The sequence below is a fragment of the Nuphar pumila genome, chromosome 11 (genome assembly GCF_984573655.1).
Source record: "Nuphar pumila chromosome 11, dmNupPumi1.hap1.1, whole genome shotgun sequence".
In the NCBI taxonomy this organism is placed as follows: domain Eukaryota; kingdom Viridiplantae; phylum Streptophyta; class Magnoliopsida; order Nymphaeales; family Nymphaeaceae; genus Nuphar; species Nuphar pumila.
In genome coordinates this window covers 90,982,475-91,110,796 of record NC_143259.1, presented here as the reverse complement: position 1 = coordinate 91,110,796, position 128,322 = coordinate 90,982,475, and the positions used below count along the sequence as shown (strand labels likewise).

At 39.8% G+C, this 128,322-nt stretch overlaps 3 protein-coding genes across 3 annotated transcripts in view; 1 reads left to right on the top strand and 2 right to left on the bottom strand.

Annotated features, from left to right (window-relative positions):
- LOC149822489 (Protein kinase superfamily protein) overlaps positions 1–575 on the bottom strand; it is a 5,094-nt gene extending 4,519 nt beyond the window's left edge. The window contains exon 1 of the mRNA XM_089980292.1: positions 168–575. Within this exon, the coding sequence (XP_089836418.1) occupies positions 168–575 (408 nt within the window). The remainder of the gene's footprint in view (positions 1–167) is intronic.
- Positions 576–18,693: 18,118 nt separating this feature from the next.
- Positions 18,694–86,986, top strand: LOC149822488 (maltose excess protein 1-like, chloroplastic). The gene is made up of 9 exons (XM_089981570.1): positions 18,694–18,956; positions 19,037–19,231; positions 61,003–61,293; positions 62,021–62,110; positions 84,145–84,246; positions 84,358–84,476; positions 85,561–85,623; positions 85,721–85,782; positions 86,594–86,986. Exons 1-9 carry the CDS (start codon positions 18,732–18,734, stop codon positions 86,698–86,700), a joined length of 1,254 nt encoding a protein of 417 aa, XP_089837696.1. The 5' UTR covers positions 18,694–18,731; the 3' UTR covers positions 86,701–86,986.
- Positions 86,987–88,683: 1,697 nt separating this feature from the next.
- Positions 88,684–89,499, bottom strand: LOC149822487 (uncharacterized). Its single transcript, XM_089980291.1, has one exon. The coding sequence runs from the start codon at positions 89,497–89,499 to the stop codon at positions 88,798–88,800; it is 702 nt and encodes a 233-aa protein (XP_089836417.1). The 3' UTR covers positions 88,684–88,797.
- Positions 89,500–128,322: the final 38,823 nt, after the last annotated feature.

Below are 128,322 nucleotides of genomic sequence, written 5' to 3'. Positions count from 1 at the left end.
GCCATATGCTTATTAGACCTTATAACACTGACCCAAATAGTTAATTGGACTTTTTTCTTTATTACTAAATCTGACCACAGGATTGGGTTTGGATATTTATGAAGAAAACCAAAAAAATAATAATAATAATTTCATGCCAGCCCTTGGGAAACAGGAAAATTTCTTACCAGCCATTCTCGGTGACCCTGAAGTCCTTCAACGTCCAACAGTTTGACAGCCACTGCCTGAGCCTTCAAGGCTGGGCGTAGGTTGCTATCAACGTAGCCCTTGTGGACCGTCCCGAACCCTCCTTCCCCCAACAAGAAGCTGCTGCAGAAGTTCTGAGTGATGGCCCGGAGTTCGCTCAGTTGGAAGGCGTAGAGGCCCGATCCGAACGATAACTCGTCACCGAAACGGGTTGACGACGAGCTACTAAGATCGGAGAAAGAGAGTCGCCCAAAAGACGACAACTCCACGACCTTCTTCACGAATTCGGACTTAGTTGGCCTGCACCGGCTCAGGCTCAGGCTCCTGATCACAGTCATGTCGCCGGCCGGGCAGCACTTAGTGGCCAAAGGTCTCCAACTCTTGGCCATTCTAAAAACCCAAGAAAACAAGAAAAGAGAGAAAACCAAGAAACAGAAAAGCCTCCAAGACGAGCTCAATGAGCATGTTAGCCAACTTTCTTATGTAGAATTCTCTCATCTCAATACTGCTTTCTCCTAACCACTCCACTACCTCGTGTTTTCTTCCCTTCCTTTAAAGAATCATTGATATTTCTTTTAGCCTTTTTATATTTCATTTGTTCATAAGATGACTTTTATGACCTCCTAATACTTTGAGAATCCTATGTCATATGGACACGATGATAGCGTGTCTAGAAGACATGACAAGGCATGCAGAGACACTATGTATAATGTTTTAGTATATTTTCATAATAAAAAAGATCAAAAGTTATAGATTAAATTTAAGAAATATGTGTCATCACTGTGTTTGACCTTGTATAAAAATCATATCATGTACTCATGTCTCGAATCCATATCACATCCATGTTTGTATACATATCCATGTGACGTCACCTGAAATATAATAAAAAGAAGAAAGTGTACTTGATTACCGATATGCTAGCATGCACCCGTCTGGATGCGTGTGTATTCCATTGTCATAAATCTAATTATCGATTTTCTTGACAAAGGAAAATATCATGATAATCTGTAAAATTTATTTTCCTTAGGAAAATCTCGAAAAGTATTGGTATATTTAAAATTTTAATATATATATATATATATATGTATATATATATATATGTATGTATAAGATAAAGTATGTAGAAAAATATAGGCAAAAAATATAAAAATGTGAAGATAACATGAAAATATTGTGATAAAAGAATTGATATTTTCAAAAATTGGTGATATTTTGAAATATCACATTTTTCTCGAGATTATGTTAGTTTTTCAAAATCTCACAATAAAATCACGATATTAAAAAAAAATGGCCGGTATTTGTGACTATGGCGTGCACTTAAGTTACATTTCTCTTCTTGCACCATATTGGCTCCCTTAGGATCCGTGTTTGGATTTAGGGAATTTAGTGGAATTGTAATCCAATTCTACTAAATCCTTCATTCTAGCCACAAAGAGGAATTAAGTGGATATGGATTCAAATTCCACTGATATCCTATAATCCATACACACCCTTATGGAGAGTGTAAATTCTCTATCATGTTTGTATAAGATGAGAGTTAGATATTGGATCCATACCACTGAGTATGTATATGTGGAGTGGAGATCTTTCTAACAACTATTCTGTGTGTGATTCTCTGTCATGGTGGAGATCTTCTATAATTTACCCTGAACCTGGCTGATCCAGAATCTCATCCTATGGGTCCTGATAAATGAGAGATCCAATGTAATAGTTCATTACTTTGTTATCCAAAAGTATATTCTGATTAAATTTGGATTCGATCCAATATGTTTTCACTTTTGGGTCTAATCTGATCCATTAGTAGCTTTCACGTAAAAAACAATAAATTTTGGTCTTATTTCAGAAGTTCCAGAATTATCATGCATGTTTTGGATCCATATTAAACTCTACCTTTATCAAATTTTGGATATGGATTTGGGTTGACATCTTGTACACAAAAGTCACATTTGGATACATATCTGGTGTGTTCTTGCCCATATCAGATCCATTTTCACCTGGGCTCTCGTACCCAAAAGCAGTGTGCATAACAAGATTAAGGTGTGCTAATTTTCAAAGGTAGAGGCTGATGAGGTCATTCTCCATTCATGGTCCATGGAGGAGGAATCTTTTTTCTCACGGTTTCCCATTTCAACAAAAAGGGGGGGAGTGGTTGGAGTAGGAATTAATGACGCCAACATTTTCAATACTGCTCCACCATAGGCAGCAAAGCAGTTACAAAGATTAATATAAAGTACATTAACCATTTCCTAACTATAGCTCACACCAACCAAATGAAGCTACTTTAGGGTATTGCATTCTTCTGATTAGGGCAGAGAGAGAGAGAGAGAGAGGTTGCCAAACTAGGAAGCTAAAGGGGAAATGATACTGTAAGTAGAGGTGAAAAGAGAGGCATTTTGAAAGCGGGAAGCGAACTATCAATTTGAGAGCGAAATATAAATTAAAAATTAAGCAATATGGTAACTGAATAGGAATCGAATAAGAAACAAATAAAACCTAAAATAAAATTTAATTGTTCTTATATTTTATGATTTTCAGTAAAAAAAAGTTAATTTTTTGTTAAAATCTAACAAATGATGATTACCAATTTAAAGAAAGTATATGAGAAGTAAGTGAAAGTGTAAGAAAAAATACATGAAAACATAAAAAAATATATGAGAAAAGTATGTAGAAAACATATACCATGTGTGTGAGAAGCATAGAAGAAGTATTAGGGAATCGAGATTCCCATAAAATTTTGGAAGCGAAGAGTATCATGCTTTCGAAGCAAGTTTTTGAGAAGCGCATTTCCCACCTACCTAAGAGAGAGAGAGAAGAAAAACATGATAATCAGGTTGATGTCACCCATAGCATTTTGGCCGGGTGTGAAAGGTGAGAGAGAGAGAGAGAGAGAGAGAGAGAGGACAAACATGATAATCAGGTTGATGTCACCCATAGCATTTTGGCCCGGTGTGGGCCGTGGGGTATAGAGAGAGAGAGAGAGAGAGAGAGAGAGAGAGAGAGAGAGAGAGGTGTGCATGTGTGTGTGAATCTTTGAGGTAAAAGTTGAAAGTTCCATATAATAAAACGAGAAAACCATACATCACTAGGAAAAAATTTGACTTCTATTATCCAATTTGAACTTTTGCTCACAGTTGTTTAGGCCTTACTGACCTTGGTAGCAACCACTGGTGCAACTTTTTCATATACGAAAGACGAGCCGCTCTCTTACTAAAGATTAGGGTAATTTTATGCTACCGACCTACCTTTTACCTGATACTTCATGTCGGGTACAACTTTTTCCTGATATAGCAATATGTTTTTTACAATGGTCAAATAAGGATTTGCCCTAAGTTTTTCTGATGCAGACCCAACTTTTACCTGGTATTTCATGTCTGATATCATTTTTCTGAAATTTTTGATATAGCGTTAAGTTTTGCTAATAATAGTTGCAGGTTAGGGTTCAAAAGCCAATGGTATAGTTGTATAACTGGTAGGGTCTGCCTAATCCCAGCTTGCCTTTAAAAAAAAACTTGGGTAACCCTGTCAGCACACACAAATGGAGGGCAACCATTTAAACGTGTGTTGTTTCTATTTTGCCCTTGTTGGTTAAAAGCATGTTTGCTTTGATCAGAGTTGGGGAATGAACAATCCCAACTAAGAAAATTGTTGACTAGAAGCATGTTGGTTTCGATCACAGTTGCAGATGAATAATCACAACTAAAATGTTAAAAGTTTGATCAACTTTCACAAGATTCAAGGCAAGAACAATCACAGTCACAATCACAAGTCATATTTTTCGCAATTTTCACTAACCTTGAGAAAGTGTTGTGATTGTAAATGACAATCACATAATCTTGAGAAAATCCATTATCCCATGGCATTGCAAACATGCCCTAATATTCACTAATCTATGTTAACCCCAATCCCACGCAACCGTGTGTAACCTTTAAAAATGTTCAAAAGTTCCTATTTTACCCTTATATCACCGATGAACGTGATTGTGACGGCCTAGTGAACGGCTGAACGGGCTTCGAGTCAAGTTCAAAGGACTTTACCGACCCATATTTTTTATTTTGGATTTAGCGTATATTCGTGTTTGGGTCTGATCCATGATAGATGCATTTGGACTTATCCAGGTCAAGATTGGAACCAAATAGCATTATAGTTGGCTTAAAACTTATTTTAATCCTGACCCATTTTTCATATGAAAATCAATAGGTGTAACTCTTTCTAAGTGGATCTCATATCACAAGGTCTCATTTTCTAACCTGATTCAAAACGTTATTATAGTTTTAGATCTAAAACTAGAGCCTATCGTTAAAAAAAGAATCCAAAACTAAAACTAAATCAGGCTCATATCATCTTGACGGTGATCTGAACTTTTCATGGAAGGATTCGTCACAAACTCCTTCATCTTGGAGATGATCCAAATCTTCTTTGACCCCGGGGGTCTAACTCGCATAATTCGTCTTCAACTTGACGACAATTCAGAGATCCCTTTTACAGATATTTAATTACAGCTTAAACGATTGAGGATATATGGAAATTGAATGATTTTTTTGTGTCTCCCAGGATATTTTGACTGCCTTGTTTTTCAAGAATGATCTTTAAAAATGTGCCATTGACTGTGATCAATACTGATCACTTATAGCTTTGCAACAATATTGAATTTTCTTTGTTGGCCATATCGAGGATCTATTCTTCATCCTTTTGGTTGGCCAATAGAAAGATTTTGAATTTTGAATCTTTTTTTCGTGAAAGCTTTGTCCTTTCGAAAGTAATACTGAAGGTATTCTGAGGTAATATTTTTGTGCAATAAAGATTTTGAAATCAACAAATATTTAATGACAAATTGGCAAAAAAAAATTGAAATTCTTTATGAAAGAAATTGCTTGAGGTCTAATTGACACATCCATGACCAAATTGAGTTCTGAAAAGACTCAATATAAGATCAACTAGATAGAATTTTTGAAAAATAACCATATATTGTATGGCTAATTTGACATGATTTCTTGAAAACCCTATAATTTTTGATATTTCTCCTTATGTCCAAACTTGCAAGTATCCAACATCATTAAGACCCTTGTACCCTTTGCAACCGTTAATTGATGCTTTATTGTGATAGAATTTTACCGCCCGTCGGTTGGTGCAAACATACACTTAAATCCAAAATCGCATAGTTTTTTATGCAGAACTCATAAACTCGCATACATTTATTTGCACATTTTTGGTGAAACTAAAACCACCAAAATCGTAAATATCCTACCTTTTTGTATGTATTGATAGAATTTGCATAAATATATTTGCAAAACTCTAATCACAAATATCTTACCTTTTCGCATGTACTTTACAAAATTGCATAAATATATATATATATATATATATATATATATATATATATATATATGTGTGTGTGTGTGTGTGTGTGTGTGTGTGTGTGTGTGTGTGTGTGAAATTCCAATCACAAATATCTTATTTTTTCGCATATACTTCATGAATTCACAAAAATATATGTGTGAAACTCTACTTAAAAGAGAAACAACAAAATCATAAATATCTTATTTATTCATATATACTTCACAATCTCGCATAAATGTATTTAGAAATCTCCTTATGTCGAAAATATTGTACTTACGTATTTATGAATTTATGAATTTATGATAAATATGTGATATTGCTTATTTTTTAAAGATTTATCAAATCATATATAAACCCGTTGTGGTCTCCAACTCACTTATTTTCATATAATCTAGAGCTTTTTTGTTATCTTTTGTCTCCAATCAGTGGTCCCCAACTTGTTTTCCTTTCAACAACTATTTTCAGCAACTATTCATAAGTGGTACTTCATCAATATTGAACCATCGATAAAATGTTTTCTAGTAAGCACAATGTTTCATTTTGTTTAACAGTCATAAATGTGTTACGTTGCCCATGAATTTTCATATTCCGCAATATAGAGTCGGTCATACAACAAAGAGGGATGTGATCGAAGATTGGTTGGTTCTCACATGTCACGTGATGATTAAACAAAAGAGAACACTGTGCTTACCAAAAAAATATGCAATCGATGGTTCAGCAGTGATAAAGCCGCCTATAGTTGTTAAAAATATTTATCAAAAATAGTTGTTGGAAGGAAAGCAGGTTGAGGACCACTGGTTGGGAACAAAAGACAAAAAAAACCCTAGATTATGCAAAAAATAATCAGGTTGAAGAACACAGCAGGTTTATATATGATTCAATAAATCCACAAAAAATAAGTAATATTGCATATTTATCATAAATTTACAAGTACATAAGTATGATATTTGCAACATAAGAAGATTCACAAATACATTTATGCGAGATCATGAAGTATATGCGCATAATTAAGATATTTGTGGTTTTATTGTTTCCTTCATATATTTATGTGAATTCGTTAATTATATGCGAAAAAATAGGATATTTGTGATTGGAGTTTCACACATATATTTATACGAATTCGTGAAGTATATATGAAAAGATAGGATATTTCTTATTGGAGTTTCACAAATTTATTTATGCAAAATATTGATGTATACGTGAAAAGGTAGGATATTTGCGATTTTGGTGGTTTCAATTTCACTGGAAAATCACAAATAAATTTATGAAAGTTTGTCAGTCCCGCATAAAAAAAATGTATGATTTTGAATTTAAGTGTGTATTTGCACTAACCGACGCACAGTACAATTCTATCGCAATAAGGCATCAATTCATAATTGAGAAGGGTAAAAGGATCCTAACGATGTTGAATATTTTTGAGTTTGGACATTAGAAGAATATAAAAAAATGATAGGGGTTTTAGGGAATAGTGTCAAATTATCCATAAAGTACTTTCATTCTTTCTTTTTATGAAGATGGGTTGGATTGTTAACAAATATATTTGGTTTTACTAGGGTTTAGGTTAGAAATGGATTAAAGTCGAGGTTTGGGTCAGAATTGGGTCAAATGTGTTTTTTTTTAATTTAACTCATTTTCATTGGATTCGATATTATAGAGGTCTCATTCGCTAACAGGATTCAGTACTTTGTTTTGAGTTTTGAGTCGGATCTGGATCCAAAGCTAAAATAAATAAAAACAAACATCAAATCCAAAAACATATGTGGCATATATTTATTTTTTTATAATGGATGGCACATGCACAATTTTGAATCAGATCCATAACAAATATATTTGAGTTTGTCAGCTTCTAGATTCGAATAGGATAAGCATTATATTGTCGAATTGGGTCTAACTTGGTCCTTCTTTTTTTACTTGAAAATCAACCGTTAGCTCATGATCAGCAAATCCATTATTATAAGTTCTCATTTTCAAACTAGATTCATAAATTTATTGTAAAATCTACCTCTGAATTTTGAATATGAAACTAGAACCAATCATTAAAAATTGGATCCAAAACTAGATCAGACCCATATTTTTCTATATCAGATAACATAATTTGGTTTTGGATCAGATCCAAAGGTGTAGGTCTAAATCAAATTCTGGCAAATATGTTTATGTTGATCAAGGAAAGATGTCTCTTGCATGCGATAATGCATCTCTATCCTAAATTCTTGAAGATGATCAAGTCGATATTAAACATATGTGGGTTGATTACGTTTAGGGATGCAAACGGTCCAGATCCGAAATAGCTAAATACATGGGGATTTAGATCAGTCTCAGATCCAGAACAACTAAAAATTACAAAACCTACTTCCTGGATCTGACCCTTTTTCATCCTTAGTTAAGTCAAGTTTCTAGAGAAAGTAGAAAATCATATACAAGCCAAACAAACCAAACAATAGCAAATTAATCTATCAGAAAAATAAGGGAGAAAGAAGACAATCGAGGAAAGGGGAGTTGGGTTGCATGAGAACCATGGAAAATAATTTAGAAAGGGAAGTGGGGTGTGCCACGGGTTTACACCGTAAAGTTGCCATAAGTATTGTAGGCTTAGCCAGTGCGACTAGGTCTCTGATCCCAATGGTGGTTTCCCATATGGTTTGAATTTGAAACGACTAAATACATAGTGAATTGGATTGGAATTGAATCCGGAACAGTTAATCATTGCAAAAACTCTTGTTCTAGATCCATCTCATTTGCATCCTTACATAAATTTTGTAAGAGAGAAAAACTCTCATAGGGAAAGAAATTTTTGCCTATGAGAGTTTTTGATGTGAAGTTTTTCAAAAGAAGTTTTTTCGCTTGTTTGTGTAGCATGAGAAAAACAAAGTGGAAAAATGTAAAAAAATGAGAGAGAGAGGAGGGTGGCGATGGTGGTGGGTGGTGGTGACGGTGAGATAGGTGGTGGTGGTGAGAAATAAATTTTTTCATGGTAAGAAACATTTGGAGGAATGTTTCCTGTAAAAAAATGTACTTTTTTAAAAAACTCTTTAAACCAAAAAGTCTCTCTTGTTTGAAAGGGTGAAAAACCTGTCAGGATATTCCATTTTGCATCACTTTTCCTACATCTTTCTTGCTTCCAAACGTACTCTTAGAATTTCTATTTTACCTTTATCACTAAAAATACTTGATTGCCCTTTTAAAACACAAAATTACTTAATTATGACATCCACCCACCCTTAGATCTTGTTAGGAGCGTACCAGTGAGGAATCAATCCAGTTTGGACTCAGGTCTGAAATAGAACCGGTCTATATTTTTTGTTTTCGATATGTCTGAATTTGGGTTTTTCAGCCAGGATAAATATATTTAGGTTTACTTTGGTTGAGGTTAGAACCAAATAAGAATTAAAATCAATTTTACCCAACCCGTTTTTCACATAAAATTCAATGGGTTTAACTTGTTTGAGTGGATCTCGTGTCATATGTTCTCATTTTCTATCCAGATTCAACACTTTATCGTGAGACCCGAATTGGATCCAGGTCTGAAATTAGAACCAATGATTAAAAAACAAGTCAAACTAGATTTGATTCATACTTTTGTGCTAGATGTTTTATAATAAACATTTGAGTTTGATAACGAATATTCTTGGGCTTATTCAGATCCAAGTTAGAATTGAATAAGCACTGAAGTCGAGTTTGGGTTAGAATTAGGTCTAATGAGACCCCATTTTTTACTTGAAATTCAACAAGTTTAACTCCTTTTTTAGTGGTCCAATATTGTATTTGTACTAAATAAATTAAAGACCTTCAGAAAATACACAGACAAAGAATTAACTGAAACGTTAATTTCCAATTGTACAAACATATCACAGTTATAACAAATTTACATGAAACTGGTAACTCCACCCAACAGAACCAGCCATAAGATGTTTCAAAAGGATGCCCCATTGACAAAAAAAGAAGAGCAGATTTCTAGTTCTAAAGATGGGGAAACAGCGTAGACCTTTGGGAAAAAGAAGAGACAACAATGAGAACCATGGGAAAAAAGAGGGAAACAGTGAGGACTCTAGAATCAGTTGACAATGGTATATAACAGAGTAAGTTGCTTGGAGACCAAGAAAGAGGGTTGCATGGGATGTGGATGACAGATGAGAATGGGGAAGAAAAAAAGGATAGAGGGTGTTTTTAGGATTTTAGTACAATTAAGAGGCAGTTTGTGTCATGGAAGAGAGCTCCAGAGGTAGCTTTTACTGTGGAGCTCTCTCCACTGAAGAGGAGTCCAACCCCCCACCGCCCTCATGGAAACCATTACGGCGAAAAGGAACATGATAATCTTGTTTCAATAATTACGATCTACATGTACTCAAAAAACAATACGTAGAAACAACTGGGGTCATTCAGGTGTTTATTATTTCATGTATTTTGATACTCTGAACGATTAGCTGAATCTGTTTTAAAGAGGACAGACTAATTTGTTTCAAAAAGGACAGTCTAATTATCGAGAGAATTTTTTAGATAACACTTATAACCGAGAGATGCATCCAAACTTCTACAGAAGTCAATGAGATCTATCACCTAGGATAATATTGTTGGGTCGACCGGGGGATTTTCACCACCGGTCTTGTGTGTCGACGACTCAGCAACCACCAGATCCGGTGAAGCCCCTGCAAAAAACAAAACATACAGAATGCAGGAGCATACCTGAGGCGGCCATTGCCGAAGTGCAGAGGACGTTGCCAGAGATTCTCTGCTCAGCCGGACTGCTGCTCTCCATGAGCCCAGGCTTCCGGATGCAGTCGGTGAGTAGACCCGTATTTCTCTTCTGCACTCTTCACTTGGGTCGCTCATGATACCCAGTCTTTATAAAGCATACAGTGGGAATGGTTTGCGTAACCGTTCCCCCTTATCGTATGCTCATTTATCGGATGGATCATCCCTGATGTGGGGATGTATCCACATCGTGGATAACCACCACGTCAATCGTGGTGGTTAATCCAACATTCTCCCACTTGATCCAACGATAAATCTTTTAACCAGAAAACCTTATAAAAATAACTTGATGAATAGAATGGCCTTTATAATCTATTCTAAAGGTCCTTAGTTGAATCTCTAATCCTTATGAGATTAACAACAACCATAATGAGAATCAAAAAACTGAAAGTGATCACTTTATTTATATGCATATGTCAAAAAAGAGTTTAACAATCACATCCTCATTACATGTTCGGAATATAATCTCGGTGCTAGCCCTTTAGTAAGAGGATCAACGATCATCTCTTTGGTACCAATATTGACAATATGTACTAAATGATTCTTTGTCCTTTCTTTAACAATAAAATACTTCAATTCCATATGCTTGCATGATGTAGTACTTTTGTTGTTGTTCAAAAAGGACACCGCAGCTTCATTATCACAGTAGACCTTCAGTGGCTTCCCAATGGAATCGACCACCTTTAACTGTGATATGAAGTTCTTTAACCATATAGCATGCGAAGTAGTATCGTACAATGCTATGAATTCTGCTTCCATGGTGTAGGTAGCAGTGGTCGTCTGCTTTCCACTCCTCCAAGAGATCGCGCCCCCAGCAAGTAAGAAGACATACCCAGTAGTAGACTTTCTACTATCAAGGCATCCTCCTAAATTCGCATCTGAGTAGCCAATGACCTCGAGGTGATCAACTTTTTGATACGTTAACATATAGTCTTTTGTCTCTTGCAAGTACCGCAAGACTTTCTTGGCAGCCTTCCAATGGGGTAAACCTGGGTTAGACTGAAATCTGCCAAGTACCCCTACTGCAAAAGAAATATCTGGTCGAGAACATGTCTGCGCGTACTGCAAGCTGCCAACAACTGATACATATGAATAAGCACACATTTGTGCTTTGTCAATATCGTTCTGTGGACAATCCTTTAGGCTCAGCTTGTCACCTTTTGATATGGGTGTAGAACTAGGAGAACAATTCTCCATCCCATATCGCTTTAACACCTTTTCTATATAGGATCTTTGGGAGAGGCCTAGAAAACCTTTTGCTCGGTCTCGACGAATCTCAATGCCAAAAACGTAAGCAGCCTCACCCATATCTTTCATATCAAAATGTGATGCAAGAAACTGTTTTGTCTTTGAAAGCAACTTTATATCGTTGGTTGCAAGTAAAATGTCATCCACATACAACATCAATATAATGAACTTACTCTCACTTTCCTTAAGGTATATACATTGATCAATAATGTTTTCTGTAAACCCGAAAGTCACAATGACTTGGAAAAATTTAATATACCACTGTGGGGAGGCCTGTTTAAGTCCATATATTGATTTGTTAAGCTTGCAAACCAAACGATCATTTTCAGAGAAACCAAGAGGTTGTTCCATGTATACCTCTTCATTCAGATCTCTGTTGAGGAACGTTGTTTTCACATCCATCTGATGTAGCTCTAAGTCATAATGAGCTACAAGGGCCAAAATTATCCTCATTGACTCCTTAGTTGAGACAGAAGAAAATGTCTTATTATAGTCAATGCCCTCCATCTGGGTGAATCCTTTAGCAACCAATCTTGCTTTATGTCTCTCTATGTTACCTTTGGAGTCCTTCTTGGTCTTAAAGACCCATTTACACCCTACGGGCTTTACTCCTTTAGGTAACGTGACAAGATCCCACACTTGATTTTTAGCCATAGAGTCTAACTCTTCTTTCATGGCTTCTATTCAGTGCGAAGATTGTTTGCTTTCAACAGCTTCCATAAAAGTCAATGGGTCATCATCCATATCTCTGAAATCACTAGGCTCCTGAAGGTACACCACATAATCAGGATGTATGACAAATCTCCTAATCCTTGTGGATCTCCAAACAGGTCGTTCTTCAGGCTCAGATTGAACCTGATCATCCTGTTCGTGCTCTTCCGCATTGTCCACAATAGGTTCACTTTGGATTTGTGCATTAACAATCGAATGATCAACCACACCATCATTAGGAATAACAATGTGGTATCTTTCGATGTTTTCCTTAACAAGTGACAAAACTGGATCCTGTACTTCCTCAAAACCAAGGCTTTGAAGTGCACTCAATCCTACTGAACCATCTTCTAAGAATTTAGCCTTATCCGTTTCAACAATCTGTGGTGAGTGAGATGGGCAATAAAACTTGTACCCTTTTGATCTTTCTGGATAACCAATGAAATATCCACTGGTTGTTCTTGGATCAAAGGCTTTAATGTGGAGGTTGTACAATTTAGCCTTTGCAGGACATCCCCATATGTGCATATAAGACACTGATGGTTTCCTACCTGTCCACAGCTCGTAAGGAGTTTTAGGCACAGATTTCGTAGGAACCTTATTCAAAATATGCACAACAGTCCTTAAGGCTTCACCCCACAACTTTATGGGAAGTGTTGAATAATTCAACATAGCTCTGACCATTTTCTTAAGCATACGATTTCTCCTTTCAGCTACACTATTCTGATAGGCACTACCAGGCATGGTATATTGAGGCACAATGCCTTCCTCTTTAAGAAATTGTGCTAATGATCCTTCCCTTTGCCCCATCTTAGTAAATCTACCATAATATTCGCCACCTCTATCATACCTGACTATCTTAATAACTTTATTGGTTTGTTTCTCTATTTCTTTCTTAAATTCTTTAAACATCTGAAAAATATCAGATTTTTTGAAAATCAAGTAGAGATACATATACCGAGAATAGTCATCAATAAAGGTGACGAAATATTTTTCGCCTGTATAACAGAGGGAAAACGGTCCACATACATCCGTATGAACTATTTCTAATATCTCACTATTGTGTTTGACACCCTCTTTATATGTGTTTGTATGCTTAGCCTTTATGCAATCAACACATGAGTCATTGTCAGTAAAATCTAGAGATTGCAAGATCCCTTCATTTACAAGTCTCTTTATTCTCTTTTCAGAGATATGACCCAACCTTCGATGCCAAATCATCTAAGATTTATCATCTGTCATGCTCCGTTTATTTCCAACCAATGTGTATTCAGAAGTCAGAGACTCCTGAGTTTGGATCTTCACATTCAATCTATATAAACCATCATAAACTGATGCAGAACCAATTTCAATTGAATTTCTTAATATGAACAATTTGAAATTTTCAAACTTAAAATAATATCCAAATTTATCCAACTTTGAAATTGAAATTAAGTTTCTACTATATGATGGAATATAAAAGACATCATGAAGATCTAAGATCGCCCGTATCCAAAGTAATCCTGCAGGTTCCAACACCCTTCACATGTGAACTCATCTTGTTTCCCGAATAGATGCTTTTCTCATGCATTGTTGGTTCCCTTCTGCTCAGGAACAACTGTAGACAGTTGGAAATATGAACAGTAGCACCAGAATCAATCTACCAGCTATTTTCAGGAATGTGTAATAAATTACATTCATGAGAAACTAATGACAAATTACATCACTTTTCCAACCACTTTTTGTACTTGATGCAATCTGCCTTTATGTGTCATTTCTTCTTGCAAAAAAAGCACTTTATGGGAGCAGTATTGGATTGCTTGTCTTGGGATGACTTATGCCCAGTTGGCTTCTTTCTAACATTTCTCTTAAATGCATTCTTCCTTGGTCCTACCTTGGACGTATGAGAAGCTATATGTGCACTCTGCACCTTCTCACCTTTCATCCTCTCTTCTTCTTCAACATACTTGGACATGAGTTCATTAAATGTCCATTCATCATTATGTGTGTTGTACGAGATATTGAAAGGTCTGTATTCCAAGGGTAAGGATGTTAGGACTAAATGCACAAGGAAAGAATCAGAGATAGTGAGCTTCATGTCATTCAGCTGAAATGTTATGTTTCTCATCTCCAAAATGTGTTGGTGAATGTTTTCCCCTCCAGTATATTTCATAGATATGAGTTTTGACATCAGGGTACTGGCTCTGGCCTTGTTTGAACTCACAAACTGTGCCTCAATGGCATTCATGAATTTTCTCACTGTTCTGCATTGTGGAATAACACTACGAATGTTCTTTGCTACTTTAGATTGCAAAAGTAACAAGCTAAGCCTATTCGAGCGCTCCCACTTCTCAAAAGCAATCTTTTGATCAACAGTGCTCTAATCAGTGAGGGCAGCGGGTTCATCTATCCTTAGGGCCAGATCTAGATTTATATACCCTAATGCAAAAAGAACAGTTTCTTTCCAATCATTAAAATTAGATCCATCTAGAAAAGGTATAGAGCTAGAGCCATCTAAAATCACAAAACTAGAAACTGCATGACAAAAGACATGTATCAAGAAACATTCGTACGAGACTAAAACTTTAGTGAAAAAAGCAAAATAATAAAGGCCCTTGATATGCTTCTTTCCAGGCGAGTGAAGGGGGTCATCAGAGTCCTACTTTGGTAAGAGCTCCGACACGCGAAACCACTTCGCCTACCGACCATATTCGGTAAAACTAAGGTTCTTATAAAATAGACCATCAACACAAGGTACCTTTGGATACTCATGTGTGATGTATCTCGACACATTTACCTTATTTTACCCTACTTAAATTCCAAACACGATAAAACTACATTTGGGTCGTTTATCGTTTCATGAATATAAGTATAACAACAATATTGGCTAAAACCATATGATAATACAACATTTTTGATAACACACGTGTATTCAGTCACTTTGGTGACATGAATATACTAAGTTATCTAACTATCCTTAATGCCGATATTATATACAACATAATATCTTAAAATAGTCCGTAAACCGAATGGACCAGACATATGACCCTCAAAATGGTTCTAAAACTGAATGAATCTGTCATATGTTTCACGAACCGGTCTTAAAGTACTCTGAACCGGTCTGAAACAACCCTGAACCGGTCATCCAAGGGTTCGAACCGGTTCTGAACCTTATGAACCGGGTCAAGTATAAACAAAAGTTCATTAAAACCCTATAACAGTATGCCAAAATCCCTGTATTTTCTTATATTTAAGGAAATAGGGTCTTAGCATCTCGGAACCGGTGAGAAACTGGAAGGAACCGACCAAAAATGGCTTTGAACCGGTCCCCGAAGGGGGATGAATCAGTCCCTGGTCCGGTTCAGGCTAAATAGTGCATGGACCCTTCTGGATCTGGGTCAGATCCGACTGTAATCGGATCTGGGTCAGACCTGGTATAAACTGGATCCAGGTCGGACCCAGGGTTATCTGGATCCAGGTCATACCCGATAAGATCTGAATCCGGGTCGGACCCGGGGTTATCTAGATCCGGGTCAAACCCAGTTAATACTTGGATTCAAGTCGGACCTGGTAAGAACCGGACAAGGGTAGGACCCGGTAATAACTGGATCTGGATCTAACCCGATTGCTATCAGATCCGGGTCGGACCCGGTAATACTGCATCCGGGTCGGACCCGGTAGCTACCAGATCCGGGTCTGACCCGGGTTTTAACCAGATCCGGGTCTGACCCGGGTTTTAACCGGATCCGGGTCTGACCCGGTTGCTACCATATCCGGGTCTGACCCAGGGGCTCAAAGATCCGGGTCAGACCTGGCACATACCGGATCCGATATTAACCAGATCCGGTCCGAACCGAATACCGGACCCGATCCGGTTCCAACTGTTTAGAAAAAAACGAAAAAGGGGCAGAAAACCCTGATCTTTCAGAAAAGAGGGGTTTTCCCCATTTTCATTGCCGGCGACCAATGTCGCCCGCCGGTGAGGCCCCTTGCTGACGACAAACGCCGCCGCTCCTGATGGCGTTTCTTCTCCGGCAAAAACAACGGTCTATCTGCCGGCGAAAACTTGAAACCACAGAAGCCTTTTCAGAAATTCGGCGACTCAATAGTCGTCGGTGACGGTTCCAGCAGTGTTTTAATGGCGGATGGAGTGAAAATGCCGGTGTTGTCCTCGCCGACGGAAAACCCCCAAAAACAGAGGTAACAAATTTTTTTTATGTCTGTCGCCCAACGGCGACAGTCGCCGGCTTCCGGCGACCAGCAGCAGCGTCACCCCACGGTGACCTGCTTTGCTGGTCGACCCAGAGCACACCCCGCAGCGAAAGCGGGGTGTGAGCCCATAACCCAATGTTGGGTCGATCGGGGGATTTCCACCACCGGTCTTGTGTGCCGACGACTCAGCAATCACCAGATCCGGCGAAGCCCCTGCAAAAAACAAAACATACAGAATGCAGGAGCATACCTGAGGCAGCCATTGCCGAAGTGCGGAGGACGTTGCCGGAGATTCTCTGCTCAGCCGGACTGCTGCCCTCCACGAGCCCAGGCTTTCGGATGCAGTCGGTGAGTAGACCCGTATTTCCCTTCTGCACTCTTCACTTGGGTCGCTCATGATACCCAATCTTTATAAAGCATACAGTGGGAATAGTTTGTGTAACCGTTCCCCCTTATCGTATGCTCATTTATCCGATGGATCATCCCTGATGTGGGGATGTATCCACATCGTGGATAACCACCACGTCAATCATGGTGGTTAATCCAACAAATATTTGGTAACCGAGTTTCCTAACTTCGATGATTGAAGATACTGTGCCATTGTCACTCGATAAGTATAGATGTTAACAACTTCTCTATAAGAATTTGTAGCTCTTGACAAAACCAAAAGATTAATGGGTATGCCAAGTTTTATTCTATCTGACAACACATTCAATATGTTTGGGTCTATTAAACCAAATTGAACATCTTGTACAAATCATCTCTATTTATGGGTGAAAACATTGAAAACGAGGAAAATGAACTCATGTTTGCATCATGGTGGTGGGGCCCATGAAAATACATGGGATTGCACATGTATCTGTGGAAAGCCTCTATTTTTCGTGACATGCAAACACCCCCCTTGGGGTGTGTTTTAATGCCAATCGTGTGAACACGCGTGTGCCCCGTGGGTCATGAAAAAACCTTACTGCCTTGAGAGCTCCTATTGCCGATGACCTGTGTGTGTTGTAGGAGTGTAGCCAACCGCATGCACCACATATGAACAGATTTAGGGTTTTAAAATTAGGGCTTTTCCATGATTAATTTTTGTATTGAATTTGAATGTTTATTTGATATAAATGGCATGAATTTTGGTTAAAATATCACTGGTAGCCAATCAAATCTAGTGAGATATTTTACTCATTTTAGGGTTTTAAAAGTAGGTTTTTGCATGAATAGTTTTTGTCTTTAATTGTAAGGATTATTTGATGTGAATAGCATGCTTATTGGTTGAATGTGGCCAGATTTTTATTCATTTTAAGGTTTTAAAATTAAGGTTTTTGCATGATTAGTTTTTGTCTATGATTTTAAGGTTTATTTGATGCCAATTAGCATGCTTATTGGTTGAATATCATTGTGTCTCGTTTAATTGTGGCCTGATTTTTATTTATTTTAAGGTTTTAGAATTAAGGATTTTTACCTCTAACCATCAAATAATGTGAATAACCCATTCTCCTCTCTTTGAAATGTTTTTTTTTTTTTTTAAAGTTTATTTGATATGGATGACATGCTTATTGGTTGGTTAAAGCAAACGCTCTGCGCAAACCTTCCAAACGTGGTACACAATGAATGCATCGTGCTTGTTCAGTCAAAGCAAACGCCGGACAAAGACAATATATTCTGTCTCTGTCTTAGAAACCACGGCAAGGTTGCTAGGCAAACGGGGTGGTTGGGAATTGTGAGGGTGCTGAGATGAAGGCAGCGGGCCAAACTCACTGGCGCACAGGTGTCCGTACCTTTCAAAGGTGGGCCCCGTAAGCCAGGGTAGATTGGGGTTTTTTTCATCATAAAAAAAAGCTAGGTTCACTTGGACCTGACCCAAACCAAACCCTATAGGGTTCAGATACGGTTATAAATAAGAAGATCTGATTAAGACTCGAAGGTCTGATTAATACATGAACTCTGGTACAGTTTGTGAAATTTTATACCAAACTCAGGTCCGATCTGAGTTTGGATTAAGACCCATAATTTTTCAATGTAAAAATGATAAAAAAAAAATATTGTTTTACCGGATATGACCTGTGTTTGATTCATGTAGTTCTTGTCGGGTTTGAGTCTGATTAAACTCAGGTCCGGACCCGATACCAAACCCGACCCGTTGGACACCCATAGATGGAAGCTCTTTGGCTGAACCTGACATGCTCGTTCGAGGCACTTTTTACTGGACGACATGCCACGTGGCAGGGGAGTGAATGGCACCACTTAACGTACTGCAAAGGAATCATCATACCCCGTTTGTCCTAGTCCAGGCTCGCTCTTGTAAAAGCCAAATGGAGTCAGGGTGCCTGCCCTTGGCTCGAGCGCCCGGGTGCCCCACGAACTCCCACCTCCTCAGACCTTTCTTCCCACTTCACCTGAGAACCACCGATCGCCGTCCATCGCACCCTTCCCGGAGAATCGGCATCCCTTTTCCCTTAAATTCGGCGCTCTCTTCCCGGAGAATCAATGCCGCCGCTGGTTCTGGGAGCCCGTTTCTGGATCATTCTCGAAGCAAGGTCGGAAACTTTGACTGATGCATCATGCTTGATTTGTTCTTTTTTGTCAATGAGTACGGTGCTGATCGGATGGAGAACAGGAACCGAGGGAGGGCGAGGAAGAGGGCGGATTGGGGAAGAGCGACGACGAGTTCGAGCGATGGGATGCGATGACGGCGAGGTTCGCCGGGGCGGCGAACCTGCCGTTCCTGCTGCTGCAGATGCCGCAAATCGTGCTGAATTGCCGGAACCTTATGGCCGGAAACAAGCGCGCTCTCTTTGCCGTCCCGTGGATCGTGAGTTTTTCGCTCCCTATTGCTTTTTATCTCTTTTGTTTGTTTCTCCGCTTTGGTTTTGTCTCTGTAACTTTGGAGTCCCAATCTTTTTGCTGTTTTTTTTTTTTTATATCCAACGCAGAGTGCACAGATCAGGTCGTATTGAATCTGACCGATCATTCTTTACCGCACATCGGACTGTGCATTGGGCCCCACGCTCACGTTTCCCCAAGCAAGTGTGCGGTGGGGATTGAACATGACGGATGATCCCCGTTAGATCGCGTTCAACTCAAAACTTCTGTTTTTTTTATTCCCCTCTTTTTGGGGTATACCGTATCTGTAGCAGTTAGTAAGTGTGGTATTTGTTTTTCCCTGTTTTTTCTTTTTGACAATAATGGTAGGGCTGAGATGGGTCAGTACGTACTTGTAGGTATGTCAATATATATATATATATAGGGCTGAGATGGGTCAGTACGTACTTGTAGGTATGTCAATATATATATACCAGAGAGAGGTATTTATGTCTTTTCATATAGTTGTTTTAATAAACAACTATTTTATTAGATTAGGTTTTCTTTTTTCTTTATTTTTTCATGTTTTTTTTTCTTTTTTCTTTTATTCTCAAAGAAGGGGCCCCACTTGTGACCCTTTTTTGCCCTCCTTTTGGCTCCTCTGAGGCCATTCTTTTTGTATAAATAGGGGTGAACCCCTTTGTATTCTTTAAGCTTTAGTGTTCTCTCCCTCTCAATAAAGAGATTTTATATTTTAGTTTGTGATTTTCTTAAAGCTTGTCTGTATTGTCCCATGGTAGACTCCGCTATTATCTCTTTTGTATTTTGTACATTATTAGACATTGTGAATGCTCTTTGCATTCTTTATTTTTTCGGATACTTCATTACATGGTATCAAAGCTATTCAGTTCTTAGAGGAAGAAGCGTGATATTCATTTTCACATATATTGTCTCTATCCTTCATACACTTTTGGTGACACCACAGAATCCAAAATTGACCTATCCTTCAAGCGATGGAGAACAATCTCAAAGGTAAGAAACTTTGGGGTTATGTTATGGGTTTTATTCTGAAACCTCAATTGGAGCTCACCAAGATTGAAGGAGGCTAAGAAAATGCTCTTGTGGGAGATGCTCACCTCAAAGCCATTGAAGACCACCAAAAGAAAGTTGAAGATTGAAAAAACAATCACGCCAAAATTCTTGTTTGGTTCATGAACAATGTTGAATTCAAGGTATGTGCTAACATAGTTAAATTTTGTCGAGCCAATGTGGTTTGGTTCTTTATGAAGGGTATGTATACCCAAAAAGACCTTGCAAGAACGTACTTTTTACAAAAAAAAAAATTAGAACCACCAAACAAGGTGATTTAAGTATACAAGATTACTATAGTGCTTTAAACCCACTATGGGTTGAGTTGGCTCTTTTAGAGCCAAAATGGGTAGCTATGGAAGATGTTGAATTAAGACAAAAACAAATGGAACAAGATCGATTGTTTCAATTTTTGTTTGGACTACGTCCCGAATTTGATCTAGTGAGGTCATCACTTCTTCATAGATCTATTTTTCCTCCAATAGAAGATGCATAGCCAAAATCACACAAAAGGAAACTAGGCTTGGCATGAGTAAGCACATTGATAAAGTGCTTGCCGTATCCAAACCCGGTAGCAATGTCAAAACCTATAAACCACTACACTTTGGAAAACAAGAAAACTATAGTGGAGGAAGAAAGATGATTGTATGTCATCATTGTTATGAGTCGGGTCACATCAAACCTGCTTGCCCAAAGCTAAATGGAACATTCAAGTCTAAGGTGACTTCTCTTGAAAAATCTACCACCAACAAAGAAGATGAAGTCAAGAGTGGAGACCTCAAAGAAACACTTGGCCAAATATCTATGGCTCTACAACAAATTCTCAAAACCACTTCCTCCACATCGGGTGCGGCCATTGCATCTACATCATCACCCGATACGTATTCTTGGATCTTAGACTCCGGAGCATCCTTTCATATGACCCCTCATGAAAATGCCTTAACCGATGTATGCACAAATTCAAAAGGTTCATGTGTTTCTACGGCCGATGTGACTTTTTTAAAAATCACAAGTATTGGAACACTTAACTCTAAAAATTCTCAAAACCTTTTTGTTCCAAAAGTAAGAGTTATTCCAAATCTAAATTTGAATCTTTTTTCGGTTTCCCAAATTGCCGACCATGGATGTGAAATGTCATTCTCATCTAATGGTTGCTTTGTGCAGGATCTCCAGTCTGAGAAGCGGATTGGGCAAAGCCATAGAAAGGGAGATCTCTACTATATGGATCATCTAAACCTTCCTACAAACTCTTTTTGTATTTATGTCCAAGATAAAAGCATTGAAACTTGGCATAAAAGATTTGGACATCCAAGTTATTCAAAAATGTATCTTTTTCCATTTGAAAACAAATTTTGTAAGGAAAAAGATATTAATTTCAAAGATTGCATTTTGGGGAAAATAAAATGTATTCCATTTCCAAGTAGAACTTTTCTTTCTATAAGATCTTTTGAATTGGTGCACTCGGATGTTTGGGGTCCATCTTCGGTTATGTCTAAAGGTGGTTACTCTTACTATGTCACTTTCATCGATGACTTCACTAGATATGTTTGGATCTATTTTCTTAGTCATAAATCGAAGCGTTTTCCTTCTTTAAAGAGTTTCATATGAAAATACAAAATCAATTTCAAAGTAATATATCCATTCTTAGATCCGATTTCGGTGGAGAGTATTTGTCTACCGAATTTCAAAATTATTTAAAACAAAATGGAATTTGTCATAAAAAATCGTGTTCTAGAACTCCACAACAAAATGGACTAGTGGAAAGAAAACATAGGCATATTATCGAAACCACTAGAACATTGCTTGTCTCTAAAGATATTCCAAAAAAAATTGGGCCGAAGTCGTCTTAACCGCAACGTATTTAATCGATAAAATGCCTTCTAAATTAAAGAATGCCTCTCCTTATGAAAAACTCTTCAAATTTTCACCCGACTTCAATCGCCTTCGCATTTTTTGTTGTAAATGCTTTGTTCTCTTATATAAGAGAGATAAATTGTCACCAAAAGCAATTGAATGTGTTTTTCTAGGTTACGGGGAAAATAAAAAAGGCTATAGGTGTTTTGATTTAAAAAATAACAAACTTTATGTTTCAAAAGACATGACTTTCTTAGAAGATGAGAATGGATTTGAAAAACTCGATAAAGCAAATGAAATCGACTATATGTTTTTGCATGATCTTATGGATGATGTATGTGATGATTCTTTGAATCATCTTGAAAGTATAGAGGATACTTGTGATGTATCCAATATTGACATACCACCACAAAATGGGGATATTAGTAATGAAAATATTAATGTTTACACCCGAAGAGATCAAGAAAGGCCTATTAGTGCTTTAGAGAAATTTTCTCAAATTACCGAATCTTAAAAAAAAACTCCCGTTAGGCGATCTTCTAGAGAATCAATACCACCTAATAGGTTTGTGACCTATGAGTCCCTAGCACTCAATTATTGGGCATGTTTAATAACCTTACATTCATATTATAAACCCGCTCATTATAATTAAGCCAAAACTCTACCAGATTGGGTTGAAGCAATGAAGATAGAATTAGATGCATTAAAAAAGGCTAATACTTGGGAAATAGTCAAACTCCCTCCACATAAAAAACTTATTGGATGTCGATGGGTCTTTAAGGTTGAAACCAAAAGCGATGGATCCTTAGATATAAAGCCAGATTAGTGGCTAAGGGATATTCGCAAGAATATGAAATTGACTTTGAGGAAACATTCGCCCTTGTAGCCCAAATGACTAGTGTTAGAACTTTAATAGTTGTCGCATCAACCAAAAAATGACCTATATATCAACTCGATGTGAAAAATGCATTTCTAAATGGGAATCTAAACGAAGAAGTATATATGGATCCACCACCCGGAGTTAATATTGGACAAGGTCAAACCCTTAAACTTTTAAAAGCCTTATATGGTCTTAAATAAGCCCCCTTGGTATGATCAGTTTAGTGATATCATGATTAAATTGAGATTTCATTCCTGTTATACTGACACTGCTCTCTTTGTTAAAAGTACAGGTACTAGTATTGTTATCTTATTACTTTATGTTGATGACATGATTATCACAGGAAATGATCAAAATAGTATTGTTAATGTTAAAAATATGTTAAAAATAACTTTGACATGTCTGATTTAGGCTTCTTTAGATATTTTCTTGGCATTGAAGTTGCATATTCTCCTCGAGGATATATTTTATCACATATGAAGCTTACTGCAGATATATGTACTAAATCTGACATTTCAGATGATAAAAAGGTAGAGACTCTAGAGGTAATTAATGCAAAATTAAGGTTGGAGGATGGGGTTCTTCTAGCAGATCCCAACTCTACAGACAACTCATTGGATGTCTCACATATCTGACTATCACCAAACCAGACATCGCTCATGCTATTCACTCTGCTTGCCAATTTCAGCATGCCCCTACAACTGTGCATATGAGTGTCGTGCTCCGGGTCATCCGATACATCAAAAACACCATAAAAGGGCTATTTTTATCCTCATCTTCTTCGTTAAATTTACTTGCTTATACTGATGCAGATTGGGGAGGTAACCTTAATGATAAAATCTCAATTACTAGATTTTGTGTCTTTTTAGGAGATTCCTTAATTGCTTGGAGATATAAGAAGCAATAGAAAGTCTCGCTATCTTCTACTGAAGCTGAATACCAGGCTATGACGACTACTACAATGGAACTTGTTTGGCTTTGAAGCCTTCTCAAAGATATGGGGGTTGACATTACTGGAGCTTCAAAGCTATGTTGTGACAACAAAAGTGCCATCTATATTGCCAACATTCACACCTTCCATGAGCGCACCAAACATATAGAGATGGATTGTCATTATGTTCGTAATGAATACCTATGAGGAACAATTACTCTACCATATGTCACTTCAGAATATCAGTTGGTGGACTTCTTTACTAAAGTCATTCCTGCTCCTCGCTTCATGTTTCTTTTTGGCAAACTTTCGATCATCTTCTCATAAAGTTTGAGGGGGAGGTGTTAAAATATGTATCCATTATATATATATATAATGTATAATACCCGATAGGGGTATTTATGTCTTTTCACATTATTCTTTTAATAAACAACTATTTTATTAGATTAGATTTTCTTTTTTCTTTATTTTTTCATATTTTTTTTCTTTTTTATTTTATTCAACACATGCCAAAAAGGGGCTCCACCATAGAGTCGTTGGGCCCCTCAATGGTCACAAATGTAACTGTTGGGGGCTCCCAACGACACTATGGGAGCCCCCTTTTTGGCCCTCCTTTTGGCTCCTCTTTTGAGGCCATTCTTTTTGTATAAATAGGGGTGAACTCCTTTGTATTCGTTAAGCTTTAGTGCTCTCTCTCTCAATAAAGAGATTTTATATTTTAGTTTGTGCTTTTCTTAAAGCTTGTGTGTATTGTCTCATAGTGGACTCGCTATTATCTCTTTTGTATTTTGTCTATTGTTGAACATTGTGAATGCTCTTTGCATTCTTTATTTTTCCGCATACTTCATTACAATCAATGGATAAAAAGTATAAAAGATTAGGAGGGAACACCCCTGTATATACAACTCAAGGGAAGGAGAGGGACCATTGGGAGCTCCCGGTGGAGTTGTTGAGAGCTCCCAACGGTCAACGACTCTATGTCCATTTTGACCATAGAGCCCCCAATGGTTCTCCAAAAATACAAGAAAATAAAAAGAAAAAGAAACTGTTAAAAAAAAAGTTTTATTACATTATATGAAACGACTAAAATGCCTTTATAGGGCATTTACCTATATAACTATATATATGTGTATATATAGATATATACATATATGTATACATATATTTTAACACCATACTCCTCCAACAAAGATGACATCGGATGATACGACATAGCATGGGGTACTCAAGTAATGAGTGAAAATCGAGTGCAACTATTGCCATAATATTTTTGTTTATATAGTATGAAAGTATGAGTCTTGTGACATGTTCTTAATTGCAAGATATTTAATATTTTGCATGTAAGATAGTTGATGTTTGATAATGTCTTATGCAGCTCATAGAGACATAAGTGCTTCATTTGTGATTTTATGGTTTTATTTTGTGCAATTCAACATTATTTCATGTGATAGAATTTTTTATAATTTTTACTATTTTTTTAGATTTTTTGAAATTTTTTATTAAAAATTTAGGATATGTTTACAATACGATACGATATGGTGTTAATATTGGCCTGACCAATACGGGTAACGATACACTACTTACAACCTTGCTCCCAACCTTTCTTTGGAGCTCCCAATGGTCTCCCCTTTAAAGGGGTTTTTGTATATTTATAAGGGTTGAACCCCGTTTGTTTCTTTAATACTTGTGTTAAGCATTTGATCAATAAAAGGATTATATTTTTTATTTTGTTCTTATTATTGTTGCCTTGTTAGGCTTTTGTATTGTATCCCATAATGGACTTGTGCATGTGAACTTGTATGATTATTATCGTGTAAGCTCTTAGTGACTTGTGTTTTGTGCTTATGCATATTTTGTTACATGGTATCAAAGCCATAGTGCTCTTGGACTTGTGGAACGTTCCCATTAAGTGATCGTGTTCGTGACAAAGTCTCCTAAGGGATCATGCTCTCCTCTTCTCATTTCCACTATCTTCCTCTTCCTCTCTTGCTCACAGAATAGAAACCAAAATTGACCTTTCATTCAAGCTCAATGGAAAAAACTACATGATGTGGGCTTTCGCAATGAAAAACAATCTCAATGAAAAAAAACTTTGGAGGTATGTGATGGGCACTATCCCCAAACTCCAACTTAAGCTCATAAAACTAGAAGAGGGTCAAGAAAAGGCCTTAGAGAGAGATGCTCGTGCCAAGGCTATTGAGGATTATCATAAGCAAGTGAAAGATAAGCTTGGTTTTTTATGAAGGGTATTGATACCCAAAAAGATCTTGCAAGAGCATATTTTTTGCAAAAAAAAGCTAGAACCACCAAGCAAGGAGACTTAAGTTTTCAAGATTTTTTTAGTGCTTTGAATCCCCTATGGAATGAACTATCACTTTTGGAGCCTAAGTGGGTTGCCATTGAAGATGCAGAACTTAGACAAAAACAAATGAAACAAGAGACATTTTTTCAATTCTTGTATAAGCTCTGTCCCAAATTTGAGCAAGTTTGATCTTCTCTCCTACATCGATATACTCCTCTTCTTCTTGAAGATGCAATTGCCAAAATTGTTTAAGAAGAAACTCGTCTTGGTATGAGTAAAATTTGTGATGAAGTATTGGCAGTATCTAAACCCGACAACCATGTTAAGACCAATAAGCCTCCACACTTTGGGAGGCAAAATAACTATAGTAATAATAATAACTATAGTGGTGAAAGAAAAATGATTATTTGTCATCATTGTAATGAGTCGGGTCACATTAAACTCGCTTGCCTTAAGTTGAATGAAACCTTCAAGTATAATGTTACTTTCGTTGAAGAATCTACACCCAAGAAGGAAGAAGAAGGCAAATATCCATGGTACTTCAACAAATTCTAAAGCAACTTCATCTACATCAGGTGCTGCCATCGCCTCCTCATCTTCACTCGGTATGTATTCTTGGATTCTAGATTCGAGAGCATCTTTTCATATGACCCTTAATGAGAATACCTTATTCAATATATTCACCAACTCAAACTTGTCTTGTGTTTCTACGACTGATGGAACCATTTTAAAAATTAAGAGTATAGGAACATTAGTTTCTAAAGATTTTCAAAAAAACTGTCTCAAAATTAAAGTTGTTTACAAACTAAATTTAAATATGTTTTCAGTTTCTCAAATTGCTGACCATGGATGTGAAATATCTTTTTCATCTAAGAGTTGCTTTGTGCAGGATCTACGGTCTGAGAAGCGGATTGAGTAAGGCCATAGTAAGGAAGATCTTTACTTTATGGACTCATTGTCTCTTCCTCTAAAATTTTTCTGTAACTATGTCCAAGATAGGGTGTTGAAACTTCACATAAAAGATTTAGACATTCAAGCTATTCTAAAATGTATCTTTTTCTTTTTTGGAGAAAAAAATTGTAATGAAAAAGATATGACTTTCAAAGATTGTATTATTGAAAAATGAAATATATCCCATTTCCAAAGAGAACCTTTGTTTTAACGAGACCTTTTGAATTGGTGCACTCAGATGTATAGAGTCCTTCTCCGGTAGTATCTAAAGGTGATTACTCGTATTATATCACTTTTATTGATGATTTTACTAGATATGTGTGGGTTTACTTTCTTATTTTTAAATCAAAAGTATTTTCCTTCTTTAAAGAATTTCACATTAAAGTTAAAAATCAATTTCAAAGCAATATATCTATTCTTAGATCAGATTCAGGTGGAGAATATCTATCCATTGAATTTCAAAACTATCTAAAACAAAATAGGATTTGTCATCAAAGATCTTGCCATAAGACACATCAACAAAATGGACTAGCAAAAATAAAACATATGCATATAATAGAAACTGCTTGAACTCTACTTATTTTAAAAAATATTTTCAAAAGTTTTTGGGCTTTTAACTTTCACTTATTTGATAAATAGAATGTCATCATCCACTTTAAAATTTGTTTTTCCTTATGAAAAGCTTCTCAAAATAACACCTTATTTCAATCGTTTACGGATTTTTGGTTGTAAATGTTTGTGCTTTTACACAAAAGAGATAAGTTATCACCAAAAGCAATTGAATGTGTTTTCATCGGATACGGTGAAAATAAAAAAGGATATAAATGCTTTGATTTAAAAAATAATAAACTTTATGTTTCCAAAGATGTGACATTATTAGAGGATGAAAATGGTTTTGAAGAGCATGATAAAAAGGAGGAAATAAACTATATGTTTTTATATGATCTCTCTCTAAGAGAAGATATATATACTAATGATTATTCTTTGAATCATCATGAAATTATAGATGATATAAATCATGGATACCCTAATATTGAGACACCACCGAGTAGTGATGACATCATTAATAGATCTCCTAAAAATATTCAAGTTTATGTCCGGCGTGAGCAAAATAATCTTACTAGTGCCTTAGAAAAATTTTCTCAATATAGTGAGCCTACATAAGAAACTCCTTTTAGAAGATTTAGTAGAGAATCTATTCCATCAAATAGGTTTGTTTCTTATGAGTCATTATCTCCTAATTATAGGACTTTCTAATAGCATTACATTCATTCCATGAGCCTTCACATTATAATAAAGCTAAAAATGTTTCTCATTGGATTGAAACTATGAACATAGAACTAGAAAAACAAAAACTTGGGAAGTAGTTGTGTTACCTTCAAAAAAGAAACCTATTGAAAGTCTATGTAATATAATGTATTACAGTTTTGTGTAATATCACTTTATTAGGTCTTATTGTAAATACCCTATCAAAGGGGGTATATTAGACTTTTTGTTTCTTCTTTATGTTGTACACTAAAGGGGTTGATCCTTTTTATGTTTTGCATTAGAATGAAATTTTGTTTCTTCTCTCCATTTTGAACTACTTGTAAACTTAGTTCCTTTCCCTCTCTTTTTTCATATTTTCTAACATGGTATCAGAGCTAGAGGGTGCAGGGAAGAGGAGCAATTGATTCTGAAAGGATGAGAAGAAAGAAGTGTTAAATTATGTAATCAAACTTGTAATTTCGCATATATATTTTATATATATAAGGTAATACATATACATATATATATAATATATGTATGTGTATTTACCAATTATATATATAAAATATATATATTCCTAGTAAGGGTAGTTTAGGAATTTTACACATATTCTTTTTCGAGAATATGTTTTTGTATTTATTTTCTTTTTCTTTATTTCTTTTTCTTTTTTTGCATTTAATGCATTGTACTTGCATTGGGAGGGGCCCAACCCACTAGTCGTTGGACCCCTCCAACGGTCACATTTGTGACCGTTGGAGGAGCTCCAACGACTATGTGGAGCCCCTCCCAAGGCCTCCTCCAAGCCCTATATATATGGGCAGCTCCTCTTGTATTTCCTTAAGGGATTTGGGATTATAGCCCAACCTCTTTAGTTGTTTATGAAACTTATGAGTGCTTTTGCACATTTGTGATTCGGTGTGTTGTGCTTGTTGTGCACAAGTGTTCTTGGGTGTGTATGTTCACACATTTGTTCTCAAGGTTGTTGCGTTATCAACTAAAGTATCTTGTTGAAGATACTTTTTGGTATCAGAGCCTCGTTGAAGAAGAAGAATTGCGATTCGCCTTCCCGTGCATTCCTCGAAAAGCGTGCCTTCAAGTTTTTTAAAATCAAAGAGGATCACCTTCTTCGAGCAATATTTTAGGAGCCTCTCTTGTCAAGAAAGACGCAAAAAGTAATTAAGGTACGTACTATCCATTGCATTCTTTCCTCTCTAATGGGCGAAAAAGACTCCCATTTTTCTCTTGGGTTTAAGCTTAATGGCTCAAACTATCATGTTTGGGCCGGTAATATGGAAGCCCATATTAAAGGAAAGGGGCTTTGGGGTTACGTTCATGGATCCATACCGGAACCGGAACCCAAAATTACCATTATTGAAGGAGGGGATATCAAGATCCTTGAAGGGGATGATAGACAAAAGGCCCTTGAAGAGTATTCTAAGAAACATGATGATTGGGAAATGAAGAACTTCAATATCTTATCTTGGATTTTTTCATCCGTTGAGACCAAGATAAACGCCAATATCATCAAATTCAAAAGGGCTTCCGAAGCTTGGGTATATCTTGAGAAAATGTACACCTCAAGAGATCTATCCCACAAGTACTTTCTCCAAAAGAGGGCTTTGACTCTCCAACAAAATGACATGACCATTCGGGAGTACTTTGTCGAATTATCTTCTATTTGGGACGAGCTCACAATCCTTGAACCTAAATGGAGTGGTGAGGCAATCGAATTAAGGCACAAACAACTTGAAGAAGACCGGTTCTTCAATTTTTTAAATGGCCTTAGACCCGAATTTGAACAAGTTCGGTCCTCTCTTCTCTTCGCCTTCACATCCCCCTCACTTGAAGATGTTATCACCAAGCTAAGTGGTGAAGAAACCCGTATGGGGATTGGCAAAAATAATCCTAGCATTTTTGTTGCTTCCTCTACTCAAGAAGATGGTGAAATGGCTAATGCCGTGTCAAGACCGGGAAATAACATGAGGACCTATAGACCTCCTCATTTCAAGAATCAAGGGCAAGGAGGAAATGATCGGTATGGCAAAAGAGACTATAGCAAAGTGACTTGCTATCATTGTAAAGAACCCGGACATATCAAACCCTTGTGTCCTAAATGGAAGAAATTGATTGCAACGGCTATGACATCTCAAGTTGAAGAACAACCTTCTTCATCAAGTGAGTCCTTTTCACTTCAACAAATCGTAGAAGCACTACAACCTCTTCTCAAGGGAGGTACTTCCGGAGCCACTATGTCATCCTCTTCCCCCGGTAAGTCATCTTGGCTTTTAGATTCCGGGGCATCCTTTCACATGACCCCTAGCTATTGCTCTCTTTCAAATTTTTCTAAAAATTCCTTTCCATCCTTTGTATCAACCGCGGACGGAACATCTCTTGAGATTAAAGGAATAGGTAATTTTGAAAAACAAGACTTCTTTGTTCCAAAAATTCGTTTTATCCCAAACCTTAATCTAAATCTTCTTTCCGTTTCCCAACTCGCGGACCATGGTTGCGATATAAAATTTTCTTCTAATAAATGTTGGATACAGGATCGCCAGTCCGTGCGATTGATTGGGGAAGGCTCTAGAAGAGGAGACCTCTACTACGTAGATTTTCTTCAAGTTCCCAACTGTCAATTTTGCAACGTCGTCCAAAACAAAGATATTCATGTATGGCATAAGAGATTGGGTCATCCCAATATTGTTAAAATCTCCTATTTGCCCTTTGTTAAACATCTTTGTAAAAGTGACTTTTTGTGTAATGAATGCATTCTTGGGAAAATGAAATGTTTACCTTTTTCTCAAAGATCCATGTTTACGACAAAACCATTTGAAATTGTCCATTCCGATGTATGGGGACCGGCTCCGGTAATGTCAAAAGGAGGATTTTCATATTATGTGATCTTTGTGGATGACTATACTAGGTTTTGTTGGATCTATTTCCTTAAACATAAACATGAAGTTTTTTTAACCTTTAAAAATTTTCACACGATAATTTCAAATCAATTCAATGGAAGTTTAAAAATCTTTAGGTCTGACTCTGGAGGAGAATATCTCTCAAATGAATTTAAGAGTTATCTTGAAAATTTTGGTATTCTTCACCAAAAATCTTGTCCGAAAACTCCTCAACAAAATGGGTTAGCCGAACGAAAGCACAGGCACATTATTGAAACAACTAGGACTTTGCTCATTTCTCAAAACATTCAAAAAAATCTTTGGGCTGAGGCAGCCCTTACTTCTGTCTATCTCATAAACCGTCTCCCATCGAAAAATTTAAACAAAATTTCTCCCTTTGAAAAACTGTATGATAAGGAACCTGATTATAGCAGGTTAAGGGTCTTTGGGTGTAAATGTTTTGTTCTCACTGATAAGAATGACAAACTTTCTCCTAAAGCCATTCCATGTGCCTTTATTGGCTATTCTGAAACCCAAAAAGGGTTTCGTTGTTATGATATCAAAAGTGACAAATTGTATGTTTCCAGAAATGTGAGTTTTTTGGAAAATATTAGTGGATTTGAACGTTGTGACCTCCATAATGAAAATATGGATTATTCCTTTCTATTTGATTTACTAAATAAGGACGATGATACTAGTGATAATGAGTCAGATCAAAGTAACCCAAATGAATTTGAAACCGAGGAAAACATCTCCTTGCCTCCTTCGTCACATCAATCTATTGAATTACCTAGAGACCCTATCACCTACTCTCATAGAGATCAAAACAACTTTAGGAGTGCTCTTGACAGATATAATGATGCCAGTTCCAGTGCCTCTCAGAATGAAGTGATCCCTCGCAGAACTGAGAGAAGTAGAAGGCCTCCTTCTAGGTTCATCTCCTATGACTCTTTTTCACCAAGATATAGAGCCTGCCTTAGTGCCATCCACTCTTATATAGAACCTAGAAATTTTGAAGAAGCACGAAAGTGCCCTGAATAGATTAATGCCATGGACAATGAACTTGAGGCTCTAAGAAGAGCCAAAACCTGGGAATTTCAAAATCTTCCTGTAGGCAAGAAAACAATAGGGTGCAGATGGGTTTTCAAAGTAAAAACTAAAAGTGATGGATCCCTTGAAAGGTATAAAGCTCGCTTGGTTGCAAAAGGATATAGTCAAGAATATGGTATTGACTATGAAGAAACTTTTGCTCCTGTAGCTCGTATGGTCACTGTTCGATGTCTTATAACTGTTGCCTCTATCAACAAATGGAACATCTATCAAATGGATGTGAAAAATGCCTTTTTAAATGGCGACTTAAGCGAAGAAGTTTACATGGATGCCCCTCCTGGAATGGAGACTCCTAAGGGAAAGGTGTTTCGCCTTCAGAAAGGACTCTATGGCCTAAAACAAGCTCCTAAGGCTTGGTATGATAGATTTAATTCTGTTATGATTGAGAATGGTTTTTCCTCTTGTTTTACTGACACTGCTCTATTTGTTAGAAAATCCAATGCAGGGATTGTAATTTTACTTCTGTATGTTGATGACATGCTCATCACTGGGAGTGATTCTAACGGGGTTAAGAGTATAAAATCTATCTTAAAAGATAAATTTGAAATGTCTGACTTGGGTTTTCTAACTTATTTTTTGGGAATTGAAGTAGCATACTCTCTTAGAGGATATTTCTTATCTCAAACTAAGCTTGCTTCTGAGATCATTGACAGGTCAGGTATTACAGATGAGAAGCTTTGTGAAACTCCTGCGGTAGTTGGAGCAAAGATGAAAATTGATGATGGGGTTCCCCTTTTGGATCCTACACCCTACAGACAGCTTGTAGGATCTCTGATGTATCTGAGTATTACCAGACCAGATATATCCCATGCAGTCCATACTGCAAGTCAATTTCAGCATGCGCCTACATCCGTCCACATGAGTGCCATCTTATGGGTCGTAAGATACATAAAGGGTACTCTAAATAAGGGAGTTTTTCTGTCCTCTTCTTCTGACTTAAAATTGATTGCTTATACTGACTCGGATTGGGGAGGTGACCCAAATAACCGTCACTCCACCACTGCCTTTTGTGTGTTCTTAGGAGACTCACTAATTTCGTGGAGATGCAAGAAGCAACAAAAGGTGTCGCTCTCCTCAACTGAAGCTGAATATCGTGCCATGGCAACTACTACCATGGAGATTGTTTGGATTCACCAACTGCTAGAAGACATGGGGATCAAAATTGAAGGACTCACCAAGCTATGCTGCGACAACAAGAGTGCAATCTACATTGCAAAGAATCACACCTTTCATGAGCGGACTAAACACATCGAAATGGACTGTCACTATGTTCGTGAAGCATATCTCCGAGGAGTTATTGATCTCCCTTATGTCACGTCCGAATATCAGTTGGCAGATTTCTTTACTAAAGCCTTGTGCGCTCCGCGGTTCAACTTCCTTCTTGACAAACTTTCGGTCATCTTGCCCTAAGTTTGAGGGGGGGTGTTAAATTATATAATCAAACTTGTAATTTCGCATATATATTTTATATATATAAGGTAATACATATACATATATATAATATATGTATATGTATTTACCAATTATATATATAAAATATATATATATATATATTCCTAGTAAGGGTAGTTTAGGAATTTTACACATATTCTTTTTCGAGAATATGTTTTTGTATTTATTTTCTTTTTCTTTTTCTTTATTTCTTTTTCTTTTTTTGCATTTAATGCATTGTACTTGCATTGGGAGGGGCCCAACCCACTAGTCGTTGGACCCCTCCAACGGTCACATTTGTGACTGTTGGAGGGGCTCCAACGACTATGTCCAACGGTCACATTTGTGACTGTTGGAGGGGCTCCAACGACTATGTGGAGCCCCTCCCAAGGCCTCTTCCAAGCCCTATATATATGGGCAGCTCCTCTTGTATTTCCTTAAGGGATTTGGGATTATAGCCCAACCTCTTTAGTTGTTTATGAAACTTATGAGTGCTTTTGCACATTTGTGATTCGGTGTGTTGTGCTTGTTGTGTACAAGTGTTCTTGGGTGTGTATGTTCACACATTTGTTCTCAAGGTTGTTGCATTATCAACTAAAGTATCTTGTTGAAGATACTTTTACAAGAAGATCATAACAGGGTCGACATTAGCTGGCGTCATTTAGAGAGGAACAACTGGTTTGTTCAAACCAGTTTTGGTTAGTTTGATTCCTCTATTTGCTAGGGTTTGATTTTAGAAGATTTACAAATCAAACCCCATTGGATTTGGAGTTGTTTTGTATTTTTGGTGATTTTTCAAGATTTTTTGAGTTTCTTGAAAAGTTCAATCCAGATTTAAGAAAAACATTAAATTTGTTTCAGTTTTTGGTTATCATAAATATGATCATATGCATGTTTAAATGTTTATGCATGAAATTGATTATGTTAATGTGTTTTGCGAGCATCGATTGGCATGCGTATGCATTTGGTTTCATGTGCATTCATTTGTGTGTCTGAATGTGCATTGTGAACATGTTTTGAAACAAGGTGTGTTGCATGTTTACTGAGATTTTGCAAAAGATGCATAAATCACCTGTGAGATGTGTTAGTGGTCATATGTGAATCATTGCGGGTCGTGTAGGTCAGGAGCATGTGTTGTTCCATTTAATATTGATTTTATTTATGCATTGCAAAATTTATTTTATGAAAAGTTAATAGTTTTTCAAAATTAATTGCACTGTTAAATTTTTGCATGTTGATTTACAAAATGGTTCTTGTATAAAGAACTTGAAATTCATTTGAAAAAGGTAAAAGAGACCAAAGAGTGTAATTAATATCTTCTTTGATGTCTCTTCAACAGTGTGAGAATCTTGGATGGCGGTCTTTGGGGACCGTGAGAATACTAAAACTTCGTGTGCGATTGTGCCTCTGAACTCGATATGGTGGTTCACCTCCCGGCCACGGTTTTAGGGAGATTCAGCCACTTTGTCTGAGGGTGTTGTTGTTGACTCTGCTGTAGTTATTGGTATACCAAGAAAGTGGCATTAGTGGATGTTGATTTCTTTGATGTCCCAACATTAGATGTTGATTTTTAATGTTTTGATAGATAGTGTTGATTCCTGATATCGGTCGATGAACAAGTGTGAAACCCAGTAATAAAATACAAATTGTGTATTAAGCTATAATTGGTAACCTAACTTAGACTTTAGGAATTTGTGCCCGTTTTGAGTATCCGCGGGTTTAAAGAAAAGTGAAAATTAAACTTGTGTTCATTTAATAGGGATATACATGCAAAAACAACTCTGATAAATAACTTAATAAGTTATTCATGCATGTGCATTGAATCATGCACATTTATTGTTCAACATTAGTTCATGCATTTATGCATATTTGACTTTGCATAATATTTGTTACTGCATGATATTTTGTTTAAATACTTGAATGGTAAGTCGGTAATTGTGATATTCTTCTTAAATTTATGCATGAATTTGGTTTATGCTATTTCCTTTACTTTTGAATTTTTAGAGAAATTCGTACAAAGGACTTTGGTTCTTACCCGTTTTCTTATAATTGTTTTACAAACACGGATGCTCAGTGATGTCCTGACTAGCTGGCTGGAGACTGCGAGCCTTGTGTGACTAGTTTCTAGTTCTCTCACAGAGTGACTCAATTATGATATAGACGATTTTGTTAAAATATATATATATATACATATTCTTTTTAGTGAAATACCCGATAGGGGTATTCTTGTAAATCTGCAAAATGTACTTTTTATTTTTTTTACTTTTTCTTTTTTCTTTTTCCTTTTTACCTTTTTCTTTTTTTCTTTTTTACTTTTTGTTTGAACCACAAGGGGCCCCACTCTTGTAGTCGTTGGGAGCCCCCAACTGTCAGATTTCTGACCGTTGGGGACTCCCAACGACTACAAGGGAGCCCCCTTGTGGTCCCTTCTTAGTGCCCTCCTCCTCTATAAATAGAGGAGGTGTTCTCCTCTTGTAAGCATGGGTTTTTACACCCTTCTCTTCCTTTCTTCAATAAATCCAACTTATGACTTTAAGTCATTTTCTATATTTGAGAGTTTTGTGTGTGCACATTTGGTGTTTGTGTTCTTGGCTCTAGTAGTCACTCTTAAAGAGTGATTTTTTGCTCTATTGGTGCTTCCGCCTCTTTTCATTACATGGTATCAGAGCTCGGTTGGTGATTGGGCTTTTCCTTTGTCATCTTGGAACGCGTGCCTCTCAAAGTTTTGAAGAAAGGAAGAATATTTGGTGCCGATGGAACGTGACTCTAAAGTGGAGCTTTCTTTCAAGCTAAATGGGTCCAACTATCTCATGTGGGCCTCCGCTATGGAAAATCATCTAAGAGGTAAGAAACTTTGGGGCTTTGTTATGGGAACTACTCCCGAACCCTCTCTTGTTCTTACCAAAATTGAAAATGAAGTTAAAAAGGCTTTAGATGGCGATGAGCGCATAAAAGCCATTAATGAACATCAATCCAAAATTGAGGATTGGGAAAGTAACCATGCCAAAATTTTGGCATGGTTTATGAACAATGTAGACCTTAAAAATTGTGCCAATATTGCCAAATTTAGAAGGGCCAATGAGGCTTGGTTTTTCCTTAAGGGTATGTATACCCAAAAGGATCTTGCTCGGCAATTTTTTTGTCAAGAAAAAAATTCGTTCCTTCAACGTCCGGAGCCGCCATCGCCTACTCTTCATCACCTCCAGGTATGTGGATACTAGACTCTGGTGCTTCTTTTCATATGACATCTCATAAAAACTCTCTTTCAAATGTTTTTTCCGAACCCGTCCTCCTATGTTTCAACGGCCGATGGAACGCCATTGAAAATTGAAAGTATTAGAACACGACTTCAAAAAATCTCAAAACTTTTTTGTTCCTAAAGTAAGAGTCGTCCCAAAAATTAATTTAAATCTCTTTTCCGTTTCTCAAATCACCGACCATGGATGCCAAGTCTCTTTCTCACCTAAAGATTTCACCGTGCAGGATCTCCAGTCAAGGAAGCTGATTGGGCAAGGCCATAGAAGGGGTGATCTCTATTTTATGGACTTTTTGACGCTTTCATATAAGTCATCTTGCAATCTTGTTAAAGACAAAAGTATTGGAATTTGGCATGAGAGACTTGGTCATCCAAATTTTGTAAAAATGTCTCTTTTCTCTTTTTTGAACAATACTTGTAAAGACAATCACATGACTTGTAAAGATTGCATTTTTGGGAAATCTAAAGCTATTCCGTTTCCTCAAAGAAGTTACTTTACCACTCGGCCATTTGAACTTGTTCATTTCGATGTGTGGGGACCCTCCCCAATTTTGTCTAAAGGAGTTTTTTCGTATTATGTGGTCTTTATTGATGACTTCACTAGATTTACGTGGATATACTTCCTAAGTCGCAAATCCGAAGTCTTCTCCTTTAAAGAATTTCATGCAATGGTTAAAAATCAATTTTTGGGAAATCTATTTATTCTTAGGTCCGATTCGAGAGGTGAATATATGTCTAATGATTTTCAAAGTTACTTAAAAGAAAATGGAATTTGTCATCAACGTTCTTGTCCCAACACTTCGCAACAAAATGGTCTTGCAGAAAGAAAGCATAGGCACATAATAGAAACTACAAGAACATTATTGATTTCAAAAAATATCCCAAAATCCTTTTGGGCCGAAGCGGTTCTAACCTCAGCATATCTCATCAATAGAATCCCTTCATCCTCTTTGAAAAATCTTTCTCCATTTGAAAAACTTTACAATATGTCTCCCGATTATAAAAGATTAAGAATTTTTGGATGTAAATGCTTTGTTTTAACTCGCAAAAATGATAAACTTTCTTCTAGGGCTATTGAATGTATTTTCTTGGGATATGGCGAAAAACAAAAGGATATCGATGTTTTGACATTCTTAAGAATAAACTTTATATCTCAAAAGATGTCACATTCCTCGAAGAAGAAAATGTTTTTTCGCATCAACCAAATGAAAATATTGACTATTCCTTTTTATTTGACTTGTTACCTCAAGAAAACATCATAGATGATCATGTTGATCCTAGTGAATCTCTTAATGATGATCTTGTTGAACATTCAAATAATGATCAAAACTTAGAAGAAAATGTTTCAAGACAAATACAAGTCTACTCTAGAAGGAATGAAAGAAATCCTCCGTGTGCTCTTGAAAGATTTTCTCAAAGTGAGTCGATAGAAGAAACCTCTCAAAGAAGATCAAATTGCATTCCCAAGATACCAAATAGATTTGTTTCTTATGACTCTTTTTCTCCTAATTATCGAGCATGTCTACTTGCTCTTCACTCCTTTCACGAACCATCTCATTACAATGATGCTAAACAATATGCTCATTGGAATGAAGCTATGGAACTTGAACTTAATGCCCTTAAAAGGGCGCAAACTTGGGAAATCATTGATCCTCCTAATGGCAAGAAACCCATTGGATGTAGATGGGTGTTTAAAGTAAAAACTAAGAGTGATGGTTCATTAGAAAGATATAAGGCTAGGTTGGTAGCCAAAGGATATGTCCAAGAGTATGGGGTAGACTATGATGAAACTTTTGCCTCAGTTGCTCGAATGACTAGTGTTCGAGCCCTTATTGTTATAGCTTCTGTTAAAAAATGGCCTATCTTTCAACTTGATGTTAAAAATGCCTTCTTAAATGGCAATTTAAATGAAGAAGTTTATATGGAACCACCTCTAGGTATGAATTTAAATGGAAAAGTTTTAAAATTAAAAAAGGCTTTATATGGACTTGAGCAAGCTCCTAAAGCTTGGTATGACAGGTTTAGTAATGTATTAATCAATTTAGGTTTTTTTTCTTGCTATACTGACACTGCTCTTTTTGTTAAAAGGACAGGTGACTCCATTATTATGCTTCTGCTGTATGTTGATGATATGATCATCACTGGGAATGATAAAAAGGGAGTAAATGATGTTAAGTCTATGCTAAAAGATACTTTTGATATGTCTAACCTTGGTTATTTAAGATATTTTTTAGGAATTGAAGTGGCTTATTCCGCACGAGGATACATCTTATCTCAAATGAAGTTAGCTGCAGAAATTTGTACCAAATCAGGAATATCTGATGAAAAGAAAGTTGAGACTCCCGAAGTTATCAATGCGAAACTAAGACTTGAAGATGGTGTTCTTCTTGAAGATCCAACTCCCTACCGTCAATTAATTGGATCCCTCACCTATCTATCCATCACCCGTCCTGACATAGCTCATGCGGTTCATGCAGCGAGCCAGTTTCAGCACGCACCTACCACGGTTCATATGGCGGCCGTAATGAGAATTGTGCGATATATCAAAAATACCATCTCCAAGGGACTCTTCTTATCCTCTTCCTCATCTCTTGAATTGACTGTTTTTGCTGATGCTGACTGAGGAGGAAATCCCAATGATCGTATCTCAATTACGGGTCTTTGTATTTTTTTAGGTGAATCTCTCATCTCATGGAGATGCAAGAAGCAGCAAAAGGTCTCCTTATCATCTACTGAAGCTGAATATCGGGCTATGGCGATGACAACTATGGAAATCGTATGGCTCAGAAGTCTCCTTGCTGACATGGGCGTCCTCATTTCCACTCCTACCAAGCTCTGCTGTGATAACAAAAGTGCAATACACATTGCCAGCAATCACACCTTTCATGAGCGGACAAAGCATATCGAAATGGATTGCCATTATGTTCGAGACGAATACCTCAGAGAGACTATCTCATTGCCATATGTTACTTCAGAGTATCAACTAGCTGACTTCTTCACCAAAGCGCTCCCAACTCCACGATTTATGTTTCTCCTTAGCAAACTTTCGGTCTTCTCCCCGTAAAGTTTGAGGGGGCGTGTTAATATATATATATATATATATATATATATATATATATACTTATATATATACATTCATATATATATAAGTATATATATACATATATGTATATATATACATATATGTATATATATACATATTCTTTTTAGTGAAATACCCGATAGGGGTATTCTTGTAAATCTGCAAAATGTACTTTTTATTTTTTTACTTTTTCTTTTTCCTTTTTACCTTTTTCTTTTTTTCTTTTTACTTTTTGTTTGAACCACAAGGGGCCCCACTCTTGTAGTCGTTGGGGCCCCAACTGTCAGATTTCTGACCGTTGGGGGCTCCCAACGACTACAAGGGAGCCCCCTTGTGGTCCCTTCTTAGTGCCCTCCTCCTCTATAAATAGAGGAGGTGTTCCCCTCTTGTAAGCATGGGGTTTTACACCCTTCTCTTCCTTTCTTCAATAAATCCAACTTATGACTTTAAGTCATTTTCTATATTTGAGAGTTTTGTGTGTGCACATTTGGTGTTTGTGTTCTTGGCTCTAGTAGTCACTCTTAAAGAGTGATTTTTTGCTCTATTGGTGCTTCCGCCTCTTTTCATTACAGATTTTTCGTCTTAGTATATTTTGACATTATTTGTTGAATTAATAAAGTTTGATTTATTTTTCTATTGATTGAATGCGCAGTCTGGATTGTGGTTTGGTATATTAAATCTGTGAGGCCTCGAATCCTTAGGTTAGTTTTCGTAATTGTTTAAAAAAAATCCACTATTTTTACGAGGGTCATTTGGGGTTGTTTAAGAAATACACATATATATCCAACATGCAATTAAAGCATATTTAATGCACATAAAACAATAATAAAAGTAGCTATTTTTATCAATAAAATGCACATAAAATACATGATTTTAATGTAAAGAATCAAATAGCCTTTAATTACAAACAATCCACCAATACCAAGTGGACAACACAAGTGTTTTCGTAAGGAACACACTATCAACAGCACACGTAAGAAGGCTCACAATATAAATAATAAGATTTTATTAAACATCACAAGTATGCAAAAAATGCTTGAAATTTTTATCTATAAACTTCTTCCGTACAAGGAAAAATAAGTAGCAAAAGATTAAAAATTTGAAGGAAAAATTTGAAAAAACACATAACAAAGAGAATAATATTTGCAAATCAGTACTAATTTGTGAAAAATATGAAGAGATTTAAATTCTCACAAATATCAATAAGTGATATTTTGCAAATTTCAATAATAGTTTGACCACCACAAGCAATCACCTCACTAGGTCTCTAAACCTTAAACATCAAGTGTATCAACGACTAGAACATGAGCATAATCATCATGCCACTAAAGGGCCAAAGATGCACACAAAGATGTGTATAAACATCTCATCAGCGACTAGAACAAGAGCATAATGCCAACGATGGGCTAAAATCACACAAGAATGTGAATAAACAACTCGTGTCTACATATAATGACACTTAAAAATCAAGTATACCAGCGACTAAATCAAGAGTATAATGCCAACAAAGGGCTAAAATCACACACGAAGGTGTGAAAAAACATCTCTTGTCTAAATATAATGATACTAAAAAATCAAGTGTATCAGTTACTAGATCTAGAGTATAATCACAATGCCAACAATGGACTAAAAACTCACACGAAGGTGTGAACAAACATCTCTTGACTACATATAATAACACTTAGATGAGAGGCATAATAGGAGAAAACACAAAAGTTAAGAGAGCTTGAAATGAAAACGCACTAATGTTATCAATAAAAATATCAATTTTAGTCATCTTTCAAAACACCATGATTTCAAAAATAGATAGTCATCACGATAAATAGAGTTACAAGCATCCATAATAACAATGGTCATTACAACACACTCAGATCCAAAGATCAAACAACTGTCAGTTAGAGTCAAACTATAAGTTGACAATCTAAACTGACATAAAACGAGGTGCACACAACTCACCTCAGCAATAACTCTGAATAAAAAATAACAAGGCCCAGAGAAATGATGAATCATATAAAATTTTGTGATGAACACAACAAATGCCATAAAAAAGGCAATAAATACTCACGAAAATCATTTTACAAACAAGTGAGTTCAAATATGAGAACCGATTTGAGAAAACAAAGTTTCAAATCAAATCCAATAACAATAGATGAAAATTTTGGACTGAATATAGTGCAATCATATGCACATGTATTCATAAGCATTGTTAATACAAGAAAGCTATATAGAAAGATAGCTCAATCTAGATTACAAGTCTACTATGAGACTGTAAGAGCTCAAAAAAAAAAATTTGTTTGGATCCGGGCCGGACCCGGATCCGACCCGGGTAAATCAGTCGGCTGCGTGCTTTTAAAAGCACGCAGCGACTGAGGGAGGAGGTTCTCGAAACCTCCTTCCCCCTCTCGTCTCTCGGTCTTCCCCCCGACTCGTCTCTACGCCCTCTCTCTCGCTGGAGACCCCGGTCGACCTGCCGCCACCTGCGACCTCCTTCCGATGCCGCCGCTGCCGCCGGCGGCGACTCCTCAGGTACGCTTCTTTTTCTTCTTCTCTCCTCTTTGTCTTCCCCGACCCTCCTCTTCAAGGGTCGGTGAACCAGAGCCACCAATCGTGGTGGCTCTGGGTCTGCCAGGGAGGGAGGTGCTGCGCACCTCCCCTCATTTTTCCCCCTCCTCTCTGCTCCCTCTGTCACGGCAGGGGAGGGGCCGAGCCCCTCCTCCCTGCCTCCTGTTACGGCAGAGGAGGGGCTCGGCCCCCTCCTCTCTGCTCCCTCTGTCACGGCAGGGGAGGGGCCGAGCCCCTCCTCCCTGCCTCCTGTTACGACAGAGGAGGGACTCGGCCCCCTCTTTGCTCCCTCTGTCATGGCAGGGGAGGGGCCGAGCCCCTCCTCCATGCCTCCTGTTACGGCAGAGGAGGGGCTCGGCCCCCTCCTCTCTGCTCCCTCAGTCACGGCAGGGGAGGGGCCGAGCCCCTCCTCTCTGCCTCCTGTTACGACAGAGGAGGGGCTCAACCCCCTCCTCTCTGTGCCCTCTGTCCAGGCAGGGGAGGGGCCGAGCCTCTCCTCCCTGCCTCCTGTTACGGCAGAGGAGGGGCTCGGCCCCCTCCTCTCTGCCCCCTCTGTCATGGCAGGGGAGGGGCCAAGCCCCTCCTCTCTGCTCCCTTTTAGGCAGGGGAGGGGCTGAGCCCCCTCCTTGCTCCCTTTTAGGCAGGGGAGGGGCTGAGCCCCTTCCTTGCTCTCTGTTATGGCAGGGGAGGGGCTGAGCCCCCTCCCTGCTTTGTGATACGGTAGGGGAGGGGCTGAGCCCCCTCCTTGCTTTTTGTTTTGACAGGAGAGGGGGTTGAGCCCCTCCCTGCTATTTGTTACGGCAAGGGAGGGGGCCGAGCCCTCCCTGTGCCTCTTTTCTCGTTAGGCAGGGGCATCGCCCCTTCCTTCGCTGTTTTTTCGGCAGGCTGGGGCAAGCCCCCTCGCCTTGTTTTTCCCTGGCATCAGGCGGGCCTCCGTTCGTTGTTGAAAGGCAAGGTGCGGCCTCCTGCTTCCCCCTTAGTGGCTTGCAGGGAAGGGCCTCGCTTCCTTGCTCTCTTGGCTGGCAGGGCGAAGCCTCCTTCGTTGTCTTCTTCGGGCAAGGGTGTGACCCCCTGCCTTCCCGTTGGTCGCTGACAGCATGTCAGCAGGGGCTCGTGGCCCTGCCCCTGCCCCTGCTTCTTGCGCTTATAGCAGGTGCGCATGTGCACGATGCCCTGCCTCTGTTTTCCTTACGTCAGGACGGTGATAGTGCCCCTGACTTTCTATTTTGGTATTAGCTTTCTAAGATCGTTACTTTTGCAGCTCGTACGACGGATCCTGCTCGCGCTCTGCGACCCGAGCCGCCAATCGCGTACATCTGCGGACGACAACAAGCTTGCAACTCTCAAAGGTAGGGAAAGATTGCACAAAAGACTTGGACAATTGAATTGAGTTCAATTAACTAAAATGGACAATTAAATAAATATATATGCATATATATATATCATATATATTTATACGAGTACACATTTAACTCAAGGACGCAGTTTCACGATCCTTGTCCTTTACTTTGCCGTTGCGCATCGCGCACAGGTATTGTGTTGCACTCCCGTTTACAGTTCCTTTACTTTGATGTTGCGCATCGTGCAAAGGTTCTGCGTTGCACTCCTGCTTACAGTCTTTACTTGCCATCGCGCGTTGTGCGAGGGTTTGCGTTGCACTTCTGCTTACTGCCTTTACTTTGCCGTTGCGCCTAGGCTCTTCCTTTTGCATATGTGTTGGTATTGCCTTGCTTTTGCAGCAGGTTCTTGCTCTTTGCGTATGCCTTAAAGGCATCCTCGTGGAGGATGCAAGAGACATTTATCACTCACTCTTGCGACAAGAGTTCAGTTGGAAGCTGGCGATACATCCTCGTCCAAGGAGAGGGATACCTCGCAAGGATCCTGGCTCTTCGTGCGTGCAGTCCTGTAGAGTCGACTTGAGGTTTCAGGGAGCTGCGCAAAAGCATCAAAGACTGCTCCAAATCGAAGCATTTGGAAGGATGTGACTTGCTGGTTCTGCTCGCCTTTTTTGGCATATCTCGGGTGATCCCGAATTGGGGGTTCAAGCGAACTTCTTAGCGGGTGTTCTGTTGAGAAACCCGTATCCCATTTATCGAGGCCGGTATCGAGTCATGCGAGACATGTAGATACCCCGATAGCGGATGTGATTCGAGATAATCACATGCATAATGTTGGCACAAGGTACTGTTGTTTCAAAAGATAAAGTAAAGTAGATAAACTTTACATCTTTGTGAAACACTCCTGTTGAGGCTTCTATTGAGGAGCTATACCCCCTTCATCCTAGAGTACTTGTAGTCGTGCACGACACGTCTAGTACTGCGATGATCGGATGAGACGGTCGTGCGACCTCGAACAACGCTAAATGCAAAATGTTGTAATCACATAAATGGCCTCACATTCGCCTTCACAGGCAAGATGCTCGGGTGGTTTAAATACCACAACATAGAATGGGTCGTTAGTTAAGCAACCCCTAACGTACCTATTCGCTTCTTTGTGTCTGTCAAGGGAGAGGACAGAGCGGTACAAACTCCAATGGACAGGTTGTTAACAACCACCCTACGGGCAACGATCCGGCCTCCCCAGTCATTGGAGTTAGGGGAAAGGGGCTACATTAGTTACCTCAACACTTCTGCAGAAGTTGGATTCGTCTGTGGCACAACCTCCTTTGGGGAATCCTCTCTCGGCTAAAGCCGTCCCTTTGGAGTGAACTCAACTAGCTATTCGGGTTATTAAAAATACATAGAATAACAGACGCCCGAACTAGTTTCAGTTGGGTCTACGTTTTGCCTGCGCGTACCCGCAGGTTCGTAATTATCGAAACATAAGGTTTGTTCACACTGGTCGTTGAGTCGTGCGCTTCGCTTGCACTACTGCTTCTCTTGCACTACTGCTTCTCTTGCACTACTGATTCGCTTGCACTACTGATTCGCTTGCACTACTGCTTCGCCTGCACTACTAATTCGCTTGCTTGCTCGATAGTTCAATATGCTACTCGTTGAGCTGTGTACGCCTGTCAAGGCGTTACTCTAGTTGGTTAAACTGCTTACGCTGTTCTTTGCGGAGTAATAAGGAGTTTCTCATACTAGTTAAATGCTTATAATAGTAGCATTATGCCAGTTGCTACATATTAGCATGTGACTTGCTTTATCCCTTGGTCGAACTGTTTGGTGCTTATTGTAGCGTAGCACTTGTTGGCTTGCATCTCTTATGATTCATGTGATTGCATACAGCTCGTAATCTACGAACTGGTGGCAACTAGGATTGATGTGGTCGCTTGTCTTATAAGCTGCTTACATATTGTGATATAATTGTTGTCGTATGATTGCTTATGAATGGCTTGTGATGTAATGGTTTATGCCTTACAATTAATTTAATTACTTGTTCATGGACTGCGCCATTTTATGGTAATTATATGTTTTACGAGCATTGTTATGAGTGCTTGTCTTATTCAGTTGTTTTGTTTGGCTGACGGGTAGAGTTAGTTACCCTTCGCCCATAGAATCAACTGAATTGTCATATCTGCGCGTTCTCATGTGTCGTTTACACATGCTTTGAGGGCCTATTTGAGGATTGCAATATTCCTCGTGGCAATCATACGATGCGTAGGATTATATGCTTATGCGCGGAGTGATACAATGCATATTGCTGATATACATGCTTGTGCCCATATTGCGGCTACTGACCTCGAGAGCAGTCAACTGTTCGGAGCAGTCGATTGTATAGATGCGTGTATCACCGAGTAGGGTGTCTGACGAGCACCTAATCTCCAAAGGATTATCTGCGAGGGCGTGTATGATCAAGACCAGGTACCCGGCTAGAGTGGTAGATTTTCTGTGAGGATGTACACTGTCCACGAACGGGTAGCCGCATGGACGGTGAACTCCTGTGAGGAAGTGTATGGTCCAAGATCAGGTATACCATCTAGAGCGGAATTCCTTGTGAGGTTATACATTTCCCAGACCAGGTGATCCGACGTTAATCTTGTTGTTGGTATTAGTAGCTATCGACCCCAAGAGCGGTCTTTTGTGTTGATGCGTGTATCGCAATGATTTTCATTGGATATGGCATATGTTGGGGATCGGGTGACCCGGCTAGAATGGGAGATCTCTATGAGAATGTACACTGTCCACGAACGGGTAGCTGCAAAGACGGTGAACTCCTGTGAGGAAGTGTAGGGTCCAAGATCAGGTATACCCTCTAGGGCGGTAATTCCTTGTCCGGTCGTATATCTCTCGGACCGAACGATCCGATGTGGATCTTGTGTTTTCGCTTACCATAAAAAGTTATGGTGAGCTGTGACGATCTTCTGAGATTGTTTGTGATAGCCAACTATGAATTCATAGTTTCGGCTTTCTGTTTTAGCATGATTACATGCATGACTCAGATGTGAGAATCAGATCGTTAGTGATTTGAGTTAGTGATCATGTTTTGGACCTTCTACGGAAGGGTGAGCTTCTCTGAGAAGGTATGACGCCTTAGTGCGTCATAACCGGTGACAGTTAGCCGCGTAAGACTTTGAGAGATGAGGATAGATTAAGGTTGTTCAGGACAATGCGTTTGTTAGACGTAGTGAGCGACAAACGATGTCCTGATGGTGATTAGATGCAGAGACCTCGTTCTAGGAACGAGGACAAGCTTGTTGCGTAGTTCTCAGCTTACGATCAAATGGATCGTATGCTGCGTTGGTCAGTTGCACTGCTTACTTGCTTTGAACTGCTTACCTGCGTTAAACTGCTTACTGTTTGCACTACTTACGCATTTGCACTGCTTACTCGTTTGCACTACTTACTCGCTCGCACGCCTTATTCGCTTGTACTGCTTACGTGTTTGCACTATTCACCTGCTTGCATTGCTTACCTGTTTAACTGCATATCTGCTTTAAACTGCGTAGCCTACTGAGTTAAATGTACTTAATTCAGTTCCTTGTAGTCTTTCTTGTGCACCTACTAGTTTTTCGTGAAACTAACCCATTCTATGGGTACAGGTGATGATTAGGTACATTACAGGCGATGGCGCGATAGCAAGATGGCTTTAAGACTTTTTCTTCCTGCTCTTAGCTCACGTCCTGGACGCTTGGGTTTGTGTCGGATTTCCCTTAGGATATCCGAACCTTATGAAATTTGGTTCTTTTAGCTAACGTGCCCAAAGTTGTCAGCTTGCCTTATGATTTATCAAAGAAAAATCTTCCGCTGATTTCATAATCAAACTCTGAAGGAAAGAGATATTTCTAGTCTCTTGCCTGTTTTTCTGAAAAGGGTAGCAAGTTTGAATTTTGGGGCATTACAACTTGGTATCAGAGCCAATGGAAGTAAGGATTCTTGACCATTGAGCATCCGCATCGCGCTGTAAGTATACAATTTTTCTCATTTTATAAATGTTTTTAGCGTTGTTAAGCTAAATGGCTTGACATGCTATGCTTATGTACCAGCATTGCTGGGGTTTTTGTGAACTACTCATGTTACGCATGAATAGTACGAATGTTTTTGGCTTCTTTTTCGAGTTTCCTCAGTTTTTGATCTTTGGTATCCCTTGTTTACATCAAGGATGGTAAATGACTCGAACTAAGTTTTGGCTTATGAATGGTCAAATATTAGGGAAAAATGCCCTAACTTGTATTTTGACCAATGAATGCAATAGAAATTTCGCGGACGAAATTATTTTTAAGGAGGGTTGGATGTAAGAACTCAAAAAAAAAAAATTTGTTTGGATCCGGGTCCGACCCGGATCCGACCCGGGTAAATCAGTCGGTTGCGTGCTTTTAAAAGCACGCAGCGATTGAGGGAGGAGGTTCTCGAAACCTCCTTCCCCCTCTCGTCTCTCGGTCTTCCCCCCGACTCGTCTCTACGCCCTCTCTCTCGCTGGAGACCCCGGTCGACCTGCCACCACCTGCGACCTCCTTCCGATGCCGCCGATGCCGCCGGCGGCGACTCCTCAGGTACGCTTCTTTTTCTTTTTCTCTCCTCTTCGTCTTCCCCGACCCTACTCTTCAAGGGTCGGTGAACCAGAGCCACAAATCGTGGTGGCTCTGGGTCTGCCAGGGAGGGAGGTGCTGCGCACCTCCCCTCATTTTTCCCCCTCCTCTTTGCTCCCTCTATCACGGCAGGGGAGGGGCCGAGCCCCTCCTCCCTGCCTCCTGTGACGGCAGAGGAGGGGCTCGGCCCCCTCCTCTCTGCTCCCTCTGTCACGGCAGGGGAGGGGCCGAGCCCCTCCTCCCTGCCTCCTGTTACGGCAGAGGAGGGGCTCGGCCCCCTCCTCTCTGCTCCTTCTATCACGGCAGGGGAGGGGCCGAGCCCCTCCTCTCTGCCTTCTGTTACGACAGAGGAGGGGCTCAACCCCCTCCTCTCTGTGCCCTCTGTCCAGGCAGGGGAGGGGTCGAGCCTCTCCTCCCTGCCTCCTGTTACGGCAGAGGAGGGGCTCAACCCCCTCTGTCATGGCAGGGGAGGGGCCGAGCCCCTCCTCTCTGCTCCCTTTTAGGCAGGGGAGGGGCTGAGCCCCCTCCTTGCTCTCTGTTATGGCAGGGGAGGGGCTGAGCCCCCTCCCTGCCCTTTCGTTTGGCAGGGGAGGGGTTGATCCCCCTCCCTGCCCTTTCGTTCGGCAGGGGAGGGGCTGAGCCCCCTCCCTGCTTCGTGATACGGTAGGGGAGGGGCTGAGCCCCCTCCCTGCTTTTTGTTTTGACAGGAGAGGGGGTTGAGCCCCTCCCTGCTCTTTGTTTCGGCAAGGGAGGGGGCCGAGCCCTCCCAGTGCCTCTTTTCTCGTTAGGCAGGGGCATCGCCCCTGCCTTCGCTGTTTTTTCGGTAGGCTGGGGCAAGCCCCCTTGCCTTGTTTTTCCCTGGCATCAGGCGGGCCTCCGTTCGTTGTTGAAAGGCAAGGTGCGGCCTCCTGCTTCCCCCTTAGTGGCTTGCAGGGAAGGGCCTCGCTTCCTTGCTCTTTTGGCTGGCAGGGCGAAGCCTCTCTCGTTGTCTTCTTCGGGCAAGGGTGTGACCTCCTGCCTCCCCGTTGGTCGCTGACAGCATGTCAGCAGGGGCTCGTGGCCCTGCCCCTGCTTCTTGCGCTTATAGCAGGTGCACATGTGCACAATGCCCTACCTCTGTTTTCCTTACGTCAGGACGGTGATAGTGCCCCTGACTTTCTATTTTGGTATTAGCTTGCTAAGATCGTTACTTTTGCAGCTCGTACGACGGATCCTGCTCGCGCTCTGCGACCCGAGCCGCCATTCGCGTACATCCGCGGACGACAACAAGCTTGCAACTCTCAAAGGTAGGGGAAGATTGCACAGAAGACTTGGACAATTGAATTAAGTTCAATTAACTAAAAAGGACAATTAAATAAATATATATGCATATATATATATATCATATATATTTATACGAGTACACATTTAACTCAAGGACGCAGTTTCACGATCCTTGTCCTTTACTTTGCCATTGCGCATCGCGCACAGGTATTGTGTTGCACTCCCGTTTACAGTTCCTTTACTTTGTTGTTGTGCATCGTGCAAAGGTTCTGCGTTGCACTCCTGCTTACAGTCTTTACTTGCCATCGCGCATTGTGCGAGGGTTTTCGTTGCACTTCTGCTTACTGCCTTTACTTTGCCGTTGCGCCTAGGCTCTTGCTTTTGCATATGTGTTGGTATTGCCTTGCTTTTGCAGCAGGTTCTTGCTCTTTGCGTATGCCTTAAAGGCATCCTCGTGGAGGATGCAAGAGACATTTATCACTCACTCTTGCGACAAGAGTTCAGTTGGGAGCTGGCGATACATCCTCGTCCAAGGAGAGGGATACCTCGCAAGGATCCTGGCTCTTCGTGCGTGCAGTCCTGTAGAGTCGACTTGAGGTTTCAGGGAGCTGCGCAAAAGCATCAAAGACTGCTCCAAATCGAAGCATTTGGAAGGATGTGACTGGCTGGTTCTGCTCGCCTTTTTTGGCATATCTCGGGTGATCCCGAATTGGGGGTTCAAGCGAACTTCTTAGCGGGTGTTCTGTTGAGAAACCCGTATCCCGTTTATCGAGGCCGGTATCGAGTCATGCGAGACATGTAGATACCCCGATAGCGGATGTGATTCGGGATAATCACATGCATAATGTTGGCACAAGGTCCTGTTGTTTCAAAAGATAAAGTAAAGTAGATAAACTTTACATCTTTGTGAAACACTCCTGTTGAGGCTTCTATTGAGGAGCTATACCCCTTCATCTTAGAGTACTTGTAGTTGTGCACGACACGTCTAGTACTGCGATGATCGGATGAGACGGTCGTGTGACCTCAAACAACGCTAAATGCAAAATGTTGTAATCACATAAATGGCCTCACATTCGCCTTCACGGGCAAGATGCTCGAGTGGTTTAAATACCACAGCATAGAATGGGTCGTTAGTTAAGCAACCCCTAACGTACCTATTCGCTTCTGGTTGTCTGTCAAGGGAGAGGACAGAGCGGTACAAACTCCAATGGACAGGTTGTTAACAACCACCCTACAGGCAACGATCCGGCCTCCCCAGTCATTGGAGTTAGGGGAAAGGGGCTACATTAGTTACCTCAACACTTCTGCAGAAGTTGGATGCGTCCGTGGCACAACCTCCTTTGGGGAATCCTCTCTCGGCTAAAGCCGTCCCTTTGGAGCGAACTCAACTAGCTATTCGGGTTATTGAAAATACATAGAATAACAGACGCCCGAACTAGTTTTAGTTGGGTCTACGTTTTGCCTGCGCGTACCCCTAGGTTCGTAATTATCGAAACATAAGGTTTGTTCACACTGGTCGTTGAGTTGTGAGCTTCGCTTGCACTACTGCTTCTCTTGCACTACTGATTCGCTTGCACTACTGCTTCGCCTGCACTACTAATTCGCCTGCTTGCTCGATAGTTCAATATGCTACTCGTTGAGTTGTGTACGTCTGTCAAGGCGTTACTCTAGTTGGTTAAACTGCTTACGCAGTTCTTTGCGGAGTAATAAGGAGTTTCTCATACTAGTTAAATGCTTATAATAGTAGCATTATGCCAGTTGCTACATATTAGCATGTGACTTGCTTTATCCCTTGGTCGAACTGTTTGGTGCTTATTGTAGCGTAGCACTTGTTGGCTTGCATCTCTTATGATTCATGTGATTGCATACAGCTCGTAATCTACGAACTGGTGGCAACTAGGATTGATGTGGTCGCTTGTCTTATAAGCTGCTTACATATTGCGGCTACTGACCTCGAGAGCAGTCGATTGTATAGATGTGTGTATCACCGAGTAGGGTGTCTGACGAGCACCTGATCTCCAAAGGATTATCTGCGAGGGCGTGTATGATCAAGACCAGGTACCCGGCTAGAGTGGTGGATTCTCTGTGAGGATGTACACTGTCCACGAACGGGTAGCCGCAAGGACGGTGAACTCCTGTGAGGAAGTGTATGGTCCAAGATCAGGTATACCATCTAGAGCGGAATTCCTTGTGAGGTTATACATTTCCCAGACCAGGTGATCCGGCGTTAATCTTGTTGTTGGTATTAGTAGCTATCGACCCCAAGAGCGGTCTTTTGTGTTGATGCATGTATCGCAATGATTTTCATTGGATATGGCATATGTTGGGGATCGGTTTCCCAAAGGTTTTGCTGTGAGGTTATACATTTTCCAGATCGGGTGACCCGGCTAGAGTGGGAGATCTCTATGAGAATGTACACTGTCCACGAACGGGTAGCTGCAAAGACGGTGAACTCCTGTGAGGAAGTGTAGGGTCCAAGATCAGGTATACCCTCTAGGGCGGTAATTCCTTGTCCGGTCGTATATCTCTCGGACCGAACGATCCGACGTGGATCTTATGTTTTCGCTTACCATAAAAAGTTATGGTGAGCTGTGACGATCTTCTGAGATTGTTTGTGATAGCCAACTATGAATTCATAGTTTCGGCTTTCTGTTTTAGCATGATTACATGCATGACTCAGATGTGAGAATCAGATCGTTAGTGATTTGAGTTAGTGATCATGTTTTGGACCTTCTACGAAAGGGTGAGCTTCTCTGAGAAGGTATGACGCCTTAGTGCGTCATAACCGGTGACAGTTAGCCGCGTAAGACTTTGAGAGATGAGGATAGATTAAGGTTGTTCAGGACAATGCGTTTGTTAGACGTAGTGAGCGACAAACGATGTCCTGATGGTGATTAGATGCAGAGACCTCGTTCTAGGAACGAGGACAAGCTTGTTGCGTAGTTCTCAGCTTACGATCAAATGGATCGTATGCTGCGTTGGTCAGTTGCACTGCTTACTTGCTTTGAACTGCTTACCTGCGTTAAACTGCTTACTGTTTGCACTACTTACGCATTTGCACTGCTTACTCGTTTGCACTACTTACTCGCTCGCATGCCTTATTCGCTTGTACTGCTTACGTGTTTGCACTATTCACTTGCTTGCATTGCTTACCTGTTTAACTGCATATCTGCTTTAAACTGCGTAGCCTACTGAATTAAATGTAGTTAATTCAGTTCCTTGTAGTCTTTCTTGTGCACCTACTAGTTTTTCGCGAAACTAACCCATTCTATGGGTACAGGTGATGATTAGGTACACTACAGGCGATGGCGCGATAGCAAGATGGCTTCAAGACTTCTTATTCCTGCTCTTAGCTCACGTCCTGGACGCTTGGGTTTGTGTCGGATTTCCCTTAAGATATCCGAACCTTGTGAATTTTGGTTCTTTTAGCTAACGTGCCCAAAGTTGTCAGCTTGCCTTATGATTTATCAAAGAAAAATCTTTCGCTGATTTCATAATCAAACTCTGAAGGAAAGAGATATTTCTAGTCTCTTGCCTGTTTTTCTGAAAAGGGTAGCAAGTTTGAATTTTGGGGCGTTACAGAGACGATCAATGCTATTAAAGAAAACCAAAATATATATGCAGATTCTCAAAGAACCACATAAAAAGCTAAGTGCATACACAAGTACAACTAATCATGGATTCTCACAAAAAGATCAAAAGAACTCATATATATGCAATAATCTAAATAACTTAAAGTTATATATCTTATATAAAAGACATGCATAAGAACAAATTTAAGCATATATGCAAGTCATAGATTTAAGGCACTAAGGGCACAATATAAAAACTTATATTTTATAAATAACAAGTATGCAATGAATCAAGAGTCTTTAATCAAGAACACACATGTTCACCAAAGATCTAAGTGGACAAACACGTCCATCAATAATTGATGCAGCCTTCACGCGTTTTGCCGAAGGCAGTGAAGGCACAACCACGTGATGCAGTTTTCAGCCCTCACGTTTCCAGATGGTGGTTGTGAAAGGTAATACCTACACGATTGTACACTGAACAGGCTGGAGTAACAATGCCCAACCACGACGACGAGGCTGGATTTCTTTTATTTCAATCTCAATAACAATGAACAAGGTACTTAATAAAATGAAAGGTAAAGACAAATACTGACAGTAACAGGGAAGCAAAGAAAATGACTGAAAAGAAAAAGGAATGCTGCTGAAAAGAAACTGCGGTTATTCTTCAAAAAGGTCCCCTCACGCAACCCTAGACAGGGTTTTTAAAGCTGATCACCGGATTCGGGTATGGATCCAGACTCGAGACCGTTTCAATTTGGAACCGGGTCTTCTCTCTTCTGGAATAGGTGCGTATTACATCCCTGCATCGGGTCCCCTCACCTGTGATCGTATCCTGCTGCTGGATCCGATCGTCTATTTCCTGTGATGGGTCGGGTTCCCTGGCCGTGCCAGGGTTGCGCAGTTCAACCTGCTCTGGTACAGTATGCTCTGCATCATTCTCCCCTGGTTGGGAAGAAGTCAACTCTGATGACTTGTTGTCTCCACATTAAGCATTTAGATCAAACACATTAAATATAGGAGAAAGGTGCCAATCTTCGAGGAGCTCAAGGAGGTAAGACCAGTCAAATAGGCCCGCGAGCCGGGGAATCCCGGTCTCCTTGGTGGGAAGAAAAACTATCTTATGACCCATAAAAATAAATGTGTATGTGTTCCTACAGCCATCATGGATGGTCTTACGGTCAAACTGCCAAGGACGTCCCAGAAGGATGTGACACGCACTCATAGGGGCCACATCACACCACACTTCATCGTGGTAATGCTCTCCCATGGAGAACCGAACTAGACAACGCAGGGTGATAGGTACCTCGTCCCCTTTCTTGAACCATGCCATCTTATAGGGTTGAGACAATTTTTCCATTTTTAGGCTCAAGGTGGACACGACATTCTCGGACACCATATTTTCGCACGCCCCGGTATCAAGGATAACATCACACACACGCCCCCTCACAGTTGCACCGGGTTCTAAAAATATTATTCAGCAACCATTTTGTCGGGGTCGACTCACGGGATGTGGTCAAAACATGACGAATGGTTAACAAATTTTTGATGCTGCAGTCGAACTCTATGACTTTCATATCGTTATCTCCCTCAATAGGCGACTCACCCTCGCTCTCACTATCAGACGCAGACTCAACAATGCCCTCTACTAGATGGGTGTTCTTACTCATGGTGGGAGACTTCGATGCAATATGACCTAACTCTTGACACCTAAAACAACGAACGGTGGGCTCACCGGGCTTACCTTTGGATCGGGTGTGGTACGCGGGTCTAGACTGATCGGGTTTGTTAGGGTCGACTCTAGGGGTGGACTTTGAGTCTTCTTTCCTAGGGGAGCTCGCTCCTCTGGTTGGGAAACTCGACTTGGATTGACTGGACTGATCACTACGGGATATCTTATGTTCTTGCCTCCTTTTCAGTTTCTCCTCCACATTCATGGCATAACTATTGGCTTTATCCAAGGACTCGACTGTGATACAACCGAAGTCGTCAGAAATGGCAGGACGGAGACCAGAAATATACCTCGTGACCTGTTGGCGGGCGGTCTCCTCGATCTGCACTCGTAGGAAAAAACGATGGAACTCGGCAGTGTAATCCGCCACGGTATTGGTGCCTTGACGCAGGGTTAGGTACTCCTTGTATGCTCTCTCGGCGTGATCTGACGGCACAAACTTAGACTGCATCAACCGCTGCATCTCTTCCCAAGTCTGTACACGCTCTAATCTCTACCGCTCCCTCGTCCTCTGCAACTCAACCCACCATGTATGTGCTAGGCCTCTCAACCGAGTAGAGGCCATCGTGGTAGTCGAAGAAGAACTGGACGACATATGACCAATCGAAGAACTGCTCTGCATCGATCCGACCTGCGAACTCTGGAAGCTCCAACTTCACCCCATACGTGGAGGGGCGCTCTGGTGCTCTCTGTTTTCGGGCCTCCACCATTCCTGCAGGATGCTCGTTTCAGAAGTTGTTATCATCCCACACTGCTTCATCTCTGCGGTCCTGTTCGCCTGGCTGCTGGGGTTGACAAATGCCGACGACCTGTTGTCGGCGCTCTGGTCGCGCCGGTCTTTGCTGAATCTGCCTCGGTCTGGCTGGCCCGTGGGCGGGAGCCATCTGTGGTCGGCGTTGTGGCACCGGTATGACAGGAGGTCCAAAGTAAGGGGGATGGGGCTGCCGGGTCTCGGGCTCTAGGTGGGTAGGAATGGGATAATAAGGGTTTGGGTTATGGGTCGGGTGAGGATAGTGGGGTTGAGCTGGATACGGTATTGGGTTTTGGATCGGGGACGGGTTGGCCCTGGTTCGGGAATTGGGTCGGATTTGTATAATATTGGGTTGATTCGCCCGATTGGATGTGGATCGGGTCTATTCCTAAACTACTTGTCGGACCTAGATTTGGATAGGTTGGATCGGGGATCGAGTTGTGAAGATAAAAGGCTTGGTTTGAACTCGATCCATGATCCATATGATTATGGGCCTGGCTGTGACCCGGCTCAAATTCAAACTGGAGCTCCGTCCGGGTCTGATATGGGCTTGGGTTGGTATGAGATCCAATTTGGGGTTCAAAAGAAAAGGGTCGGGTCGGATTCAGAACGAACCGCGAACCGACCCCTACTAGGTAGGCTGGGTAGGGGTTTTCGGAGCTCGGGCCCGCTCCAGGGGACCCAAAGGATGGTCCCCGAGACCCAGGCCTGGGTCCGGTAGTAATCGGGTCCAGTCCGGACCCACCCACATGGATCCGGGACCCCAGCGCGCAAGTGGGCTGCAATAACGCTCCCACGCGCAGGTTCAGGGAAAGGGGTCTCGGGTCCGGCTAACGATGTGGTGCCAACAACCTGGCCCAGCATCACGCTGGGGGCTTGCGACCTGGGCCCAAGTTGCTGCACAGATACCGGGGTGTGTGGCCAGGCCTGTGCACCGATAATGTTGTTGGGGTACACGGCCAGGCTCCCTTGTTTGGACTGACAGACACCAACGATCATGCTGGTAGTCGGAACAGGTACCTGATGAGGATCGATGGCGCGACCAGAGTTACCGGAAGCGCCTAGGTAAAAGGGGAAGCGCGCTTTCCCGAAGCGCGCTTCGGAAGCGCGAAACGTCGCGCTTCCGAAGCGTCCCCCTTTTTTGAGAAGTGCGCTTCCCTTTTATGGGAAACGCGCTTCCCTTTTATGGGAAGCGCACTTCCCCCACGTTTTCCTCACGCTTCCTCCATTTTTTTCGCTTCCCCCTCTTATCCTAGGTCGCTTCTGGTTCGCTTCCTAGGTCGCTTCCGAGACGGTTTGGAATTTTCTTCTAAGTGGTCCCACGCTTCCCCGCTTCCTAACTTTTTGAAAGTGCCCCACTTCCCGCTCTCGCTTCCTCGACTGGTAACTCTGGGCGCGACCATGAAGGATCAGTTGAACTGAGGCAGTTGGTGCAACGGGTACATGACTCTTCGCGTTGTCGCCCACGCCCGCCTCCGCTTTCAACATCGAAGCTGTGCGCGTACCTCCGGATGACTCAACGGCCCCGAGCCATTCGTCGATCCCGTCCACGCGTCTCGACAAACCCGCAACCTCTTTGCTGATGCGCTGTAGATTTTCTTGAATTTGGGTTACGGCGTCAAGCACCTGCAACATCGGATCGTCAACGGCAGTTTCCTCTCGCTCTTTCTCACCGGTAGAATCGTGCCTCGCATCATGAGCCATCCCGTTGCCGAAGGAGGATGCCCGCTCTGATACCACTTTGATGCAACCTTCACGCGTTTTGCCGAAGGCAGTGAAGGCACAACCACGTGATGCAGTCTTCAGCCCTCATGTTTCCAAATGGTGGCTATGAAAGGTAATACCCACACGATTGTACACTGGACAGGCTGGAGTAACAATGCCCAACCACGACGGCGAGGCTGGATTCCTTTTATTTCAATCTCAATAACAATGAACAAGGTTCTTAATAAAATGAAAGGTAAAGACAAATACTGACAGTAACAGGGAAGCAAAGAAAATGACTGAAAAGAAAAAGGAATGCTGCTGAAAAGAAACTGCGGTTATTCTTCAAAAAGGTCCCCTCATGCAACCCTAGACAGGGTTTTTAAAGATGATCACCGGATTCGGTTCTCAGGTCTGGATCCAGACTCAAGACCGTTTCAATTTGGAACCGGGTCTTCCCTCTTCTGGAATAGGTGCGTATTACATCCCTGCATCGGGTCCCCTCACCTGTGATCGGATCCTGCTGCTGGATCCGATCGTCTATTCTCTGTGATGGGTCGGGTTCCTTGGCCGTGCCAGGGTCGCACGGTTCAACCTGCTCTGGTACAGTTTGCTCTGCATCAATAATGGACAAGTACTAAAGTGAACCATGAGAAAAACTGAGAACTCATAAAAATACGAAGAATTTTCTTATGATTCTCAACTTAATATTTTATTAAAAACTAAGTATGCAACACAATATTTAAATCACATGCATGTAAAATAATGCCATGAGACTAATAACATAATCATAATTACCACAAAAAAAATCAACAATATAAACACCTAATATCATATCTATTGTCCCACAAAAGACCCATTAAAGACATTTATTAAAGTGAATGACTTCCCATAAGAAATTATGCTCAATACCTTATGCATGAACAAACAATTTTATTCATGTAAGGCAATCATAAGTGCATAAGGATCAAATATCATTAAAAATTATTTTATAAGCTAGATCATAATTTTCAACATTTCATATGCTACTTTTAATACACCAAGAGAAATATTAAACACAAGTTCAAGCAAAATTTCATAAAATTATACTTGGGAAATACACACAACGTCATTATTTTGAAATATTTTAAATTATTTTAAAATATATAATAATTTATCAAAACAAAACAAAACCAAGTTTAATAATACGAACATGATTTTATCATCATGACTTGTTCAAATAAAGCATCTAAATGCCAACAATACATGCTCAATCATACACGATTGTATACATATATATCAAATAAAGCAGGTTTTGAAAAATTAAAATTCAAACATGATTTTAAAGCATACATATATCTAATTTCTTAAAAATAAAAAAACAAATCTTATAAGATATTTAATAAAAAACAAATCCAACGATTAAAAAACCATTTAAAGAATTTTTTTTAATAATATTAAAAAATATATATATATATATTTAACGATAAAGAAAATAAGTGTTTTCTCATGCATAATGCATGAAATAGATAACAAAGAAATACTTAAATATAAGATACATACCGAGTCTATATTTCCCTTGAATCAAAGCCACACAACTATCATGAATCCTTCACGAAGCACGAACTCAAACCAAAGAATCCCAAGACCCAAACAGGCAAAATGCCAAGAAGAATTTCTTGGCTCTGATACTATGTAATGAAATAGCGAAAAATACAAAAACAATGTCACTAAGGGCTTTACAAGATTACGATCATAAAAGTGCATAGGCACAAACCAATGCCATTAAGGGCTTACAAGTTTGCAATCACAATGTGCACAAACACAAGTCCACTATAGGACAAAACAATAGCCAACAAAGGGCAACAACACAAGCACCAGATGCATATAAAACATTAAGGAACTAAATAGAAAACACAAATGAGGGGGAACAAAGCCCCTTTATATACACATTACAAAGGAGAGGGAGACAATTGGGAGCTCCCAACAAAGTCGTTGGGAGCTCCCAACTGTCTTATTTATGACCGTTGGAGAACCTCTAAGGGCTCTATGGTCAAAAGACCATAGAGCCCTTGCTTAAAACGACAAATTACAAAAAATAAAAAATAAATAAAAAAGGAAAAAATGTTCCTAATGAACAGTCCCTATTACATGAGTAAAATGATGAAAATACCCCTAGAGGATATTTGCCTATTACATTATTATAAATAATATATATACATATATGTATATGAATATATATATGTACAATATGAAACAAATATATATATATATATATATGTATGACAATACATACATATATATAAACATGTACATCTTAATAGTCCCTTGCTCGTGCCAAAGGCAACTCCTTGGGGGCAAGGGGTGTGCCATGGGTTTACACTGTTGTTAAAGCGACCGTAAGTACGACAGGCATAGCCAGCATGACTAGGTCTCTGATCTCGGGGTTGGTTTCCCCATTCCTCATGGAAAAAAACTCAAGCCACATTGGAGCTGGTCCTTAGTTCTTCATGACATCTTAATACCTGGTTCTATGGCTTTCTATAATTTTCCATTCTTTCCATTTTAAGCTTCTATTTTCTTGATCAAGGTACGAAGAACTTGTGAGATTTAACACCAGCTTGTTTTGTGGTAGAGTCTTGGACCCAAGTTAGAATCATGCAGTTGTCATCAAGTGCCATGAATTGTAATCTGAGGTAATGGTACTCTCAATAGGCACTATACCTGCACTTTCAATATCATGACTCCCATCAAGTCCTCAAGTTCCAGCAGGTCGGCCCAGGGCTTGGAACAGATGTGAGTGCAGACCTGGTTCCATGAGTTTGGGTAACACATGGACTGTCTTTTCTCAATTTACATTGATAACAGGTCCGACAAGCAGCCACAGAACTATGACCTGAATTACCCATGTCCCAAACCCTCAAGTATTGGCTTGTCATCATCAAGTGTTGAACCAATTGTTCTGAAATCCTAATGAGTCAAAACACTTGATTCTTTCAAATGTTTCCTGGCCAATGGATTCCCTATTCCGGGATTCCGTAAGCACAATCTATGACTTTCTTTCTATGCAGTAACATTGTTTTTTTAATGCTTTGGTAAAAACTTTTCTTAAACCTTTGCACTTCATTCATATCTTCATTTTGATTACCCATGCCTAGCTTTTCATCCTAGCAGCATTATTCAAACAGTGCTTTAAGTAGTTGAATACATCATGGATTGCAGGGTATGTTAACTGGGTTGCTGGGAAACCTGTCTTTGCTTTCTTATTTTGCAAAGAAAAAGGAGACAGAGGCTGTTCTGATTCAGACATTGGGTGTTGTCTCAACCTATGGAGTTATAGTTCAACTTGCTTTAGCAGAAGCCATGCCTTTGCCTCACTTCATAGCCACTTCAACTGTGGTAGCATGCGGACTGTTTCTTAATTTCTTAAATTACTTCAGCCTTCTCTCTCCTGTTATTTGGAGTTTTTGGGAGGATTTCATCACCATTGGTGGCCTTTCAGTTCTTCCACAGGTACATCATTAAGTAATGAAATTTTCTTTGTTATTAAATTATTCTTGTTGCCAATGTTGATCTAAAATCTGTAGTTTTTGCTGTAAATATCGCATTCCTTTGATTCATTTTGGAAATGAGTTTTCTTGAGCCATTCCTTAGTTATGAAAATAGAAATTAAATGTTTGAAAGAAACTCAATTTGATGTTCAAGTGAGTAAACTTTATCCATGGAGTAGCAAGAGAGAGACAATCCAAATAAATTTTAATTACTAAGCCATAAGCAAATCAGGAAATATATGAAAAATAAAGAAAATACAAAACTATAAATTTAAAAATATTTAAGCTCCAGAAAAATTATGATAAACATGATGTATTAAAATAGGTGATATTTCGACTTTGTCATGATTTTATTATTTTATGAGTTTATTGCAAAAAATTCAAATTATAGTGATATAAGTGACAGATTAAATGTACAAATTTTGTTTAAAAGGGCAGTTTTATTGTATCATATGTTTATGACAGATAAAATGTACAGGATCTAATGATAATCATATAATAATATTCCAACCATGACCCTAAAAATAAAGAATTCTGTAGTAACCTGGGCAATGGTGAGGAGCCATTTGAGAACTGATAATTTATATACACATTATGCTTTGATTTTGAATTTTATGCTTTCATTCTGTTTGTCTTATTCCATTTCTTATTCTCTTTCTTCTATTTTAAAATGTTTATCTATCAATCAGGTTATGTGGTCGACCTTTGTTCCTTATGTTCCACACAGCATCCTGCCTGGAACTGTTGCTTTTTCTGTTGCAGTCATAGTGGTTATAACGGTGAGTTTTCCTCATATGGTGCTTCTTGTGATGGTTCTATAGACAAAAGTATTTATCCCAGACTTGCGATTGAGACTACTAATCCAAATCCAGGTTGATGGTTCCATAGTTATGACTTATGAGCGACCAAACCAATTTGAGAAGTTTCTTGTGGCAGTGTGCATCCATCCTGAATCAACGCCAACTGCCTCTCAACCTAACATAAATTAATCCCCCCTAATCAGTGCTGGAACAAACTTAATGTCGATCCTTCCTGGGGAATCAACGCCAGCTTCAAACTTGTATTTGAATCATATCAATTTGTACTTTCGAGAATGAAAATTTTGTAGGCAAAGGATATGTCACCAATGGGATGTTTAAGCGTAATGTTATGAATGAGAATAACCATTTGACTTATATGATGTGTGATAATTTATCTTTATGGCATGATAGATTAGGACATGCGCATTATGGTTCTATTCACAGACTAGTGAAAGATGGTTTGTTGCATGGTAATGTTAGTTTTTTTAATTATGAAAATTGCCAAATATATGTTCAATCTAAATTTGCTAAACACCTTTCCCTATATTATTTAGATGTAATGCGCTTTTATATTTTATTCATAGTGACATATGTGATCTTAAGAGTAGAGGTAATAATTATTTTATTACCTTCATAGTTGACTACTCTAGATATACATATGTATATTTATTAAAAAGAAAAGATGAATCATTTATCAAATTTATAATTTTCAAAAATGAAATTGAAAATCTTTTAAATGAAAAAATTGTTCACATTAGGAGTGATAGAGGAGGAGAATATACTGCTAATGACTAGAATTTTGTCATAATCATGGTATAATTCATCAAAACACCGCACCTAGTACACCTCAACAAAATGTAGCAGAACGCAAACATATAACATTGATGAAATGGTTAATGTTTTAATTCTTAATTCAGGGGCACCATTTAATTTATAGGGGGGAACTCTTTTAACATGTTACATATTAAATAGAATTCTGAATTCAAGAATCAAAATCTCAGCCTATGATTTGTGGAAAAATAAAAAGCCTAACTTTGGTTATTTTAGAGTTTGGGGATTGCCTTGTGGAAGTTAGAATAATTGATAATTTAATACTTAACTTGGAATCTAAGTCTATTACAAGTGCATTTTTGAGATATGCTCTTAATAGCAAAGCATATGAGCTTCTTATTTTAGAGACAAACACAATTTTTGAGAATATCATGTCTTTCAAAACTAGAATGAATAATGTATCAAGTGTTAATAATGATAATGATTTTACTTCACATAATATAAATATAATCAATGAAGTACATGTAGAACCATATAATCAATGAAGAACATATAGAACCTAGGAGAAGTAAGAGAGTTACGGTTGAGAAAAGTTTTGGACCTGATTTCTTCACTTATTTAATTGAAGATGATCCTACAACCTATCAAGAAGCTATGTCATTACATGATGCATCCTTTTGGAAATAAGCTATTAATGATGAAATAGATTCCATTATGCATAATAATACATGAACATTAGTTGATTTACCTCATGGTACTAAACCTATAGATTGTAAATGGATTTTAAGAATAAAATGAAATCGAATAAAACTATTGAAAAGTTTAAAGCAAGATTGGTTGCAAAAAGATATAAACAAAAAGAAAGCATAAACTTTTTTAACACATGCACCGGTTACTCACATTACAATAATTAGATTGTTAATTGCTCTTGCTTCGGTACATCATTTAGAAATTCATCAAATGGATGTTAAAACGGTTTTTCTAAATGGTGAATTAGATGAAGAAATTTACATGGAACAACTCGAATGATTTGTCCTTAAAAAGACAAGAACATAAAGTGTGTAAACTAACTAAATCTTTGTATGGAATTGAACAAGCTCCTAAGCAATGACATGAGAAATTTGATAGAGTTTTACTTGCTAATGATTTTGTAATTAGTGATACCGATAAATGTGTTTATATTGAGATGCATAATGGTGATGGTGTTATCATTTGTCTTTATATGTGATGATATGTTAATATTTGGTTCTAGCATGAAGCATATTGAGAAGACAAAAAAGACTTTGTCTTCTAATTTTGACATAAAAGACATGAGTGTTGCGGATATGATTCTAAGAATTAAACTCGTTAAAACTAGTAATGAGTTTGTGTTATCTAAATCTCATTATATAGAAAAGATTCTTAGAAAATATAATCATTATGATTGCAAATATGTATCTACATCCTATAATACTAATATGAAACTAGAGCCTAATAAAGGTAGATGTGTTTTTCAATTGGAATATGCTAGCATTATTGGTAAGTTGATGTTGCTATGAAATTTATTAGACTTGACATTGTATATATTGTGTGTAAGTTATGTAAATTTACTCATAACCCAAGAGATGTGCATTGGAATGCAATATCTAGAGTTTTTAAATATCTAAGAACACTAGATTATGGAATTTACTTTAGTGAATATCCAACAATGTTGGAATGATTTACTGATTCTAACTAGGTTACTAATTTTAATGAATCCAAAGTCACTAGTGGATTTGTTTTCACTATTGGTGGAGGTGTTGCATGGGGTCTAAAAAGCAAACATGTATCTTACATTTCACCATGGAGGCAGAATTTATTATTTTGGCAAAAACATGTAAGGAAGTCGAATGGCTTTGAAACTTGTTAATATCCTATTAATTGAAAAACCTCTACCTTCAATATGCATGTATTGAGGTTGTTTGTTGGTGATATTAAAGGCAGGGAGTAAGGTTTATGGTGAAAAATCAAGACAAATTAGTCTTAAATATAACTATATAAAATAATTACTCAAGAGAGGAGTAATTACTATGAGTTATGACAAATCTGGCCAAAATTTGGTTGATCCATTTGCAAAAGGCCTTACAAGAAATATAATATATCAAACTTCTAGAGGGACTAAAACCTATAATGCCATAAATCATCAATAACGAAAATCCTACCTAGAGTTCTTAGAGATTTCAAAGCCTAGGTTCAAGGAACCAACAAGTTCTTAGGTGATTGAAAAATTAATAGCACTTAATATAAAGAAATTAACGGGAATTTTCTAGGGAATTTTTAGCCTTATTTATAAAAGTAAGTGCTACTTGTGATTGTTTGTAACGATTAGTAAGATGAGATTTAATCTCTTAATAAGTCCATAGGCCTATAAGATTGAAAAACTTTAGTTACAAGGTTATTTTGATGGACTTACCTATGTGGATGTTGAAGTGGGGCCACCTCCTATGGGAATTAAGCAATCCTTAGAGCATCTACTACGTGGGAATAAGCACAAGGCCGTAATGTGTTGAGTTTAACAAACACCTACATAAGCATTTGAGATAGTGTGTGTGTGTGATATATTTGGTTCATCAATTAAAGGTCCTAAGTTCAAGGTCTAATTTCACTCTAGTGCCTTGATGAACTTTGATGTATTTACACTAAATGAAGGTTCAAACTCACAAGGTACCTTCAATTATGCATATTATTTCTCGATGAGCTTTGAATTTCATATTTCAATTATTTTAAACTAGGGGAGAATGTTGTAAAAGTGGCTTTAAAATAATATTTAAAATCTTTACGGGTTGTTTTGATATTTTTTGAGGTTGTTTGTAAATATCCAATGTTTTCATAGCTCCATCTTCTGTCTTGCCTTTTCGTGTGTCCATTGTTGACTTTGTTTTCCTCTTTATAATCCCCATTTCATACCTATGATTTCAAAAACTTAGCTAAAATGGCTTTGGGGACTTACATTAAATTATTTGACAATCTAAAAAGTTTAGCCCTATATTGAAGAGAGATAAATTCTTATGGCGCATTTGAATTTGTCTTTTCCAAGTTTAGGCATTGGCTTTGGCTTGGGTTCGGTTTTGGGTTTTACGGTCTTGACTGTTGAAGGTCAAATGGGACCAAGGGGTATGACTCTTATGAAGGAGGGTCAAGATCGTCCAGTTTAGTGGATGAGTTTGATCGTTTGAATGGGTTGACCGTTGAGGTCATTCAAATCAAGCACTACTTGTTACTTTCAAAGGGTGCGTCTTGAATAGTGGAGACTGTTGACAAATTTTTCCTTGCTCTATTATTAAAGGTCACCGGAATGGACAAAACACATGGAAATTTTCTTACTTGTTTTCTCTCTAACTCTCTCATTTATTAACATTTTTCAATTTTGTTTTTTGCATTGGGTTGTTGGGAACATTGTCTCTTATCTGCAGTAGAGAGATAGTGTTTGTGTATCCTAATTTTCTATTGAATTTAAGGCTCATCAAGTGCTTTCTTAGCGTACTCATTTACACTTTGAAAGGTCGTGCAAGCTAAATACAAGTGCAGCGGTGGTGGCTGACTCGTTGTTGTGAAATTGTCTACGAAGAGACAATACACATACAAGCACAAATACTTTATAAAAGAGGTGCACGAAAGCACTCTCACAACACTTGAACAAAATACGCAAAAAGCGTATAAATAATAAACATGCAATAATGCATGTATTTCATAAATAAAAGCAAATGCTTGAGACTCTCAAGCTTATCTTACAACAAGGGGGAACACCCCTATTTATACAAGAAAGGAGGGGTGCAAGGGGGCTCCCCAAAGGAGTCGTTGGGGAGCTCCCAACGGTCACAATTGTGACCGTTGGGGGTGTAACGCCCCAAAATTTCAACTTTCAAACCTTTCATAAAACAGGCAAGAGACTAAAAGAATCTCTTTATTTCAGAGTTGGTTTAAGAAATAAGCGAAAGCCCATCCTTTTGTTAATTTTAGAAAGGCAAGTTGACCACTTTGGGCACGTTAGCTGAAGAACCAAAACATACAACCCATGCTACTTGAAAAAGGCACTTTCATTAAAAGAAGGTTCCAAAAGTACAAAATTCGGATGTCCCAAGGAAAATCCATTACAAGACCCAAAAACATCAGGACGCGAGCTAAGAGCAGGAAGAAGAGAGTCTTGAAACCATCTTGCCATCGCGCCATCGCCCGTGAAGTGCCTATTCATCACCTGTACCCATAGACTGGGTTAGTTTCGCTAAAGAAACTAGTAGGTGCACAAGATAGACTACAAGGAAACTGAATTATGTACATTTCATTCAGTAGGTTACGCAGTTTAAAGTAGATAAGCAGTTAAACAGGTAAGCAATGCAAGCAGATAAATAGTGCAAACGCGTATGTAGTGCAAGCGAATCAGTAGTGCAAGCGAGTCAATAGTGCAAGCGAGTCCAAGTGAGTCAGTAGTGCAAGCGAGTGCAAGTGAGTCCAAGTGAGTCAGTAGTGCAAGCGAGTGCAAGTGAGTCTCACTACTCAACAACCAGTGTGAACAGACTTTATGTTTCGATATTACTGGCCCGCGGGTACGCGCAGGCAAAACGTAGAAACAACTGAGACTAGTGCGGGCGTCTGTTATTCTATGTATTTGAATAACCCGAAAAGCTAGTTGAGTCCGCTCCAGAGGGACGGCTTTAGCCGAGAGAGGATTCCCCGAAGGAGGCAGTGCCACGGATGCATCCAACTTCTGCAGAAGTTTTGAGCTAACTATTGTAGCCCCTTTCCCCTAACTCCAATGACTGGGGAGGCCGGATCATTGCCCGTAGGGTGGTTGTTAACAACCTGTCCATTGGAGTTTGTACCGTCCTGTCCTCTCCCTTGACAGACCACTTGAAACGAACAGGTACGTTAGGGGTTGCTTAACTAACGACCCACTCTATGCTGTAGTCTTTAAACCACTCAAGCATCTTGCCTGTGAAGGCGAATGTGAGGCCATTTATGTGATTTCAGCATTGTGCATTTCGCACTGTTCGTGGTCGCACGACCGTCTCATCCGATCATCGCAGTACTAGACGTGTCGTGCACGACTACAAGTACTCTAGGATGAAGGGGGTATAGCTCCTCAAAAGAAGCCTCAACAGGAGTGTTTCACAAGGATGTAAAGTTTATCAACTTTACTATATCCTTTGAAACAGCAGTACCTTGTGCCAACATTATGCCTGCGATTTTCTAGAACCTCATCCGCTATCGGGGTATCTACATGCCTCGCATGACTCGACACCGGCCTCGATAGACGGGATACATGTTTCTCAACAGAACCTCCAACTCGTCTGCAGGACTGCATACTTAAGGAGTCAGGATCCTTGCAAGGTATCCCCCTCCTTAGACGAGGATGTAACGCTAGCTCCCATCTCAACTCTCGTCGCAAGAGAGAGAGGTGAATGCCTGAGGATGCCTTTAAGGCATATGCAAAGAGCAAAAACCTGTGCGGCATCTGCAATAGCAAAGCAGTAATAATACATACAAAAACAAGAGCCTAGGCGCAAAGCGCGGCGACAAGGTAAAGGCGGTAAGCAGAAGTGCGACACTGAACCTCGCCACGATGCGTGACGGCACATACAAACCATAAGGAAGAATGCAACACGAGATCTCGACGTGATACACGATGGCAAGTATAGACTGACATAAGGTAAAGGGCAAGGATCGTGAAACCGCGTCCTTGAGTTAAGTGCATACTCGTATAAATATATATATATATATATATATATATATATATATATATATATATATATATTTATATATATATATATATTCATTTTATTGATCGTTTTTAGTTTAATTGAACTTAATTCAATTATCCAAGTCTTTCGTACAATCTTCCCCTACCTTGGAGGGTTACGAGCTTGCCGACGTCTGCGGACGTACACAATTGACGGCTCGGGTCGCGGAGCGCGAATGAGATCCGTCGTAGCTGCGAATATGCGATATTAACATGCAAGCCCAGACAAAGCAAAAGCAAGGCAAAGACTCAACTTCTCCAATACATAGAGTTGGGGCCAACGGTCCCAAATGACTCAAAACCAAAAAGGATGGGGCAGGGCCAAATGAGCCTTGCCGCCCAAAGAGGGATGTAGTCAATGTGAGCAGATGACTCACGTTCACTAGGAATTCCTCGCTGGAGATCAACAATTGTAATAATCTGTCCCCATTACGATGTAGCTTCCAAAGATTCCCCGGGTCTGTCGACCAAGGGTATAGGCTTGCGCACAAAAGGGGCAGGGGATCGGCCCCTGCTGGCACACAGAAAGGCAAAGGCCGATGGCCCCTGCTGGCAAACGAAAGGCAGGGGCCTATGCCCCTGCTGACCAAAGAAAGGCAGGGGCCATAGGCCCCTGCTGGCAAACAAAAGGCAGGGGCCTATGCCCCTACTGACCAAAGAAAGGCAGGGGCCATAGGCCCCTGCTGGCAAACAAAAGGCAGGGGCCTATGCCCCTGCTGACGAAAGAAAGGCAGGGGCCATAGGCCCCTGCTGGCAAATGAAAGGCAGGGGCCTATGCCCCTGCTGACCAAAGAAAGGCAGGGGCCATAGGCCCCTGCTGGCAAACAAAAGGCAGGGGCCTATGCCCCTGCTGACGAAAGAAAGGCAGGGGCCATAGGCCCCTGCTGGCAAATGAAAGGCAGGGGCCGATGGCCCCCTGCTGGTGCAAAAGAAAGGCAGGGGCCATGGGCCCCTGCTGGCAAATGAAAGGCAGGGGCCGATGGCCCCTGCTGGCGCAACAAAAAGGGGCAGGGAGGAAGGGCTCGACCCCTCCCCTGCCGTAGCAGAGAGCAGGGAAGAGGGGCCCAGCCCCTCCCCTGCCGTACGGAAGTAGGGAGGGGGCTCCGCCCCTCGCCTGCCGTACGAAAGCAGGGAGGAGGCACCGCCCCTCGCCTGCCGTACGAAAGCAGGGAGGAGGCTCAGCCCTCCCCTCCCTGTGCAACGAAGAACCGAGGGGGGGGAGGAATGGGAGAGAGAGAGAGAGAGAGAGAGAGAGAGACGGAAAAAAAAGGGAGAAGAAGAGGAGGGAGAACGTACCTGGTGGTCGGCGGCGGCGGCGGAGAGAGGTCGCAAATGGCGGCAGCAGACGAGCGAGGGAGAGTCGGGAGGCGGTGAGGGAGAAGAGACAGCGAGGGGGAGGGTTTCGTATTTGAAACCCCCCCCTGCCTTATCTTTTTAAAGGCACGAGGGAGGCGGTGCCTCCATTGGGTCCGGGTCGGGTCCGGATCCGACCCGAATCCTAACCATTTTTTTTTTTTTTAACGGGTTGTTACATCCTACCCTCCTTAAAAATAATTTCGTCCGCGAAATTTTTATTCCTTACACTGGTCAAAATACAAGTCAGGGTATTTTTCCCTGATATCCGACTCGGGCTCCCATGTACATTCATTTATTCCATGGTGTTGCCAACGTACTTTTACAAGAGAAATCGTCTTCGATCTGAGCACTTGGTCTCGACGGTCAACGATTGCCACTGGTCTTTCCTCGAACGTCAAGTCCTTTTGGATATCCACATCATCATAATGAATGATGTGTGATGGGTCGTGAACGTATCTTCTCAGCATAGATACGTGGAAGACGTCGTGGATCTGAGCGTACTGAGGAGGCAGTGCAACACGATAAGCCGCCTCACCGATCCGATCCAGGATCTCAAAAGGTCCGACGAACCGGGGACTCAGCTTTCCTTTCTTCCCAAAACGGAAAACGCTCTTTGTAGGAGATACCTTAACAAAAACCATATCTCCTGTTGAGAACTCCAGCTCTCTACGTCGACGATCAACGTAACACTTCTGCCGACTCTGCGCGGTACGCAAACGTTCCCTGATCATCTGCACTTGCTGAGTATAGTGCTGTAGCACTATAGGTGAATCTAACATCCGCTCACCAACCTCATCCCAGTAAACAGGTGATCGACAAGGCTTCCCGTACAAAGCTTCGTACGGGGCCATACCGATACTCGCATGATAACTATTATTGTACGCGAATTCTGCCAACCCGGTATGAGAGTCTCATTCTCCCTTCCAGTCTAACATGCACGCTCGCAGCATGTCCTCCAAAGTCTGAATCGTGCATTCAGATTGTCCGTCGGTCTGAGGGTGGAAAGCGGTGCTGAATTTCAGTTTCGTGCCCAAGGCCAACTGCAGTTGTCCCCAAAACCTGGAGGTGAACCTCGGGTCACGATCGGAGATGATTGACACAGGAACACCGTGCAATCTCACAATCTCCCTGACATAGAGATCTGCCAAGCTGTCCAGGGACTGACTGAGCCGAAAAGGGAGGAAATGCGCCGATTTAGTGAGTCGATCCACGATCACCCAAATCGCATCGTGTTTCCTCCGCGTCCTTGGCAAACCGACGATGAAGTCCATCGTGATGTCCTCCCACTTCCATTGTGGAATCTCCATCTGCTGCATCACTCCGCCTGGTCGCTGGTGCTCGATCTTAACCTGTTGGCAAGTCAAACACTTCGAAACGTATTCGGCTACGTCCCGCTTCATTCCACTCCACCAATATCTGCGCTGCAAATCTTTGAACATCTTTGTGCCGCCCGGGTGAATCGTGTACCTGGACTTGTGGGCTTCAGCGAGAATCTCATCTCTCAAAATAGGGTCTTTTGGCACCCAGAGACGATCCTTACGCCATACACCTCCTTCCTCACTCAGACGAAAGGGGGTATCGGCCCGCTGCGCTAGAGCCTTCAGCTTTTCGTACTGCTCATCGCTCTTTTGACTAACAAAGATCCTAGATAATAGCTCAGGTTGAGCTACCATGCTGGAAAGACTGATCGAAACTGGAGTGACTGCAAACGGTTCCCACGATATCAAATCCTCGATCAGCTTCCACCCCGCAAATAACAAATTAACGGAAACGCTGGGAGACTTGCGGCTCAGAGCGTCGGCCACAACGTTCGCTTTTCCCGGGTGGTAGGACAAGGTAAAGTCGTAATCCTTGAGGAATTCCAGCCAACGCCGCTGCCTCATATTCAGCTCCTTCTGTGAGAACAAATATTTTAGGCTCTTATGATCTGTAAAAGCCTCGAACCGCTCCCCATACAAATAGTGCCGCCATATCTTCAATGCGAAGACCACCGCTGCTAACTCCAAATCATGAGTCGGATAATTCTTCTCATGTATTTTAAGTTGGCGCGATGCATAGGCGATCACTCTATCGTTCTGCATTAAGACGCAACCCAAGCCTGACCCGGAAGCGTCGGTGTAAATCACGAAGCCGCCTTGACCCGAAGGTAAGGCCAAAATAGGAGCAGTCGTAAGACGTTCCTTCAACATCAGAAAACTGTTCTCGCACATGTCGTCCCACACGAACCTAGCTTCTTTCTTCAGGAGTTGCGTCAAGGGTAGAGAGATCTTAGAAAAGTCCTGGATAAATCTTCGATAATACCCAGCTAATCCAAGAAAACTCCGAATGTCACGAACATTCCTCGGTTGCTGCCAACTGAGTACAGCCTCGACTTTCGCTGGATCCACGGACACACCTTCCTTGGAGATGACATGTCCCAAAAACATGATCTCCTCGAGCCAAAACTCGCACTTAGAGTACTTAGCGTACAAACGCTCCTTTCGCAAAGTTTCGAGAATAACCCTCAAGTGCTCACGATGTTGCTCCCAGCTATCGGAATACACCAAGATGTCGTCAATGAACACGATCACGAAGGTGTCCAAGAAGGGTTTGAACACCCTATTCATGAGATCCATGAACGCTGCAGGAGCGTTAGTGAGTCCGAAGGGCATGACCGTAAATTCGTAATGCCCATACCTGGTCCGGAAGGCCGTCTTGGAGATATCATCTCCCTTAATTCTGAGTTGATGATACCCAGATCTAAGGTCGATCTTTGAGAAGATCTTGGCCCTCTGCAACTGATCGAACAGATCCTCGATGCGTGGCAACGGGTACTTATTCTTTATTGTCGCCTGGTTGAGCATCCGATAGTCGATGCACAATCGCAAAGATCCGTCTTTCTTCTTCACAAACAAGACAGGAGCTCCCCAAGGCGAGACGCTGGGGCGGATGAATCCCTGATCCATCAACTCCTGCAACTGCTTCTTGAGCTCTTCGAGCTCGGCTGGTGCCATCCGATATGGAGCCTTAGAAATTGGCGCAGTACCCGGCAGCAACTCGATGTTGAACTGCACCTCACGAGGTGGAGGAAGGCCTGGCAGTTCCTCCGGGAAGACGTCTGGAAAATCTCGCACAACCTCCAAGTCTCCCATCGAGACTCGCGTCGGCTCGGACTGGACGACACTAACCAGAAAGGCAGTGCATCCCTTCCTGAGGTAGCTTTGCGCCTTCAGCGACGAAATCAACTTGCTTGCCCGAACAGGTTTCACGATCTTGAATTCCACCTTGGGCATTCCCGGGGGAGACAAAACAATCTTGCTATCTCTGCAAAAAATCTTGGCATGATACTTGTGCAGCCAATCCATGCCTAGGATGACGTCAAATTCCGTCATCACTAGCAGGATAGCACAAACCGGTAAATGCCAATCTGCCAGGACTACGTCCAACTCTGGTACGTAGGTCGCACAAACAGTATTTTTTCCAATCGGGTTATACACTTCAAGGGTATTATGTAAGGGTTTTACAGGTACGCGCAAAAACTCGGCAAAATTTACCGAAATAAAAGAGTGCGTGGCACCACAATCAAAAAGCACAAAAGCCGCTTGGTTAGCGACAAAAAGGGTACCTTGCACTAGGTCGCCCTTGGTCAGCTGCTCGGCCTTGGCTGAGTAGACGCGTCCCGGTGCCCTCCTTTGACCGCTCGCCTGCGGTTGCGGCGTCTGATACTGCTGTTGGGACTGTGGTGGCCGAGGGAGCAGAGGTGCTCCGCTGGTCTGCCTGGCGTCGTCAGCCGCCTTTTTGCGACAGTCGCGGGCGTAGTGGCCCATCTTGCCACAATACAGGCATCCGCCTGTGTCGAGCGGGCACGCCTGCCCGATGTGGGATCGACCGCACCTGGGGCACACATTGCTCGTCTGCTGCCTGGCTGGAGGGTTGCCCTGAGGCCGCTGACGCTTCGAAGGAGGATATCGTCTCCTTCCTCCTTCGCTCTTCACAGGAAGGAACGATCGTTTGCCTGGGTCACCGGAAGGTGTCTTCGGCTCACCACCCGTAGCGGGTGGCCTCCTGCCCTGTGTACTCTTAGTGCGCTCCCAGGCCTCACTCAGGAGGGTGGCAGCAGCAACTGCCGCAGAGAAGGTCGAGGGCATGCTGGTTAGGACCCGATGCATGAGCCCCTCCTTTAGCCCCCGAACAAACTTTCCTGCTCGCTCGCGATCATTCGCGAACAGGTTGGGACAATAGGGTTCTAAGCGCTGGAATTTGGCGATATAATCCGTCAAACTCGAATTGCCTTGGCTGAGCTCCAAGAACTCCACCTTCTTCTTCTCCCTCGCATGAGGCGGGAAGTAGTTCCCCAAGAAAGCCTTTCTAAAAGCTTCCCAAGGAATGGGCGAAATTCCCGAAAACTGCATACTCCGGGCCATGTCCCACCAACTGCGGGCATTCTCCTTCAGCCTAAAGGTCCCGAATAACGTCTTCTTGTCATCGGGCACTGACAAGACCTCGAACACTCGTTCCACCTCCTTCACCCAGTGATCGGCCATGTCTGGGTCGGGCTTGCCATCGAAGGTCGGGGGGTCAAGCTTCAGGAATTTCTCATACGTCACTGCGGTATGCGGCTTCGGCTCAGAAACGGGCGCTGGTTCCCTTTGAGAACGAATCTGGTCTCGCATAGCCGCTGCTAGGGAACTTATGGAATCCAACACGAATCCCCGCTGATCTGACCAATCGTCAGCAGACCCTTCATTCGAGTTTCTTGCCATCCTTGGAGTAAACAAGGAATACCAATAATTAGAATTTTCAGGAGGCTCGAAATAAGCCAGAAACATAAGTACTATTCATGTTTAACATGAGTAGTTTAGGAAAACCCAGCAATGCTGGTACATAAGCAGAACGCGTCAAGCCTCTTAGCTTAACAATCCAAAAAAACACCTACTAAGCAAAAAGAAAGGTATACTCACAGCGCGATGCGGATGCTCAATGGTCAAGAATCCTTACTTCCCTTAGCTCTGATACCAAGATGTAACGCCCCAAAATTTCAACTTTCAAACCTTTCATAAAACAGGCAAGAGACTAAAAGAATCTCTTTATTTCAGAGTTGGTTTAAGAAATAAGCGGAAGCCCATCCTTTTGTTAATTTTAGAAAGGCAAGTTGACCACTTTGGGCACGTTAGCTGAAGAACCAAAACATACAACCCATGCTACTTGAAAAAGGCACTTTCATTAAAAGAAGGTTCCAAAAGTACAAAATTCGGATGTCCCAAGGAAAATCCATTACAAGACCCAAAAACATCAGGACGCGAGCTAAGAGCAGGAAGAAGAGAGTCTTGAAACCATCTTGCCATCGCGCCATCGCCCGTGAAGTGCCTATTCATCACCTGTACCCATAGACTGGGTTAGTTTCGCTAAAGAAACTAGTAGGTGCACAAGATAGACTACAAGGAAACTGAATTATGTACATTTCATTCAGTAGGTTACGCAGTTTAAAGTAGATAAGCAGTTAAACAGGTAAGCAATGCAAGCAGATAAATAGTGCAAACGCGTATGTAGTGCAAGCGAATCAGTAGTGCAAGCGAGTCAATAGTGCAAGCGAGTCCAAGTGAGTCAGTAGTGCAAGCGAGTGCAAGTGAGTCCAAGTGAGTCAGTAGTGCAAGCGAGTGCAAGTGAGTCTCACTACTCAACAACCAGTGTGAACAGACTTTATGTTTCGATATTACTGGCCCGCGGGTACGCGCAGGCAAAACGTAGAAACAACTGAGACTAGTGCGGGCGTCTGTTATTCTATGTATTTGAATAACCCGAAAAGCTAGTTGAGTCCGCTCCAGAGGGACGGCTTTAGCCGAGAGAGGATTCCCCGAAGGAGGCAGTGCCACGGATGCATCCAACTTCTGCAGAAGTTTTGAGCTAACTATTGTAGCCCCTTTCCCCTAACTCCAATGACTGGGGAGGCCGGATCATTGCCCGTAGGGTGGTTGTTAACAACCTGTCCATTGGAGTTTGTACCGTCCTGTCCTCTCCCTTGACAGACCACTTGAAACGAACAGGTACGTTAGGGGTTGCTTAACTAACGACCCACTCTATGCTGTAGTCTTTAAACCACTCAAGCATCTTGCCTGTGAAGGCGAATGTGAGGCCATTTATGTGATTTCAGCATTGTGCATTTCGCACTGTTCGTGGTCGCACGACCGTCTCATCCGATCATCGCAGTACTAGACGTGTCGTGCACGACTACAAGTACTCTAGGATGAAGGGGGTATAGCTCCTCAAAAGAAGCCTCAACAGGAGTGTTTCACAAGGATGTAAAGTTTATCAACTTTACTATATCCTTTGAAACAGCAGTACCTTGTGCCAACATTATGCCTGCGATTTTCTAGAACCTCATCCGCTATCGGGGTATCTACATGCCTCGCATGACTCGACACCGGCCTCGATAGACGGGATACATGTTTCTCAACAGAACCTCCAACTCGTCTGCAGGACTGCATACTTAAGGAGTCAGGATCCTTGCAAGGTATCCCCCTCCTTAGACGAGGATGTAACGCTAGCTCCCATCTCAACTCTCGTCGCAAGAGAGAGAGGTGAATGCCTGAGGATGCCTTTAAGGCATATGCAAAGAGCAAAAACCTGTGCGGCATCTGCAATAGCAAAGCAGTAATAATACATACAAAAACAAGAGCCTAGGCGCAAAGCGCGGCGACAAGGTAAAGGCGGTAAGCAGAAGTGCGACACTGAACCTCGCCACGATGCGTGACGGCACATACAAACCATAAGGAAGAATGCAACACGAGATCTCGACGTGATACACGATGGCAAGTATAGACTGACATAAGGTAAAGGGCAAGGATCGTGAAACCGCGTCCTTGAGTTAAGTGCATACTCGTATAAATATATATATATATATATATATATATATATATTTATATATATATATATATATATTCATTTTATTGATCGTTTTTAGTTTAATTGAACTTAATTCAATTATCCAAGTCTTTCGTACAATCTTCCCCTACCTTGGAGGGTTACGAGCTTGCCGACGTCTGCGGACGTACACAATTGACGGCTCGGGTCGCGGAGCGCGAATGAGATCCGTCGTAGCTGCGAATATGCGATATTAACATGCAAGCCCAGACAAAGCAAAAGCAAGGCAAAGACTCAACTTCTCCAATACATAGAGTTGGGGCCAACGGTCCCAAATGACTCAAAACCAAAAAGGATGGGGCAGGGCCAAATGAGCCTTGCCGCCCAAAGAGGGATGTAGTCAATGTGAGCAGATGACTCACGTTCACTAGGAATTCCTCGCTGGAGATCAACAATTGTAATAATCTGTCCCCATTACGATGTAGCTTCCAAAGATTCCCCGGGTCTGTCGACCAAGGGTATAGGCTTGCGCACAAAAGGGGCAGGGGATCGGCCCCTACTGGCAAACAAAAAGGCAGGGGCCGATGGCCCCTGTTAGCAAACAGAAAGGCAGGGGCCAATGGCCCCTGCTGGCACACAGAAAGGCAAAGGCCGATGGCCCCTGCTGGCAAACGAAAGGCAGGGGCCTATGCCCCTGCTGACCAAAGAAAGGCAGGGGCCATAGGCCCCTGCTGGCAAACAAAAGGCAGGGGCCTATGCCCCTGCTGACGAAAGAAAGGCAGGGGCCATAGGCCCCTGCTGGCAAATGAAAGGCAGGGGCCTATGCCCCTGCTGACCAAAGAAAGGCAGGGGCCATAGGCCCCTGCTGGCAAACAAAAGGCAGGGGCCTATGCCCCTGCTGACGAAAGAAAGGCAGGGGCCATAGGCCCCTGCTGGCAAATGAAAGGCAGGGGCCGATGGCCCCCTGCTGGTGCAAAAGAAAGGCAGGGGCCATGGGCCCCTGCTGGCAAATGAAAGGCAGGGGCCGATGGCCCCTGCTGGCGCAACAAAAAGGGGCAGGGAGGAAGGGCTCGACCCCTCCCCTGCCGTAGCAGAGAGCAGGGAAGAGGGGCCCAGCCCCTCCCCTGCCGTACGGAAGTAGGGAGGGGGCTCCGCCCCTCGCCTGCCGTACGAAAGCAGGGAGGAGGCTCAGCCCTCCCCTCCCTGTGCAACGAAGAACCGAGGGGGGGGGAGGAATGGGAGAGAGAGAGAGAGAGAGAGAGAGAGAGACGGAAAAAAAAGGGAGAAGAAGAGGAGGGAGAACGTACCTGGTGGTCGGCGGCGGCGGCGGAGAGAGGTCGCAAATGGCGGCAGCAGACGAGCGAGGGAGAGTCGGGAGGCGGTGAGGGAGAAGAGACAGCGAGGGGGAGGGTTTCGTATTTGAAACCCCCCCTGCCTTATCTTTTTAAAGGCACGAGGGAGGCGGTGCCTCCATTGGGTCCGGGTCGGGTCCGGGTCCGGATCCGACCCGAATCCTAACCATTTTTTTTTTTTAACGGGTTGTTACAGGGGGCTTCCCAACGACTCTATTGGGGAGACCCCCAATGCACCTTTTTGGAAATACAAAAAAAAAAAATAAAAAATAAAAGAAATTTAAAAATAAAGGAAAAATTACAGCATATTCAAAATGGAATATGCGCAAAATGTAAAAGGACTAAAATACCATTTTCGGGTAAAAAGAGAAAGATGTATAAATATATATACTTATATATAGAGATACGTATACATATAACATATGTATACGTATCTCTATGTATATAAGTATATATATTTATACTTACAATAATGTTCTTGAGTATACATTTTAACACCCCCCCTCAAACTTACGATGTGATAACCGCAAGTTTGTCAAGAAGGAAATGAAATCTAGGCGAACAAAGAGCTTTTGTGAAGAAGTCCGCAAGTTGATACTCAGACGTCACGTATGGTAGATCAATGACTTTCTTCAAGTATTCTTCCCTGACATAATGGCAGTCCATCTCTATATGCTTTGTTCGCTCGTGAAATGTATGGTTCTTGGCAATGTAGATTGCACTTTTATTGTCACAGCAAAGCTTTGTTGGTTCTTTGACAACTACTCCCATATCTTCCAAAAGACGTCGAATCCATACTATTTCCATGGTGGTAGATGCCATGGCTCTGTATTCGGCTTCGGTGGATGATAAGGAGACCTGTTGCTTTTTACATCGCCACGAGATCAAAGATTCTCCTAAGAAAATACAAAAACCAGTGGTGGAGTGACGGTTACTAGGGTCACCTCCCCAATCTGAGTCAGTATAAGCAAGCAATTTTAATTCAGAAGAAGAGGATAGGAATACTCCCTTATTCACCGTTCCCTTCAAATATCTGATGATGCGAAGCACAACACTCATATGAACGGTTGTAGGAGCATGCTGAAACTGGCTGGCGATGTGTATAGCATGTGACAAATCGGGTCGAGTAATGCTGAGATACATTAAAGAACCTACCAACTGTCTGTAAGGAGTAAGATCGATTAGAGGAACACCGTCGTCAATCTTCATTTTTGCTCCCACAACTTCAGGGGTTTCACATACTTTGTCATCAGAAATTCCTGATCTGTCAATAATCTCACAAGCAAGCTTAGACTGAGATAAAAAATAACCACGTTGCGAATAGGCAACCTCAATTCCAAGAAAATATGTCAGAAAACCCAAGTCTGACATCTCAAATTTTGAAGTCAAGACGGACTTAATACCCTTGACTCCTTGAACATCATCACCTGTAATTAACATGTCATCAACATATAGTAATAATATTACAATCCCTGCCTTAGATTTTCTAGTAAATAGAGCAGTGTCAGTATAACATGAGGAGAAACAATTTTCCAGCATTACACTGGTAAATATGTCATACCAGGCTTTGGGGGCCTATTTCAAACCATAAAGGGCCTTTCGAAGATGAAGGACTTTATCTTTAGGAATCTCCATGCCTGGTGGAGCATCCATATACACTTCTTCATTAAGATCACCATTTAAAAAGGCATTTTTCACATCCATTTGAAAGATATTCCAATTTTTAATAGATGCAATAGTGATAAGACATCTAACTGTAACCATTCGGGCTACAGGAGCAAAAGTTTCTTCATAATCAATTTCATACTCTTGCCCATATCCTTTTGCAACTAAGCGAGCCTTATACCTTTCAAGGGATCCGTCGCTCTTAGTTTTAACTTTAAAAACCCATCGACAGCCTATAGTTTTCTTTCCTATGGGTAGAGTTTGGAAATCCCAAGTTTCAGCCTTTTTAAGAGCATTAAGTTCATTTTGCATAGCTTCTTGCCATTCTATACATTTTTTTGCTTCTTCAAAAATTCTTGGTTCAAAATAAGAATGAATGGCACTAAGACAAGCCCTATATCGGGGTGAAAAGGAATCAAATGAGACAAAACGAGTGGGAGGTCTCCTATTCCTCTCAGATCTTCGGTGATCGAGAACAGGAACAAGTTCACTATATTGATCAATAGCACTTCTAAAGGTGTCTTGGTTTCTACGAGAGTATGTTATAGGATCACTTGAAATCCTGCCTTCTTGTTGGTTATGCTCTTCGACATTACTCTCAATGTTCTCATCATGGTTTGATGATACATCATCATCACTAGATGTATCATCATTACTAGACAATAAGTCAAAAAGGAAGGAATAATCAAAATTTTCTTGTTGAGAAACATTTTTTTCAAATCCACTTTCATTTTCCAAGAAAGTTACATTTCTAGAGACATATAACTTATCTTCTCGAAGATCATAGCATCGAAATCCCTTTTGAGTTTCAGAATATCCAAGAAAAGCGCAGGGGATAGCCTTGGGAGAGAGTTTGTCATTCTTATCCGTAAGTATGAAACACTTACACCCGAAGACTCGTAACCTATTATAATCTGGTTCGGTTTTATATAAAATCTCAAAAGGGGATATTTTCCCTAATATTCTAGAAGGCAAGCGATTTATCAGATAAACAGAAGCAAGAGCTGCTTCAGCCCAAAAAAAAATTGGGATGTTTTGGGAAATAAGAAGGGTTCTAGTGGTCTCAATGATATGCCTATGTTTTCTTTCGGCCAACCCATTTTGTTGAGGGGTTTTAGGACAAGATCTTTGGTGAATGATTCATTGATCTTCAAGATATATTTTAAATTGGTTGGAGAGATATTCTCCTCCAGAATCACTTCTAAAAATCTTTATGTTACTATTAAATTGATTCTTGGTCATTGAATGGAAGGTTCTAAAGCACGAAAAAACTTCATGTTTGAATTTAAGAAAAAAGATCCATGAATATCTAGAGAAATCATCCACAAAAATAACATAATAAGAAAAACCTCCTTTTGAGACAACAGGTGCGGGTCCCCAAACATCGGAATGAACAATTTCAAAGGGTTTAGATGAGAACATAGTTCTTTACTCAAAAGGTAAACTTTGCATTTTTCCGAGAATACAGTCATTACAAGAAAAAGAACTTTTACATAGGTCCTTTGCAAAATGTAAATAAGATAACTTGGTGATATTGGGATGACCAAGTCTTTTGTGCCACACATTTATATCTTTGTTTCGGGCAACATTACAAAAAGATTTTGGAACTTGAAGAGATTCTATATAGTATAAATCGCCTTTTCTAAAGCCTTCCCCAATCAATTTCCCGGACAGACGATCCTGTATTAAACATTTATCACATGAAAATTTAATATCATAACCATGGTCCGAGAGTTGAGAAACAGAGAGAAGATTTAAGTTAAGTTTAGGTATAAATCTAATTTTTGGAATAAAAAAATCTTGAGTTTCAAAATTACCTATTCCTTTAATTTCAAGAGAGGTTCCATCCGCAGTGGAAACAAAGGATGGAGAAACATTTTTTGAATAATCGGAAAGTGAAAACATGTTTGGGGACATATGAAAAGATGCACCTGAGTCCAAAAGCCAAGAGACTTTACCTGGAATGGAAGAAGTAGACACGGCGGCACCGGATGTAGCTCCCTTGAGAAGAGGTTGAAGGGCTTTCATTATTTGGTTCAACGAGAGTGACCCACTTGATGATGCCTCTTCCTTTTGTGGTGCACTGGTGGTGGCCATAGCGAGCGGCTTCTTCCATTTGGGACATACGGGCTTGATATGCTCCGGTTCTTTACAAAAATGACATATAGTCTTGCTATAGTCCCTCTTTCCTCTTTGTCCACCATCTCCTCCTTGATTTTGGAATTTAAAATGAGGAGGACGATAGGTCTTTACATTATTTCTGGGTCTTGATACGGCATTAACCTCATTGTTTTCTTCATGATTACAAGGAACCATAAGAACACTTGATCCTTGTTTACACAAACTCATACGAGTCTCCTCACCACTTAATTTGGTGAGAACTTCTTCAAGAGAGGGAGGAGTAAATGAGGATAGAAGTGATGACCTTATTTGCTCAAATTCCGGTCTCAACCCATTCAAAAAATTGAAGAAACGATCTTCTTCAAGTTGCTTGTGGCGGAGTTCAATTGCCTCTCCACTCCATTTTGGTTCAAGCATAGAGAGCTCCTCCCAAATAGAGGAAAGATCGGCAAAATATTCCCTAATAGACATTTCACCTTGAGTAAGGGAGAGGGCCTTCTTTTGAAGGTAGTACTTATGGGATAGATCTCTTGATGTATACATTTTCTCGAGATAATGCCAAGCTTCTGATGTTTTTTTGAATTCGATAATGTTGGCATTAATCTTTGTTTCGACGGATGCGAAGAACCAAGAAAGAATCTTGAAGTTCTTCATTTCCCATTCGTCGTGTTTCTTGGAGTATTCTTCAAGAGCTTTGATCATTTCCTCTCCCTCAAGAATCTTGATTTCACTTCCGTCCATTACGGTTATCTTGGGTTCCGGTTCCGGAATTGTTCCTTGCACATAACCCCACAATCCTTTTTCTTTTATGTGGGCCTCCATATTCCTGACCCAAATATGATAGTTGGACCCATTCAACTTGAAGCCAAGGGCAAAGTGAGACTCTTTCTCACCCATTAAGGCGTAAAGAGGAGAAAAAAAATGTACCAATACAATGTTTCAACTTCTACTTTGCACAAGATCCTTCTAAAATATTTGAGAAGCAAGATCCACCACTTCAATCTCTAAAGATCCGAAGGCACGGTTTTCGAGGCACTCGAACAAAGGAGGATCCCACGATCTTCAATCACCAACTGTGCTCTGATACCATGTAAAATTGTCTACGAAGAGACAATACACATATAAGCACAAATACTTTATAAAAGAGGTGCACGAAAGCACTCTCACAACACTTGAACAAAATACGCAAAAAGCGTATAAATAATAAACATGCAATAATGCATGTATTTCATAAATAAAAGTAAATGCTTGAGACTCTCAAGCTTATCTTACAACAAGGGGGAACACCCCTATTTATACAAGAAAGGAGGGGTGCAAGGGGGCTCCCCAAAGGAGTCATTGGGGAGCTCCCAATGACTCTATTGGGGAGACCCCCAATGCACCTTTTTGGAAATACAAAAAGGAAAAATAAAAAATAAAAGAAATTTAAAAATAAAGGAAAAATTACAGCATATTCAAAATGGAATATGTGCAAAATGTAAAAGGACTAAAATACCCTTTTCGGGTAAAAAGAGAAAGATGTATAAATATATATACTTATATATAGAGATACGTATACATATAACATATGCATACGTATCTCTATGTATATAAGTATATATATTTATACTTACAATAATGTTCTTGAGTATACATTTTAACAGTTGTGTCCTTAATGTAGACGTCTGAACAGCTTGCACCATTGTGGAGGATGAAAACTACCTTAAAGAAAGTGATTGATGTAACGTGCCTAATGTCAGTCTCACCGTTGGAAATTGAATCCCCACAATTACACCATTTTCATACCTAATTTTACAACAGAAACGACCACTTCCCATCTAAAGCAGTTGTCTGTTCAAAAAAGTTCTTCTAATGATTCCTGCAACTGCTTGTCTGAGTTCAGAGTCAATAGCTTAGCCTATTTAACCAAGCAGGTACCTGGATAGCCCTTACGACAAATATTTGGCTTTCAAGGCAACTCAAGAAGTGATGCATGCAGTGCACCTATATGTCCTTTTGGTTCTTTCTAAGGATTGGATGACAATCACTAGTTATTTATCTTGTAATGCCCCACACTGCTCTAATACAAATAGAACCTATTATTTTTTAATGTTTTCTTTTCTACAGTTGCTTTGAGCCTCTGATTTTTTTCATGCACCTGTTCAAATTCGCAGGCACATACCGGAAAACTTTCTAACGCCAGTGTGAGTTTTGTCAGTTCTATTTCTGGTTGGACTGCTACTTTGCTTTTCATGTGGATGCCCATTGCACAAATGGTGTGTGAGTTTTCTTTTAACATATAAAAGAATAATGTTCCTGAAGCAAATAGTATTCTATTTGAGAATTTCTTGGAAATTTTTTATAGTATTAATTATATCACCTTGCAGTGGACAAATTATCTCAATCCAGAAAATATCAGAGGCTTATCTGCATTCACAATGCTGCTGGCCATGTTTGGAAATGGGCTTATGATTCCACGTGCACTTCTTATACGTGATTTCATGTGGTAATTTCTAATTCATTGTATCTTATTTACATGAAGAGTGATCTTTATTACGTTGCAAAATGCTAGACAACACTTGAAGTTGGGGACTTCTAATTTTCCTCCAAATTTCAAAAAGGTAAATTCATAGTCATGTAGACAATGTTTTTCGTGTACAATGAAAATGAAAATTTTGTACCACAGTTACTGTAAGCTTCTAAAAATCTTGGAAGCTCGTTTCTGAAGTGCACAACTCCCTTCTTTCGCTCTTCTAAAACTTTATTCGGATCTCACTTTGAGAGAATGAAAAGCTTGCTTTTCCAAATATAGAGTTTAATTTCATACTGGAAGAATTATATTTTCTTTTAAAGGATTATGTTTCTATTATATCTACACATATAGTATGGATATTTTGGGCAAAAGGTTTGAAAGATGCATTTAATTAATGGCATATATTCTATCTACCTTTTTCTGTCATTTCCTACTCATCACAATTGTTGCATCTTACGTGCTTCCCCTTTATGCTTCCTAATCACATGCTTCACACATAAAAGCGTCTTCCAAGCACTCATTTCACTCTTTGCACATCGCCTCTGCACCCACTTCTTACTCTGGTAACGATGCCTTATATACCAAAGAGATTGGTGGTGATTGTTTTCAATGGAACTTCTTATGCAACTGTAACCTGGCGTTTTTCATTGCACATGAATTTTCAATGTTATTTTCGTACCCAACCAAGAATATTTTGCTGTGATCCAACTTACCCTTTTTAGCATATCTCTGCACAAGACGGAATTGTTACTGATTTACAATATTACAGATTTACCCTATTAATGACCCAGTCACTAGTTGTTTCTAGCTACCAACTTGTCCCAAATCATGAGAATAGCTTTTGGCATAATACCCACTAACATGTATCATTCTACATACACAACCATGAACCAAGAGATATGAAACATTTCTTCACAGTCCATTTAATTGGACCCTGACTAGATTTTCTTCACCTATGGTGCTTTTAGCTTGCTACTCAAGTACTCATTTTAAAGTCATGGAGGTTATATCCTAATGTATCTGAAAGCTCTTTATTTGTCCACAACATGGCTTCCAGGTTTACTGGCTCAGCTTGGGCTTCTCTCTTGTATGGGTGGGGTAACTTGATATGCATGTACTGGTAAGACCCTTTACCAATATCTGAATGGATTCTCACTTGAATTTTCTGCATGATGCGGTTCCTCCATTTCACCTTTATCCACACACCATGATTGCAGGTTCAAAAGCATCAGCTGGAAATTTTTTTATGCTGCTACGCTTGGTTTATTCGCATGGATAGGTAATTCTTCTACTTTTATTTTTCAAATTTCAAAAATTTGTCATCTGAATTCTCAATTGTTCAAGAATAGCCAATTTGCAGAGAAACCTATGTAGTGTTTAGGGTTCTGTTCAAAGTAAATGTTGTTTCCTCTCCTCATTTATTGCAGAGAAATAGAATGAGCCCTGGCACTTCATAATTTTTTTAAAGGATTCTCATTGATTAATGGAGGGCAATGTTTCGTATTCATGACTCATATTTGATGCTGTTGCACCTGAAAATCAAACTATATCTTGATTTTTCTTGGGCAAATCATTTTGAACTAAACCTATCGACCATGTCCTTCAAGTCAATATAATTTAACCCCGAACTGGTTAGTTAATCAAGCTATTAATACATGTATGTTCTAATCACAAAATTAGGAATGAAGTTGGGGGTTTTGTTTGATTAAAACAATTCATTTAAAGGTACATAATTTAACATTGACATGTTGGAGAGTTGAACTAGTTATATCTCCTTGGACCAACAACCATCGCTCACATTCCACAGGATGAAATACTTGGTCCAGAACCTGGTGTTTGTTCCTCAGGTTCCCGTGCACTGGCTATCTCAATTGCATACTTCCAACAATCAAGAAAATTCCTACAATGAGAGATTTGAGATTGCCATATATTGTTTTGTAATCCAGATCTCTTATTTTTTCCCTCAATTCTTAGGAGATTGATTCCTAGAGTTTCCCCATATAAATGAGTTATAAACATGTGAATTAGTTTTAGGTAGAGTTTTAGCATAATTTGGTTTTAGTTCAAAACTTTTTTTCCCTCTGATTCAGGGATGACGTTCTGGAAAGACACCAAGGTCTATGGGTACAGTTCTCCTGCCTTGTCATTAAGGGACTTAATTTCTGGGCATCGCATTCAGCACAAGACCTCTATGTAGGGATTCTGTTGATGTCAAGCAAAGAACATCAGGGTCCACTGGCAGTGCAAGATTTATAATGCTCATCTTGTCATAATGTAACTTTGAAATCAAGGGAAATTTTCTCTCTTTGCTGTTTTTTTCTTGACAGAAGACTGAACGGCATGCTGCAATTGTAATTTAGGAGAATAACATATTAAATCTACTGCAATTGCTATTGCTTATTGGGGAAGTTTGCTGTAGGGCTTTTTACAGTTCGATTTTATCATTTTTCAGAAAATATCAACATGGAGCTATTTTTTGGGAAGCGAGTCATTCTTTCAAGTAGTAGCAATGACAGTGCTTACTGGAAACTTGTCATACTGGATTGGGTTTTGGCATGAATGCATCCGGACTCTTAGAGTAGCAAACCAAGCCTGTGTAGCTTTTCATAGCAGTTGCTCGCTCTGAAGTGTTGAGCCTAGTAAGAAACAGGGATGCCTATGGACATTTGAGTTGATGTTGCATTCCATAGCAAATATTGATAAGCTTCTCTTGGAATCAATTTAAATCATCTGTGTCATGTAGCAGCAACCGAGCCCTAGTTTTGCTAAATGATAAATCACCACAGTATGCTTCAATGATCATAATTGAAATGGAAGCACACATGATCAAAGTATATTTTTTTTATTGCTACTAGTATGGCCTAACTTGGTCAGAATAGACAGGTTCTTTCATTAGGAACATCAAGTGGAGAAGTGGCATGATTAGTAGACCGCGATTACATCACTAGTGATAGTCTAGCTTGATCACAATGGACATGTCATTTCTCTAAAAACAGTGGGTGAGAAGTTCAACTATTTGTTGAACAGTTATTAAAAAAGCCAGGTTGGTTAAGGAGCCGAGTCAATGGAGCTAAACAATTACATCCAGTTACATCTTAATCTTTTTTTTTAGCATGAAGAAACCACTGGTATGGTTTGAATACTCCATTAGTAGCCAAGAAATGTCACGTTTCCGTGACCCCCCCCCCCCCTGCCCACCCGGGATGGTTTCTCATTTAGCTTAAATCTTGCAACAAAAGATGCACACTCTGGGTATCAAACTCCTAACCTCCTTTAACGACTCCCACAAGGTAGTTTGACCAAGTTTTTGCCAAATGCATTAACTCCTATCCCAGCTCCTAGTTTCCAAACAAGACCTAAGTCAATGTGGAGCCCTTGTGGGCTCAGTTGCACAATAATTTCTTTGGTCTTTGCAGATAGCTGGAGGCTGAGTTACCTTTGAGGCACCTACAAAGTTGAATCCTACCTATCACATCCCCGATACCAGTGCAACTGATATGTCGATTCAATGTGGGTGGGCGTGTGTGTGTGTGTGTGTGTGTGTGAGAGAGAGAGAGAGAGAGGACTGACTGAACCAGATTGGATATAGATAGATAGCGAGGACTAACTGAACCAGATTGGATCTGGCATTTGAAAAAGATCCAAATCTGATTAGGACCTGAACTGGATTGGATCTGGCATTTGACAAGGATCCAAATCCAGTGAGGACCCATAGATTGGAGTTTGGACTACGGCAGCAAGTTCTTTTTGGTAGCAGGAACTTTCCAACCCAAGTGTAGAGCCCAATCAACTTCGCTTATTCGCCCTTAAAATACGGTTTTACAGCAGAACTCACCTCTCATGTGGGGACAAGCTATTGGGGGATCCCGTGTCTAGAGGACAATGACACGACACAGTTCAAACATTATGCATATGACCGTTTATAAATTACTTTATTATTATTATTTATTATTCCTAATCCTAAATGTGTTTTTATAACAGTAAAAATACGTGTCATCTGGCTGATACTATGGGTGTCCCCCCTCTCTCTCTCACACACACACAAGTCAAAAACATACAAGGGCCGTAAAAAGCTTCCTGGATAGCAACAGCGTTTTTGACTCATCCAGTCATCCCATTAGAAAGCAATCTTCTTCTGTAATTCTATCACTGCCAACTCTCTCTCTCTCTCTCTCTCTCTGTATATATATATTATCACAGAATACAAACAGTGTAGGCTGTAGAGAAGCAGTATATACTGGGGCACCCAAAAGAAAAAAAACCATATTTGCAGAAAGAAAAAACTGCAAACGCATCACTTGGACCCATCTTTATCTTTATCACAGCGCAGTTCATCATCAAGGTGATCAACACTCATCCGGGCCGATGCCTGCTTCACCCACTTGATCATCTTCTCTGCCTCCTTACTGACCTGCTCCTGCTCCTTCAACGCCTTCTTCATCCTCTCCTTCTGACTCCTTACCGAGAACGTACTCAAACCCCATAAAATATCCTCGTCCTTCCCCCAAACTACAACCTCCCCCCTCTCGCTCCGGCTCTTCTTCCGACCCGATTTCTTCGGCGAAGGCCAGAAACAGCAGCCCTGCTTGGGCGGAGGCGACGACGACGAACCCTTCGAGGAAGAATCCCAGAAATCGTCGAATTCTCGCTCGGAGGGCGATTTCTCGAGTGGTTTTCTTGGAGAATCCAAGGGCGGAAGCGCGTTTCCCGATTTGGAGTTTTGTGGGGCTTTTGTTTGGGAGGGATTGGGATTGGGATTGGGAGGAGGAGGAGGGGAAGAAGAGAGGTTGTTGTTGGTGGTGGGGTTTGGGTTTGAGGATTTGAGCCTCTGGAATCTGGTCTCTAGCTCGATGGGCAGAAAGGAGTTGGAATAGGGAGATGGGAGCTTGTGTATTTGATCGAGGGCTGTGAGGTCGAGGATCTCGGCGAGGAGGTTCTCCACTGCAGAGTCAGTGTTGCTCGTGGGTGAAGAGAGGAATGAGAGGTGGTCGCCCATTTCCATTTGAGAGAGAGAGAGAGAGAGAGAGAGAGAGAGAAGGGAACGAGAGACGAGATGATGGGGGTAGAAGTCAGGTTCCTATATTTCCATTTATAAAGAGAGAAAGTGAGAGAGACGTTGGAGTAGAGTCTGTTCATATTTTAGAGAGAGAGAGAGAGAGTCAAATGCTGCTCATTTTTGTTGGACGTTTAGTCTCTTGATTCTCAATTCTCTTGAACGCTACCAACTTTTTGCTTATAATTTCAGAAATGCATTAGAATTTTCTGAAATTTCAGATACAAATAAAACTTTTTCTTAAAACAGTCCAATTAGAGACCTTAGGTCCAACGTTGTCAGTATCGGTATCGGCCTTGAATTGATTTTCAAAATGATTGAAGGAATCGGCCGATTCGGATTCTTACGTGAATCGATTTGAATCAGTTAATCTTCAACTAAGGAATGCCCCTTGTCAGTAAAATATTAAAAAATAATTAATGATTTTTTAGTATTTTTTAAAAAATAAACAAAATCAAACTTGTTTCATATTCATTTTGACCCGATACAATAGGAATTGGCTGATTCACAACAAATTTTTTTTATAAGCAAGCTGGGGTTAGTGACTAGCCAGACTCCAACCAGTTATACAGTGATACCATTGGGATTAGAATTTGCAACGTCCCAACACAAGCTGCTTCTACCATACAAGCGGGTCCGGGTTGGTGCCAATTCACAACAATACTGACAATATTGATGAGTCCAACATCTATCATCTTGAAAAATATGATTCATTGTTGTCTTTTAACCTGAGTTAAAATAACAACAAACAACATTGTATACACGTTTTTGTTTGGTAGTTTTCAGGAAAATATAGGCTTATATTTGAAATTTCAAAAACATAAAGCCAATTTATGACTAAAGATTAAAGATTGGTCTAAAATGTTTTTTTTTTCTTTTTTTATTTGACACTTTGGGAGATCGTAAACGTGCAAGTGAAGAAACACTTATGCTCGTGCCCCTCTTATTTCATCGTTTATTGGGTTTGTGACGCACCTTTGCATGCGGATGTGCAGTGGGCCGCCCATCATGAAAATCCAAAGGTCAAGATTTGCCAATATGTGAAATATGCTATACTTTATAACTACTGTGGGCCCCATTTAATGAGTTCAGATCAAGTGATCTGCCAAATCACTTTGGGAAAATGATTTGGCATCACGATCGTCCATTGAAGTGGTCAGTGACGGCCGATGATGATATAAGTAATGGACCGTCAAAATGTATATCACTTTCTTAGAGCGAGAGATTTGATAGATCATCAAGAACCATCATTGTAATGACTTCAATTGATCTTAGAAAAAATTGTGATTTTTTTTTAAAACAATTGCAGAAAACCTCTTAAGAACCTAATTACATCACAGATTTAATATATCAATTTCATAAACCATTCCAAGTATAGAGTCAAATAAAAATAATAAATTGAACTTCATTTAAGTAATTAATAAAGTCAAAAGGTTCAAAATATAAGATCAACTCAATTTAATTCTCCACACAGGTCAGAACCCAAGCTACTAAGTCACAAAGCCTCGAGTCCTCTAGCCAGTTAGTCTCACGCATCACTGAGTTCGTGTGCTTGAAAAACAATTTTATAAAACGGGTAAGAACCGAAGTCATTGTACGAATTCTTTTAAAAATCCAATAGTAAAAGAAATAACATAAATTAAATCATGCATAAATTTAAGAGAAAATCACAAGTAATAATTTACCAGAACTAACTTATCATTCAAGCATTCAACAATATCATGTCATATCAAACATTCAGATATACATGTAAATAATGCTGAACAGTAAAGGATGCATGATTCAATGCATATACATGAATAACTTCTTAAGTTATTTATTAGAGTTACTTTTGCATGCATGTCCCTATTAAATGTTCACAAATTTAATTTTTACTTTTTTATAAACAAATGAATACTCAAAATGAATAAAGGTTTTGAGGTTCAAGGTAGTTCCCAGTTATAGCTTATCAAACAATTTGTATTTTAATTATTGGATTTCACACTTGTTCTCTGACCGATATCAGAAATCCTCACCTTCTATCAAAATATTAAGAGTCCTCACTTAATGTCGGGATATCAATGAAAATCATCAACCATTGACTTTACTTTCTTGTTGTATCAATAACTACAGTTGAGTCAACAACAACACCCCAGGCAAAGTGGCTAAAAGCGCCATAAAACCATGGTCGAAAACATGAGCCTCACATCGAGTTTTTGGAGACACAATTGCACACAGAGTTTTAGTATCCTCACAGTTTCTCACGACCATCATCCAATATTATTACACTATAAAAAGGACATCAATGAAGAGCATTATTACACTGTTTTAGTTTCTTTTACCATTTTAATCAATTACAAGTTCTTTATACAAGAACAGTTATGAAAATCCACATACAATAATAATTTTGTGCCCTTACCCTAACAATTTAACAATATAATTAATTTTAGAAAACTAATAATTTTCAAAAATTATTTTGCAATGTATAAACAATTTCAATAGCACATGAGCAATACATGCTCTGGCCTACATAGGCCCCATAGTAGTTCAAATACAACCACTAACATAATCTAAAAAATGATTCATGTCATTGCAAGATTTCAGTAAACATAACACACACACACTGATACATAATTTATGTTCACAATGTACATTCACAACACATACAAATGCATATAGAAAGCTTGGAGACTTATCTATTTCTAATCAGATTGATGTATATAATCAACAAATATGCAAACGATTTACTCAAGATCATATTTAGGCTTATGATCAACAATCATGCAAACATCTATTTATAGCCGGTTTGATGTATATGATCATCAAACTGTGATCAAATTCATATATATAATCGGTTGATAAAATAATCAACTACTTATGATCAGATTCATGTGCATGATCGATGAACTAAAAAATACATATGTTATGATCTGATTCATACACAAAATCAACTAACAACAAAATATATATGTCTATGGCTAGATTCATGTATATAATCAACTAGCTTCAAAGATACATATATGAAATCAGATTCATATATATGATCGACTGCTTCCAAAGATACATATACGAAATTAATTCATGTACATGATCGATTGGTCATAAATATATATTTAAAATCAGATTCATGTACATAATCGACTGACTGCAAAAAATATATGACCAGATTCATGCACATGAACTGGCTAACAACAAAAATGTATGAGTAGATTCATGCACATGAATCAGCTAACTAAAAAAATATATGATCAAATTCATGCACATGAATGACCTATCTGCAAAATAAATATATATTAGTTTCACACATGATCGACAGTCTGGAATATATATATATATATATATATATATATATATATATATATATATATATAATCTTATTCAAAACATAGATCCCAAATCTAGTTTTGCAAGAAAGAAACACAAGTTCTGTTTTTTAAAAATCACAATATACTAAAAAAGTGTACATGTTAAGGCAACCAGATTTCTTTTTCACTAAACCTATGCTTAAACCAACTTACACTAACTCCCTCTACATCCATATTTGGAGAGAAACTCATACCTTGATTCTTGATCTTATGAAAAACTTAGAGGAAGGAAGAAAAACTCATTGAAAGATGTTTTTTCTTCTCTCTTCTTTTTTTCCTCTCTTTTCTTCTCTCTTCTTTAACTCATCATTTTCTCTCTCTAAAAGTCATCCTCTAAAGAGAAAGAGGTTCTTAACCTCTTTTATAGTTTAGAAAGGGCTCTAGAGGGGGTGACACCCCCTTATAGACCTTTAGGGGTAAAGTTTTCTAACAAACATTATCTAGTATATACTTTATATATTTTAGTTTTTTATTATCCTATAGAATAATCTACATTTAAGGGGGACACCTCCTTCTAGAAGGCCAAGTGGGGTAGAGTTCTACCCCAAGTAGAGCTCTACCTCGTCCTTACTCTTTAAAAATTATGTATTTGTTTTTAAAGTTTTAAATTCATTTTATTTTTAAAATGGCATGGATGGATTATGGATCTGAGTTGGATCCATGATTCAAATCTATATCCAAACTCAATTGAATCTCAACCCAGACTGAGTCCTAGTTAATATGGATCTTGGATTGGGTTCAGATCCATATTAACATTGCTCAACAAAGTGGGTCGAGTTTGATTCAAATAAAAAAACACTAAAAAATAGAGGCTGGTCAATTTAGTAAAATACATTTTTTAAACCAACCGTTATCTGATTTCGATAAAATAGATCGCCTACGATATCTACGTTCTAAAACAGATCTAACTATGGTCTTAGATAAATTTAACTTCCGAATTTAAAGGTTAAAAACAAATAAATTCATAGATTTTTTTAACATATTTAGATCTTGTCAGTGTGCTCTGGACCATGTCCAGACCCAAGTTGACGTAAACCCATATCAAATATTTTTTTCCATAATTTTGTCATATTAAATATAAATATTTAATTTACAATTATATTTTTTGAATCTAAAAATCATAAAAAACTACAAGATATTATAATCACCCTCTTCCAACCCTTTAGAAAGGAGTTTCACCTCAGACAAACCCCTCCTGGATGTGATCACAAAGTGATTAATTGAATCCTAAAGTATGCTTGACAAAGTTAACATAAAGTCATAAACAATGAGTGTTGTTGGGCTAGCTTCAGCTTATATAAGCTCATCAACAAATAATAATACTTTTTACATATATTTTATATCTTAGAGTGTAATGGATGAAATGTTTGGCTTGCAAGGAGTAAGTTTATAACTCAAATCCTATTGTTTACAAAATTAAAACAATGTATTTATTTTATAAGTGAGCCAATTTGAGCTTAGCACAATGGGTTTAGAGACCATTTCTGTTATACTTATCTTAATAAGCCAGCTCGAGTTTGGCTTGTTTAACTCAGGTCATTATCTCAAAAAAATGGATCGAGCTTGAACATCCTTTGTTAAGTCCATTAGACTCATTTACCAGCACTACCCTACAAGTCCTTTTTCAGACTGACTGGATTACGTTGAGGGATGTATATCCTTTACCATGAGTCTGAAGCTGAGTGAAATTTCCGATGGGTAAAAGAGGCGTTTTTGTGCCAACTGGGGCTCGGCTTGTCTGGTAGGAGCAACTAGTGCACGTTACTTTGTGTTGGGACGTTGCAGGTTCAAAATCTGGTATAGTTGTATAACTGGTAGGGGTCACACTAATCCCAGCTTGCCTTTTAAAAAAAAAGAGATGGTTTTGTGCCAATAAATTTGACAAGCAAGGTGGTTTGGACCATTAATTATGAAAATAAATAAAAAAACTAGTAAAGGGATTCCTTGGGAGTCTTACCATTAGAGTACTTTGCAGTTTGCATGCCTTTCATCTTGAAATAAACGACATTCAACTTAGAGGCGGATTCTTTTTCTTTTTCTTTTTCTTTTTCTGACGCCATCCATGCTTCTCGATGGATGGCTTAATTTATGGATGCCATTCATTGTTGAGATCAATGATGTGGATGATGCTCTTGACTTGATCTGCACACTTTTTTTTGGATAATCTAAAGGAAACAACCCCCCACTCCACCCCATCCCACCCTATCATGAATTGCACACTATCTCAAAAATCTTTAAGGTCTTCCCCACCAAGGAGTACATCCAACTTCGGCCTTTCATCAAGGGACACCACCTGTGGGTTTTGAACTTGTGATTGTTCGGTCAACTCTGTGACATTCACAAGTTGGCTCCTAGATGAGATGAGAAGAGTCCTTGTGGGCTTGATCTACAATCCTTAAAAGCAACTATAATGACAAAATCTCTACCCCCAAACTCACCAGTTGGATAAGTGAATATATTCAAACCGACCTTTCGTCTAGCTGATTATTTTCTCTCATTTGGGTAGTAAATTTCTTGTGAAACGGTACTGATACTACTTTCAAGTAGAAGATTCATGTCTGCTTTCAAAGGAAGCAATTACTTGGAAGGTTAATCCATGTTCATCTTCGAACGAATTACTCAAATACCATGTTCTAGGTTCATTTATTATTTTATTTTTTTTAATTACTGACTTACCTGACTAATCTAAAATACACCATGCTGAAAGCATGATTCTTTTTTAACTTTTTTTTTTATATTTACATGGAAAAATGCACCATGCCCTAGTTTTGCTTGCGGTACTTACAATCATTGTCCTGACAGCGTAAAACTTTGTGGGGCTTACCCCTTTCCCCCACGGAGTAGCCATGCTTCAGCTTGTGCAAAGGGTGATGCTCGTGAGATTCGAACCTAGACCAGCTGCCTAGAAGCCTAGGTCCCATCTCACTATGTCAAACCCCTTTGGGGCGATTCCTTTTTAACTTAAACTCAACGATTGGTTACATGACTATATAAGAATGAACAAGGATGGCTAATGATCATGCATAATATTTGCATTTTAATAATCATTATTTATGCTTGATCTATGATTAAAATTACTATAAAAACCCATTTTTATCGTTAGTTTTGAGAAACCGCATTGAATTGAATTTTATCAGAAAATCGTATTCTTCAAAGCTTTTCCTGCGTTTTTAGTGTTTTAGTGGTTTAGGAAGTTTCTTTTAGTTATACTTTGATTATATTAGGTTCTAAATAGCTAAGTTAGTAAATTTAGGAATAGGCATATTTAGGAAAATTGTTTTTTCAAGCAAAGCCTCTTTTGAAAATTGCTAAACTTTTGGGACTTGTTTTGAAAATTTTATTTAACCTAATATTGTATTATAAATATCATAACTCAGCAAAGATGAGGGGTCTCTCTCTTTGGAATTCACGCAGCCCACTTTGAAGCTCTCTCTCTCTCTCTCTCTCTCTCTCTCTCTCTCTCTCTCTCTCCAGCCAACTTCTTCTTCTTTATTCTACTCCTTTTTCTCTTTTTCTTTCCTTCCTCTACCCTTTCCCTTCACCGACATATTCTTCATTGTCTATCGTCAACGGGTGCAGCGTGATGAGCATAGATCGTGGGAGGCCGCTCTTTCCTCAACCCATCCAGCCGATCTCGGTAAGTCTCTTATTCCCCTTCTCTTTATTTGTTTTTGCAAAGAGTAGATTTCCTTAACCATGTTTCTTGTTTTGATCTTTGTTTGGTTCAGTTAATTGCTTTGATTGTTGTTATCGTTGTCTGACATTAGTTTAGTTTAGTTTTTTTTTAAAGAAAAAAATACACAGCGTTTCACGCTGTGAAGAAAAAAATTAATGTTGTTGGGCATACTCCAGTTGCAGCCGTTCACTTGGAATGTTTTATATTGCAGTCATGTACTTTGAATAGCTCACAGCAATTTGCATACAGCATGTTAATAATTTTTTTCAGTCGATCTTTCCTCACTGCATTTTATTTTGTGTGTTCATTCGGTTTAATCTGTTGCTTTAGTTATTTCTTTGTTAATTAGCCACTTATTGATTCAGGCGTTACATTTGGTTTAATAGTTCAATATTTTATTTCATTAATTGTTCATTATATTAGATGCTTTAGTTATGTGCTGCATTAGGTAGTTAGTTGCATTGTTTATTCATTGCATAGACGTTAATTGCATTAGCTATTAGTTGTTTTAAACATTGTATTGGTTGTTTATTTTATTTATTACATTAACTCATTGTTGTATTAGTTCATTAGTCATTGATGGCAGTTAACACCGTATCTTAGTTTGCTTAGGATCTTGTTATCTTAGGTTAACATAAATTAGTGGTAAGTAGGAACATTAATTCATACTAGGTATTCACGTGTTTCATTGATTTTAGATATTAAGTTTTGACATTTTGTGTTTTGGTTAAGTTAATGTTGGCTGTTTGGTAGCTTAGGTTAGTATAATCTGGAAATTAATTGATAGGTAGGCATTAGTTAGATTAACATTAGAGTTAGCATTTTGTTTTGTTGTATTTTGATTAATAGTTTCATTAACTGTTCCATACCCACGTTGTGTTAATTTGTTTGGCTCACTAGAATGTTTTACATAGTTAAGTCAATTAATCATTAGTGCAACATAGTTTATCTGCTAATATAGTTTTTACCTTCATGTTTTAGTTTAAATTAGCATTAGTTAGATTTTATGTAGTTAGTTTTAGATTTACAATTCTTGTTAGTAATTTTCTGCATTAAATTGATTCAGTCTAAGTTCATGTTCTTAGTTCATTTATTCTAGTTAGTTTATTTCTTGCTTTAATATAGATTAGTTGATTCAATTAGTTACGTGTTTGTTGGAAAGTTAGTTTCATTATTTTGTCTTCTAGTGTAATAGTTAGTTTAGTTCAATTCTTTTTATTGATTTTTAAGTCTTAGATTTTGTTTAGTTCTATTCGTTTTGCTGCGTTTTTTTTTTGTCTTCATTTTTTGCAGGAAAGCGTTGTAAAGTGCGGTAGAGCCTTTTTCGTGCCCTAAAAGTACCCTCTGAGGTCCCTTCAAGCCCTCAAAGGTGCCCTCAGGGAGCCCTCAGAGGGCAAAAGAAAACATGCATTACCTGTTTCATTGAGGAAACAAAAAGAGGGAAGGACAAAGAGAAGCAAATCAATTCAAAGGGAACAATGACTCAAGCACTGAAGACACTTTTGCTTTTCTTTTTAGATTAGGGTTTATTTCATTTTATTAATTGGGTCTGTAATAAAACCATTTATTTTGTTTAAGCCCTCTGTGTAGGATCGTACTCCCTTAGTTAGTTAATTAGTTAAATAATTCTTTTTATTTTGGCAATAAAGAGTAGTTTAGATTGTGTGTTTGAATACGAAGTATTTTTCGTTCCCTGAGATCAACCCGGACTCCACCACTTGTGTGAGCCGGTTTTTATTATTTGGTGTCTGGCTTTCACACTTATTTTTATTAAAAATATTGTTTTAAAAATTGTTTTCATAAAACTCACACCAAATTTTGGCGTTGTTGCCGGGGAACGGCGAAATACTAGTATTCACTTTATTGTCTTTGTTTGTTCTCGTATTTTTAGGTTGCTAGTTGTTTTTCATATTTAGGTTAGAACCACGTGTTTGCACAACGTAGAGACCATCTTATTTTTCCTGCACAACCCACCAATAGGATTCCCTTAGAGGTGACTGCACACGATTGGTACCGTGCTCATAGTTTGCTTTTTGCAAAATCCCTGCTGAGTGCAAGTGTGTGGTGTTTGTACATGTTTTTTTAGTTCTTCTTTTTACTCGCTTTGTGGTTTGCGTGGTTTGGCCGCTAAGTGCGTTAGTTAGGTAGAAAACCCAAAGTTAGGACGTGTGCTATACCGGTCTAATCCAAGGTATACGCAATGGCTGACGATCATCATTTGATCCGTCCTTTGAGGGAGTACTTCATGCCAAATACATATATTCCCACCTCCTGCATCACGAGACCTGATGTAGGAGCGAGCCATTTTGAGATTAAGGCCAGTGTGATTCAAATGTTACCTTCGTTTTATGGCCTTAGCAATGAGGACCCATATTGTCACCTCGATGAATTTCTCGAGATTTGCTCGACAGTGCGAATCAATAACTTTGGAGACGACGCTATGAGGTTGACCCTGTTTCCCTTCTCTTTGAAGGATAAAGCCAAGCATTGGTTGAAAGCATTAGATACAGTTAAAATTACCACGTGGGAAAAGATGCAAAGAGAGTTTTTAAAAAAATATTTCCCAATTGGTAAGACGAACCAGTATCGAAAGGCCATTACCAACTTTTCGCAAATAGAGGGGGAAACGTTTCACGAGACTTGGGAGAGGATGAAGGATCTTCTTCTCAAGTGTCCCCACCACCAGGTGCCTCGTTGGCAACTGGTGCAATATTTCTATGATGGTCTTACTGAGAAGAACCGTCAAATGGTTGATTCATCGTGTGGGGGCACTTTTATGCTCAAGAGTGAGGTCGAGGCATGGTCTCTATTTGAGACCTTGAGTGAAAACGCGATGCATCATGCTTTGTCTTCACAGCTCGATAGGACTACATCTATGTCTAGTGGTCCTAGGAAAGTTAGAATTTTCGAAGTTGGGTCTGAGTTAGATTTGCGTACCAAGGTTGACCAGTTGAATAGGAAGTTAGATCAATTCCTAGCAAACTCTTCGAGAATTCCAGTAGGAAAAGTGTGCGAGCTTTGTGCTAGCCCTGCACACTGTGCTTTTGATTGTCCGACAGTGCCGCTATATCCTGAATTCGTTCAGGAGCAGGTGAATGCTGCCCAAGGTTTCGCTAGACCCATGCCTGATTCATTTACACCATCATATAACCCAGGTTGGCGAAACCATTCCATTTCTCCATCCCATCAGCCATCCCAGACACAGTATGGACACAGTAACCCTTCACAAGGTTACTCGCTTCCCATTTTCGCACAGGTTCATCCCCAGTCTAGTCTACCTCCTCCTCAAGAGCCCACTTCGAGTCCATTATTCCAGGAGAAGATGTTAGAGGCTTTTTCTGATATCAAGGTCACTCTTTGCTCCCATGCACAGTCAATAGCTAAGCTAGAGACCCAAATGGGACAGTTAGCTCTAACACTGAGTAGACAAAGCCAGGGGAGCCTATCTAGTCACTCTGTTGTCAACCCAAAGGAAAAGGATCCCATGTCATTTGACCTGCACCCCACAGATTCACATCCTGCGCAGGTCAAATCTGTTACATCCCTTAAGAATGGGAAGGCGTGTCACCCCATTCAGGAATCGATTCATGAACCCAATGTCATACTCACTGATGAGTCGATCTCCTCCATTAGGCCCCAGGAGAAGGGGCAAGGCCCACAGCTTCTACAGTCATCATATATTCATCGAGCCTCAGTCTCCCAGGCATTCAGATCGCCGATTGCTTTTAGCAAGCAAGAGGTGCAGATGCAAAAGATGCTTGACCTAGTCAAGCAGGATCAGGACCACCACTTGTTTGAGGTTGCATATATCGATAGTCGATTGGTCCTAGACTCACCTTTTGAGAGTAGTCTCCCAGAGGAGACTAACCTTTGTTCTTCCTGTAGCGAGAGTCATGATATTACTTTTAGGGGTCGAGTGGGCGGAAACACAGTGCGTAGTGTCACAGATGACACTCTTTTCTTCATTGAGCCCGATTGAGCGAGACTTCATGTCCATTGATCTCATGGACGATGAAGGTTTTTTTCCAGAGATCCGCCTGGCTGGGGACGTAAAACTTAGCGCTTTATGGGAGGCAACCCATATTTTTGATGTACCATTAGTAGCTTTAATATTTTTTGTTTTTAGGTAGTTTTTCTTCATGAGCGTCAAGCCTAGATCATGTATGCATTGCATTCTTTTGCATATCTCTATGAGTTGTAACTGTGAGACAGGTGAAACCTATGCAGAGCTATTCACATGTCGTATCAGGTAAGGTTTCACAGTGTGGATCAGGTGACTTCTACTCCTTTTGCTCTCATTTATTTTTGTTTTCATATGCATTCCCTTAGTTTCATGCAAGCATGGGGGAGTGCCACTGAGGACAGTGTCATTCAAGCATGGGGGAGGGTGTAGTTTGCACACCATTTTTTTTTTCATGTCTTTGTACTTGCATTTTTATGTCAACTCATAAAAATTAGGCTTTTAGGGAACGAGTTTGAACTTATATGACTGCTTTGCAACATCTAACATTTTTAGAGAATTTTTAAGCCCCACGAAAAACGTTTTTCTGACACAAATCTAGAAAATCATGGTTATTTATGAGAATTTCAAAGAAATGATTATGGATGCATGTTAGAGTTTATTTTGAATCACAAGTATGAATATGCACAGTTTTATTTTTGAAAAACTAAGCAAATGAACAATATTGCATTTAAGAGCTCAAAAGGTGAAACGAGCATACGTTTAGTTGTTTGATATCTTCGTACTCCCTAGTAACTGGGCTTAGACACAAGTTGAAGTGTTTGAGTCCATGTTGAAAAGGATAACGAAGGAAGTCAATTCTTTGTCTACGTTGATATCTGTGGCCTATTTTGTTCGAGCAAGTAGAGCCTGAGGGGTGTTTACACCTGGTGCCCTAAAGCCATCTGGTTTGGGAGCCACCGGCCCGAAAGCCCGTTACATGGACTTTATAGAGAGCCTAATAGATATTGACATTGCACATGACAGAGAAGTAGACTATACGTAAACTATAAAAAATTGAAAGTCTAGTGACTCGAGCAATTAAGTCTGAGGGATACTTTGTATCTGGTGCCCTAAGGTCGTCTGACTGGGAGTCACTGACCCAAAGCTCGTTACACGGGTCACGAAAACTGAAAATTTGATATAGTGCTCAATAAAAAAAATATATATGAAAAAAAAATGATGAAAATTAAGAAAAAGAAAAGAGCGTAAAAGAGAAAAGTTCATTGCTTAGAAGCAAATATTGAGAAAACCTGTGCAGAACACATATGAGTGAGGATAAGTAAATAATAACATGTATGTGTGTGAATTTCTGAGACTGAACCATAAATGATTATGCTATTTAGAAAAGTGAAAGAAAAGGTTTTATTCTGTGGTGGCAGGTAGAAGACTCTAATCATGTTTTGATAATGCAATGACATGAAATATTTGTGAAAACGAACTCCTTAACTGTCTAATGCTTTGTGCTTTAAAATTTTTATGCATACTTGATAGAGATGTTTGTGGGTAGCATCACTGCAAACCCTCACGAGACCTTACTTGTCCACTGGGGTAACCCAGGGGTTTAAAGGGCTTGTTGCATGTGCTAAATGCAACCGTGATTCCTACGAAAGTGAGTTAGGTTTTTGTTTTGATTAGTTTATCATTTTTGTTTTTGCTTCAGTTTGCTCGAGGACTAGCAAACGATAAGCATGGGGGTATTTGATCATGTATAATATTTGCAATTTAATAATCATTATTTATGCATGATCCATGATTAAAATTACTATAAAAACCCATTTTTATCGTTAGTTTTGAGAAACCGCATTGAATTGAATTTTATCAGAAAATCGTATTCTTCAAAGCTTTTCCTGCGTTTTTAGTGTTTTAGTGGTTTAGGAAGTTTCTTTTAGTTATACTTTGATTATATTAGGTTCTAAATAGCTAAGTTAGTAAATTTAGGAATAGGCATATTTAGGAAAATTATTTTTTCAAGCAAAGCCTCTTTTGAAAATTGCTAAACTTTTGGGACTTGTTTTGAAAATTTTATTTAACCTAATATTGTATTATAAATATCATAACTCAGCAAAGATGAGGGGTCTCTCTCTTTGGAATTCACGCAGCCCACTTTGAAGCTCTCTCTCTCTCTCTCTCTCTCTCTCTCTCTCTCTCTCTCTCTCTCTCTCTCTCCAGCCAACTTCTTCTTCTTTATTCTACTCCTTTTTCTCTTTTTCTTTCCTTCCTCTACCCTTTCCCTTCACCGACATCTTCTTCATTGTCTATCGTCAACGGGTGCAGCGTGATGAACATAGATTGTGGGAGGCCGCTCTTTCCTCAACCCATCCAGCCGATCTCGGTAAGTCTCTTCTTCCCCTTCTCTTTATTTGTTTTTGCAAAGAGTAGATTTCCTTAACCATGTTTCTTGTTTTGATCTTTGTTTGGTTCAGTTAGTTGCTTTGATTGTTGTTATCGTTGTCTGACATTAGTTTAGTTTAGTTTTTTTTTAAAGAAAAAAATACACAGCGTTTCACGCTGTGAAGAAAAAAATTAATGTTGTTGGGCATACTCCAGTTGCAGCCGTTCACTTGGAATGTTTTATATTGCAGTCATGTACTTTGAATAGCTCACAGCAATTTGCATACAGCACGTTAATAATTTTTTTTAGTCGATCTTTCCTCACTGCATTTTATTTTGTGTGTTCATTCGGTTTAATCTGTTGCTTTAGTTATTTCTTTGTTAATTAGCCACTTATTGATTCAGGCGTTACATTTGGTTTAATAGTTCAATATTTTATTTCATTAATTGTTCATTATATTAGATGCTTTAGTTATGTGCTGCATTAGGTAGTTAGTTGCATTGTTTATTCATTGCATAGACGTTAATTGCATTAGCTATTAGTTGTTTTAAACATTGTATTGGTTGTTTATTTTATTTATTACATTAACTCATTGTTGTATTAGTTCATTAGTCATTGATGGCAGTTAACACCGTATCTTAGTTTGCTTAGGATCTTGTTATCTTAGGTTAACATAAATTAGTGGTAAGTAGGAACATTAATTCATACTAGGTATTCACGTGTTTCATTGATTTTAGATATTAAGTTTTGACATTTTGTGTTTTGGTTAAGTTAATGTTGGCTGTTTGGTAGCTTAGGTTAGTATAATCTGGAAATTAATTGATAGGTAGGCATTAGTTAGATTAACATTAGAGTTAGCATTTTGTTTTGTTGTATTTTGATTAATAGTTTCATTAACTGTTCCATACCCACGTTGTGTTAATTTGTTTGGCTCACTAGAATGTTTTACATAGTTAAGTCAATTAATCATTAGTGCAACATAGTTTATCTGCTAATATAGTTTTTACCTTCATGTTTTAGTTTAAATTAGCATTAGTTAGATTTTATGTAGTTAGTTTTAGATTTACAATTCTTGTTAGTAATTTTCTGCATTAAATTGATTCAGTCTAAGTTCATGTTCTTAGTTCATTTATTCTAGTTAGTTTATTTCTTGCTTTAATATAGATTAGTTGATTCAATTAGTTACGTGTTTGTTGGAAAGTTAGTTTCATTATTTTGTCTTCTAGTGTAATAGTTAGTTTAGTTCAATTCTTTTTATTGATTTTTAAGTCTTAGATTTTGTTTAGTTCTATTCGTTTTGCTGCGTTTTTTTTTTGTCTTCATTTTTTGCAGGAAAGCGTTGTAAAGTGCGGTAGAGCCTTTTTCGTGCCCTAAAAGTACCCTCTGAGGTCCCCTCAAGCCCTCAAAGGTGCCCTCAGGGAGCCCTCAGAGGGCAAAAGAAAACATGCATTACCTGTTTCATTGAGGAAACAAAAAGAGGGAAGGACAAAGAGAAGCAAATCAATTCAAAGGGAACAATGACTCAAGCACTGAAGACACTTTTGCTTTTCTTTTTAGATTAGGGTTTATTTCATTTTATTAATTGGGTCTGTAATAAAACCATTTATTTTGTTTAAGCCCTCTGCGTAGGGTCGTACTCCCTTAGTTAGTTAATTAGTTAAATAATTCTTTTTATTTTGGCAATAAAGAGTAGTTTAGATTGTGTGTTTGAATACGAAGTATTTTTCGTTCCCTGAGATCAACCCGGACTCCACCACTTGTGTGAGCCGGTTTTTATTATTTGGTGTCTGGCTTTCACACTTATTTTTATTAAAAATATTGTTTTAAAAATTGTTTTCATAAAACTCACACCAGCTAAGTTACAACTAACCCTCCCAATTTTGAGTAATTAGGAAGGCCACCTAACATTTTGGTTAACCACCTTTTTTTATGAAAAATGATCGCACTGTATGGATAATTTGACCCGATTCTCTAAAAACCCTATAATTTTTTATACTTTCTTGATGTTCAAAATCACAAATATTTGACATCGTTAGGACTCTTTTTACCCTTTGCAATTATGAATTGAGGCCTTATTGCGATAAAATTGTACCACTCGTCGGCTAGATCCAACTCCCACTTAATCCAGAATCACATTTTTTTATGTGAAACTTACGAACTTACATAAATTTATTTGTAAATTTTTGGTGAAACTGAAATCACCAAAACCACAAATATCCTATGCTTTCGCATATCTGTCACGAAATCACACAAATTTATGTGTGAAACTTCACTTACCACTATATTCTCAAATATCCTACTTTTTCGCATATACTTTCAGAAATCACATATTATATGCGAAACTTATTACTAAATTCGCAAATATCCATTTTTCGCATATACTTTCAGAAATTGCATAAATTTATTTGTGAAACTTCACTTACCACTTACTACTAAATTTATAAATATCTTACTATTCATATATACTGGATGATCTCGCATAAAGTTATTTGTGAATTTCCTTTTATCACAAATATCATACTTAAATATTTGCAAAATTATAATAAATATGTAATATTTCTTATTTTGTATAGATTTCTTGAATTATATATAAACCCATTGGGGTTCCCAACCTGTTTATTTTCGCAGAATGTAGAGCTTTTTTTGTCTTTTGTCCCTAACTTATTTCTCTTTTGGCAACTATTTTCAACTCATTTGCATATATCATACTTTTTTGCATATAAGTTCTGAAATCTTGTGAAGTATATTTTCAAAAATCCTACTAATCAGCAAAATCTAACAGTTTTGCAAAATTGTTGTTCCATGTATAGACAAGTCAATATGATTAATATAGAACTAAATACAGTTGGTTTACAAGAAATCAAATAACTTAAAGTCTAACAATTACAAAGTTACATTCAGTACATGGGCTTCATTACAAAGTTTAACTTGATTCATTTAATTACAAAGTTTAACTTGATACATTCAATTACAAATGTAACTTGATCTATCACAAAGGTGCATAATTGTTCACAACTCAGCTAACTGGACAAACTCTTCTGGCATGTCTCTAACTGATGTCTCCACCTTTTCATTGTCTTTCATACGCTTAGAAGCCCTTTTCGTTATGTGCTTGTAGAACTTGATCATAAGTATAACGATCCCAAACTGACGATTGAAAATTTTACAGAATTTTTTTTTTTTTAAGATGAATAAACTATTTTAAAATCTTGCGAGAAGATATCTCAGGGACCGAGTGCACATTACAGATTTAATATAAACAACCCAACATACATTCCAACATAAAATAATTCAAACCATTAATTTAAATTGAATTAAATTTAATAGAATAGTCCACATTTAGGGTTCAATGAATTCCCCTAAAACCACAACCTATTAAAAGTGTGGTAATCTAGGCCACCATATCATAACCCTTGCTCCCTCCAGCAAGTCGGTCCCATCATCACTGAGCTTTAGTGCCTGAAAAGGGTTTTAAAAAAATGAGATAAGAATCAAAGTTCTTACATGAAACTCTCTCAAAATCCAAAAGAAATAAAGATACCATAAAGCAAACCAAACATGAGTTTAAAAGGGCTCTAACCAACAATTCACAATCAAAAGAATCTTATAATACAGACAGTTTAATTAAAAACAATAAAAATCACCTCCTAAAATAAACTTTTAGGGATGCATGAACTAATGCAATACAATTAAATTTTAACTTTTATGAGACTCGTGGTTACTAAAAACATGTCAAATACTTGAGGTCCAAGACAGTCCCTAGTTGTATTTTAAATACACAATTTGTATTTTATTAACTAGGCATCACACATGTTTCTCGACTGACGTCTGACATCCTCACCCTAGGCTACAACATCAGCCATCTTCTGTAACGCCCCAAAATTTTAAACTTGCAAACCTTTCAGAAAAACAAACAAGAGACTAAAAAGGAATCTCTTCATCTCAGAGATGACTTACGAAATCAGTGGAAGACTATACTTTTGTTAATTTTAGAAAGGCAAGCTGACAACTTTGGGCGTGTTAGCTAAAAGAACCAAAACGCACAACCCATGCTACTTGCAAACACTTGAAAAAAACCACTTTCATTAAAAAGTTTTCCAAATAGTACAAAATTCGGATATCCCAAGGAAAATCCGTTACAAAACCCCAAACAACAGGACGTGAGCTAAGAGCAGAAAGAAGGACGTCTTGGAGCCATCTTGTCATCACGCCATCGCTTGTGGTGTACCTAATCATCAATTGTACCCATAGAATGGGTTAGTTTCACGAAAAACTAGTAGGTGCACAAGAGAGACTACAAGGAACTGAATTATGTAAATTTAATTCAGTAGGTTACGCAGTTTAAAGCAGATATGCAGTTAAACAGGTAAGCAATGCACGCAGATAACTAGTGCAAACGCTTAAGTAGTGCAATCGAACAAGTAGTGCAAGCAAACAAGCAGTGCAAGCGAATAAGTAGTGCAAGCGAGTCAGTAGTGCAAGCGAGTCAGTAGTGCAAACGAGTCAGTAGTACAAGCGAATCAGTAATGCAAGCGAATCGATAGTGCAAGCGAATCGATAGTGCAAACGAATCGGTAGTGCAAGCGAATCAGTAGTGCAAGCGAGTCTCACGACCCAACAACCAATGTGAACAGACTTTATGTTCCGATATTACTGGCCTGCGGGTACGCGCAGGCAAAACGTAGAAACAACTGAGACTAGTTCGAGTGTCTGTTATTCTATGTATTTTCAATAACCCGAATAGCTAGTTGAGTCCGCTCCATAGGGGACGGCTTTAGCCGAGAGAGGATTTCCCAGAGGCTGAAAAGCAGTGCCACGGATGCATCCAACTTCTGCAGAAGTGTTGAGCTAACTATGGTAGCCCCTTTCTCCTAACTCCAATGATTGGGGAAGCGGGATCATTGCCTGTAGGGTGGTTGTTAACAACCTGTCCATTGGAGTTTTTGTACCGCTTTGTCCTCTCCCTTGACAGAACTAGCAGAAGCAAATGGGTGTGTTAGGGGTTGCTTAACTAACGACCCATCCTATGTTGTGGTCTTCAAACCACTCGAACATCTTGCCTGTGAAGGCGAATATGAGGTCATTTATGTGATTACAGCATTGTGCCTTTAGCACTGTTCGAGGTCGCACGACCGTCTCATCCGATCATCGCAGTACTAGACGTGTCATGCACGACTACAAGTACTATAGGATGAATGGGGTATAGCTCCTCAATAGAAGCCTCAACATGAGTGTTTCACAAAGATGTAAAGTTTATCTACTTTACTTTATCTTTTGAAACAACAGTACCTTGTACCAACATTATGCATGTGATTATCTCGAATCACATCCGCTATCGGGGTATCTACATGTCTCGCATGACTCGATAGACGGGATACAAGTTTCTCAACAAAACACCCGCTAAGAAGTTCGCTCGCTCCCGACTAAACTCTTGTCGCAAGAGGGAGATTGGTAAATGCTCCTTACATCCTCCACGAGGATGCCTTTAAGGCATACGCAAAGAGCAAGAATTTGCGCGTCATCGGCAATAGCAAGGCAATATCAACACATATGCAAAAGCAAGAGCCTAGGCGCAGAACGCGACGGCAAGGTAAATGCAGTAAGCAGAAGTGCAACGCTAAATCTCGACGTGATGCGTGACGGCAAGTAAAAACTGATAGAAGGTAAAGAGCAAGGATTGCGAAACCGCATCCTTGAGTGAAGTGCATACTCGTATATAAATATATATATTTGTATATATATATTCATTTAATGGTCGTTTTTAGTTTAATTGAACTTAATTCAATTATCCAAGTCTTCCATGCAATCTTCCCCTACCTTGGAGGGTTACGAGCTTGCTGACGTCTGCGAACATACACGATTGACGGCTCGGAGCGCGGAGCGCGAGTGGGATCCGTCGTAGCTGCAAGTATGCGATATTAACATGCAAACCCAGACAAAAAGTAAAAGCAAGGCAAAGACTCAACTTCTCCCATACATAGGACTGGGGCCAACCGTCCCAATTAACTCGAAAAAAAAAAGGATGGGGCAGGGCCAAATGACCCTGCTGCCAAAAGAAGAATGTAGTCAATGCGAGCAGATGACTCGCATTTACTAGGAATTTCTCATTGGAGACCAACAATTGTAATGATCTGTCCCCATCACGATGTAGCTTCCAAAGATTTACTGGGCCTGTCGGCCAAGGGTATAGGCTTGCGCACAAAGGGCAGGGGGCCATCGACCCCTACTAGCAACAAAAAGAAAGGCAGGGGCCGATGGCCCCTGCTGGCAAAAAGAAAGGCAGAGGCCGATGGCGCCTGCTGGCAAAAAGGAAGGCAGGGGCCTATTGCCCCTGCTGGCAAACAGAAAGGCAGGGGCCATAGGCCCCTACTGGCTGGCAAAAAGGAAGGTAGGAGCCTATGGCCCCTGCTGGCAAACAGAAAGGCAGGGGCCATAGGCCCCTGCTGGCACACAAAAAGGCAGGGGCTGATGGCCCCTACTGGCGCAACTAAAGGGACAGGGAGGAGGGGGCTCGGCCCCTCCCCTACCGTAACAGAAGCAAGGAGGGGACTCAGCCCCCTCCCCTACCATAACAGAGAGCAAGGAGGGGTGTCGTGCCCCTCCTCTGCTAAAAAGGGGGCACAGGGAGGGGGTTTGACCCCTCCCGTGGCCACACAGAGAGGTGAGGGAGAGAAAAAGAAGAGACTGAGAGGGAAAAGAGGGGAAAAAAGGAAGCAGTGGCGTACCAGGGGGTTTTCGTTGGAAGCTCGCCGGAAAGAAAGAAGAGGTCGCCGATATCGGTGGCGATGGGCTGTCGAGAGTCGCCGGCGTCGGTGACGGTAGATGAGCGCGCGCGCGCGCGCGAGAGAGAGAGAGAGAGAGAGAGAGAGAGAGAGAGAGAGAGAGAGAGAGACGGGAGGGCGAGAGGCGGTGAGGGGGTTTCGTAACCCTCCTCCTGCCTGCCTCGCTGTCTTAAAAGACAGTGAGAGGCGGTGGTCTGGGTCGGGTCCGGATTCGGCCTGAACCAAACAATTTTTTTTTTGTTCTGTTACATCCTACCCTCCTTAAAATAATTTCGTTCGTGAAATTTCTATTGCATAAATTGGTCAAAATACAAGTCAGGGTATTTGTCCCTGATATCAGACTCAGGCTCCCATGTACATTCATTAATTTCATGGTGTTGCCAATGTACTTTCACAAGAGAAATCATCTTCGATCTGAGCACTTGGTCTCGACGATCAACGATTGCAACTGGTCTTTCCTCGAACGTCAAGTCTTTTTGGATATCCACATCATCATAATGAATGATGTGCGATGGGTCGTGAACGTATCTTCTCAGCATAGATACGTGAAAGACGTCGTGGATCTGAGCATATTGAGGAGGCAGTGCAATGGGGTAAGCCGCCTCGCCGATCCAATCCAGGATCTCAAAAGGTCCGGCGAATCGCGGACTCAGTTTTTCCTTTTTTTTGAACTGGAAAACACTCTTTGTAGGAGATACCTTAACAAAAACCATATCTCCCGTTGAGAACACGAGCTCTCTACGTTGACGATCAGCGTAACACTTCTGCCGACTTTGCGCGGTATGCAGACGTTCCCTGATCATCTGCACTTGCTGAGTATAGTGTTGTAGCATTATAGGTGCATCTAGCATCCGTTCACCAACCTCATCCCAGTAAACAGGTGATCGACAAGGCTTCCCGTACAAGGCTTCGTACGGGGCCATGCTGTAAACACCCCAAATTTTCACTCACCTTCTTGACATCGCCCTCAATCGGCACATTTCAGTTCTCCAGAATCAATAAAGGGCAAAATGGTCAATTTCTGAGTTTAGATCTTGCAGAAAGTCTAAAATTTCATTCTTGAGTCTCAAAATTTCTATATTTAGGTTCAGAGACATCTTCAAATTGCAAAATTTCAAAATCCTCTTTCTGGACAAAAAGTTAGAATTTCCAAGTCGAGGCTCAAAGTGACATTTTATAGAACATGTCTTTGCATAGCATTGCATCATTTCACTGCATAGCATGTCAGTTTGAGATCCAGAACTCCTTATTTTCAAAATTGTCCATCCAGATTTTATTTTGAAACCTTTTCAAATTAATTTTTAAAACCCTGGGTATTCAAAATTACCAAATTTTCCCATTTTACCCCCAGGACTTTGAATTACAAAAATTTTCTCAAGAAAAAAACAATCTGGATATTTGGATATTGATTTTAAAGATTTTATCTCAAAACTTTTTGCAAAAAGGATTCTAAATCTCTTTACAAAATTTTTTATATTTACTTTATCCATATTTTGCTCTGAAAAACCAATTTTTCCAAATTTTTGAAAACAAATACTGTTTTATCTCATATTTTCAAATAAATGGAGCGGGACCCGCCTTTGAACTAACATCATACTCAGACTCTCAGGTAAGTTGTTTATTCTCAAGCGGGACCCACCCGGAGTTCGTACCAATTTGCAAAATTTTCTTTTTAATTTCTCAATACTTATTTATTTATTTATTTTTAGTTAGTGGGCCCACACACATGTGGCACCCCAATTGAAAATAAAAGACTTTCAAAAACAAAACAAAAACTTTATTTTCAAAAGGATTTTAAAAGTGGGTTGAGGTGGCATTTCCATAAAAGCCTCTCATTTATTTCAATACTCACTTTTTATTTTATTTCTTTTTATTGATTTGTTTAAATAAAAAAAATTTTTTAGAAGGAGGCAGCCTTAAATGGCACAGCCGAATTTACCTAAAGTCATAAATTTGATTTTGCCTAAAACTTAGGGAAATGAAACCAAATTTTGAAAAAAAAAAGGGAATGCGCCCCTCTTGAAACGGCTATTTCAAAGAAAAAAATTTCAAAAATGAGGTAACGGAACCTCATAAATGGAGGGCTGCGGTTTTCTTCAAGAGGACATTCAAAAATTCTTTAAGAAGGGAGGAAGCCTGGCCGATTAAAGGGGATTTACGGTTTTTGTTTTGGATTTTCTACAGGGGATCTCCTCCTCAATGTGTTGTTGCCTTCCCCTTCTTCATTCCAGCCACCACAGGACCTCCAACAACAGCTGTCCACCTTCTTCAGCCCAGCAACTGCCTTCCCCTTCTTCATTCCAGCCACCACATGACCTCCAACAGCAGCTGCCCACCTTTCCTTCAACCCAACAGGTTGCCATCTTTCCTTCCCCACCAGCAGAAGATCAAGCCAGCCGCAGGGCACCTCCAGCAGCTTGCTGAAGATTGTCTTCACCTCACCAGCATAGGTCCAGCCAGGGTGTGGACCTCTACTTCAGCCCATCCGCAGCCCATCATCCATCCCCATCTTCTTCAGCACGCCAGCTGCAGGAAATCGCCCCTTCCTTGATGGTGTAGAAGATCCAACTGCTGCCATCCTTCTTCAACTCACCAACAGGCTGCCATCTCCTTCTTCAGCCCACCAGCCGCAGAGGATCCAGCAGATCCATTGGTGCAGAAAAACCCCAAACAGCTATTGCAAATATAACATTCAGAGGGCTTCTCCTTCCAATCTCTACAAAATCAGGACGTTGACCTACAAGTCCAATAGGAGAAGATTATCTCTTTTGCTGGTTATTGATTCAATTGGTACAGGGGATCCATAAGATGCCTTTAAGCTAATAGCTATGACTCTTAAAATAGCAAGCAAAATTGAATTAAACTAAAGATTTGCATCATATGTTGTTATTCCAATGTGGTTTGATGGTAAACCAAAAGATATTTATGTGCAGTGGATTCTCTTTTGACAGCATGAAACTATGCAATTTTCTGCAAGGCTTTAGAAGATAGGCAAAGTGCATATGTAGCTTGATTCAATTTGGCTTTTCTGGTTTTTTTTTCTTTTGCCTTGGTAATCTTGAGGTGATAAACTAAAAGTTTCTTCTTATGCAAGTGCAGCTGTAGCAAGCATTCAAGAGATGGTGTACCAAAATGTTGATGTTGATGAAGGATCTGTGTGCACTTTAAGGACATGAGAATGGATGTAATCGTGGGATCTGCAAATATCAACCTACGTTCATTGGATGGCAGTAGACACTGATATGGGAATGGGTGTATTCCAGCAGCGCCATACAGTCAAGAGAGCAAGCTAATCCATATGAACAGGTAAAGTTGGACTATTCCTGTAAAAATAAACTGATGAACTGTCATTTTTATGACAAATTGAACTTGTCAGGTTATACCAATGTATCTTCAATCCTATCACTGGATCAGATTATTGCTTTAAGACGAGTGTTATAGAATCTAAAATACATTTAGCAAACAACAGCCTCGTTTCTTTACATATCATTAACACCCACATCATTAGCCATTTCCTGCACATATCCATTTTCTGCTACAGGTGTGCAGTCTTGATAATCGGCTATGTTCATGAACGAATATATCCATATCTGTTCATGATCTGTATGCCATCTTTTACAGGCTTCGTTATTGATATATAGGGAAGCTCCATACCCATTTTTATTGAAAATTATCTTGTAATTTGAGAAATACAGCTGTGCAAAATCCTCTACAGAAACTGTATATACCTGTATTTTCTGATTTTACCCATTATATGGATTTTCCATTAATATGTATATTTTCTCATTACATGCATATATATGTATATCTATTGTATATCTGCCTATATGTATACATATATATATATATATATATATATATATATATATATATATATATATATATATATATATATATATATGTGTGTGTGTGTGTGTGTGTGTGTTATGTACATATATATATACTTGTATATATATATATCCCTCCATGTGCACTTATTTCCATATATGAGCATTCATGTATCTATGTTCTCATATAAATACGTCTCCATTGTTACATATCATTTAGCATCAATTTACCAATTTTGATATATATGCACATCTCTTCTTTGTATATATTATATATATAGACCCATTTTCTTGGTTATCCTGTACTAACTCTCATTTTGCAGGAAAATCTAGAAGATGCTGATTCCTTGGCTCCATTTCAATTTTTTTTTTACTTTATGTTATGCAATGTAACAATCCAATGAAAACCTTGGAATAAGATTTACTTTTACTGCTTAGATTAGGTTGCATCTCATATAGTTTGATTTCAGTAATATCCTCATTCTATGATGCATATATCTCAATTTTTCAAAATTCACCGTGGATGAACACGAATGGGCATGTACACCAACTCTTAGAGAGTTGATGAACTCGGTGGAGTCCATATTTACGGCCCTAGTCGAAATATGGATGAGACCCAGATCCATCATCTTTCTAACAGTCACATTGAGCCTACACTCTTAGGCTATCTTGAAAATGCACCTCATATTTCCAATGTTTTCAAAATATTGTGAATTAACTCAAATAAACCCTGAATATATTCATGGCCACAGTCAGAATATGTGAAGGATTTACTTTGGCTTAATCCACATTTTTCCAACAAATTTTTCAGAAATCTTTTCAAAAGTGCATTCATTCATTCAAATCATCTGCATCATTTGTTTTTCTCATGATTTTTTCAAGAAACTTTCACTTCATGGAATCGATTTCTCAAGAAACTATGATGATATTCGGAGTTGGATTTCCCAAATCAAAGTTTTCCCGTGATTTTCCTTGAAAATGTTATTTTCTTAAGATTCTTTTCAAAAGGAATTTCTCAAGAATCAAAGTTGATTTTCAGACATTTCAAAGACAAGATTCTCAGGATTTCAATTTCCTAAGTTCTAAATTTCCTCATCCAATGAATTTTTTCTAGAAATTTTCTATCCTTTTCTTAAGAAAATTCTCAAAGTCTGAGTTTTCCCAACAAGTGCTTTCCTTTTCAAATGTTCATCTTTTCTCAAGAATTCCTTCAGTTTTCCTGAGATTCTCATTTCTTCATGGTTTTCCAAGTCTTTCTAAACTTTCTTAAAATTTTCCTGAGATTCTTATTTCCTCATGGTTTTCCAAGTCCTTATAAACTTTCTTAAGATTCTCACTTTTTTCCAAATCTTTATAAACTTTCTCGAGATTTCAAACCTTCTTCGTCTGAGTTTCTTGAGAGATTGATCTCCATCTTTTTCCTGAGAAATGCTTTTCAACTCCAAATGTTTTCTAAGCATACATCATATTTTCAAATTTACATTTTCCAAAATCTCATAGCACATGCCTGAATTCTCTATGCATTTAGGATAGAACATAATTTCGATAATTTCACTAAGTCAAGCATAATTTTGGTCCTTGGTTCGATTACCCCTGTTAAAGGCGGCAGGAATGGTCGAACCTCGTACCGACAGGTCGAGCCCCATCCCATGGATTTTCCTGCAATTTTCAAAATGGAGGCGAGTATTTCAAAACAATTTCCAAAATCCGGTCAAGTTTGAATCGCGAAAGCATTTCCCTCTCTCTTTCGCAAGGAAGGGAAGACGGGGGAAAATTTTGCGACGATAACACATGTCGATACTCGCATGATAACTATTATTGTACGTGAATTCTGTCAACCCGGTATGAGAGTCTCATTCTCTCTTCCAGTCTAACATGCACGCTCGCAGCATGTCCTCCAAAGTCTGAGACGTGCGTTCAGATTGTCCATCGGTCTAAGGGTGGAAGGCAGTGCTGAATTTTAGCTTTGTGCCCAAGGCCAACTGCAGCTGCCCCCAAAACCTGGAGGTAAACCTCGGGTCACGATCGGAGATGATTGACACAGGGACACCGTGCAATCTCACAATCTTCCTGACATAGAGGTCTGCCAAGCTGTCCAGCGACTGACTGAGCCGTATAGGGAGGAAATGCGCTGATTTAGTGAGTCGATCCACGATCACCCAAATCACATTGTGTTTCCTCTGTGTCCTCGGCAAACCAACGATGAAGTCCATCGTGATGTCCTCCCACTTCCATTGTGGAATCTCCATCTGCTGCATCACTCCGCCTGGTCGTTGGTGCTCGATCTTAACCTATTGGCAAGTCAAGCACTTCGAACGTACTCGGCTACGTCCCGCTTCATTCCACTCCACCAATATCTGCGCTGCAAATCTTTGAACATCTTTGTGCCGCCTAGGTGAATCGTGTACTTGGACTTGTGGGCCTCAACAAGAATCTCATCTCTCAAAATAGGATCTTCTGGCACCCAGAGACGGTCCTTACGCCATACACCTCGTTCCTCACTCAGTCGAAAGGGGGTATCGGCCCGCTGCGCTAGAGCCTTCAGCTTTTCGTACTGCGTATCGATCTTTTAACTGACAAAGATCTTTGACAATAGCTCAAGCTGAGCTACCATGCTGGAAAAACTAGAGTGATCGCAAACGGTTCTCACGATATCAGATCCTCGATCAGCTTCCACCCCGCAAATAACAAATTAACGGAAACGCTGGGAGACTTGCGGCTCAGAGCGTCGGCCACAACGTTCGCTTTTCCTGGGTGGTAGGACAAGGTAAAGTCGTAATCTTTGAGGAATTCCAGCCAACATCGTTGTCTCATATTCAGCTCCTGCGAGAACTAATATTTTAGGCTCTTATGATCTGTAAAAGCCTCGAACTGCTCCCCATACAAATAGTGTCGCCATATCTTCAATGCGAAGACCACCGCTGCTAACTCCAAATCATGAGTCAGATAATTCTTCTCATGTATTTTAAGTTGGCGCGATGCATAGGTGATCACTCTATCGTTCTGCATTAAGACGCAACCCAAACCTGTCCCGGAAGCGTCGGTGTAAATCACGAAGCCGTCTTGACCCGAAGGTAAGGCCAAAATAGGAGCAGTCGTAAGATGTTCCTTCAACATCTGAAAATTGCTCTCGCACATGTCATCCCACACGAACTTAGCTTCTTTCTTCAGGTGCTGTGTCAAGGGTAGAGAGATCTTAGAAAAGTCCTGGATAAATCTTCGGTAATACCCAGCTAATCCAAGAAAACTCTGAATGTCACGAACATTCCTTGGTTGCTGCCAACTGAGTACAACCTCGACTTTCGCTGGATCCACGGACACACCTTCCTTGGAGATGACATGTCCCAAAAACATGATATCCTCGAGCCAAAACTCGCACTTAGAGTACTTAGCGAACAACCGCTCCTTTCACAAGGTTTCGAGAATAACTCTCAAGTGCTCACGATGTTGCTCCCAGCTATCTGAATACACCAAGATGTCGTCGATGAACACGATCACGAAGGTGTCCAAGAAGGGTTTGAACACCCTATTCATGAGATCTATGAACGTTGCAGGAGCGTTAGTGAGTCCATAGGGCATGACCATAAATTTGTAATGCCCATACCTGGTCCGGAAGGCCGTCTTGGAGATATCATCTCCCTTAATTCTGAGTTGATGGTACCCAGATCTAAGGTCGATCTTTAAGAAGATCTTGGCCCTCTGCAACTGATTGAACAAATCCTCGATGCGTGGCAACGTGTACTTATTCTTTATTGTCGCCTGGTTAAGCATCCGATAATCGATGCACAACCACAATGATCCGTCCTTCTTTTTCACGAACAAGATCGGAGTGCCCCAGAGGGAGACACTGGGGCAAATGAATCCCTGATCCATCAACTCCTGCAACTGCTTCTTGAGCTCTTTGAGCTCGGCTAGCGCCATCCGATATGGAGCCTTAGAAATTGGCGTAGTACCCGGCAACAACTCGATGCTGAATTGCACTTCGCGAGGTGGAGGAAGGCCTGGCAGTTCCTCCGGGAAGACGTCTGAAAAATCTCGAACAATCTCCAAGTCTTCCATCGAGACTCGCGTCGGCTCGGACTGGATGACACTGACCAAAAAGGCAGTGCATCCCTTTCTCAGGTAGCTCTGCGCCTTCAACGACGAAATCAACTTGCTCGCCCGAACGGGTTTCACGATCTTGACTTCCATCTTGGGCATTCCTGGTGGAGATAAGATAACCCTGCTATCTTGGCAGAAAATCTTGGCATGATACTTGTGCAGCCAATCCATGCCTAGGATGACGTCAAATTCTGGCATCACTAGCAGAATAACACAAGCCGGTAAATGCCGATCTGCCAAGACTATGTCCAACTCTGGTACGTAGGCCGCACAAATGGTGTTTTTCCCAATCTGGTTATACACTTCAAGGGTATTATGCAAGGGTTTTACAGGTATGTGCAAAAACTCAGCAAAATTTATCGAAATAAAAGAGTGTGTGTCACCACAATCAAAAAGCACAAAATCGCTTGGTTAGCGACAAAAAGGGTACCTTGCACTAGGTCTCCCTTGGTCAACTGCTCGGCCTTGGCTGAGTAGACGCGTCTCAGCGCCCTCCTTTGACCGCTCGCCTGCGGTTGTAGCGTCTGATACTGTTGTTGCGGCTGTGGTGGCCGAGGGAGCAAAGGTGCTCCGTTAGTCTGCCTGGAATCATCAACCGCCTTTTTGCAGCAATCGCGGACGTAGTGGCCCATCTTGCCACAATACAGGCATCCGCCTGTATCAAGCGGGCACGTTTGCCCAAAGTGAGATCGCTGGCATCTGGGGCATACGCTGCCAGTCTGCTGCCTGGCTAGAGGGTTGCCTTGTGGCCGCTGACGCTTCGAAGGAGGATATCGTTTTCTTCCTCCTTCGCTCTTTACAGGAAGGAACAGTCGTTTGCCTGGGTCGCCGGAAGGTGTCTTCGGCTCACCACCCGTAACGGGTGGCCTCCTGCTCTGAGTACTCTTAGTGCGCTCCCAGGCTTCACTCAGAATGGTGGCGGTAGCAACTGCCGCAGAGAAGGTCGAGGGCATGCTCGTTAGGACGCGGTGCATGAGTCCCTCCTTCAGCCCCCGAACAAACTTTCATGCTCGCTCACGATCATCCGCGAACAGGTTGGGGCAGTAGGGTTCCAAACTCTGGAATTTGGCGATGTAATCCGTCAAACTTGAATTGCCCTGGCAGAGCTCCAAGAACTCCACCTTCTTCTTCTCCCTCGCGTGAGGCGGGAAGTAGTTTTCCAAGAAAGTCTTTCTAAAAGCTTCCCAAGGAATGGGCGAAATTCCCGAAAACTGCACACCCCGGGCCATGTCCCACCAACTGCGGGCATTCCCTTTCAGCCTGAAGGTCCCGAATAGCGTCTTCTTGTCATCAGGCACTGACAAGACCTCGAACACTCGTTCCACCTCCTTCACCTAGTTATCAACCATGTCTGGGTTGGGCTTGCCGTCGAAGGTCAGGGGGTCAAGCTTTAGAAATTTCTCATACGTCACTGTGGTATGCGGGATCGACTCAGGAACGGGCGTTGGTTCCCTTTGGGAATGAATCTGGTCTCACATAGTCGCTGCCAGGGAACCTAGGGAATCCATCACGAATCCTCGCTGATCTGATCATTCGTCAACCGACCCTTCGTTCGAGTTCCTTGTCATCCTTGGAGTAAACAAGGAATACCAAAATTAGAAATTTTAGGAAGCTCGAAACAAGCAAAAACATAAGTACTATTCATGTTTAACATGAGTAGTTTATGTAACCCCAACAATGGTGGTACATAAGAAAAACGTGTCAAGCCACTTAACTTAACAATGCAATGTGCACCTACTAAGCAAGAGGAAAGTATACTCACAGCGCGATGCAGATGCTCAATGGTCAAGAATCCTTGCTTCCCTTAGCTCTGATACCAAGTTGTAAAGCCCCAAAATTCCAAACTTGCAAACCTTTCAGAAAAACAGACAAGAGACTAAAAAGGAATCTCTTCATCTCAGAGATGGCTTACGAAATCAGCGAAAGACTATACTTTTGTTAATTTCAGAAAAGCAAGCTAACAACTTTGGGCGTGTTAGCTAAAAGAACCAAAACGCACAACCCATGCTACTTGCAAACACTTGGAAAAAACCACTTTCATTTAACAAGTTCTCTAAATAGTATAAAATTCGGATATCCCAAGAAAAATCTGTTACAAAACCCCAAACAACAGGACGCGAGCTAAGAGCAGGAAGAATGACGTCTTGGAGCCATCTTGTCATCACGTCATCGCTTGTGGTGTACCTAATCATCACTTGTACCCATAGAATGGGTTAGTTTCGCGAAAAACTAGTAGGTGCACAAGAGAGACTACAAGGAACTGAATTATGTAAATTTAATTCAGTAGGTTACACAGTTTAAAGCAGATATGCAATTAAACAGGTAAGCAATGCACGCAGATAACTAGTGCAAACACGTAAATAGTGCAATCGAACAAGTAGTGCAAGCAAACAAGTAGTGTAAGCGAATAAGTAGTGCAAGCGAGTTAGTAGTGCAAGTGAGTCAGTAGTGCAAACGAGTCAGTAGTGCAAGTGAATCGATAGTGCAAGCGAATCGGTAGTGCAAGCGAATCAGTAGTGCAAGTGAATCAGTAGTGCAAGCGAATCAGTAGTGCAAGCGAGTCTCACGACCCAACAACCAATGTGAACAGACTTTATGTTCTAATATTACTGGTATGCGGGTACGCGTAGGAAAAATGTAGAAACAACTGAGACTAGTTTGAGCGTCTGTTATTCTATGTATTTTCAATAACCCGAATAGCTAGTTGAGTCCGCTCCAAAGGGGACGACTTTAGCCGAGAGAGGATTCCCCAAAGGCTGAAAAGCAGTGTCATGGATGCATCCAACTTCTGCAGAAGTGTTGAGCTAACTATTGTAGCCCCTTTCCTCTAACTCCAATGACTGGGGAAGCCAGATCATTGCCCATAGGGTGGTTGTTAACAACCTGTCCATTGGAGTTTTTGTACCGCTCTGTCCTCTCCCTTGACAGAACAACCAGAAGCGAATGGGTGCGTTAGGGGTTGCTTAACTAACGACACATCCTATGCTGTGGTCTTCAAACCACTCGAGCATCTTGCCTGTGAAAGCGAATGTGAGGCCATTTATGTGATTACAGCATTGTGCCTTTAGCACTGTTCGAGGTCGCACGACCGTCTCATCCAATCATCGCAGTACTAGACGTGTTGTGCACGACTACAAGTACTCTAGGATGAATGGGGTATAGCTCCTCAATAGAAGCCTCGACAGGAGTGTTTTACAAAGATGTAAAGTTTATCTACTTTACTTTATATTTTGAAACAACGATACCTTGTGCCAACATTATGCATGTGATTATCTCGAATCACATCTGCTATCGGGGTATCTACATGTCTCGCATGACTCGATATCGGCCTTGATAGACGGAATACAAGTTTCTCAACAAAACACCCGCTAAGAAGTTCGCTCGCTCCCAACAAAACTCTTGTCGCAAGAGGGAGAGTGGTAAATGCTCCTTACATCTTCCACGAGGATGCCTTTAAGGCATACGCAAAGAGCAAGAACTTGCGTGTCATCTGCAATAGCAAGGCAATACCAACACATATGCAAAAGCAAGAGCCTAGGCACAGAGCACGACGACAAGGTAAAGGCAGTAAGCAGAAGTGCAACGCTAAATCTCGACGCGATGCGTGACGGCAAGTAAAAACTGATAGAAGGTAAAGAGGAAGGATTGTGAAACCGCATCCTTGAGTGAAGTGCATACTCGTATATAAATATATATATTTGTATATATATATATATATTCATTTAATGGTCGTTTTTAGTTTAATTGAACTTAATTCAATTATTCAAGTCTTCCATGCAATCTTCCTCTACCTTGGAGGGTTACGAGCTTGCTGACGTCTGTCGACATACACGATTGACGGCTCGGGTCGCGGAGCGCGAGTGGGATTCGTCGTAGCTGCAAATATGCGATATTAACATGCAAACCCAGACAAAAAGCAAAGGCAAGGCAAAGACTTGACTTCTTCGATACATAGGACTGGGGCCAACCGTCCCAATTAACTCGAAAAAAAAAGGATGGTGCAGGGCCAAATGACCCTGCTGCCAAAAGAGGAATGTAGTCAATGTGAGCAGATGACTCACATTTACTAGGAATTCCTCGTTGGAGACCAACAATTGTAATGATCTATCCCCATCACGATGTAGCTTCCAAAGATTTCCCGGGCCTGTCGACCAAGGGTATAGGCTCGCGCACAAAGGGCAGGGGGCCATTGGCCCCTGCTGGCAACAAAAAGAAAGGCAGAGGCCGATGGCCCCTGCTGGCAAAAAGGAAGGCAGGGGCCTATGGCCCCTGCTGGCAAAAAGGCATGGGCCGATGGCCCCTGCTGGCAAACAGAATGGCATGGGCCATAGGCCCCTGCTGGCTGGCAAAAAGGAAGGCAGAGGCCTATTGCCCCTGCTGGCAAACAGAAAGGCAGGGGCCATAGTCCCCTGCTGGCAAACGGAAAGGCAGGGGCCATAGGCCCCTACGCAACTAAAAGGGGCAGGGAGGAGGGGCTCAGCTCCTCTCGTGCCATAGCAAAGAATAGGGATGAAGGGCTCGGCCCCTCCCCTACCGTAACGGAAGCAAGGAGGGGGCTCAGCCCCTCCCCTGCCGTAACGAAAGAAGGGAGGAGGCTCAACCCCCTCCCCTACCATAACAGAGAGCAGGGAGGGGTGTCGTGCCCCTCCCCTGCTAAAAAAGGGGCACAGGGAGGGGGTTTGACCCCTCCCGTGGCCACACAGAGAGGTGAGGGAGAGAAAGAGAAGAGACTAAGAGGGAAAAGAGGGGAAGAAAGGAAGCAGTGACGTACCAGGGGGTTTTCAGAGGAAGCTCGCCGGAAAGAAAGGGGAGGTCACCGATATCGGTGGCGGCGGGCTGTAGAGAGTCGTCGGCGTCATTGACGGTGGATGAGCGAGAGAGAGAGAGAGAGAGAGTCGGGAAGAGACGAGAGGGCGAGAGGCGGTGAGGGGGTTTCGTAACCCTCCTCCCACCTGCCTCGCTGTCTTAAAAGACAGCGAGAGGCGGTGGTCCGGGTCGGGTCCGGATCCGGCCTGAACCAAACAATTTTTTTTTCTGTTACATCTTCACCCAATGTCGGGACAACAAGGGCATCCTCAACCTAAACTGTCATACTGACATCATCGGGCATCCTCACTCTAGCCAACCACCCTCATACCATCCTCACCTTGAATAGCCATCGTCAGAACATCCTCACCCTAGACAGCATTGCTCGGTATACCAAGAGGAGACAACTTAGGGTCCCCCCCAAAATCCACATAGGGTAACCAAGAGATCAATCTATTAATTATTCAATTCCTTATAAGCTTTTAAATTGTCAACGGTTCTTTCCAAAAGAATATCATGCAACACCATGCATTGTACCGCATCATAACAATGCAACTCACAATTTATTAAGTTAAGAATAACGCACAAGCATATGATCCCATAAGTGGTTCAACCATAACCACTATTCAATTCAAATCTAGCACAAACATAAAATTGTACTCGTGGTTTTATTTTCAGGTTCCCATCCAAAGAAAAGAAATCAAACAATTCATCTGAACATAGCTTGCACATTAGTTGCGGTAGGAGAGCTTTCATCAAGGACTTAGATTCGAACACAAACCATAACAAGAACACGAGATTTTTTTTATAAAAAAACAACACTCGATGACATGTTTATGCTTTAAAACTATTTAAACATAGACACCAGTTCCCAGTACTGAAAGCATAGAGAATTGACTAATAGAATGATAGCATTCTACATTCCAGATTGTACCCCATGACTAGTGCAATCATCTTCAATCAATAGTTACATGATGATAACATCATTTTTTTGGCTTAATAATCATTAAGCCAAAGCACAATCACATGAGAGTCCAAAGCACAAGAATGATTTTTACATATATTTCATTCTCTATTTGCACAACAAACATCAACCTACAAATAAGTTCGAGTTGACATTGATGAAAACATATATAGTAACAATCATTGTTTGCAGAGCAAGCTAGAAGTGGCGGAAAGTATAATCACAAATAAACAAAAAAAAATGTTCATAAAAATCAAATAAATACCAGACAATGAAATGAAAATAACTTGCATAGTCAGAGTATCGAACCGCATGAGCTTTTTTGATTTGGCAGCCATACCTTAACCATAAAGATATATGTGTAACAGTGCACATGCCGACAAAAATAGCTCCTTGCAACACAAAAATCTCTAAACATGTGTGAACAAAACAATAGGGCATAATAGAAAATAATGTGGATTACATGATCATCTCAGGGATAAAAAGGTGTCCCAATATCATCCATCTCAACATATAACTAAGAAGACTACATTGTGTTCCCATATACAACCATTAATACAAGACATACACGAGAAAGTATGCTCAAATATCCATAAAATATATAGTTCCAGATTGCTAACTTTGCATTATAGAAGTATGAGCTAAAAGTAAGACGAATCCAAAGGATGACCAATTGAGTCCATTTTTTTTTGTGTAATCCCCCAAACATATTTTCAACTTTCAGTTATCATGACCTTGAGGGCTATTAAAACAACTCCACCATCCAAGAAAAAAACAAGTCAACTCGAAACTCAAGAAACATCATTATCAAACCAGCAAATTCCCAACCTATGGCAAATCTAACAACTCAACAAGGCAAATACAAGAAAAAAAAATTTGCATCAACCAAAAATATCATCTTTCATCCATCAAACACAAATTTGTATTCATCTAGAATACAGATTTTCATCCCATAAAAATAAAGGTTTTCAAAGCAAAGCACCCATCGTGTCTTCAAATCAATGAAAAAGGCAGATTAAGGATGAGCCAAAGATTTGACTGTTCAAGCCCGTCAAAATCCTAATCAAGATCGATATTTGAAACAACAACAAAAATTCAAGATTCAAGAAATAAAAAATATGTGCATGGAAACACAGATTTGATCTTTCTTTAACTCATGCTTGATTCAACCTAAACTAAATCCCTCATCTATTGAATCCTAAGAAAAAAAGACGTGTACATTGTTTTGCAGGTTGGTTCAAAGGAGAAAGATACTATGAAGGAGGAGGAACAATGAAGGTGAACACGCTTGCCTGCTGACCTCATGCCTCTCTCTATCTCTCGGTTGACCCATCTCTCTCCCTCTTTCTCAAAGTTGTGATTGAGAGAAAAAGGCTCACGCCCCAACTTTTATAAAACAAAAACGATTTCCCCTATGAAGGAGACATTCTTTTTTTCTGAAATAGAAAGTCTTCTATTTCATTAAGGGAGGAACCTCCCTTCCTAATAAAATATTAAAAATATATATAACATATTTATTTTATCTTATTATTAGTATTATAATTTATTTTTAAAACTCATTTATCCTAACATATATCGATCATGGATCTCGGCCAACGAGTCCAAGATCCATATTGGGATCCAAAGTGTGTCAACCCCTAATATATATATATTATATCAATCCAATCAGCAAAAATATATTTATTTTAAGTAAAAAATTTCATTTATTAAATTTTAAGACTGACAATTTTATAAGATATTACAATAAGATTCCTTATATCTGTGACATCTTACTGAAAATAACCATTTATTAACAATAACTAACAATAAGATATGATAATAAGATTCTCTTGTTGAAGAATACCCTCCATGGTCTGCTTCGTTCAATCTTTGTAATAGTCAAATCCAAATTATACTAAAAAAATAAACTTGCAATACATATGCACACAAAGGAGATAACAAAAATACACAAAAAGTCAGTACATTATTGGGTAAGTTAGGTTATCATATTTTTTACTTAAAGTTTTTATTTGCTAAATATGTGTTCAACACAAAATTGTACAACCTAAAGTCCTTTTCCTTCATGTCCATTTCTCAAAGTACATAGTACTCGTTGCCCAGTTGAAAGAAATTAAAATTGCAATATAAATCTGGTGTAATGTCATTGCGCATATAAAAATTTATTTGTAAGTCATTGTGCAAAGTTGTATAAAAATATACCTTGTCAGCATCAATAAAATGATATGATAAGTCATTGCTCTCCAAACAGTCAGCTGCCCCACCTTGCTGCCCTTTAGTTGCAGCCATTTATTGTGAATAGACAAGGTTTACCAATGAGTTTGTATTAATTAGTAGTAAACAATATAAACCTCATTTTTTAAACTCACAGAGAAATATGAAGTGAGGTAAAAAGCCTTCGACAAGTCAATTTTTTCTCTATCCTTATTGTGAGCCAGTTGAAGTCTTTCTACGAATCTTGCTAGATGCTATATAGGAAATTCAGTGTGATAACAAAATAATATGTAAATATAACAAAAGATATTTGAATTACTTGCCAAGATATTTTTTTGCCAAACTTGTACTCTTTCAGCTCTAGGGTATTCTTTTTATAGTTTTTCTTTCTTATTAGCATATTCTTAACAACAAAATACAAAGTATATAATTAATATCAAATATACTCATATAAACTCTAGCTATTGCTTATACCTGATGTACGACCAATTGTTCATTGTTGTTCGAACTTTTGGGCAATTTGAATTCCTTCGTAGTGTAAGAACGCGTACGATTATGCATTTCAAACTACCTAGATATACACAAAAAGAAGCAATTAATTAAAAAATATTGAATCTATATATAAAGAAGCAATTAATTAAACAATACTCAATATACAAACAAAAAAGTAATTAATTAAACAACACTACATACATATACACACTTTTATTCATGCTTCTGCCTATTGTGGTCAACCTCATCATATACATTGCACTTGTATGACACAACATCTTTGTATTATGTTCTCCGTCTATTAACCTTAGGTCGCCCTGCTTTGTGAACTACTTTTGGTGGATAGATAGCTATAAGAGTAGGTGGAGCAATGTGTGACATATTATTCACCATAAGAAAGAATGAATATTGATTATATGCAACTCGATATGATTCAACTGTAAATAACGTGTCACAGTAATCCTCTAGTAAGTTGCCCTCATACAAAATGCATGTGATTGCATATTCGCAAGGATAAATTACATATTCAAATTATTGTGAACATGTGATCGTATGCCATTAAGATTAACCATCAAAATATCACATTCATCATCACACCTATATCTTAACCATAAATTACAATACAACTTTTACCTAACACTGTCATATGCCCAGGAAGGATGCATGTCATTCAAATTATTACAATGAAGATCATTGGTGCTTCTTTGCCCACATAGTTTTATATCCTTTGCAATGATTTGTTGTTCTTGTACAATATCAATATTGTCCACTATTTAAGACAATTAAATAATTGGCAAAGAACACAACTCGATAGATGATGCTTGAGATACATGCACACTCTTCATAGGATTCACAACATTTCATTTATCAACTACTCTTTGTTTAATTGCTCATTCATAATCAATGCTAAATCCTCCTCCTCCTCCTCAACATTTATTCATATTTCTTGCTTGTTTAAGTTTAGATAATAAGTATACTGAAGACTCAATAAGTTTGTTGCATATTCGATTTTATGAGACATTAAAACTGTAAATTCCTTAAAGGTACTATTATTAGAGACTACTATAAATTTTCAATTAGTGTAATAAGACCTACAATATGTACTTTAGCCCTTTTAATGCTTATGCACAATAAACCCTAGTCCCATTACACCAACACAAGAATAACAAATATTAACTAAAAGACAAACAAACAATCATAAATCATCTATAATATATATATATATATTTATGTAAAAAATTATAAACATAGTAAACCCTAAATGATAAATCTGAAGGCTAGGGAAGTCAATGATAACACAAGAAAACATAAAAAAAAACATCCATAGCAACAACCAAACATAAATACGATGGGGACATTTAATGATTGCAAGCTAAATCTGTCCACATCTCTGATTGCAAGCTGGCATATTAAAAAGAAATATGCATGGGGATATACATGTATATATTGTATGAAACTCACCTTTTAAACCTGTAGATGGGAAAGTCGATCACAATAATGATATTGCAACCTCCTCGGAATGCAGGAATCGCCGCAAAAGTTTTACAGAGAAGTTCTTTATAAATACAAATGAGAAGAAGAAACCCTCAAATAAAAATTAAGTATATATTATATATATGATTCAACAAAATCACAAATATTAAGAAAAAAAAACATATAATAAAACTTTCACAATATTTAAGTATGAGATTTGCGATTTTATTGTTTCCCTTTAAGTGAAGTTTCACATATCACTTTATGCGATTTTGAGAAGTAAATGTGAAAAAGTAAGATATTTGTGAGAGGTGTTTCATAAATATATTTATGGAAAATATTGATGTATATGCAAAAGTGTAGGATATTTGCAATTTTGGTGGTTTTAGTTTCACAAAAAATTCATAAATAAATTTATCTGAGTTCAGGAGTTTCGCATAAAAAAACCCTCTGATTTTATATTTAAGTGTGAGTTGAACCTAGCCAATCGGTGGCACAATTTTATGGCAATAAGGCCTCAGTTCATAGTTGAGAAGGGTAAAAAGGTCCTAACAATGTCAGATATTTATAATTTTAGACATCAAAAGAATATTAGAAATTATAGGTTTTTTAGAAAATTGGATCAAATTATACAGTACAATCATTTTTCATTTTTTTATCTCATTTTAAACCACAGATTTATGAAAAGTTGTTCAACTTGTCAGCCATTTACAAAAAAGAGGTTCAACATTTGAGTGAATTACATTTGAGCATCC

Coding starts and splice junctions, on each gene's coding strand:
- LOC149822488 (XM_089981570.1), top strand. CDS start 18,732: ATGGAGTCAGGGTGCCTGCCCTTGGCTCGAGCGCCCGGGTGCCCCACG. Junction 18,957..19,036: donor TGGATCATTCTCGAAGCAAG/GTCGGAAACTTT, acceptor GATGGAGAACAG/GAACCGAGGGAGGGCGAGGA. Junction 19,232..61,002: donor TCTTTGCCGTCCCGTGGATC/GTGAGTTTTTCG, acceptor CATGGATTGCAG/GGTATGTTAACTGGGTTGCT.
- LOC149822487 (XM_089980291.1), bottom strand. CDS start 89,499: ATGGGCGACCACCTCTCATTCCTCTCTTCACCCACGAGCAACACTGAC.